At 42.5% G+C, this 144179-nt stretch overlaps 2 protein-coding genes across 2 annotated transcripts; both read right to left on the bottom strand.

Moving 5' to 3' along the window:
• Positions 1–18886: 18886 nt before the first annotated feature.
• Positions 18887–21455, bottom strand: LOC145344468 (insulin-like). Its single transcript, XM_080191615.1, has 3 exons — positions 21318–21455; positions 21023–21233; positions 18887–19041 (listed from the first exon to the last, which is right to left on the bottom strand). Exons 1-3 carry the CDS (start codon positions 21453–21455, stop codon positions 18887–18889), a joined length of 504 nt encoding a protein of 167 aa, XP_080047741.1.
• A 15831-nt stretch (positions 21456–37286) lies between these two features.
• Positions 37287–107379, bottom strand: th (tyrosine hydroxylase). The gene is made up of 13 exons (XM_080191614.1): positions 107293–107379; positions 103902–104117; positions 89223–89394; positions 82284–82372; positions 59424–59491; positions 58636–58686; positions 56880–57025; positions 52414–52549; positions 42984–43053; positions 41390–41446; positions 41131–41226; positions 39939–40072; positions 37287–37557 (listed from the first exon to the last, which is right to left on the bottom strand). The coding sequence occupies exons 1-13, from the start codon at positions 107377–107379 to the stop codon at positions 37398–37400; spliced, it is 1482 nt and encodes a 493-aa protein (XP_080047740.1). The 3' UTR covers positions 37287–37397.
• Positions 107380–144179: the final 36800 nt, after the last annotated feature.

Genomic DNA, 144179 nt, shown 5'->3' with positions numbered 1-144179 from the left:
CAGCAAAAAGTGGATAAAGCAGCCCAGGAGTGATGGCCCCCAGAGATATTGCCCCATCCCCGTAACTGTCTCCCTTATTCACCCACCCACCCCCACTACCCAGACCGATTGCGATCCCTGCCCCACTTCACCCCCACTGATTGCCGGCAGGGTGACAGTGGACTCTCCCTGTTTCGACCCTCCCTCCCCCCTGCACCAAGAACGATCTGGCAGCCCTCCTTCTTCCCCACCACCCCCCACCAGAGATACATCTGGCCCTTCCTGCCTCCCCTCCCCCCACCAGAGAATGATCTGGCCTCTCTCCTCCTTCACCCCGCCCCCGCAACCAGAGAATGATTGAGCGTCCCTCTTCCATCCCTCCCCCCCCAACACCAGAGAATGATTTGGCCTCTCCCTCGCCACCCCCACCCCACCAGAGAACGATCTTGCCTCCCTCCTTCCACCCCTCCCCACGAAAGAATGATCTGGCCCGTCTCTCTCCCCACCATCGATCTGAGTCAGAGAGCCGCCGGAAGATCTGAACTTACCCTTTAAGAAGCTGGAGCGCCTGAAACAGACCATTGCCGAGCATGTTTGTTTCATGCTGAATCTGGATGGGCGAATGCGATTGTTAAGGGAGAAATGCCAGTAGGTTTGGGCATCTGGCTCATTAAGTCAATTTAAATCAGCGGTGCCAATTGCGGCCATTTTCGGGTCTTGGTAAAGTGGGGATCTGCATGGACGTGGGCACCGATCGTGCTATTCGCCTCACATCTGACTTTACCAGGTTTTCATGCCCGAAAGCGGGCATGACACAATGGTAAAATCAGCTCAATGCTGTGTTCTTTGTTGTCATGTAAATAGTTTGATTCTTTCAGGGTAAACATTTTGTTTAGAAGTACGATGTTGTGACTTGATGTGCGTGTACCTTTAAGAGATTCATATCTTAAATTCCCAGCAACCACTACCCATCTCAACATGTATTAGTCCCATGACTTGCTATTGCAGTGGGAAAACTCAGATGTCCCATATACTTAGCTCCCATTCAACATTCACTGTACGGTCTTCAAATAAAGCATCCATTCACCAGTCTTTCTGCATGATTGGTACTTAGGTACATTTAACAGTCAGTTCCTAGGATCCATGTTGTTGCCTCTCAGCCAGCGAGACCAGATGGCTGCAATCTATATCAGGTTGGTTGAGTCTGAAATTGGGTCTTCTAGGTCTGAGGTCATCCTGCAAAGAAATCTGTGATCTTTCCATTGAAAGTCAGCAGCTTCCCACAAACCATTCTACAGTCACTGGAGGAGAGTCAGAGCTGAGGCAGTTGTGCACTCGTAATATCACTTGACTCGTGATCCAGAGGCCCAGATTTGGGACATGCTTCAAATCTCACCATGACAGCTGGTGGATTTTGAATTCAGTCACTAAATCTGAAATTAAAAGCTAGTCTCAGTAATGGTGACCACGAAATTCCTGTCAATTGTTGTAAAAACACACCTGATTCACTAATGTCTTTGTGAGAAGGAAGTCTTACCTGGTCCAACCTACATGTGACTCCAGACCCACAGTAATGTGTTGGCTCCTAACTGACCTCTGAAATGGCCCTAGCAAGCTACTCAATTGTATCAAATTGCCGCAAAGTCTAAATAAAGGAAAAAAAAACTGGATGGACCATGCGTTATCGACCTAGGCACTGGAAATGACAGCAGCACGCCCAGCCCTGTTAACCATGGAAAGTTTCCTTACTAACATCTGAGGTTCTGTGTCAAAATTGGGGAGCTGTCCCACAAACTAGTCAAGTAATAGCCTGACATAGTCATATTCATGGAATCAAACACTACAATGTCCTATACAGCACCATCACCATTCCTGAATATGTTCTGTCCCACCTACAGGACAGAGCCAGCAGAGGTGATGGCACCATTGTATATAGTCAGGAGGGAGTTACCGTAGGTCTCCTCAGCATTAACTCTACACTCTAAGGAGTCTCATGGCATCAGGTCAAACAAAGAAGGAAATCTCTTACCACACATTGCCCTGTGCCACACACAACCATATGCCCTCCCCAACCCCTCCTGCCACTGATCAATCAGTAGTCCTCCATCTTGAACACCAATTGGAAGAAGAACTGAAGGTGGCAAGGGCACAGGGTGGGTGGGGGACTTCAATTTTCATTCCTAAGAGTTGCCCAGGAGCACCACTACTGACTGAGCTGGTTGGGTCCTAAAGGACAAAACTACTAGACTTGGCAGGTGGTGAGGGAACCAACAACAGGAGATATGTACTTGACCTCATCCTCACTATTTTATCTGCCCCAGTTACATTTGTTCATGACAGTATTGGTAGGTGTGACCATCATACTTCTTGTGGAGATGAAGCCCTGCCTTTATATTGAGGATATTGTCCATCTTGTTGTGGAATTACCACAATGTTAGAAGGGATAGATCTCAAACAGATCTAGTAGCTCAAAACTGAGCATCCATGAGGTGCCATGGATCATCATCAGCAGCAGCAGAATTGTACTCAAGCACAATCTGTAAGCTCATGACTTGGCACGTTCCCCATTTGATCATTACCACCAAGCCAAGAATCAGTCCTAGTTCAATCAATATTGCAGGAGGTCATGCCAGGAGCAACATCAGGCACACCTGAAAATGAGGTGTCAACCTGGTGAAGCGACAGCACAAGACTACTTGTGTGACAAACGGTATAAGCAGCAAGTTTTAGACAGAGCTCGGCGATCCCACAAATAACAGATCAGATCTAAACTCTGTAGTTGTGGCACATCCAGTTGTCAATGGAGGTGGCAACTAACAGGAGGAGAAGGCTCCACAAATATCCCCATCCTTACTGATCCAGCGCATCAATGCAAAAGACAAGGCTGAAGCAAGTGCAACCATCTTCACCCAGAAATGCTGAGTGATTGGTCCATCTTTTTTGATTTGATTTAATTGATTTATTATTGGCACATGTGTTAGTATACAGTGAAAAATATTGTTTCTTGCGCGCTATACAGACGATGCATACCATTCATAGAGAAAGGAAGGAAAGGGTGTAGAATGTAGTGTTCTAGTCATAACTAGGGTATAGAGAAAGATCAGCTTAATATGAGGAAGGTCCATTCAAAAATCTGATGGCAGCAGGGAAGAAGCTGTTCTTGAGTCAGTTGATATGTAACCTCAGACTTTTGTATCCTTTTTCCCAACAGAAGAAGATGGAAGAGAGTATGTCCAGGGTGTGTGGGGTCCTTGATTATGCTGGCTGCTTTTCCCAGGCAGTGGGAAGTGTAGAGAGTCAATGGACGGGAGGCTGTTTTGCGTGATGGACTGGGCTTTGTTCACAACCGTCTCGGCTGCTTCCTGTGCTGTACAGCAACACAGATGGCAATCTTTGCCAATTTGATTTATTCCACATAATATCAAGAAACAGTTGGAGACACTGGATACTGCAGAGGCAATGAGCCCTGACAATATCCCAGTAATAGTACTGAAGACGTGCTGCAGACTTGCCATTCATTCCCTTAACCAAGCTGTTCCAGTACAGATACAGCACTGAATCTACTCAGCAATGAGGAAAATTGCCAGGTATGTCCTGTACATAAATAACAAGACTAATCCATCTGGTCAATTACCACCCTAACAGTCCACTCTTTGCCATCAGCAAAGAGATGAAATGTGTTGCCGACAGTGTCTATTAAGTGGTACTTAGGCAGCAATAACTTCCTTACTGACACTAAGTTTGAGCACTGCCAAGGCCACTGAGCTCCTGACCTTATTAAACAAGATGCACAGCAGCAACTCACCAAGGCTCCTCAGACAACATTTTCCAAACCTGTGACAGATATCATTTAGAATGACAATAGCATCAGATACATGGGGACTCCACCATACTGAAATTCTTCTCCAGGATCTCTTGGATCCTGATTGGGAAATACATTGCTGTGCCTTCACTGTCACTCGGTCTGAATCCTGGACCTCTCTTCCTAACAGCACTGTGGGTGTACCTACACCACATGGACTGCAGGGGTTCAAGAAGGCAGCTGATCATCACCTTCTCAAGGACAATTAGGGATGGGCAATAAACTTCTAGTCTGGCCAGTACTGCCTGCATCCCACAAACAAATAAAAAAATACAAACCACGTACGAACACTTGGCCAGACAACAACACCATCATTACAAGCACCAAAGAAATGCAAAATTGTGATGACTTCATTATCATATGGAATATTAGATATTTTGTTGGATTAAGTTAGAATGTAATAATTGTTTTGTGATGGCTTTTATTTCAGCATTGTAACCTTAAAGACAGCATGACGATCCATGGCAGAGCAAAGGTAAGTTGTGGGATTGTTGTACAATAAGGGTTTGGAGTTGTGTTCATGGGAAGCAGTGTCAATTGAGGCAATCATAGATTGCCTGTCTGGGACATGGATGTACTGGCTATCTCCTCTTCCTGCCTTTCCTCCCCCAAGAGGATTTGCATATCCCTGATACCGACCGTTGTGCTCTCATTAAATGACAAAATCCAAGCCCCAGTTCTCCAGCTCAGCCTTCAATCAACTGAAGGAAGGAATATTTGAGGACCAGGATCTCCAATTTGAGACAAGGGGCAGAATTCTCCCACCGGGAATAAGTCCTGTGGCGGGGTGGGGAGTGTTTGCGGCTGTGGTAGCTCACGGGGAAATCACACCATATCTTTCACCTTCAGCATAATTACTTATGCATCCGAGGGTTTTGATCTATCTTGCATGGCAGTGTGTGCTTGAAGACACACTGTTATACCTGGGTATCATGTCGTAAAGACGCCAATATCATTGACTGACCAATGAAGAAAGATGGATCCCCTGAGGAAAAGAATGGGTATTCTGGAACACTCTGAGGCGGGAAGATGGACCTCTTCAAAGACACCAAAGCTGGAAGATCCACCCGAACAAAGCTCCCCCCACCGTTGCAGTGTTTTTCCAAGGTCCCAGTCATTGGCAGCTTCCATCGTGAACCCCAGAGGCTCCAGGCCTTTGTCAGATAAATCCTGACTTTTGCATGGCATGTTGATACAGATATGTTCTGGACTGATGTGTTTTCCCACTGACATCATAGAGAATCAGGTGTGAGAGAAGGATTTCAGTTGGGCCTTCATTTATATCTCATTAATTTCTGCAAGTTGGTTTCATGACAGCCTCTTGCAGGATTCCCAATCTGCCATGGCAGGCACCAACAGGAAACCCCACTTTAAATTCACATTGGTGTGAAATAATTTTTGGGCTCTCCAGTGATTTTTTCTCCTCCCCCAGGGAACTTTCATGGGAGAATTTGGTCCGAACATTCTGGGTTATCTGGCAGCAGTGAACCCTATGTTTCTATATGCTTTGGAAATACGGAAAACCTACAGCAGGTACCTCAAGTCACTGGAGGAGTACCACAGGCAGGACCTTTGCAAGATCCTCCAGATATAATGACAAGAAAGGCAGATCACCAACAGCATCTTCTCCCAAGCTAGTATGCTCAGCATTGAGGCACGAGTCATTCAAAACCTGCTCCACCAGGTGCAGCATGTCTGATAACTGATCCCCAAAGAAAACCTTCTACTGGGAACTTGATCACAGCAGGAGGTTCCCAAGAACACAGGAGGAAAGACTTTAAGGATGTCCTCAAAGCATCTCTGAAAGGGTCAACAATACCTGCTGACTCATGGGAGACCTGGATTGTGATGGACTAAATTGGAGGAGGCTCATTCAGGAGGACCAAACACACCAAGAGACTTCAGTGGGAGCCAGGAGAGGCCAAGTCAAGGCATTGAAGAGAGCCCAGAAAACCTTAAACACTTCAGCTTCCCAACTCTTCATGCACCAACTGCCCACATCTGACAGTCTTCAGATCATCCATTTTCAGCCATCCCAAAGTCCATTAAACTAGAGTGAAAGCAAATCACCCTTGATTCTGAGGGATTGCCTAGGCGAAGTGGGTCAGATTGTGCAGTAGACCACCACAAATCAGGATTCCTGCTCCATTGAGTACTGGAAGATACCTCCAGAGTAGGTGAGGGAGTGGGATGATTTCTTTAGCACCTAATGGTCTGCTTAATGATTTTTCTTGTGGCAGTGTAGCTCTCATTGAATGTATGCTTATCACATATGTTAGGTTGTGGAGTGGAGTCATGAGCCAGGAGAATGTGGATAGCCCTTGTTGCGCTAGATCCATCCCCTCTGGTTTGATGTAATGGCTGAAAGATTGAGGGAACAGTGGACTTGCGCAGAATGAAAACATCATGACTGCTGCCTAGAAAATAAGCATTGCCATCATGGTGTGCTGAGCATGGTTGCATCCCAGCTGTATAATTTTTGCAGTTTCAATACATCACAATATTGAAAAGCTCATGAATTCATTGTTAATATTACAACAAGGCTTAGGCTGCAGTTTAAGTGGGATGTTGTTCCTGAACAGCAATTCTCAAACATGCCAGATCCATGTCTATCTTTCCAGATTCCTTTCAATCAGCTTTCTGTTCTGGCTGCAGTATCCAATGACTTTTTGTCAAAGTCACAAATGACATCCTATATGATAGTGCCAATGGTAAACTAGTGCCCCCTGCCCCCCATGCTCCTTGACCTTCCTGTGGCCATTTGCATGGTTGGCCACACCATCCACATCCAGCAATACTGACCATGTCTTCTTATGTCAAGGCCCTAGTGAGATTTTCTTGCCAAACCTCTCCACCTCTTTATCGCTTTCTCACTCTCCTCATTGAAGACGTTCCTTAAAATCTATTCCTCTGGACAAGCTTTTTGTCACCTCCTTATGTTGCGTGGTGTCACATTTTGTTTGACAATTCTTCTTTGAAGGGTCTTGGGACATTTTAAAGATGTTGAATAAATACATACACACAATTATTGTTGATTGGGCCTTACCCTACTGGAGAGAGGTGTGGGTGGGGGGGGTGGGGTGGGGGGCACAGTGGTTAGCACTGCTGCCTCATCATGCTAGGGACCCAGGTTCGATTCCTGGCTTGGATCACTGCCTGTGCGAAGTCTGCTCATTCTCCCTGTATCTGTGTGGGTTTCCTCCGGATGCTCCAGCCTCCTTCCAGAGTCCGAAAGGCGTGCTGGTTAGGTGCACTGGCCGTGCAAAATTTACTCTCAATGTACCCGAACAGGTGTCAGAGTGTGGTGACTAGGGGATTTTCACAGTAACTTCATTGGAGTGTTAATGTAAGACTACTTGTGACGTTAATAAATAAACTTAAACATCAACTTCAGATCAGCCATGATCTTATTGAATGGCAAGACAGGCTCGAAGGGCTAGATGGCCTACTCCTGCTCCTATTTCTTATGTTCTTATGTTCAATCTAATTTAGCGGATGAGGCAGTGAAGAAAACAGGCTCCTACCATTGGATTCTAAGAATCCAGCAGATTTATATTAAATTTGTTGTCAGTACTTTAGAGACAGCACACAATCACCCCAAGATATGTGGCTGTTAACAGTAAAGGTAGTGTCAGACTAGATAGGTAACACAGTGACACAAAGTAATCTGAAGGCTGTCTGAGCACTTAACCGGTGCTAAGTTTTCATAGATTGCAATGAAATGTAAATGATCCCAATGCTTAGAATAGTTTTACCTTCTCCATTGCAATTAAGTATCCAATTTGTCATTTACACTGGAGGAGGCGGGGGGAGACAGATGATTCTCCAGCACAATTGGTATGTTAATTTGTTAACTACTGGACTCATCACAAACCCACGGCAATTATTGATGCAGGTTTTGTACTGCAGTAATATCCCATATCAAATGTGGATGTAGATGAACTCATAAACTTCACGAATATGGAGGGCATGTAAGTTTTGTACAATTCACATTCAAAAATATATTCAGTATGATCGAAGGTTGTGAAACTTATGAGATAATTGTGTTCTGTGGCCATGTGACAGGTTATCTGACTGTTATTAACTCATTGTCAAAGCTATTTCACCGTTTGTGAACTGTTTAATTTCCTCTTTCAAAATAGACTAGTGTGATGGCGTTTGGGTATGCCTAATTTAGCAAAAGGATAAATACATTCCATACTTGCCTTCTCTCAGAATAAGGGCACCACTCATGTAAGCAACTTAATACTATTTCATATTTTTAGTGCCCTCTCTCTCTTGAGGGGCATTTTCATACACATCTATTTAAAGTGAAAATCAGTACTGGTACACTCTGATTTGATTTCCCTACAAATAAAACTGACAGGATCCTGCAGTGCGCTTTGATCAGATGCTGGTTCCTTTCAGCCAGTGGTGTGGTAGAGTTAAAATTGGCCTCTGCCCCCTGAGTTCAAGAGAAAAAATCAGCATCCCTTTCCTGCTTCTGATCACCTTCCATCATGCCATGTGCACATTGGGTGAGGACAGGATGGGTTTGGTTATGTTGCTCCTCTCTTACGTATGTAGTTCATAGAGAAAGCTTTCTGGATTGACCTAGCTAGAATCTCTAGCATTTAAATCTCAATCTCTTGGCTACTGGAGCTGAGAAAAACAACTGTTTAACTGATGAACAAGAATCATCCACCAACAGTGAGTCTCTTTTGATTTGAATTGGCATGCACCTCAAGGGTGGGGAATGGCAAGATCATCATAGAATGCCTGAAGTGCAGAACAAGGCCATTCAACCTGTGCCAACTCTCTCACAGAGTGTCCTACCTTCTCCCCTGCCCTATCCCTGGAACTCCACACATTTGCCATGGTAAATCCATCTAATCTAGAAATCTTGTGATACTAAGTAGCAATACAGTATGGCCAATTCATGCACACCTTTGGAGTGTGCGAGGAAATCAGCCAGCACACCTTTGGAGTGTGGGAGGAAATCAGAGCACCTAGAGGAATCCCTGAAGATGTCAGCAAATGGCTGACTTTTTAAGCATTATTTTAAAGGTTCCCCAGTCCCTGTCCACTATCTGCAAGATACGTGCCAGGAACATGATGGAATATTCTTCGGGCTCTAAATACTTTGCACAAGGAATCTGGGGGCTTGGTCTTTTCTGTTGTGCTAGTGGTGCGGGGTTTGAAAAATCCGGCAATGGCACCTCCACAGAGATTGGGATGCTGTTTGTAAAGGGCACCTTGATCTGAGCTAAAAACAACATTTCCCCACTGCCCCCTGCTCCCTCCCACTGATACAGGGAATCCTTCCCAAATGCACTGGACTACCTTCTCCCCCCTCATCTTCCACCCATCCATGGATAAAGGGCAGTGCTGGGGAAGTTCCAGGACACAACCAGGGCATGTACTCCTCCCCTCAGGGGCCGTACTTACCTGTGCATCTCTGGCAGGTTCCCCTTGACTGCTTCATGTTTTTAAAAAACAATTATAAACCTTGTTGATGTGCCACTGGGCCGCAGGATGACACAGTGGTTAGTACTGCTGCCTCAAAGTGTCAGGGATCCGGTTCAATTCAAGCCTTGGATCACTGTCTGTGTGGAGTTTTTACATTCTCCTGTGTTTGCGTGGGTTTTCTCTGGATGCTCCAGTTTCCTCCCACATTCAAAGATGTGTGGGTTAGGTTGAAGTGGTGGAAGGACTCCTAAGCTGATCATCAACCCAGTGATCTGCATTGTGAATATTCTTTCTGTGACCAATAATTCCTGACACTGGTCTTGAATCTGAAGTTTCTGGTCCAGAGGAAGGGAAGTTACCACACTGCCACAAGACCTCCTATGCCAAAGTTGTTAATTGCCAGGATTGCTCCCTGCAGGATTGTAGCCAAAATGTCTTCAGTAAAATGCAATCGGGGATGATGATGGAGGAGACTTGACTTTAGTTCTCATTAGTCTGTCATTCACAAATTATAATATGTGAATTAATGATCTATTGTTGTCTTTAGATTACAAAATGGGGAGGAGATATGGATTAAGGGGAAGAACAAATCAGAGTGCAAGATTGACTGATGCTTGATTGGGAGAGACATTGGTTGGTTCTATATATTAACTTTATTATTTTGTTTTATTTCACTACAATAGGAAGGCCTCACACATCCCTAATTCTGTAACATCCAGACCTACAATCCTCAAAAAAGCCTTCTGTCACTCCAATTCTGACCTCTTGTATAATGTGGAGATACCAGCGTTTGTCTGGGGTAAGCACAGTAAGAAGTCTCACAACACCAAGTTAAAGCCTAACATGTTTATTTGGTAGCACAAGCCACAAGCTGGAAATTGGATAGTTGCTTCTGTTTTTGGTGGGGGGACAGTTGCAGACAACTTTCAGGCTTAAGAATTGCAGAAAGGGGTAAGAAGATGAAGACATATACTTCAGGTTTAGAATAGTAAATAGGTGCTTTCAGCGGCTAAACCAATTTCCTGGAATGCAGAAGTAATCCAACATGAAACAATGTCTTGAATCTGCTGAGGAATGGGCATCATTGTTAGACTGCTGCAGATATTTCTCCATCCTAACACTGCTCCTCATTTCTACCCATGTCCTCTGAACCAGATGTGTCAGAAATACAGTCCATAAAGTCCCTCGAAGATCTCGAGCATAGCATAGTCAGGGGGACTGATGACATGCCCAGGCTTTATGACACCAGCTGCCATATAGTAAGATAAAAGATTCAGTCAGAATGTTAGTGAATTAATATGTCTGAATGGGTGAGTGGATGAATGGGTGGAGAGGTGGGCAAGAGGTAAGTGGGAAAGAGGTTGCAGTATGTAATTGAGTTAGGGTACCTGGGTGAGGTAAGTGGGTAGGAGGCAATTGTGGGTGGGTGAGTGAGTGATAAATGGGTGAGTGAGCAAGTGGTAAGTCAGTAAGGAGTAGGTGGGTGAAATCAGTAAGTGGGTTAGTGGGCCACTTTCCCCAATTTGGGGATGGTCAGGCCAAGTTGGGAGGGTAGGCGGGTTGTCAGGTGAGTGGTCAGGGATTATCATGGTAATGGGTTGTCAAGGGATAATCAGGAGATTGGAATGACGCTTGGAGGGGAGGTTGGGATTGTTGGGAGGTTGGTCAAATGGTCAGGTGATTGGGAAAAAAAGGGGGGGTCAATTGAGAGGTAGTCAGCCTGTCCAAAGGGGTAATTGGGGGGGCTGGTTACATAGTTAGCTATGATTACACATTTCTTTTTACTGTCTAACATTTCCTGGGTTACTATTCAACTCAGTAAATCGGAACCATCCAAAGCCTCTGACTCCAGCTTAGAGTTGGAGACATTCATAGAGGGTTGCAGGGAATCGGGGAACTACCCATCAGAAGGTGAAACTTCCCAGGCAGTTATCAGGTTCACAGGGTCCGATGTGTGTCTCAGTTATACATCCAATCTCTGATGATCTGGAAACTGGAAGATTTGACCCAATACCTTGCTTTTGTGACTATCCATTTGTCTATCACCTCTCGTTCAAGATGGCTTTGTTACAATCATGGCTATTCTGTTGCAGGAAACCCTTATTTTGTGATAGATATTTTAAAATGTCCTGTGATTGACCACAGTTGAGACTGAGGTGAACTAGGATGGGTATGAAGAAGGGGGTTCTCAAATCAGATTAGGCATCAGTTTAAACTGACATAATTTATTTTGTAAGCTTGCACGGTTTAGAGGGTAGAGAAGGATGAGTCAAGTGATGATGCGTCAATCTTTCACCCCTGAAAGTAAATTGACTGCTTCTTCACAACAGTGGCAACATTTCAACAGGACTTGGTTATAAATGTTTTGGAACATCCTGAGGTTGTTAAAGGTGCTATATAAATGTAAATCCTTTTCTTTCCTTAGACGTTTGTGACTCCCCTCAGCGTGTACTATGACAATCTGCTAAGTTCTTCCCTTCTCAGAGGGTCATGTGGTGTGCTGGGCAGAGAGGGTAAGCAATGTTAATGATCCTTAGATTTGTTGGGGTTCATGTTGGCAGTGTAAACTCTGTAATGTTTACGGTGGAATGGATATATGGTACTTTTGGAGGTAACAAGACCTGTTTGGCTGCCGGAGTGCTCAAGGAATAATTGGGGCATGATTTTTAATCTATACTGAGTCAGCTGGCATTGCCCTTTTGCCTGAATGTACTGAACCCAGGAATGAAAGGAACTAACTTGGCACAGTTCAGTGATCAAAGCTGAGCTGTTGATTGTCTGTATGCTTTAGGATCACATTGTGCAATGTCTCTCTCCATCGAGCCATGGAGTAACCTACATCATTAATTTATAGCTTCCTGGCAATGGTATCCTATTTTAATTGCAAGCTTGGCTTCAATCACCATAGACACACGGTATAAATCCTTTCAGGAAATGATAAGTTGCAAATTGGACATTTCCGATTATGGACTCTTCTCATTAATACCAAGTAGCTGTATATTTATGCTGCATCTTCAAACATGGCCAGAATCCAAATATTAAAGCTGGATCTTTTTCTTGCACATTTATTCCAGCATCTCCCTTGTTGCCATGCCACATATTATACACAAATGCTTCAAAGATAGCAATGTCACAGATGTGTCACATTTGATTTCAATAATGGACACTTCTTTTAAAATTGCTCTTGGAATATGGGTGAGCAAGGCCAACATTTATTGTTGATCTATGGTTGACCTTGGGAATGTGGTGATGAGCTGCCATCTTGAATGTTGTAGTCTATGTAGTAAGGGTATTTTCGCAGTGCTATGAGGCAGGGAGTTTGAAGAGTCTGATATATTTCCAAGTCTGGATTGCATATGAGTCAGAGGGGAATTTGGAAGGAACGTTGCTCTTATGCAGCCTAGATAATTGATGTCGCAGGAACTTTATTATTTGTTGAAATGCGAAAATCAATTAAAGAATAAAGTTAAACACTTATCATATGTTTGCAATGGGGTTATACTAGTGACCCTGTTTGAATATTGGTAAATGTTATTGATTCATGTCCTTTTTACAGGAATTGTGAAGGACCAACAGCTTATGGATTGAATACTACAGTTTAGAGTATTGGTGCAGGTTCCACACTTGGGTAACTGGAAAGGGTTAACAACAGGAAGGGTACCAGGTGGTAAGATCACCTACCAAATCCAACTGAGTGTTGATATGAATGGATATTGTACCCATGTTGGGATTTAAAGTGCAGGCAACATGCAGGGTCGCTGCCTGAACCCTTTGAGGAATGGGCAAAGGTTACCATCCAATAGACAAGTCTGGCTAAAGTAGGACATCTGAAAGAGAGGTGAAAGCTAACTAAACCCAAAATTGCTAGTCTAAATGTAGATAGCCTGACAGGAAGAAGCAACTCAGCTGATGGCGAGAAAAGAAGTACACATCATTTTGCTCTGGGAAACTAAGTGGAAGGGCAGAATATAAACTTTACTATCATGGGCAGGATGGAAGAAGAAATGCTTATTCTAGTAAGAAAGGAATGACGGACATGGTATTGGCAGTGAACAGACAGAATCAGTGACAGAATTGTCAAAGTAAGGCTGGAAATTGGGGTCAAAATGTGAAACATGGTTAGCTGTTCCACACCAGAGAGGGTGTGGGCCAGGAGAGAAAGAAGAATTCTGGGAAAAAATGGACAACACAATTCAAACAATACCAAGCAGTGACAGGCCAGGTATTGCAGGTGACTGGCTAGTGATTGCAGTTGATCTAAAGGGATATGTGGGCACAGAATGAGTGGAATATGAGGTTGTCCATTGGAAGATATGGTTTTGAAGAAGCCAATGAAGAAGGATTCAACATCCGGGAGTTTGCCATATCATACCAACAGGTAATATTAAACACAAAAACATGGAAATCACCTTACAACCTAAGGGTGGTAGCAGAGAAATGCGGCTAAACTACATTATGGTTAAAAAGGAAGGAAAGAACTGCAAAGTTTTTCCAAGAATGGCACTGCCTAGCTAACATAGAGTAACGAAGGCAGAGCTGATTGCAAAAGGGACAAATCAGGAGCAACCGAGTGGTAGACAGAACATCTGGTGGTGGAAGCACAAAGGTCCTCAAGTGAAGGGGATATTCAGAGAACAGATGGAGAGACAGCAAAGAGAAATAGAAATTATGGCAGACACCATGGAAGACTGGTGGAACACAGTGGCAGACTTGAGCATGAAAACTGGTGGTGTGAAAGATTATCATGTAGGAAAAAGGCTAGAAAAGAAAACTGTGTTTAATGGGAAGGGAACACATAGGATTAATGTGGGACTGAATACAGGACCATTCACACAATAATGTAACACATGCTGTATTCCTAGTGATCAATCAAGAGTTGGACTGAACTGTGTGCACATGCAAATATGGGGATTGTTCCTAGCTTGGACCCTTTATGGTCTATATGCACATAGGTCTGTAGTTAATAAGTACAATCAATTAACCTACTTAAGACTATGAAGATTTCATTAAGGCCTACTAAAGGGTTTCCAATGCCCTACAACAGATATGATCATTACTCAAAAAGTCAAAGAGGATAAAGAACAGGACAAAAAGACAAAGAAGCAATGCAAAGGAAGTGATTGCTAGAGAAAGATCTCTGGTTATGGAAGAAATATATGACAGTCTGGATGCAAAAGAAGGTCACAAGAAGTGCCAGACAAGAGTAAGGAACAGTATGGGGGAGATTGAGAGTTATAAAGCCAAAGTTGTATTGGAAGCAATGAATCCGTTCCTCTTCCTGATTATTATGATGTTCTAACTGAGCAACTGATAGAGGAAGTGTTATAGTCAACAATGTTTACAGATGATATTGTCATTGGGAATGATGAGAACATGACTGACTGGAGAAATAAAGAAAAGCTCTGGAAGACAGATATGAAGCTCAGATGGCCAAAGACACAATTTATGCATGGTCAGTTTGAGCCTATGGAAAATATTCAGTGTGAAGGTAGAAATTTTATAGGTGAAGACTTGGAGAAAGTGAATAGTTTCAATGATAGCAGAAGATGGGAGTATGAAATTGGAAATTAAGCAATGGATTAGCTCTGGTTGGGATAATTGGAAGAAGCGGAGTGGAACGTTATGAGATAGATAAATTCAGCTGAAACTGAAAGGAAGAATCTATTGGGCAGTTATGAGATCGACTTGTTATACAGAGCAGAAAACAGGGCAACATCAAGAGGAGAGGAACGATGACTGGTTACTAATGAGATGTGGATGTATGGAGCGACAAGAAAGGACAAGATTGGGAACTATTACATCAAGAGGGCATTGAAGATTGTATGAGCATTGAAGAAAGTAGCTGAGAAGAGACTGAAATGGTGTGGCCATCTGTTGTGGGAGAGAGAGGAAATGTGAGGTGAGTGATGGAGATGGGGCTGCCAGGTTGAAGGCCTAAGGTCAGATGGAGAAATGCAGTTGTGTGAGACTAAAAACAGGATTGAAAGAGGAATAGGTAACTGACCAGAGGAGCTGGAGAGCAGAGATCATCTGGCAATATAGAGATCCCAAGTGAAAGCTGAAAGATGAAGCAGGAAGATGTAATTTACCTTTTTAGAACCTTCATAGAAGGTTCTTTATAGAACCTTAGTTAGGCTGCCCTTCGAATATAGAGTTGCTGCACTATCAGAAGGATATGGAGGCTTTGGAGAGGGTTCAGAAAAGATTTACCAGGATGTTGCCTGGTATGGAGGGCATTAGCTATGAGGAAAGTTTGGAGAAACTTGATTTGTTCTCACTGGAGCAACGGAGGTTGAGGGGGGACTTGATAGAAGTCTACAAGATTATGAGAGGCATGGACAGAGTGGATAGTCAGAAGCTTTTTCCCAGGGTGGAAGAGTCAATTACTAGGGGACATAGGTTTAAGTTGCGAGGGGCAAGTTTTAAAAGAGATGTACGAGGCAGATTTTTTACACAGAGAGCGTTGCGTGCCTGGAACTCATTGCCAGGGGAGGTAGTGGAAGCGGATATGGTAGTGACTTTTAAGGGGCATCTTGACAAGGACATGAATGAGATGGGAATAGAGGAATATGGTCCCCGGAAGCATAGGAGGTTTTAGTTAAGATGGGCAGTATGGCCGGTGCAGGCTTGGACGGCCGAAGGGTCTGTTTCTGTGCTGTAATTTTCTTTGTTCTTTGTTTTTTTTTCATTTGTTCTGCTCCTGTTATCTGTTGTAACATCAGCAACATAGTTTGTGCTGTTGGTAATTAGTGAGCCTGGAAGTGCCTCTTTGCTTCATATATTGTTAGGCAGCAAACTGGCTGAAATTGGAAATTGTCTATTTGCTAGGCTGTGAGGAGGCAAATGGAAAAGGTGGAGGAAGGAGGTGGCATTGACTGGCAGTGTCCTGTTTATTGTGTGACAGCTACCTCAGTTTCCTTTCTGTGCAGTTGAACCCATGGAGGTATCTTTGCTCTATTATTGTTGGATAGTTGTACAGAATATGAGCAGCTGTGTTTATTGACAAAAAGCAGGTAGAAACAATTGGACTCTTGTTCCATTTGATCTCCATGAGATCACTTCTTTGATCATAATCTAGTTTACAATCCAGTGATAGGTATGAAAAACAGATCTTGCATCTTGTACTAGTGCATTGGAGAAAACAATATATACTTTTTAGTTAATAATCCTGCTAGCCATTAATTCTAGGTTGGTGACCGTAATGGGAAACCTTGGACACTATCCAATGACCGCTGTGTACTGGCCTGTGAAGAGGAAAAACAGCCTTAGTTCTTTGAGCTGTTAGCCATCTCATCACTCATGCCAGCTGGTGCATGTGGGTGAAGTTTGGTGAACTTAATGATGCCACCTCCAAAGCTAAATGATCCCGTCAACATTCGCAGTTTGGACTCACTTGGAAAATGACCACCAATGTATCTGAGTGCAACCATGCCCTCTATACCAACTGAAAGAAGGAAACTTACAAATATTTCTCTCTTTGTGTGATTTAAGGTGCTTGTCCAAGAAAATGAAAGAGCACACTGGCCACCATTTGATTGTTTGTTATCTGCTTCAGGTAAACAGAGAAATAGGGAAACATACAATCATCATTTGTTTCAGGCTTTAATGTACGAGAAATTGCTAGAGAATGGAGTTTAATTTAGATAAATGCGAGGTGATGCATTTTGATTGAACCAGGGCAGTATTTCCTCAGTTAATGATAGGGTGTTGGGGAGAGTTAAAGAACAAAGGGATCTCGAGATACAGGTTCATAGCTCCTTAAAAGTGGAGTCACAGTTGGACATGCATTCGGCATGCTTGGTTTTGTTGGTCAGAACATTGAATACAGGAGTTGGGATGTCTTGTTGAAGTTGTACAAGATATTGGTAAGGCCATTCCTGGAATACTGTGTACAGTTCTGGTCACCCTATTATAGAAAGGGTACAGAAAAGATTTACTAGAATGCTACCGGGACTTGATTATTTGAGTCATAAGGAGAAACTGAATAGATTGGGACTTTTTCCTCTGGACCATAGGAGGCTTAGGGATGATCTTACAGAGATCTATAAAATAATGAGGGGCACAGATCATCTAGATAGTCAATATATTTGAGGGCATAGGTTTAAAGTGAGAGTGGCGAGATACGAAAGGGTCCAGAGGGCAATTTTTTCACTGAGGGTGGTGAGTGTCTGGAACAAGCTGCCAGAGATAGTAGTAGAGGCGGGTACAATTTTGTCTTTTAGAAAGTGTTTAGACAGTTACATGGGTATAGAGGAATGTGGGCCAAATGTGGGCAATTGGGATTAGCTTAAGTGTTAAAGTAAGGGGCGGCATGGACAAGTTGGGCCAAAGGGATTGTCTCCATGCTGTAAACCTCTATGAATCTAAATGGGCTGTTCAGTTTAAATGGGCACCGTTTTCATAGAATCCCTACAGTGCAGAAGGAGTCCTTTCAGCCCATTGAGACTGCAGTCACCACAATCCCACCCAGGCCCTATTCCCATAACCCCACATATTTACCAAGTTAATCAATCCCCTGACACTAGGGTCAACTTAGCATGGCCAATCAACCGAACCCGCACATCTTTGGAATCTGGGAGGAAACTGGAGCACCCGGGGGAAAACCACACAAATAGGGGGAGAATGTGCAATCTCCACAGAGACAGCGACCCGAGGCCAGAATTGAATCCAGGTCCCTGGCACTGTGAGGCAGCAGTGCTAACCGTTGTGCCACCGTGCCGTTCCCTTGGTACTGGTATGAGGGAATGTTTTGTTGTTTAATCTGCAGTCAATTTTTTCTACTCATTTCAGTTCTTTTCAATAACTCTTAAGATTTTGTGGATGTAGCACCAATCTGAAGCTATAAAAGAATCAGAGACTTGTACCAGCCAAAGAAGTCCCCAGTATGGGAGTCATTGAATACAGTTTGGAGCATTCCAATTACCACAAGTGAAAGGAGCAAATTTATGTACGGCATTATAGCTTTTGGTATGTATTACTCCGGCACGATTGTCAGATGAACAATTGGCCAGCCCATCATTTTAATCCCTTTTTCAGATTTTATACTGACCATCTTTAATCCCTATTCTACTTTGTGCAAAGCCCTGATTCTCTTCACCTCAACCTAAATTCATGGAGTTTGCCTTTAGCACCACTATTTCAAAACATCTTGGGTAATGTAGGGTCTGCTTTAGTGACATACTGAAGTCAACTTAGGACGTCAAGAAAAGAAATTGAGAAAGAAAATTGGAGAAATCAGAAGCTGCTCTTTATTTTTAAGTTAAAATATAAGTAATAGGATACAGACTGGTTCAATCTGCGAAAGTGCGTAGAATGTGCTAGGTCATCCATATAAGCAGAGTCTGCTTCATGTAAATGTAGGAAGCAGCTCCATTCATTTTAATAAGGGGGCGAAGCAGTAGATAAAAGGCACTTTAAACATGATGTTTTCCTCATAAAAGTAAAATTATAATTATACTTTTAATGCAATTTGCCACCAGTTATTTTAAATTTTTGTATGGTTAGAAATCTTTTTTAAATAAAGGACATGACAATGAATTTGTCTCCTACACAATGGCTGCACACCTCACTTTCTGACATTCACAGTAGTTCAATTTCTTATTGGTTGCAGTAGCCTTCCAGATCATAAAGGGAGCAAGGATTGTGACAGCAGTGATCCACTATTCCCCTCTTCATCATCTGGCCCAGCCGTTTATTGAATGGAAATTGCTGCTCTGTCTCATTTTCTTGAATGGATTCTTCACCACGTAATGCTGGAAGAGAATAATTCAACAATATTTTATTTCTCCTGCCCTCAGAAAGCCAGATAGTATATGTGCAGAAACAAACAGCCTACGGCTGTGATTCTATCTGCTCCTACTGCAGTGAATGGAGACTTGGCTGAGCACCAAATTCTCCATTCTTGCTGGCAGTGGTAACGGTGCAAACAAGATCAGAGAATCCCGGCCAGAGAAGAGAATTAGGAGCATGTTGTTTTCATTCAGCAAGTACGGCCAGGGCCAAATGCCTGATGGTGTGGAGGAAGCAAATTCAATGGTAACTTTTAAAAAGAGATTGTATTTGACTAGGAAAAATGTGCAAAATTATGGGAAAAGAATTGGGTGTTCTTTTAAAAAAGACAATGGGAAAGAATAAAGGGCAAGGTAATAGATGGGAAGTGCTGGATTTTCAAAAAAAACCTTTGATAAGATATTCAGTAGTAGACTCGTGGTCAGAATATGTTGAGTCAGGGAACAAATAGTTTAATAGAGAACAAGGTGGCTACAAAACAGAAAAGAGATTAAAGGTTCAGGGTGGTTAGTCAGACTGGGAGAAAATGGAAATGATTGTTCCACTTAAATTGGTGCTGGATTCACTGTTATTCACAATTTGAACTCAGGAATCAGAAATGAGCAGTATTTTTCAGCCATCCTCCCACCCGGTAGTTTTCAGTTTTGCCAAACTCAATGGATTTTGAACGACTTTCTGCATTTTCCAGCCCCATCTGCGCTATAACTGGGCTGCACAATTTCACCCATAATTACAAAATTTACAAATGAAACCAAATTGGGGATATATTTCATACTGACAAAGAATGAAATTAGACATTAATAAACTTGCAGAATGGCTGTGCAAGTGACGTGAAGCCTAATATACATAAGAGTGAGATGTTGCATTTTGATGGGAAAGAATAAGATTGTCACAAACAACTTGGGAAATGTGAGTCTAAAGGGAATACAGGAACAAATAGATCTCAAGAGGATAGCTTCACCAGTCATTAAAATTTTCATAAATTTTCACAGTAACTTCATTGCAGTGTTAATATAAGCCTACTTGTCACTAATAAGTAAACTTTGAAGTAGCAATACAAGTTAATGGAGATCAGAAAAAATCAACCAAAGCCCTCCGAAGCGCCTTTATAGTAAAACTGAAAAGCAGAGAAGTTACAATAAACTTGTTGGATCATACTTAAGAATACTGCATACAATTCTGGTCTCCATATTACAAAACAGAAGGGATATACAGGCACTGGAGAAGATGAAGATGAGGATGGAGATCCCAGAATGGAGAGTTTCCAACTCTAAGGAAAGACTAAACTGCAGTTTGGAATCTTCTTTTCGAGATAAGACAAGGCTAAGGGATGGCCTAATTGAGATCTTTCACATTATGGAAGAGTTTGGTAGGGCAGAGGTAAAGAAAATGTTTCCACTTGTGGGGGAGTCCAAACTAGGGACAGTAAAAAGAGAAGATAGTCACTGATCATTCTAATAAAAAATTCAGGAGAATTCTACACCCACAAGCAGTTAAATGTGGAAATTGATTTCAAGTGGAAAAGTAGAGACAATTAACTTAATGTATTTAAAGGAAGCTATATATACTTGAGAAAGAAGATAAGGACATTTTGATATGGTTAGATGAAGTAGGAAGCACAGATAATCATGCAAAGCAGTGTCCAAATGATCTGTTTCTGTTAGTAAATTGTTTGTAATTCTACAAAATGATGTCCCAATGGCTCATGAGTTTTGAATGTTTCTGTTGTAAGTACTAGCAAAGGAGGGGGACTAATTTGATAACTCCACTTAGCATTCCTTCAAAGTCCATCCAAATGAAAATCTAACCTACATGATTCAGATGTTGCTGGAGTGTGCTTTCTAATCCCCTGCCAGATTCAGGGCAAGCATTTGCATCTTCATCATTACGACATGCAGAAAAGAAATCCATTTATGAACTCTACCTAGAGTTTGGCCAACATACCTAGAAACTGCTCCGTGCCTCTTTTTATTTTAGGTACATAGTAGAAACCCTTTTGTCCACACACAAAATACAGAGTCTCTACTAGATGTGAGCCACACAGGTGCCGTGATGGTAGTGTTTCTAATCCTTTAGGGCAAGAGAAGACGATCAGCACAGCCACCAGTACGATTTGGTTCCAAAGCACCATTTCAATGATTAAATGTGGAACTCCCTTTGAAAAAGAAAACAAAGAAAACATTGCATGTACATAATGTCTTTTAGATCCATGGTATGTACTTCAAAGTGAATTGATTACCTTTGAACTGTTGCCACTGTGGTTACAGACAGTACCTAATTTTTGCACAGCAAGATCGGAAAAACAGTAAAGAGATAAATGATTAGTTTGACTTGTTTTGGAGCTAGTATTTGAGGGATTAAATGTTGGCCAGGGCATTTTCTTTATCTTCTTTGAAAAAGGAGCCCTCACTTCTACCTTGAACAGATTGGCTTGGCTTCCCAATTTCACCTCTCATCTGAAAGACAATGTCAATCCTTGTCTGCCTTGATTAAGCACCCAAATCCTGAAAGGGTGGGGGCTTGAACGTGCAACCTTACAAACAGTTGAGGGCGAGGTTTGTAAAACTTATAAAGTCCTTGGGGGAGCAATTCGATCAACTTGATAAATAACATGTTAAACCATGTTCAAAGTTCCATTTGGATCTCAATTTAAGAAACATTTCATAGTATTCTTACCTGACCAGTCTGTTGCAGCTTCTCTGAGCCTGTTTGTATGTGTAATGACCACTAAGAGAGCAAGTTAATTTATACAGCAAACTGCTCATCTGTGTTTTTTTTAAATTCCGTATTTGGCTCTTAAAACATTTCTAAACCTTGTTCATCTGGTAAAAATATTGCTGCCTTTGCACATTAGGTAATTGTCAGATTTTGCAACTCATTTAACTTAAACTCTAATTGTTTGCACTGGTAATCTCTATCCTTCATTTAGTCCCAGCATCAGAGGCTGTTCATAAAACATGGTCACTTCACTTTCAAGAGCTGTTAGACCTTACTGAACAACTCTGAAATTGTCCACTGGTCAATTAGTAACGACTGCACCCATTTTGGTAGGTGCTGTTGATATATTAATTGCATTTCATTATTTTACTTATTAGAGTCAGTGACGAAAAGAGGACACTCCTGAGCACTTAAAGTCCTGGACTGCCCATCTTAATGAACCTGTTGATTTGTTGATGTAGCAGTTTTCTAGGAATTGAACAGAATTGTATTGACGTGTGTTGGGCAATGATTTTGCCATCACCTTTTCTATTACGGGCAGAACCCTCTGATCTCCCCAGATTTGTATGATTAATAGCTCACTCTCTTTTTCCCTCTGTTCAGCTATTTCTGTTTCCCTTTGCTCCCTGCTTTTTCTCACTCTTTCTAGTCCCACTCCAATCTTAAGGTGCCTTTAGTTCTTGTATTTTATAATGTTTCTTTCTTGAGTAATTTCTCAGGTCCCACATCCGCAGTTTGAAATGTTGATCCTCTGCTTAATTTTCTTCCCTTTTCTCCTATTTTGGGAAGATGTTGGGGACCAATCTCAATTTTGAGTAATAGTGTAAATGGATGATAGTGAATCAGCTGCCTGATTGCATCTTACCAAGTTTATCTTCCATTGACTTCAATGGGTGAGATGAGAAATAGCTTGCTGAATCTGTAGTACATGTTCCACACATTTGTACAAAGCCAACTCTAGCCTGTTGGCTCTTACTGGGTCATTTTCCATGGGAACAAGCAGCCCTCCAGTACCTCATACAAATGGCTGGTCTCCATGCGGGAATCAATTTGATGTCAACAGACCTTTACACAATGGAGGCCCAACCAAGCCCATTTCGACCAGAGTCAAGGATGGTATGTGCATCTCACCTAAACAGGAATCCCTGGACAGTAATTATGAATAGAAACTCTGCCTAGCTTTTTTCCTTCTTCAGCTCTCATCTACTCACATCCTGGCTCAGTTCAGCCATTTTGGGAAAAGAGTGGATGTTCCCAGCCTGAATTGTTAAGGTCCTTGTTAGACATAAATTGTCTATCAGGAAACCAAATAAGCATGATATCTGAATGTGTGATTTTTAACTAGTAGCACTTCTCAGATGTGAGAGGTAATAATATAATTTCATATAAGCCGCAGCTTATGTACAGAAAAAGGTCTGTAGAAATTTTGGGACAGTGGCTGAAGATATTAGATACTTATCTCAATGTCCCCAAGTCCCTCAGTGCTTTTATGCAAGTTACAGATCACAATATAGCGAATCATAGAATCCCTTCAGTACAGAAGGAGGCCATTCAACCCATTAAATGCAATAGAAGACCAGAATTGAACCTGGGCTGTGAGGCTAACCACTGTGCCTCCCCTGTCTTCTTGAAATCTGATAAAAACCTGATTGCATTTTCAGGTACATTTTGGTCAGAGACATATGTTTGGGCAAGGACGAGATTTTATATGTTAAGGTTTAAAGTCAGTTGTTTTCATAAATTGTTTCACACTTTGAATTACTTTTTCAGTCCAGTGGCCACTAGGTATGTAAATGTGCACAGTAATTCTGCAAAGGGAGCATTTGCAGTTTGTGGAACCCACACGGCTGGCCTGCGCCAAAGGAAAACCACAAAGGAAAATGCCATCTCTATACATGTATGAAGGCACAGGTGTCCATGGTATGGTGAAACAGCAGGAATACATAAGAGGCCAGAGTCAGAGCAATGGATAGTTGGGGTGGGAGGGGTTATAATATGGGAAGAGGTTACTGACAGAAGCAACTGTGAATGATGGAGTGATTTTAATGTAAGCCTAGTGCAGAGGAGGTTTACTAGGCTGATACCGGAGTTGAGGGGATTGAGCTATGAGGAGAGGCTGAATAAACTAGGCTTGTACTCGTTAGAGTTTAGAAGAATGAGGGGAGATCTCATTGAGACGTATAAGATGATGAATGGGATGGATAGGATAGAGGTGGAGAGACTCTTCCCGCTCAAAAAAGACAGTAGGACTAGGGGGCACAGCCTCAAGATAAAGGGGAGGCGGTTTAGAACGGAGTTGAGGAGGAACTTCTTCACTCAAAGGGTGGTGAATCTCTGGAATTCTCTGCCCGTTGAAGTGGTGGAGGCTGCCTCGCTAAATATTTTTAAGAAGCGGGTTGATGGGTTCTTGATAAGAGAGGGGATTAAGGGTTATGGGGAGAGGGCGGGAAAGTGGAACTGAGCCACAACAGATCAGCCATGATCTTATTGAATGGCGGGGCAGGCTCGAAGGGCTAGATGGCCTACTCCTGCTCCTATTTCTTATGTTCTTATGTTCTAAAGGTGAGGTTTATCACCATCTCTACGACGTGTTTCCAACGTGAAGGTGGTTCACCATTGGCCGGCAGCAGGATTATCCAGTCCGTTGATGTCCATGGCCTTTTTGCATTGCTTGTCAGCTGCTCTGCCGGGATCACACTGCAGAGTGGGGTGGGAGGAGGGCGGGGGTGGTTGCCATTGGTGGGACCAGATGATCGCATCGGCGGGGAGGGTCAACAAATTCAGCACCCAAAAGATGAAATTTATGGCACTGGAAGACCAGTAGCCAATGTAGAGCAATTCTGATGGTTGTGCTGTGGGGGCAGGGTCTAAATACAAGGAGCAGATGTTTAGGAAGGGTGGAGGGAACTGGTCTAAGATAATTTACTCTGGAGCAGGCAAAGGTATGAATGAGGGTTTCGTTGTCTGAGATGGTATTTCTTATCCCCAAGGAGCCATCCCTCCAGCCACTGCACTTCCTCAAAGATAGCGGCAATCTGAGAGCAGCCTAGAGTGTAGCGATTGTGGACACTCTGCAGGAAATGGGCGCACACCCGCATAATGCACTTGGCAATACTTCGCGGATGATCTGCACTTTGTGTGGAGTGGAATCCCTTGTGGTTTATGAAAGGCACCCCATGTATATTATGGGGAACACAGAGCCACGTGGTGCAGGTAAAGAGAACCTGCATTGGGGTAGGCCAGCCATGTGGGTAACACCCATGGCTCTGGTGTCCTGACTGGCCTTGTCATGGTCAAAGCTCATGTAGTTATGAGCCCTCAGAAATAGCACATTGGTCATCTCTCTTATATACTTACGTGCAGTAGACTGGGAAACGCCATAGAAGTCACTGAAATGAGATCTAACAGAGAGGTTCAGCATGGCTGTGACCTTCAGGGTCACCAGCAATGGGTGACCTCCCAACTCATGTGGCACTATCTCCTGCATGACTTGGCACAGGTGGTCTACCCTCTCTCAGGACAGATGCAGACGTCATTGGTATTGCTTCTCCGTTATTTGGAGGTATGTCATTCTCCTTCGGCAGACCCATGCCTAGGTTCTGCCTACACTGAGCCACCTCAATATGTGGTCTGCCCATTGGTATGTCAGGATGCCCTGCCACCCCCTCCTTTGCAGAGTGCTGGCCCAGCCCCCAGTAACGCAGCAGGCTCTGCTATAACACTTGTCATGGGGCTACCTGCTGAGCACTTTATCTTTGCTCCTCATGTTGGACAGTAAGCCTATGTCACCTCTCTCTTATTGAGAGGTGAGTTCACGCCATAGAGTTCAATGCTTGGGGCTGACCTCCCAGGTTTTATTGAATTCAGATTTAAATTTTATTAAATTCAAATTAACTAGTGGGATTCGAACTCAGAACTCTCTTACTAATCCAGTGACAATACCACTATGTCACTGGCTGCCCAAAGAGCTGACTACACCTGGTATTCTTAGATGGTCTCCCAACTAACCAAACCTGAGTCTGCTCAGCTTCCAAGATCAGATGCAATCAGGCATTTTCAGACTTGTAGGGTCATAGGCTTAATTAACAGGTGCCAATCAGTGGCAGCATCATGCATTGCAATACTGACTTAATGGACATAATTGACTCATCAAGGAGGGAACTGATTTGGGAAGTGCGTATCCTGTGGCAGCTGAGGCTCCCCTGACTTATTTCAAGCTTCCAGGTTACACACAATTGATCATTCACTTTAATCTGTATTCCCCCAACTTTCATGGGAGCAGATCATACCAGCCTATCATCCTGTACACCCAGTCCCCCATGACAGTATCCCTGATAGCTAGGCCTCCTGGATCATAGGCAGCGCCCACCTGTACAGCTCATACCCTCCAGCTATCCCTTGCACTCTGAGGATGGGGATAAATATGATTGGCCTCATCATTCCCTCTGTGTCAGGGTTCTTTGCCCTCATGGAGCTAATCGTCAACTCATGTCATAGACCTCCACATTGCCCACCTGACCAGGAGTGTCATCAGACCTTACCTTGGGACCTCACCATCATCCCCTGTGTTGAGCCTGTGAGTTTCCCCTTTCCCACCTACTTTCAGCTGCCACCCCAGAAAGGCAATCCTCTGAGGAACCACCACTTAAAGTCTATCAAGGGAGATGCACAAAGTCCACACTAATTTCCCCCGCCCCTCCAACAGGTCTCTGAAAACCATTCCAAGGGAAGGCTTTGACTCCTTTACCTTGATGCCTTGCACTAAACAGCTGAGGACTCCATCTTAGCCACCTCAGTGGCTCTTTTGCTGTCTGAATGCACTGCTGAAAATCCCCCCTTAAATCTATTAGCTATGTGAGTTGAAAAGTGATCAGGCCTAGGTAGATGACTGGAATCAAGTATTAGTTAAAACAATAATTGAACAATGAGAGACCTTCAAAGAGAGATTCGTTTGGCACAGAGAGAGATAAATTCCCATGAGGGGAGAAAGAAGGGCATTCAAAACTAGATCTTCCTGAATGACAAGAGATTGGTTTCCAGATACTAGCTAAGAAGCTGATTGACAGTTAAAATGATTGCTAACATTCATTACTGATGTAAATCCTGGTTTAAACAGTCCAAAAGATGAAGATGGAGGAAATAGGAGGAAGAGTTCAAGTTGCCAGTTGCAGGTAAGTCAGAGTTGTGAGCTTGAACAGAGACATGATGGTCTCTACTAATAGCAACCAACTGTTCAGGAGTAAACATGACTTTGGTGTGGATTTCAAGCACTGCATAAAGTGACTCGCAGCATTTCATATTAACTTGCTGCCTGAGCTTTGAGAACTTTGAAACACTTCCTGGGACATTTTATCATTTAATCTGGAGATTCTCCATAGCCATCACCTCAAATAGAGTGATTGCCACTCTACCTGACAGGAGTCACCAGCGGAAAGGGAGAGCTTGGTTTTGAGCACTATTCTAATATGCCCTTGTCATGATGAGGAATGGGAGGAGGTCATGTGCCCAGATATGTTACTGCTTTGCAATTCCAGACAAGTTCAAATTATAGTTATCAGCAATTAAGAACGGAATTGTGCACTAAACCTCTCAAACAGGCGTGTTTTATTAGAACAGTATCTATTTACTGTCTTTCCTCACTCTCACAGTAAAATATCCCTTCTTAATGTTTTAAATCTGCATAGAAATCCAGCCTTATTATTTACAAGATGTATTTTGGCCACTTGGTGATGACAGTGAGCAAGCTTCCAACTTGTAGCAATATTAGTTGAGTAAAATTTATCGGTTCATACCTTACTGATCAATTCTCTGGTTTAATTGAAATGTTGGTTCATTTAAAATACACAGGGTGAGGGCATCGTTAAAATAGCAGTTAATGTTAAAGCAAAGAAATCTCATCCGAGTGTGTCAAATCATTTGGTCTTGAATTGGCTGATTATAATTCTTGCTGTCAGCTCCCTCTACTGGCACAAAGGTAAAAATGTGAAATCCCTGAAGTAGAACTGGAAAATTCTGGAATTCTCCAATAGCTCCTTTAGCAACTGAAAGAGAAAAGCTGGCTGTGGTGGAGAGGCTTTGTCAAAACACACAATATTTACTTTTTTTTTCACAAATTGTTTCATTATTCATAGTGCATTGGGCATTATGCTGCTGCAGTGAGATCAGTCTGCTGCCTCTTGCAGTTGATAAAAGATTTTAATGTGAATCAGGGATGCAATAACTTCTTGATGATATGTCTCCAGACTAACTGGTCATCATTCAAGGTGTACACTTCTCGAAAGACATTGTTTAGATAATGCCTCTTATCTGATCGCAACATGGCACCCCCAGTACTGTAACCCTAATGTGAAACATATCTTTTTTTCAGCTTATAATACCAGCTCACCACTGACCACGTTTTCCTTGTTCCCGCTCTGCTTATTCACTCTTCCACTCCTCTGATTTTTAGCTGTTCTTCCCAGGGTACAGCCTAGGATATTCAACAGCAGTTCATTTATCTTTCAACACCAAGGGACAATTTAGCATGACCAATCCACATCTTTGGATGCCAGGCCATGAGGTTACAGATTGTGGACTCCTTTTGCCCGGTTGGATTTGTGGAGCCAGGAAGTGTTCTGTCTCTCCCCTTCTGACCTGGGAACAAAAACCAGGCCTAAGTTTTTATTTCTCGTTTACTACATTTTGTGACTCCGTCCTCTCCTGCCTACTTTTTGGTGGTCCAAACTTAGTGACCGCACTCAGGTGCAGACATAGTAACACTGTGGGTATGTTGCTGACCAGGTAACACAAAGGCAGGAATTCAAATCTCTCCATGGAAACTGGGAAATTTAAATTCAACTATTTGAATAAATCTAAAATAACAAGCTACTACGGTGACTATGGAACTACCAAACTAAAAGTGAATATCATCTGGGTCACTAATTTCCTTGAGGGAAGGAAATCTGCTGTTCTTTATGTAACTTCAGACCCCAATAATATGGATGGCTCTTAACTGCTCTCCGAAGAGACAGAGCAAGCCACATAATTGTCTCAAGTCTAATTAACAATGGATAATAAATGCTGACCTTGCTGGCGTTGTCCACATCCCAGAAATTTAAAAGAATGGTGTCCCTTTAATGACATAAATGCTGAATGATTGAAAGGACATAGAACATAGAACACTACAGCACAAACAGGCCCTTCGGCCCACAAGTTGCGCCGATCACATCATCACCTACCAACCTACAGACCTATCTATAACCCTCAATCTCATTAAACCCCATATACTCATCCAGGAGTCTTTTAAAAGACCCCAGCGAGTTCGCCTCCACCACCACTGACGGCAGCCGATTCCATTCACTCACCACCCTCTGAGTGAAAAACTTACCCCTAACATCACTTCTGAACCTCCCTCCCCGCACCTTAAATCTGTGTCCTCTCGTAGCGACCATTTCAACCCGGGGAAATAGCCTCTGAGAGTCCACCCTATCTATTCCTCTCAACATTTTGTAAACTTCTATCAGGTCGCCTCTCAACCTTCGTCTCTCCAGGGAAAAGAGTCCCAGCTCCCTCAACCTAACTTCATAAGGCATGCCTCCCAGTCCAGGCAACATCCTTGTAAATCTCCTCTGCACCCTTTCAATAGCTTCTACATCTTTCCTATAGTGAGGCGACCAGAACTGCGCACAATACTCTAAATGAGGCCTGACAAGGGTCTTATAAAGTTCCAGCATTACCTCCCGACTCCTAAACTCAATCCCTCGATTAATGAAGGCCAGTACACCATACGCCTTCTTGACCACCTCCTCCACCTGCGAGGCCGATTTAAGAGTCCTGTGGACCCGGACCCCAAGATCCTTCTGCTCCTCAACACTACTCAGACTTCTGCCCTTGATAGTGTACTCGTTCATCCCGTTGGTTCTGCCAAAATGGACGACTACACATTTATCCGCCTTGAAGTCCATCTGCCACTTCTCCGCCCAGTCCTGCATCCTATCTATGTCCTGCTGCAACTTTTGCCATCCTTCCAGATCATCCACAACACCGCCGACCTTCGTGTCATCAGCGAACTTACTTACCCATCCCTCCACTTCCTCATCCAGGTCATTTATGAAAATGACAAACAACAAGGGTCCCAGAACAGATCCTTGAGGCACTCCGCTGGTGACTGACCTCCATTCAGAAAAAGCCCCATCCACAACCACTCTCTGCCTTCTGCAGGCAAGCCAGTTCTGGATCCACAAGGCCAAAGGCCCTTGGATCCCATGCCCTCTCACCTTCTCAAGAAGTCTTGCATGGGGGACCTTATCAAACGCCTTGCTGAAGTCCATGTACACTACGTCCACGGCACTTCCTTCGTCAATGTGTTCAGTCACATTATCGAAGAACTCAACTAGGCTTGTAAGGCACGACCTGCCCTTGACAAATCCATGCTGACTATTCCTGATCATGTCAAACCTCTCCAAATGTTCGTAAATCTTGTCCCTCAGAAGCCTCTCCATCAGCTTACCAACCACTGAGGTCAGACTCACTGGTCGGTAATTTCCCGGGCTATCTCTGTTCCCTTTCTTGAAAATAGGAACTACATCCGCAATCCTCCAATCCTCTGGAACCTCTCCCGTCTCCATTGACGACGCAAAGATCATCGCCAGGGGCTCTGCAATCTCTTCCCTCACCTCCCACAGTATCCTGGGGTACATCCCATCTGGTCCCGGCGACTTATCTACCTTGATAGAATTCAAAAGTTCCAACACATCCTCCTCCTTAATATTCACGTACTCAATCCTTTCCATCTGCTGCAAATCCATAACAAAATCTCCCAGATCGGCTTCCACTGTGAATACTGAGGCGAAGTACTCGTTAAGCACCTCCGCCATTTCTTCTGGTTCCACACAAACCTTTCCCCCCTCACCTTTTATAGGTCCTATCCCTTCTCTTCTTATCCTTTTACCTTTCACATATTTATAGAAGGCCTTGGGATTCTCCTTAATCTTACCCGCTAAGGTCTTCTCATGACCCCTTCTGGCTCTCCTAATTTCCCTTTTAAGTTCCCTCCTACAGTCCTTATACTCCTCAAGATCTTTAACATCTCCTAATTCCCTGAACCTCTTGTACACCTTCCTTTTCTTCCTGACTAGGTTCAACACATCCTTTGTGCACCACGGTTCCCTCGACCCACCAAAACCCCCTCGTCTCATCGGAACGTTGTCATTCAGAGCTCCAGACACACATTCCTTGAATATCTGCCACCTTCCTTCGGTACTTTTCCCTAAGAACGCCTCCTTCCAGTTTATTTGTCCAAGTAACTTCCTGACTTCTTCGTATCTCCCCTTACCCCAGACAAACACCTTCCTAGCCTGCCTGATCCTATCTCGTTCCAACGCAATTGTGAAGGAGATAGAATTATGGTCACCATTTCCAAGATGCTCTCCTACCGAAAGATCCATCACCTGCCCTGGTTCATTCGCCAGTACCAGGTCAAGTACAGCCTCTCCCCTCGTAGGCTTGTCCACATACTGCGTCAGGAAAACTTCCTGAACACACCTAACAAACTCCTCCCCATCTATACCCCTTACCCTAGGGATATTCCAGTCGATGTTTGGGAAATTGAAGTCTCCCATCACGACAACTCTGTTATTAAAACATCTCTCCAGAATCTGTTTCCCTATTTGCACTTCAACTTCCCTGTCACTATTGGGCGGCCTATAGAATACACCCAGCAAAGTTTTTGACCCTTTGCTGTTCCCAACTTCCACCCACAGAGATTCTGTAGACAATCCCTCCACGACATCCTCTTTCTCTGTAGCCATGACACTATCCCTGATCAACAGTGCCACTCCACCACCCCTTCTGCCACCCTCCCTGTCCTTCCTGAAGCACCTGAAGCCTGGCACCTGAAGTACCCAGTCCTGTCCCTGAGACATCCAAGTCTCCGTAATGGCCACCACATCACAATCCCAAACAGCTATCCACGCCCTAAGCTCATCTACCTTATTCACTATACTCCTTGCATTAAAATATATACACTTCAGCCCCTCAGTCTGGGCATTTCCCATCTCCACCGCCTGTCTAACCTCCCTCCCATACTGCCTGCGGTCCTCCCCTACCTGGGAGCGAACCTCCTCCGTCCCAGTTTCCCCATCACAGTTCCCTCCCCCCATCCTTTCTAGTTTAAAGTCACCCCGGTAGCCTTAGCCAGTCTTCCCGCCAAGATACTAGTCCCCCTGGTATTTAAGTGCCACCCGTCCTTACTATAGAGGTCCCACCTACCCCTAAAGAGGTCCCAGTGATCTAGGAACCGAAATCCCTGCCCTCTACACCAGTCCCTCAGCCACGCATTCACCCTCCACCTCATTTCATTTCTTCCCTCATTCTCCCTTGGCACAGGCAGCAATCCTGAGATTACTACCTTTGCTTTTCTCTTCCTCAGCTGCCTACCCAGTTCCCTATAGTCCCTTTTCACGAGTGCCTCCCTCTTCTTACCTACATCAGTAGTACCTATATGTACTACTACCTCCGGTTCCTCACCCTCTCCTTTCAGGATGTCTGGGACCCGCCCAGAGACATCCTGGATCCCAGCCCCAGGGAGACAAACCACCATCCGCGACTCCCTTCTACGTCCACAAAAACGCCTGTCCGCGCCCCTCACTGTGGAGTCCCCTATTAACACTACCTTTCTGCTTCCCTTTTTGATTTTTTGGCTCACTGGCTCAGCTCCAGAGAGCTGGCCATCGCTTCCTCCCTCAGATGAGCTGTCCCCCCCAGTAGTACTCAGGCCGGAGTACTTATTTTGAAGGGGGACATCCACCGGAGTGCTCTCCATCACCCGTGTTTTCCCCTTCCTAATAGTAACCCAAGTGCCCTCATCCCATTGCCCTGGTGTGACTACCTGCTGGTAGCTCCTTTCTATAACCTCCTCACTCTCCCTAACGAGCCGAAGGTCCTCGAGCTGCATTTGCAGCTCCTTAACCTGGTTTCGTAGGGCCTGCAACTCCACACACCGAGCACAGGTGTGGATGTCTGGCAGGCCAGGAGCCTCCAAGACCTCCCACATGTTGCATTGGCAACAACATACAGGTCTCACACTCATATTTACCCCTTATAGCAACCCAAAGGAAAAAGAGAAAAAAAAAACTTACAACTTACCTTATCTCTTTGGCCCTGTGAGCCAAAGCACTTACAGCACACACAAATACAAAAGCAGTCTTACCAGCTCTCTCTCTCTTTTTGGATTTGACAGCAGAATATGAGGCTATCACTTCAGAAGTCCAGTACATGCAAACCACTGATGTGACATGTGAGGGCCTGAACCACAAAAGATATCCTTATTTTCTCTTGACTTGCTCACAGCAAGTGTTGGGAGATTAACCTTGTGACTCCAGGACAAGATGTGGAGACTGGGGTAAAAACAGTAAGAAGTGTCGCAACACCAGGTTAAAGCCCAACAGGTTTATTTGGTAGCACAAGCCACTAGCTTTTGGAGTGCTTCATCAGGTGAGCGGGAATTCATAAACAGAGCATATAAAGACACAAACTCAATTTAAAATATGGTTGGAATGCAGGTCTTTACAGGTAATCAAGTCTTAAAGGTACAGATAATGTGAATGGCGAGATGGTTAAGCACAGATTAAAGAGATGTGTATTGTCCCCAGCCAGGACTGTTAGTGAGACTTTCCAAGCCCAGGCAAGTCATGGGGGTTATAGATAGTGTGACATGAACCCAAGATCCCGGTTGAGGCTGTCCTCATGTGTGCGGAATTTGGCTATCAGTCTCTGCTCAACGATTCTGCATTGTCGTGTGTTGTGAAGGTTGCCTTGGAGAACATTGTCTCCACTTAACCCTCTCTCCATTCTCATTGTCTGTACTTTTAAGACTTGTTTACCTGTAAAGACTCACATTCCAACCATTATTTTGTAAATTGAATTTGTGTCTTTAAATGCCCTGTTTGTGAACAGAACTCCCAGTTACCTGATGAAGGAGCAGTGAGCGATGTTCTCCTTTTTATTCTCTCTGTTCCCCATTTTCTTATTTTTTCTTTACTTGCAAACATCAGTGCTATAAGAAGAAGCTTCAATACATGGCTGCCAGCTCTGATGAAGGAAGAGTCAACCTAACTTTCTCTTTTAGATTCTAACTTGCTTGTGTAGCCTTTCAATCATTTCTGTTTATTTTAATTACAGATTTCTGCGGTTCTCTGAGTTTCGGATGTTGGTTTGCAAATGTTTTCTCATATGGCCACTTCAGGTCTTTGGAGAAGTAATTCAATACAAAATTAGAGAGATTTTTTTCCAACCAAGATGCTGTTTATTCCATGGAGCAGAGACACCATTCGATCCCAAATGTTGAAGATTTCAGGACAGACAAGAATTTGACTATTGCCACATATTGTGGAGCAGAACAACAAAGTAACAGGACGGCAACAGGCTTGTTAGTGAGAATACACACACTGAGTGAGGGTTGGCCAGAGGGACAATTGGCTGATACAAGCAGGTCAATTTTCCAAAACATCAAACATGGTCATTACTAACACTATTTCAAGCTGAAAGTTGCAACATCATTTACAGAGACACCAAGGTAATTTATAGGGCAAAATTAATTCTCACATGGAAAACTGTTAATAAGGAACAGGCAGTACAGATTTGTTAAAGGTAAATCATACCTGACTAACCTAATTGAATTCTTTGAAGTAACAGAGCTGATGAAGGTAGTGCAGTAGGTTTTCTACATATGAATTTTCAAAAAACATTTGTTAAAGTACAACATAACAGACTTTTTCAGAAAATAGAGGTACTTGCAGATAAATCTACACTTGGGAGGTGGGAATATTTTAAAAGTGAAATAATGAGAGTTCAGGACCAACGTGTTCCTCTCAGAGGGAAAGGCAAGGGCGGCAAGTCTAGGAACTCTGAATGACAAGGGATATCGAAGGTTTGGCAAAGAAATAAAAGGAAGTATTTATTAGATATAAAACACTAAAAATGGGGAAGTCCTTTGGGAGTAAAGAGAGTGTAAGGGGTGCTAAAAAGAAATTAGGAAGGCAAAGAAGTGCCACAAAATGTCATTGATAGATAATATTAAGGAAAACCCTCAAGGCAGTTTATCAGTATATTAAGAGGAAGAGGATAGCCAGGGAAAGAGCAGGACGCATTTGATATCAAAAGGGAAATCTGTGCATGGAACCAGAGGTCGTGAGCAAGGTCTTAAATGAATATTTTTCATCTGTATTCACTCAGGAGAAATACATTGTAAATGGAGATTTCAGTCGAGACAATGAAATTCTAGAGCATGTTAAGGTTAATAAGGACACGGTATTAGATCTTTTTGTGGATGTAGAGGTGCATGAATCCCTAGATTACTATGGGAGGCCAAGGGAGGAAATTGCAGAGGCCCTATGTAGATATTTAAATCTTCACTGGTCTCAGGTGAACTGTCAAATGACTGGAGGATAGCTAATGTGGTACATTCATTCAAGAGCAGTAGGGATAAGCTATCTAATTACAGGCCAGTTAGTCTAATGCCAACAGTAGGGAAATTATTGGAAAAAAATTCTGAGGACAGGATTAATCAACACATGGAAAGGCAGGGATTGATCAGGGATAGTCAGTATGGGTTTATCTGTGAATGATCCTGTCTAACTAATTTGAGTTTTTGATAAGATAACTATATATTTATAAGGATGGAGCAACTAATGTTATTTACATGGGGTTCAGTAAGATTTGTGACAAGGTCTCACATGGAAGGCTCATCCAAAAGGTTACAGAAAATGGGATCTAAGGGAAGTTGGCAAATTGAATCCAAAATTAGCTTGTTAACAGGAGGCATTGATTGATGGTGGAGGCTCGAAGGGCTGGATGGCCTACTCCTGCTCCTATTTCTTATGTTCTTATGTTCTTATGTTGCTTTTATGACTGGAAGCCTGTGACCACAGGGGTTGGCGTTGGGACTCTTATTTGTTATATACATGAATAGCTTGCCTGTGAATGTAGAAGGTGTAATTAGTAAGTTTGCAGATTACATGAAAATTGTTGGGTGTTGTTGATAGCGAGGAGGATAGTCTTAGCCTCCAGACTGACATTGATCAACTGTTAAGTTGGGCAGAGCAATGGCAGACGGAATTTAAGCCTGTTAAGTGTGAGGTGATGCATTTTGGAAGGCCTAATAAGGGAAGGCTGTACACAATGAGCAGTCGCTCCTTAGGGAATTTTGAGGAACAAAGGGACCTTGGTGTACAATTCTATAGATCCCTGAAGGTGGCAGCACAGGTAGATACATTGGTGAAAAAGGCATACGGGATATTTGCCTTCCTTAGCTGGAGCATAGAATATAGGAGCAGGGAGCTCTTGAGATAATTTTATAAAACGTTGGTTAAGCCAACGTTTATTGTGTGCAGTTCTGATTACTACACTATTGTAAGGATGTGATTGCACTGGAGAGGGTGCAGTAGAGGTTCACCAGGATGTTGTCTAGAATGGAAAATTTAAGCTATGAAGAAAGACTGGATAGGCTTGGTTTGTTTTCCCTGAAGCAGAGGAGGCTGAGTGGTAATCTGATCAAGGTGTACAAAATTATGAGAGGCATAGATAGGGTAGATCATGAGAATCTTTTCCCTGTGGCAGAGGTGTCTAAGACTAGGGGGTGTAGGTTTAAGGTGAGGAGTAACTGGTTTAGAGGGGATCTGAGGAAAAATGTTTTCACCAGAGGGTGGTGAAAATATGGAACGTGCTGCCTGAGAGGGTGATGGAGGGAAGTATTGCAACACTTAAGAAGCACCTGGATGAGCACTTAAATTGCCAAGGCATTGTGGGCTATGGACTAACTGCTGGTAAATGGGATTAATATAGATTGGTATTTGATGGTCAGCATAGGCATGATGGGATAAAGAGCCAGTTTCTGTGCTGTATGACTATGCCTCTATGGTACTAAAGAGACAGAGGCAACAGGTAAATAATCTGGTTATATATTTCTGTGACAAGGACTTAGGTCAAGGGAATATCATTTTGAAGTTTGTGATTGAACGAAACTTGGGAAATAACTAGTAGGGTAGCAACAAACTTCAGGAAGATGGCGACAGAAATGGGCAGATGCAATCTAATGTGAATAATTGAAAAATCATCATTTTGGGAGAAAATATATATGGTGAGACAGTTTTGAGGGGGTGCATGAGTGAGGGCTCCTTTTAAAACAATACTTAAGAATATTATTGGGGACGAGTCAGCACAAAGGGTAGACCCCCATTCATTCAAACAGGCCTGGCTACTTCCATAATTTGGAACCAGAGTGGAGGATGTTGCAAAACAGGCTGATAAAGAAATTGATAGCATTTTAACACTGCTCCCACTTTCTTTACCTGTGTTAAGTAGTCTGCCAGTTCACTATGAGCCCATTTTGTGTTACAGCAAAGACCAATTTCGAACATTCCACTATTCAGGGGCAAAAGAAATAGAATCCATAAAATAAAATGAAGCAAACCCTTCAATTGCTTGAACGTTACAATAGAGCCTGTGGACACAATGCTACATCCAAATGAAAGCTAAGAAGTTTGACAGATGTATGATGAAGCTTACGATGCAGCAGTAATATAGACAGAACACATCTGTATTATGTGACATGCAGAGCTAGAGGTTAGGATAATACATCCAGCGCATCAGCCAGCATCTTCAACTCATCCTTCAGATTGTCCAGCAACTTCCTGATTTTCTGAGGATTATCCAGTATTTCAATGGTCTTGGAAAATGGATCATATTTCACGGAAAATGGCCTCTTAATACTCGCTGCATACTTTCTGCAAACACAAAAGACAAATTCTGTCAGGAATAATGGTCAGTACAAACATTTGATTCAAATGATTAAATACTGGATTCAGCGTATTGACAACATTTTTATTACACAACCTTTTACTTTCCAAAATGGTCCTGATAATCAGCATAACATCACAGTTTGAACTGTGAAAATTTAAAATAAAATTAAGGAGCAAGTTGTGTTTGACAAATTTAGGATTATTGAGGAAGTAACCAATTTAACAAAAAGTGTTGATCTCCTTTGTTTAGTTACCTTCCCATTGTAGAAAATTACTATATTCTATAATAGTATATTACTATAGAGATTACATTTTGAGTGTATGTAATTGGTTGTAAAACATTTGATAATGTCCTGAGACAGAAAGACATTATAAAATGTAATTTTACATAAAATAAAGTTTTTTCCTTTAATTTTGATATCTGCCAATTAACCTGGTAAAATTTGAAAGATGGATGATTTAAGAATTGTGGTCATTTCCTCTGCTAACTACTTCCTGATTTTTTTTTTATCAGCCTAGGGTGCATAGCGTAAAGGACTGACCTTTCTTCTTAATTTTTCCCTCCGAATGTCTCCTATTAATGCTGTTCTCCTGAAGCCATTACCCATGCTAAGAGAATCGCGGTTGAGCCCAGCTTTGTCCTCACCCATTATCTCAACAATTACATTTTTTAAATCACATAACTGCTTCACTGATACAGTGAAGTTGGGTGGCACAGTGGTTAGCACTGCTGCCTCACAGCGCCAGGGACCCAGGTTCAATTGCAGCCTTGGGTGACTGTGTGGAGTTTGCACATTCTCCCTGTGTCTTCATGAGTTTCCTTTGGGTGCTCTGGTTTTCTCCTACAGTCTAAAGATGTGCGTGTTATGTGGATTGCCCATTCAAAATTGTCCCTTAGTTTTAGAGGAAGTAGCAGGGTAAATATGTGGAATTACGGGGATTGGGCCTGGGTGGAATTGTTGTCAGTGCAGGCTTGATGGGCTGAATGGCTTCCTTCTGCATTGTAGGGATTCTATAATTCTATGCAGATATAAAATGGTGCCATGTGAGACAGGAGAGCACTTCCAATAAAGAATGATGATTAGAATAACATATTTTTTTTAATTTTAAGCGGTTTGTGTCGCAGGAATTTAATACCCATTCTGTTGCTCTGAAGAAAATTGATGGGCTTTATTCACGAATTGCTGAACAGCTTGAACTAGATAGATTTCTAAACACTAAAGGCATTTAGGGGTATAGGGAGAGAATGGGAGTATGGTATTGAGACAGAGGATCAGCCATGATCATATTGAATGAAGTATAAAAGCAGGGAGGTCTTGCTGCAATTGTACAAGGTACTGGTGAGGCCGCAACTGGAGTACTGTGTGCAATTTTGGTCCCCTTATTTGCAAAAGGATATATTGGCCTTGGAGAGAATACAGAGAAGGTTCACCAGGTTGATTCTGGAGATGAGGGGGTTAGCTTATGAAGAGAGGTTAAGTAGGTTGGGCCTGTACTCGTTGGAGTTTAGAAGGCTGAGGGGAGATCTTATAGAGACATATAAGATAATGAAGGGAGTAGAAGCAGAGAGATTATTTCCACTTAGAAAGGAAACAAGAACTAGAGGGCACAGCCTCAAAACAAGGTGGGGTCAATTTAGAACAGAGTTGAGGAGGAACTTCTTCTCCCAGAGGGTAGTGAATCTTTGGAATTCTCTGCCCATTGAAGCAGCGGAGGCTACCTCGTTAAATGTGTTTAAGTCACTGGTAGATAGATTTCTGACTAATAAGGGAATTAAGGGTTATGGGGAGCAGGCGGGTAAGTGGAACTGAACCACTATCAGATCAGCATGAACTTGTTGAATGGTGGGGCAGGCTTGAGGGGCTAGATGGCCTACTCCTGCTCCTATTTCTTATGTTCTTTGTGGAGCAGGCTTGATGAGCTGAATGGACTATTCTTGCTCCTATTTTCTATGTTTAATACAATTGATTTGCTTGCTCAACCTGTTCAGAGACCAGTTACGATTTAACCACGTCAATGCAGGAAAGGTGTCACATGAAGGCCAGATTAGGTAAAGGTGGCAGCTTTCCTTCCTCAAAGTACATCAGTAAAATGGTTGGGTTCCTTGGCCATGTTGACCAGAAGCAGTTTTTTATTTCCAATTTATAAGAAACTACTATAGTGAGCTTTGAATTTCTCCTCTCTGGATTATTAAGCTGAGCCCCTGAATGACTGATCCAGTGACACAATCTGATCTACAACTGAGGTGTTAGTGAGTAGAATAGACATCTTTGGTAACTCATCTGGGTGATGAATGCAGATGTTTTGGCTTTAACAAACTGGACAGGAATTACACCACTGCAGTTTAGTTTGACAGAGCCGCTTACCTCAGTTTGTCCGTAGCATCGCTAAAGCTTTCAGATACAAAATACACTGGCTGATAAGTCTGATCCTGATAGGGCTGAATCGCAGTAGCGTCGGGGTCAAACTCCCGTAGCTCTGGTTCACCGGACAGAGCGTGCTGTGTGCAAAACATTTATGTCAGATGAAAATCAGCCAGCCTTAGCTATTGGTTGATGTGTAATCGCAGGTTTGATATCTATTTCCATACATTAAGGGACATGCAGATTTTCATTTTCAGAAAGTTCTGAATCCATATGGAATATTGCTTATTATACAAAAAAGCAACCCAAAACAGATGCATTTTAAAATACACTCCAGGTACTGATTTCTCACGTCTAGCTTGGTTACAGATTCAGGAATGCAAACAGTCACCTAGTATCTTGTCAAATTCACACAATCCTTCATGTGTAAACTCACAATAGCAAACTATTTGAATATTGGCACATCAGAACCAAACCCAATGCTTTCTTTACCTGATGCACATGGTGAGGGAAACAGCGCAGCAGGAGTACTTCATTAAGGGGGCAATTGGATAAGAGCCCTAAAATTTGCAAATGTGTATGAAACTGAGGATCAACACAATAGTTGATCTACAGTTTACTATAATATAGTAAATATTCTGAATGTTTATGATATTTAAAGGGAAGATATGGATAACATGCTCTCTCCAAAAAGGGATAATCAATGACTTTAACATCAATGTGAGGCAGACTTAATCCAATAATTTCCCAAGAATCTCCAGCACTTTTCCAAGAGGAACAAGGCCCATTTGTGAGGTTCTGACAATCATTGTAAAAGAATCACTGGACTCCAGAGAGATTGCAAACAAGTCAGATTATCAGGAGGAAGTTTGAAAATTACACAATAACCTAGTTAACAGCAGCCAATCTGCATTCTGATGGGAATGGGGCTGCCTGACCACTCTCTTCAACTTCTATAAGAATGGTAGCATCTCAGTGCACTGTGTCAACCCATACAATATGTTGTAAACTTGCAAAAGTCAAACTCAAAATATGGAAATTCAGGATAAATCTTCATGTAAATCAAATGAAACATTGGGAAAGAACCAGAAAATGAAAAAAGTCACTTTTGAAAGTCTCTTTGAAGTTAAGTTGACAAAAAAAATTATGCTGGAAAAATAATTTTTGAGATAAAGAAAATGTACACATCACTCACAATTAGTTCACCATAGGCTGACAGCAGACCAGCTCCATACGCTCTTAATTCACCATTTTGCTTGCACAGTCCAAATTCCACAGTAAACCAATACAACTGTAACAGACAGGTTATAAAGAATAATTACCCAGCTTTATTCAGTGCTGTGTGGGGATGTAATGAGGTAATTTGCATGGAGTTTGCTTTATATTGCTTATTTGAGAATTTAAATAAACAATCAACATGAATTGCATGCAGGTGTGAATATCGTAAAGCTAACCGTGGAAAGCTTTTCAATTTCCTCTTCAGTTGCTCCGAGGGAGGCAAGGCCAATATTCTGAGGTGACAGAAAGAATTAGAAGTTATTGTAATCATAGGCAAAAAAATAGACACTGTCCATTCACTGAAACTTTCCTTCTTTATTATTCAGGAAGTCATGTTTCTCCAACATTGAGACTCTCAAACAGCGTAATCACCTGTTTCCCAGTGCAAAACTGGTGATATCCATCAGTTCCAGGACACAGACAGTGGACAGTATTTTACCACCCCACCCGATATGGGAATCGTAGTGGGTGAGGGGTGGACAATGGGAAGATCCATTGGATCCATTGGATGGGATTTTAAGGTTGTGGGAGGAGCGAGGCTGTAAAGTCCTGCCCAGTAGGTGCATGGGAACACCACTAGCACAATGTTCCCTTCCAAGACACCATCCTAACTTGGACAGTTTTTGCCATTCCTTCATCATTGCTAGGACAATTCTTGAAACTCTCTAGCAAACTCCAAAACTATTCCCATTGCTATGCAATCTTCTTCTGCTTCATATATTTATTCTATTTTCCCTAAAAAAAAATCAGAGTCCCCATCTTGTTCAGCATTTCTTAAGTAGCCCATTCTCTAGCAACCTTCTCTCTTCCCATTCGAAATGAATGATCCTTCATTATTGACTCCTGAATGAGAGTTTTTCCTACTTAACCTATTAAAACTCTTCATAATCTTAAAAATCTTTATTAAATCTCATATTAGCTTTCTCTGCTCCAATGGAATAGTCCCTCCATCTCAAGGTTCTTCTCAAATATGAGTGCATTCTCATTCTTGGCTTCAACCTCAATGCCATTAGCTCGCTATAGTGTTTAATGTTTGGGACAGGTGCTCAACCTGTGTCCATTACTAGAACTGTAGCCTCCTCATCCCTGTGTCCTAAGGATAATGGGGAAGGGAGAAGCAAGGACATTAGCTGATTAACAGTCTCTACGTAACAATGAATTCCATGCCTCCTCAGTGTTCAAAGGTAATGATCAGTCCAATGATGCGCAGGTTAGGTTTATCGGCCATGCTAAAATTGCCCCTTAGTGTCCTCAGATGCATACGTTAGAGGGATTAGCTGGTAAATGTGTATGAATATGGGGGTAGGGCCTGGGTGGGATTGTGGTCGATGTAGACTCGATGGGCCAGCTGGCTCTTTCTGCACTGTAGAGTTTCTATGATTTTTATGAAAATCTCACAGATCATCAGATAATTAGTCCCAATCCCATGCCCTTTCCTTTTAGCCCTGTAAATATTTTCCCTGCAAATATCTATCCAATTCCCTGTTGAACATTATTTCTTCCACTTCCCTTTCAGACAGTGCATTTCAGATTACAACAATTCATTGTGTAAAAACATGTTCTCCTTATCTTTGCAAATAGCCTTTAATCTCTGTTCTCATTTCAGAACCTCTGTCAATGGCAACAGTTTCTTCTTTTTTAAGCTATCAAAATTTTGCTTATTTTGAACACTTCTGCTAACTCTCTCTTCAATGTTCTCTGATCTAAGGAGAACTCCATTGTCTGTTCCTGTACATGATAAATATTCACAACAAAGGAAGATGGAATTACCTGAGAAAATTGAGCAAATGTCTTGTCAGCCAACATGGGCACATGTCCCAGCAGCTCATGGCAGCAATCCCTATATATATATAAAGAGTAAGAAGATCATTGTCAACCAATTTTATAAATTATTCTTCTATCTTAATCAATATGTTCTACAATGAACAATTCTTTGTGATGCTGTTTATTTCTCTTCCTCTTGCAGTCTATGAGCCTATGGGACAGTTGGTGCCACTGGCATCACACGGCCCTGAGTCCTTTGTCCAGGTGTGAGGCTAGAAAGCAAAGCGCTGAAATCTCTGGGCTGTATACAGGTACAATGGCTGATTTCCACCTGGGGCAGCCATGATTCTGTCCTCCTTGCTCCAGTCCTTTAAATTTCAGCAGCGAGTCCTGTGCGTGGATGTTTTGCTTTTCCCCAGTAAGTCAGAACGGAGTGACTAAGAATTTCCTGCTTCCAAGAAATCTCAGTTAGAAATGGCATGAATCCAACTGAAAGCCTTAGGAGCCCTCAACCTTCACAGGAAAGAGTGATGTAAATCCCAGAGATGACCTGCTCATTCCATGGGAGCAGAAAAAAATAAAGAAAAGAGCTTGGTGAATCTTTCACTATCTTCCCCTTTGCTTGGTGATGCTTCAAAGCAGTGTTGTTATTGCTGGCTGGCATTGCTGACATATCGTTGCAGACAGGTGCACACGATAAATAAACCCTGGCAATACCAATAACCCCAACTCTGTGATTTGGGATAATGATTCCAGCCAGTAGCTGGAAAGAAAAATATGGTATGGGAGTCATTGTTGGCAGGGTAGGTGAGGTAGCGTTGGGGTTGATTTGCTGACGGTTTGTTCTGCTATGCTTGCACCAGCAGAGGACTTCCCTTGGAATTTCAGGATTGAATATTGCTAGGTTATCTCTCCTTGGGGATGTCATACATAACCTGCATATCACTAACATACACATTCCAGTAGAATTAATTGGATAACATTGGAAACCATGGCTGATCCTGTTTCCCCTCTACTTTGCACAAAGTGATCAGGAACAATTGCATTAGCCTCACCACTGATCTGTCTCAGATCAGCTAACACAACACTAAGGGTCAAACCTGGGTCTTTTCTGATCTGTTGCGGCTCACTAGCAGATAATGCATTGCCCAATGAACCATCAAGGAGTTCGTTCACTTCTTTGAATAATTAAAGGGGAGGTAAACATTAATTGTCACTATTGGTAGTGTAAGTCTACTGTGACTGATACCCACAATCTGTTGAGTAATATGCAATATAATACAACATCTTCCCAAATGGTTTAATGAAGAAGTTCATGTTCCATAGTATTAATCATATGCAACATCACATTCATTTCCTGCTCTGTGTTAAATTAGCTGATCTCAGCCAGGATGGCAACTGAAGTACTATATTTTACCTCAGTAATGTGTTTATGGAAGATTCTCTGTTAAAAGTACTCTTAGGATACCACATAATGACAAAGGCTGACTGTGATGCCTACTCTAGTAAAATAAGACCATCTCCACAATATCAAGGCTTGCATTTGAATAATGGGCACTTGGGTGAGTTACTGGACGGTCACTGGAACCTGCAATAAGGTGTCAGTGACCTTGAAAGAGAAAGAATGGAGGGATGTTGGAGAACTGAAATTCCTTTCATTCTTTCATCTCCCACTTCAGATTACCACATCTGTTTTTTTTCCCATTCATCAGTTATTTTCAGATAAGTACTTACAACTGTGTGGTAAGAACACTTACTTCCAAGCCCCTTTGGAACATTCCATCAAAGAAAATCAAAAGCAATTATAAAGTGTGATTATTGTAATGTATTCACTCTCATCAGAGTGGGTCATGTCATATTCAGTTAACAATATGCAAGTCCCAGCCATATGTTAAAACTCAACTGTTAAAATTGTGTTCAGTGTGGTGAAGGTTGGTACCATGGGGAGTTCATAATTTTAGGGAAACTCTCCTGATATAAGAGAAATTTTGTCATTTTGTACTAATTTTCCTTCACCAGACAGCAAGAGTTTGTATCTCACCATATTGATTCTCAGGGGTTGCATTTTTAACATACAAAGTATAATCCCCATTGTTTATATATGGTTGACAATTCCAATGCTGTCTAAAAAATGATAGGGGTGATCAGTGCATTTTGACAATTTCCATTATTGTTTCCTTTACTGTCTAAATTATCGCAGCTTCTGGTCCTGGTCATCAAGTTAGGTAGAATAATTCTGCATCAGACCATCCCATTCTTTTTAGATCAGAAGATGAAGAAAACAGACAGTACAAATTCATGAAGAAAGCTCACTCAGACTTCATGCAGTGCTAAGAGTGTCAAGCTCAATCATCAGTACCAGGCATGCTGTATATGATGTCTATCAAATGCCTGTTTCAGATCACAATAATGATAATAGTCAGTTCTGCTTGGCTTTTTACTGTTTCCTTGGTTCGTCCTTCAAAGGAACAACCATGACCAAGTAAAAAATGTGATAACACGTGGAATGTATTGATTGTGTGAAATGGACTGTGATCTATTTCTATTGCCTTTCCTGGATTAGTGATGCCCTCCCCATTAGCGTTGATGAAAATCCCCTTTGGGGTAAATGACACAACTCCCCTCACTCCTCCAATGTTGTAAAAGTGATCTCCTTTCTTTCCCAGCTTTACCTGTCCAGTTGCTCCAGTTGACCCACTCTTATAACCATGCCTACTGGTACAATTAAGTTTCTTTCAACTCCCACTTCTGGTTTCATTGACCTTCATCCTACTCATACCAGCTTTGTTCATTGGTGGATCATTCTCATCTAGCAGTTACCAACCTCAGACCCCTCTTTAGTAGCGATCAGTATGAAACAGACTAACAAACCTTCACTCAACTGTTCTCACGTCATTCTGCTTTCAGACAATGTTATAACTACCACAGATTTTCTGAAAAATCAGGTCCCTGCAAGTTTCTTCCAACAACTCTGCAGTTCCTGCATTTGGATTGAACCAGTCTCCAAATACTTTTTAGGACATTACTGGCAATAAGTATCCTTGCAAAGGCAATGTCCATTTGGCATTTTGGGCAGAGTTTAGTGTTCCAAATGCCAACGATTAACCACCATGGTTCCCTGCTATGTCAGACCTTCTCACATTTCATAGCTTTGAGATATTCAAATTGGAAAAGCCCATTCAATTCTTAGTTAACTTGGGGAAGGGGCAATAATCAACAGTCTTTTATCACCTATGAAATCATCTTATTCAGATCTTTTCTGACATTCATAATCTTTCAGTTCCCTGTGCCAACCTGAGTTGGTAGAGTTTTGAAACCAGGGCTAGATAAAATCTTTTTCAAGATACTCTCCAACACAATGCCCAGTTCAGCCTATCAGACAACTGTACGCATTACACAAGAGCAGCTCATAAATCTAATATAGGTTCAAACTGAATCTTTAGTTTGTCATTTGCCGCATCCTACTTTTTAAAGAACAAAAGTGTTATTTAAATTTAGATAATATGAAAGGAGTGAAGGATTGTGGTGATCGACCAATTGAAAAATCGACTAAATAGAATCCACAAATTTTGCAGAAGCCTTTAATTTCCAAAGCTCTGGGTATCATTCTTACAGAGGGTTATGACACCAAGATGAAAGCCTTTCTATACATTTCCCCAGAAACACTGGCCTTTTATATCTATGGGCTTTCCTTTATGTTAGTCATTCATTTGTCAACACTGTCTGTAGTTGGCAGTTGTGCACGGGGAATGGTGGTGATGGAGGATGAACTCAGCAGTAGTGTGCAGACATAAGTTATCAAATCCTACAAACTCCAATTTAACAAGAGTTCTAGTTTCCAGATTCCATTTCAAAGGGTAAAGCTTTGGTTAAAAGGTTTTACTACTTCGCCCTTCTTCCTCATTGTGAGATTTCACTGAATTCTGTTGCACAATCACAATGCACCTCTACAGTTTCCAATACCCCACATTTGGACAATTGGGTTGTTAGGTCCATGCTTGACATTTGATTGCAAGGGCGATTCTAATTGCTGAACAGACAGAAGCAGCTGAAACAAAGTTATGGGATTAAGATCTGTGTGAGACAACAGCCAACAGACCATAATGGAGCTTTAATGCTCAATTGATGAATATATTCAGACAAGGACTGATAGAGTTTTAGGGACTAAGTGAGTCAAGGAATATGGGGGTGGATTGTGCAGGAAGGTGGAACTGAGGTCGAAGATAAGCCATGAAGTCACTGAATGGTGAAGCAAGCTTGAAGGGCCAAATGACTTACATTTAATCCTATTTCTTATGCTTCATGTTCTTAAGCAGTATACCAGACCAAATTTCCCTGATATCTCAAATTTAATACAGTATTGTCTGAGCTTGTCAAGATCTATGCAGTAACATTTAGATGTTTCCTGACTCAAAAGTGACGAGCTGCTACTGTTTCTTTCATTGGTTGATAATGGGTTGCTAATGTTCCTCTCTTGGTTGATAATGAGTTCTCTCACAAATTAATATTAATACTATTAGATTAATTACTCATATGCCAATCACATTGCCTGCTAGTTAAATATCATTAAACTGTTTTGATGGGAACATTTGATTTATTATTGTCACATTATTGTCAGTGAAAAGTATGGATTCTTGTGCACTATACAGTCAAAACATACCGTTCACAGAAAAGGAAACCAGAGAGTGTAAAATGTAGTGTTACAGTCATAACTAGGGTGTAGAAAAAGATCAACTTAATGCAAGGTAAGTCCATTCAAAAGTCTGGCAGCAGCAGGGAAGAAACTTCTTCAGTCGGTTGGTACATGACCTCAGACTTTTGTATCTTTTTCCCGAAGGAAGAAGGCGGAAGAGAGAATCTCCAGGGTATGCGGAATCCTTAATTATGCTGGTTGCTTTGCCGAGGCAGCAGGAAGTGTAGACAGAGTCAATGGATGGGAGGTTGGTTTGCTATATGAATTGGGCTATATTCACTATCTTATGTAGTTCCTTGCGGTCTTGGACAGAGCAGGAGCCATACCAAACTGTGATACAACCAAAAAGAATGCTTTCTATGGTGCATCTGTTAATGTTGGTGACAGTTGTAGCTGACATGCCAAATTTCCTTAGTCTTCTGAGAAAGTAGAGGTGCTGGTGGGCTTTCTTAACTATAGTGTTGGCATGGGAGGATCAGGACAGGTTATTGCTGATCTGGACATCTAAAAACTTGAAGCTCTCGGCCCTTACTACTTCGTCCCCATTGATGTAGACAGGGGTATGTTCTCCTTTACGCTTCCTTAAGTCAATGACAATCTCCTTCATTTTGTTGAGATTAAGGGAGAGATTATCGTTGCTGCATCAGTTCACCAGATTCTCTATCTCATTCCTGTACTCTGTCTTGCCATTGTTTGAGATCCGACCCACTAAGGTGGTGTCATCAGCAAACTTGAGAATCGAATTGGAGGGGAATTTGGCGTACAGTCATAGGTGTATAAGGGTACAGTAGGGGGCTGAGAACACAGCCTTGTGGGTCGCCAGTGTTAAGGAGGTGTTGTTTCCTATCCTTACTGATTATGGTCTGTGAGACAGGAAGTTCAGGATCCAGTTGCAGAGGAAAGTGCCAAGGCCTAGGCCATGGAGTTTGGAGATGAGTTTTGTGAGAATAAGAGTGCAGAAAGCTGAGCAAATGGAATTTAATTCAGACAAATGCAAGGTGATGCATTTTAATAGATCCAATTCAGGTGGTAGCTATAAAATAAATGGCAGGACCATCAGGAGCATAGACACACAGAGATCGGGGATCCTTGGCCCGGCCCTTAGCACTTCGCTTTGCGACTGGATCCTGAGCTTCCTAATTCATGTTTCTTGGACACAAATATTCACTGTGACCAACTAGAAACTAGAGGAAAATATTGACCATGGAGAGGGCTGCTGTTTGAGGGACTAAAGGTCAGCAGGAGAGCCTGACCCACATAAGTGTGTTTACCACAATTACACAGCTTGTGGAATGAAGAGCTGGAATTATTTTTTAAATTTGTCACGAAAATACGCAATATCTCTTTGCATGTACATTCCAACATGCTCCAAATTCCAAGAGCAAGAATTTAAATGGCTCGCCTGCAATGAAATGTAGTTGTTATTTCAAAGAACAAAGAACAGTACAGCACAGGAACAGGCCCTTCAGCCCACCAAGCCTGCGCCGATCACGTTTTCCTATCTTGACCAACTTCCTGTATCCCTGTATTCCTTACCTGTTCATGTGTCTATCCAGATAAATGTCGCTAACATGTCTGCCTCAACCACCTCACTTGGTAGTGCATTCCAGGTCCCCTCTGTGTAAAAAAAAAACTTCCCCCGCACATCTCTACTGAACCTTTCCCTTCCCCTTACCTTGAATTTGTGCCCCCTTGTACTTGTTATTTCTGCCCTGGGAAAAAGTATCCAACTGTTCACCTTATCTATGCACTCATAATTTTATAAACTTCTATCAAGTCGCTTCTTAGCCTTCGTTTTCCCAGGGAGAACAATCCCAGTTTATTCAATCTCTCCTCATAGCCAATACTCTCCATACCAGGCAACATCCTAGTAAACCTTTTCTGTACTCCCTCCAAAGCCTCCACATCCTTCTGGTAGTATTGTGACTAGAATTAGACACAGTATTCCAAATGTGGCATAACCGTTTCATATAACTTTAACATAATTTGAAAACTTTTATACTCGATGCCCCAGTCAATGAAAGCAAGCATGCCATATACTTTCTTCACCACCTTCTCCACCTGTGCTGCCATTTTTAAGGATCTGTGGACCTGTACTCCCAGACCTCTCTGTGTGCCTGTGCTACTGATGGTTCTGCCATTTAGTTTATAGCTGTCACCTGAGTCGGATCTACTAAAATGCATCACCTCGCGTTTGTCTGGATTAAATTCCATTCGCCATTTCTCTGCCCAATTTCCCAGTCTATCTATATCCTGCTGTGTTCTCTGACAATCTTTATCACTGTCTGCAACTTCGCCAATCTTAGTATCATCCGCAAACTTGCTAATCAGACCAGCTACATTTTCTTCCAAGTCATTTACATTTATTGCAAACAACAGAGATCCCAGCACTGATCCCTGTGGAACACCACTAGTTATAGACCTCCATTCAGAAAAACATCCTTCCACAGCTACCCTCTGTCTTCTATGCCAAGCCAGTTCTGAATCCATCTTGTTAGTTCATCCATGATCCCATGTGATTTAACCTTTTGCACCAGCCTGCCATGAGGGACCTTGTAAAATGCTTTCCTAAAGTCTATGTAGATAACATTCACTGACCTTCCCTCGTCAATCATTTTGCTACCTCTTCAAAAAATTCAAATTAGTGAGATGTGACCTCCTTTGTACAAAACCATGCTACCTGTCACTAATAAGACCATTCAGTTCCAAATATCTATAGATCCTATCCCTAAGAATCTTCTCCAATAATTTCACTCTCACTGACTTCAAGGTCACTGGCCTATAATTACCTGAGTTATCCTTGCTACCCTTCTTAAATAACAAGACGACAGTGGCTATCCTCCAGTCCTCTGGGACCTCACCTGTGGTCAACAAGGGAAACAAAGATTTCTGTTAGAGGCTCAGTGATTTCCTCTCTTGTCTCCCTCATAATCTGGGATAGATGCCATCTGGCCCTATGGATTTGTCTACCTTAATGCTTTTAAATATACCTAATACTTCCTCCCTCGTAATGATGACTTGCTCTAGAGGCACTATCAACTAATGTGTCCCCCTCCTTTGTGAATACTGATGCAAAATACTCACTAAGGACCCTACCCATTTCCTGTGGTTCTATGCATAATTTCCCTCCTTTGTCCTTTGTCTAGCTACCCTCTTGTTCCTAATATATGTATAAAATGCCTTGAGATTCTCCATAATCCTGCCTGCCAAGGACATTTCATGACCTCTTTTTGCCTTCCTATATCCCCGTTTGAGTTACTTTCTACTTTCCCTGTATTCTGCAAATGCTTCACCTGTTTTTAGTTGCCTAGACAATGTACGTATGCATTTTTTTTACTCGATTGGCAATTTCCCCAGTAATCCATGGTTCCCGAATTTTGCCTTTCCTATCCTTCCTTTCTACAGGCACATGCCTATCCTGCATTTAAAAGACTTGCACATGCCTGATGTGGATTTACCTTCAAACAGCCTCTCCCAAACAACAAATCCTGCCAAATCTGCTTGTTGTTAGCCTTCCCTCAATTTAGTAACTTAATCTTAGGACAACACTTGTCCTTTTCCATGAGTATTCGAAAACTTACAGAATTGTGGCCACAGTTCACCACATGTTCCCTCACTGCAACTTTGATAACCTGGCTGGATCATACCAGTTTGGAACATTTTTCTCTCACTTTTCTCCCCAACTCTTTGATGATGCTGGATAAAATGTGGGTTCCACAGGTACCAGTTGTCCTCAGGTGCTTCAATTAAATGGCAGCTCTTGCAAAGTGAGCTTAAACAGTGAGAGCGTAATTTTGACTTTAGACAACTGTACAATATTGGCTCATCTTCTGTCAGGCACCTCTGCCAATGTTCAGTTCCATTGACATCAGTCCAATATAACATGTTATTCCTCAAAGTCGAACGTTACCCTGGGTCAGTGATGAGAAATGTCCCAACCAAGGCCCATCAGCATTCACCCTTCATTCAATGCCCAGTTATTCTGTGAAGGTCCCTGGACATCCATTAGGACCGGGCTAATTTTTCCTCTCCTTATCATCCATGGGGATTCAAGCTATTTGTAGCTCCTATCTACTGTGTTTAGTTTTCACGTGGTTAGCACTGCTGCCTCACAGCACCAGGGACCTGGGTTTGATTCCTGGTTTGGGTCACTGTCTGTGTGGAGTTTGCACATTCTCACTGTGTCTGCATGGGTTTTTTCCAGATGGTCTTGTTTCCTCCTATAGTCCAAAGATGTGCAGATTAGGAGGATTGGCCATGCTAAATTGCCCCTTAGTGTTAGGGGGACTAGCTACAGTAAATGCATGGAGTTAAGGGGGTAGAGCCTGGGTGGGATTGTGGTCAGTGCAGACTCGATGGTCCGAATGGTCTCCTTCTGTACTGTAGGATTCTATGAATCTAAAACTCAGTAATTCAAATAAAAGTTACCAAAATAAACATTTTGCACAAATATAAACATCAGACGTTCTAAATGGATTATTTTTAAGAGCTGTGCATTACACACAAAGAAACAAATCACGGCTCAGTCCATCTTGCCCAACAATGGCACGGATATTCCTAACCAGAAATAAGAACATAAAAGTGCTGTCAGCATCCATAAAGAAAACGAACACAGCTTCTGGCTGAATCATAAGGTGTTGACAGACCTGCTGTGCATTTCCAGCACTTTCTTATTTCATTACAAATTTTCAGTAATTCGTTTCCAAAACTTGCTACCTGTGTTTATTTAATCCATATACTTACGGCTCAGGAGTGTGCATTGGCGAGGAGGCATGTCTTACATACTGTGTACACTGGAAAACTCGAAAAGCGAGGCTTGCCAGGAAGTCCCGGGCCGAAAGTAACCCAGCAACAGGCCACAGCTGAAATCCTGTGTGTTCTGGCACAGACAAACATGGAACATCTGTTACACTAAATCACAATGCATGATAATAAAATTAGCAGCAGCTTTTTCTTTTGCTGTGGAAAAATGGAACTTTTGATTTTTTTCAGTTTGTAAGCCGATAAAATTAATACTGGGAATATAGAGGCCGAGAAATTCGATGAGATGCGCCCATTTTTCTAGCGTGAAATCATTGCCTGAGCCTCCAATATGGCAGGGAAGAAACAGACATTCATTGTATGGGCAAAAAAATTGGAGATCAGAAGCTTCAGCTGAAACAAATGTAATTAAATCTGCATATGCAAATACAGGGCCTATGTCTTTTGAAGCCCAGTCTGTAATATTGGTTTGCTTAATTGAGCCAGCTAGCCATGGCATCAGCTGCATTCTGGAACACCAGCTCTACATGCAGCCTAACAAGCTTTCATTAAAGAGGCCATGGTGGGTATCCACTGGAAAGGATTAAAAATTCTTATCACAGTGTGGAGCTGGGAGGAGAGCTTCTCACATTCAGACTGTACAGGTTGTTGATGGCCACTGTTTGCCCTCCACCACTCTGATCTTCCTGATCACTCCCTCCCAGTTTCCCTCATCCACTTGCCCACTCACTGCCCTATTTTATTCTGCTTCTTGAAGAACCATTGCCAGTATTGTAGTTGCCTATTGGTTGAACCCTCATCTCCAATGAGTAGTCTGGGTACGTCCGTCAGGTGTCACCAATCACTAGTTGAGTGATAATGAGGCCAAGGGAACAATATAAGGTGAGTACTGGGCCTATCCATGGAGCTCCCTCCCTAACGGCATTGTGGGTCGACCCACAGAACTTGGACTGCAGTGATTCAAGAAGGTAGCTCACCTTCACCTTCTCAAGGGCAACTGGGAATTGGCAATGAATACTGGCCAGCCAGCAACATCCATGTCCCATGAATTAATTTAAAAAAATTCCTGCAGCTCCAAAGTTTTGTCCACCAACATCTTTAGGACAGCTCTCCTAAATTCCTGATCAGCATTGAACTGAACCCTTTTCAGCCAAAGTATTCACTCGATTGATTCCTGGGTTGAGAGGCTGAGTAAATTGGGCCGATTCTCTGGAGTTTAGGAGATTTCATTGAAAGATTAAAAATTTTGAAGGGGTTTGAAAGGATAGGCCTCTTTAATGAAAGCTTGTTAGGCTGCATGTTGAGCTGGTGTTCCAGAATGCAGCTGATGCCACGGCTAGCTGGCTCAGTTAAGCAAACCAATATTGTAGGTTTTAAAGGTTGTTTCCTCTGACTGGGGAATCAAGAAGAAGGGGGCTCAGCTCTGCGGTAAGGTGTCAATCATTTTGGACTGACTTGAGGAGAAGTTTCTTCACCCAATATTTGGAATGCTCTAATGCAGAGATTGTAGATTCGCCGTTGTTTAGAATATTCGGTAATGTATTAGCTTGGACAGGGGATTGGTTAACTAACAGAAAACAAAAATTGGGCTGTAAGCAAGTGTTTTTCTGGAAGTTGTTTCCACTGGCAGGTGAAACTAGAACTAGGGACCATGGCCTCAATATAAGAGGGAGCAGATTTCGGACTGAGTTGAGGGGGAACTTCTTCACACAAAGGATTGTGAATCTGTGGAATTCCCTGCCCAATGAAGCAGTTGAGGCTACCTCATTGAATGTTTTTAAGACAAGGATAGATAAATTTTTGAACAGTAAAGGAATTAAGGGTTATGGTGAACGGGCGGGTAAGTGGAGCTGAGTCCAAGAAAAGATCAGCTCTGATCTTATTTAATGGTGGAGCAGGCTCAAGGGGCCAGATGGCCTACTCCTGCTCCTTGTTCTTATGTTCTTATATTCTTATGTATTCAAGATTGATAGATTTTTGACCCCTTAGGGAATCTAAACCAAGGAGGTATGTGCTAGAAAGCTAAGTCAAGTTGGAAGATCAGTCATGATTGTGTTTGATGGGATTGCAAGCTTGAGGAACCAAATGGTCTACTCTTGCTCTTATTTCTTATGTTCCTATGTTCTATTCTTAACAAAGGAAAAACCTGGCAGATTTTTGCCTTTCTGAGGCCAGGGTTCATGGTAATAGTCCTAACATCACTAAAGCTGAGATCATTTGAAGTGTTGTTATCCTGGCATGAGGTTTCTGGCACACACTGATGAGAAAGCATGAATTCTGGGAACTTTTAAAAACTTTGTTTTTCTTGATTGGTTTATGAGAAAACTGACAATCCTCTTCTAACTTCTAACTTCTCGTTTCTGACACCATGCAGCATGTGGGCAGATGTCTGAACCTATGTCCAAGCACGTGTACACAAAAGTTCTTTGTGGTTACCGTCAGTGTGACCTGAACCAAGTATAACCCCAGTTTGTATCTTACGTGGAATTTATTTTTTTCCACATCTGCGACCAGTGAATTATCTAGGCTGGATTTTACAGCCACAAATTGGACCCACCCCTACCTCACTCCCAGCATTTATACAAAATACAGCGAGATGATATCAGGTTCGCAATCCTGTGTCGTCCTGCCAGTTTCTGATATTATGGAAGATGAGCGGGCACTGAAATTGGAAGCTTGCTCGCCATTTTGAACAAAAGGAGTTAATAAGTTATTGAGCCCGTTATTGACTGTAATCTTACATTTTCCTCCATTTTCAGTGGACACATGGGAAAAACATTGGGAGTGATTTCCACCAGATATGAGAAGATGGAACAAGGGCTAATGAAAGGAGCTGCAAGTGGGACCATTTTAAGCAGCAGAGTTTACTGGTGATTACTTTTTATTTATTCATTGTTTCTAAGCTGCCAGAAGAAACAAGACAGTGAGAGGGAAGGTGACTGAGAGACAGGATACCTTCAAGAGTGAGGACTCCAGGAGGGGAACCAGAGCTTGCTGTCTCTTTGGGGATTGTACAAAATGGAGAAGGTGGAAAGGAGGAGAAAGAGACAGAGGAAGGCAAATGTCCAGGGACAGGTGTAGCCTGTGGTCCAGACAGGTGAGCGACCTGCTGCTGTGCATGGACCAGAACAAGACAAACACTAACAGCTCCAGTATGTGGTAGGAAAAGACACTACACTGTGCAGAGAGAATACAGGCAAAGGATGAAATTCCTTTAGCTTTCAGAGGACCAGTGTCTTCACAGACTCCATATTTTCAGGAAGACAATCAGTTCCCTTTGTGAATTGCTGGCTGGGGAGATCAGTTCAAAATGTGTTGCTGACTACCCAATGCCTGTCACTCTCAAGCTAAACAGTGACCTTGAACTTTTATGCATTGGAGTCATTCCAGGCACCAGCTGGAGGCCTTTGCAATATATTTCAAGCCTCAGCTCACCATTGTATCAAGGCAGTGATGGATTAGATGAACAAATAAATTCATTTATTTCAGCACAAATGACACTGGTCAGACCAAGAGAGCCCAGCTTAAAATATACTTCTTTGACCAACTGTGACCCTGTTGTAATGTCTCCTTTATATGCTGTATCGATTTGTTGTTTGATAACACATCTGAAAACTGCCTGAGGATGTTTTACTATCTGTTAAAGGTGAGATATAAATAAAAATTAAATATAAGACTATATAAATAGCCTCCGCTTCAGTCAGTGGCCACACTGGACACCACGGCCACTGTGTGTCTCTGGCTGCTGGATTTCCAGCGCTGCCAGCTCCTCGCCAGAAATTGATGCAGAGCTGCATAAATGATGGAAATTAGAATTTCCATGTAATTAGTCTCCGGGCCTACTAGTGGATCCTCCACCCCCCAAGAGTGCTTCACTTCAGAGGGGGTTTACAAAAGCTCCACACTTCGGGGAGCTGGCAGCCCAACTGCTCTGGAGTGAAGGAGGGCCATGAAGCCCCCCTCCAAGAGGTTGGAGGTTAGTGCCCCCTGGAGGAGGGTTGGTCTTCTGTGGGGATCAGGGTTGCGGGTAGGGAGTTAGCTTGCCAGAGGGGTTGGGCCGGCCCGGATAGATCCGGGTGGCCAGTGATTGGGCTGTGGGGGGATTGATAGGGCAGCGATGTGGGGTTGCGAGGCTCGCCTGTGATCAAGCTGGCTAGTGATCTGGAGACAGTCACTGTGGGGGCTATTGTGCACGCGCCAATGTCGGTGCTCATAGATTGGTGCATGCGCAGTGGCCCGATATGCGCCATGCTGCTGACCTCTCCAGTGGGAATTCACGAGTGCCCTTTGCAGTGCACAAAGTGTGGGAGATTCATTTTGAAAATCCTGCTAAAAAAATCAACAGGATTTACTCAGTTTTTAAGCGGAATCAACACTTCGAATATTTTTTGAGAGAATGCTACCCTATATGTTTATGATTATATTTCAAAATTTAATCCAGTGCAAACCTTTCAAGAAATTGGAGACATCCTCAAGTTGGGGGATGTTGTCTTTGTTGTAATGGCATTGCTTCTCCAGCAGTCTGAAGGCCTCTACGTGTTCAGCACAAGCATGTGTTGGATACAGAGTCTTCAGGTTCATATACACTTCTCTCCTGGACAGCAACATGTCATAAAGATTAATAATGAATGCAATTAACTTAACAAACATCAGATCTTTCCAAGATCTTTTGTTATGCTGCTGGTCTAATAAGCTACTCTTTGGTGCTGATCTCTTCCTCCTTACCAAGATACTGATTTAATTAAGATAATGTTGAATATAACAGTATAACTGACATGGAGATTATGGGACACCAGAGGGCTGTGGCTCCCCTGTTGTGATTTTTACCTTTGATTCTCATATTTAAAAAGCTCAATATTCAAAGGTGACCAGTGGTGGCTCACAAATATTGGTCTTCAGTCTTATTGGGCCTTTGGAGATCAGTAACTATACACCAGACTCTGCCATTAAATGTATGAGACTTTATAGTAATTAACAGAACATAAAGACATCTACCTTAATTTTACACTGAGGTCAATGAGACACATTCACCACTGGATGGACTAAGATTAATTGACATAGTACAGGCCTACAATCAGCTTGGAATATTCCTGACCAGAAGTATATTTGACCAGTGGCTCATTGGTAGAGCTGCCTTGTTGTGGTTTTTAATCTATGACCAAAAACTTTTGAAGTACTCAGCAAGGTCGCACAAAAAATACAATGGGATAAATGAACAGATATTATGTTTTTGTGATATTGTTTGTTGGATACACTAGGCAGATCACAAGTCTTTCTTCAGATGGAAGCTTTTATGTCCACCTGTGAGGGCACTTATTTAGTGTCTGGTCTGAAAGATGACAGCACTGATAGTGGTGTACTCCTTTCATACTGCACTGGAGTGTCAGCCTGGATTTTGTATTAAAGTCACTGGAACAATACTGGAAATCTCAACCCTCTAACTCAGAGGCAATCGAGAGTGTACTGACTGATCCAAGTTTGACACCACAGTCATATATATGAGCAGTATTGGGCAGAGAATTAGCAAAATCTACGACCTACTGGCTCATGCACAGACATTGCCCATCCCTTAACCCCAAACTAGCCCCTGATTTAACTCAAAGTTGGAAATCTCAAGCAAGGAGGATCCAAGGATAGCCTGAGCAGAAATTGGAAAAGCTCCAATAGGAAATGACATTGAACCTGAAAGACCACCGTTTGAGTTGAAACCTTCACTCTGCAGCAGAACATTAGCCAAACTGGAAGTATTTGAATCTGACAAGCCTGCCTGAAGTGGGAGCTCACATCATTCTTCAATGATACTGCTTGATGACAATGTGTCAAAGAACAGTTGTAACATGGATAATGACAGAACTGTTTTATTACTAACAATTCCTTCTAGGTCTCAAATATGGACAACTTTGGGCACAAAGGGAATGAAATTCCTCCTGTAGATAATTTAACCCAAGGTGTGAATGTAAAACAATTACAGGAAGAGATTAAAAGGGAAATATCACTGACATTCAAAACAAGCTGAATTTGTAGAAGAGGTGAGATGGGATACTGGAGCATTGAGCTTGGTTAAGCTAGATGATCTTTTATTGACCTTGATGATTCTTCTGAATGTCCCGCTTTCTATTCAGATTTCTTTTTCTTACTAGCAATTTCTTTTTATTGGCAGAGAGAATTATTTCTCAGTAGAAAAGAATAAAGAAGTTGACTAACCAAGTTGCAATTTCCTCTGGGGTGTATTCTACTCTAGGAATTGGCTCACCGCTGTGGAGAGAAGCAACAGTTAATACTGATGGTTTTACACCGCAACAGTAAGCAAAGCAAGTCAATGAAGGAGACCATACAACTTCAAACAATGTGGAAAGTGGAATCACAGACACTTGGGGCTGGGTTTTCTGGCTCGTCAGCGATGGATTGTGGGCAGTAGGAGATCCTGTAAAATGCCATGAGTGCTGTGCCACTGCCTACCTGCCTGCCTTGCTGCAATTTTAGCTGCAGTGGAGAAGGCTGATGCCACGAATCCACCTTGGCAGCTTTCAGTGGACATACTTATAACAGGCAAAAGAGTTGGGGAGGGATGTCTGCTTAATGCTCACTCCTAGGTCATCCTCTAGTTCCAGTTCCCCTCGCCCCTGGCCTGTCTAGCTTGGCACCCAATCCTCTTTTCCCCCTTCACTTGATTCTTTCCGCTTGCCCCAGTGATGCCCCCTTTTACCTTTCAGTGCACCTTTCACCTTGGTTCTGGGCCCTGAATTGTGGGCACTGTTGCAGCCCCAGCATTGACCGCTACTCCCAGTGGTGCTGCTGAGACAAGAGATGTGTCAGCCAATGAAATAGCCCAGCTGGAAATGGAAATCCCACCTTTAACCAGTTAATGCTCCTCCAAGCATTAAATCCCTGTCAACCAAACTGCCAGAGTGGGGGGAGATTCCTTTTTACCAGAAGGACTGGGGCACCAATACTCCATTAGATCCAGCCCTTAGAGTATACAAGCAACTTACTGTTTATAATTCATTGCAATTTCTGCAATCTGCTTCCGTCGTTCCCTGTATTTAACATCAGAATATCCCTGCAATAAATCAGAAAAAATAAAAATTATATGAATCAATCTAGCAAGGTGACAGAATGTATGCAGATCCTCTCCTCTGCCTGGAATAAAACATTAGTATACATCAGGCCATGTCTGGACGTGTCAATAAAGATTGATTGCTACGATTTGTCAATAACTCCATTATCATTATATCATATTACTAACAGGATGGTAGGAGGGAAGCTCCTTGGACCAGTTTTTGTGATTGGGTGACATTATGGGTGATTTCAATGGGGTGAAGTGTCCAACACACACTTAAATGACAGGAATGGAGATTGGAGAATATGGTGTTGGCAGTAAAGCCCTACCTCTGATTGCTGTTCTGTCTCATGAGGATCTACCCTGAGAGAGGATCTTTACTGAACCTAATAATTGGAGCCAATATCTGCTTTTCCTCTTGCTGGAATACATGAGGTCTAAGTTTGACAAAACCGTGACAAAGTGCTCTTTAGATAGTATGAAAGATGATGAGAGTCAAGCCTAGAAATGAATGTTAGCAATTAGTGAACAAATGATTTACACGTTGATATGACTTTAATGCACCTAATACTTTAATGCAGGCTTTACCCAGTCGTTTTAAATGGGTTAACCAGCTTTGTAGGAATTTCAGACAAATATGGTAAATTCTTGACTTTTAATTGTCCACAATAATTTGAAGATTTATACAGTTATATCTGCAGGTGTAATAATTAGTTTGCATAAACAACCACTTTGATGTGGGTAATCCGGGACATAAGTATCCGGGATAATAAATCAAATCAAATCAAAACTGTCTGACTGCCCCAGAGGACTATACTTGAGGGAAATGTGTACAAATGAGGCTCCTAATAGATTGCTTAGATCGACCGGAGTGTCAGGTGGACATACTAAGGAGCTTGCATATGGCAGAGAGCATCATAGACAGAAGTTTCAGGGAAATGACCACACCCAAGGTTGAGGAAGATAAATGGGTGACAGTCACAAACAGTAGACAGTCAGTACAGGAACCCCCTGAGGCTGTCCCTCTCCCTCTCTCAAACAGATACATCATTTTAGATGCTATTGAGGAGGACAGCATATCAGAGGATGATGAAAACAGTAGCCATGAGAGTGGCACCACTGCTGGCTCTGCTGTACAGCAAGGAGGGTCAAAGTGCAGGCATGCAATGGTAGTCAGGGATTCAACAGTAAGGGGCACGGTCAGGCATTTCTGTGACTGCGGCTGAGACTCCAGGATGGTCTGTTCCCTCTCTGATGCCAGGATAAAGGACATCTCTCAGTGGGCACAGGGCATTCTGAAGTAGGAGGGCAAACAGCTGTTGTTAGTTGGAACTAACAACATAAGTAGGAACAGGGGCAATGCAATCACACTGTTGGGGTTGTGCTACACCTCCCAATAGCCAGCATGAAGTGCAGGAACTGATATGTCAGCAAATCATGGGAAGATGTAAAAACAAGAGGCTTGTTGTGATGGGTGATTTTAACTTTGCCAACATAGACTGGGATTCCTTTAGTGCCAGGACTTGGACAGGGCAGAGTTTGTTCAGTGTGTCCAAGAGTGGGTCTTGAGGCAATATGTAGATAGTCCAACTCGGGAAGCAGCTACCTTAGATCTTGTTCTGGGAGATGAGACTGGGCAGGTGACTGTTGCCTCGGTGGGGGACCATCTTGGGAACAGTGATCATAATTCTATAAGTTTCAAGATACTTGTAGAAAAGGATAAAAGTAGACCCAGATTGAAACTGGTGGAAGGTTAACTACGACGGTATTAGGCAGGAGTTAGGGAATGTAGACTGGTGGTGGCTGTTTGAGAGTAAATCCACATCCAATATGTGGGAGTCCTTCAAAAGTCAGTTGTTAACAATTCAGGACAAGGATGTCCCTGTGAAAATGAAGGATAAAGATGGTAAGATCTGGAAACCCTGGATGATAAAAGAGATTGTGAGCCTAATGAAAAAGAAGGAGGCATACATAAACTTCAGGAAATTGAAAACGGATAAGGCTCTTGAGGAATACAAAGATAGCAGGAAAGAGCTTAAACAGGAACTTAGGAGGGCTAAAAGGGACATGAAATATCCTTGGTAGGCTGAATTGAGGAGCAGCCCAAGGCTTTTTTTGAATATATAAGGAGGAAGAGGTTAGCTAAGGAAAGGGTGGGTCCACTGAAGGAAAATGGAGGGAATTTGTTTGTGGAGCCAGATGAAGTGGGTGAGGACCGTAAATAATATTTTGCATCAATATTCACAAAGGACAAAAATGTGGTGGATGGTGAATGAGGAAAGGAAGATGTTGACATTCTAGGACATGTTGAGATAAAAAGGCAGGATGCATTGGAGGTTTTGAAAAACATAAAGTGGACAAGCCCCCAGGGCCAGATAGGGTCTATCCCAGAATACTGAGAGAGCTGAGAGAAGAAATTACTAAGACCTTGGCCAAAATCTTTGTATCCTCTTTAGCCATGGGTGAGGTACCAAAGATTAGAGAGTAGCCAACATCGTTCCTCTGTTTTAAGAAGGGCTGAACAGACAATTTGGTAAATTACAGGCCTGTGAGCCTTACATCAGTGGTTGGGAAATTTTTGGGGAAGTTTCTTAGGGATAGGATCATAGAATCATAAAATCCCTACAGTGCAGAAAGAGGCCATTAGGCCCATTGGGACTGTATTGACCACAATCCCATCCAGGCCTTATTCCCATAACACCACACATTTACCCTGCTAATCCCTCTAACATTCAGGTCAATTTAGCATGGCCAATCAATCTAACCCTCACATCTTTGGACTGTGGGAGTACTATGGATGCATCTGGAAGAGAATAGATTGATTAGTGATAGACAGTATGGTTTTGTGAAGGGAAGGTTGTGTCTCACAAACTTGATTGAGTTCTTTGAGGAAGTGACAAAAAAAAATTGACCAGGGCAGGGCAGTGGATGTTAAATACATGGATTTTAGTAAAGCCTTTGATGAGGTTCGTCGTGGCAGGCTAATACAGAAGGTGAAGTCATATGGGATCCGAGGTGAGCTGGTAAGATGGATACAAAACTGGCTTGGGCATAGGGAGTAGCAGTGGAAGGGTACTTTTCTAACTGGAGGTCTGCGAAAAGCGGTGTTCCACAAAGATCAATCTGGCCTCTGTTGTTTGCAATATATGCAAATGATTTGGAGGAAAATGTAGGTGGCCTGATTAGTAAATTTGTAAATGATACAAAAGTTGGGGGAGTAGCGGACAGTGAAGAGGATTGTCAAAGGATGCAACAGGATATTAATAGGCTACAGACCCGGGCAGAAAGATGGCAGATGGAATTTAACCCGGACAAGTGTGAGGTGACGCGATTTGGAAGGCTTGCTGCAGAAGGAAAATATACAGAAAATGATAGAGCCTTTAGAAATATTAGCATACTGAGGGATCTAGGCATGTAGATCTGCCATTCCCTGAGGGTGGCAACTCAGATGGACAAGGTGGTCAAGAAGGCGTATGGCATGCTAGCCTTCATTAGTCGGGGTGTTGAGTATAGGAATTGGAAAATCATGTGGCTGGGATGAAGGCACTTTATCTGAATGCACGAAGCATTCGGAATAAAGTGGATGAGCTGGTGGCGCAGATCAGCACAAATGGATATGATCTGGTGGCCATTACAGAGATGTGGCTGCAAGGTGACAGGGACTGGGAGCTGAATGTCCAGGGGTATCAAGTGTTTAGGAAGGATAGGCGGGAGGAAAAAGGGGGGGGCGTAGCTCTGCTGATTAAGGATAGCATCAGGGTGGTTGTAAGGGATGATATAGGAGCCAAAGAGCAGAAAGTGGAATTGCTGTGGGTGGAGATTAGGAACAGCAAAGGGAGGAAGACGCTGGTGGGTGTCGTTTATAGGCCCCCAAATAATGATCTGGAGGTGGGGCGGGCTGTTAATGCGCAAATAAGTGCGGCGTGCAGGAATGGAACGGCGATAATTATGGAGGATTTCAATCTACATATTGATTAGTCGACCCATGTTGGATGTGGTGAGCTTGAGGAAGAGTTCTTGGAATGCTGCCGGGATAGTTTCCTTGAACAGTGTGTGTTGGAGCCGACGAGGGAGCGAGCTGTCTTGGATCTGGTGTTATGTAATGAGGCGAGTAGAATTAGGGACCTTGTGGTGAAGGATCCTCTTGAAGAGTGATCATCTTATGGTGGCGTTTCTGATGCAGATGGAGGAGGAGAAAGTGGGTTCCCGGACATGTGTCCTTTGTTTGAACAGAGGGGAGTACGGTAGGATGAGAGAGGAGTTGGTGAATGTTGACTGGGGGAGCGCGTTGGAAGGTAGGTCTGCTGAGGAACAGTGGAGGATCTTTAAGGAGATCTTTCTTGGTGCTCAGCAGAAATTTATTCCGATGGTTAAAAAGGATCGTAGGAGGAGAGATAATCAGCCGTGGATAACAAAGGAGGTTAAGGAAAGTGTTAAATTAAAAGCGGATGTGTTTAGAGCAGCTAAGAGTAGTGGGCGAGAGGAGGATTGGGAGAGGTTTAAATGTCAACAAAGAATGACAAAGAAGTTGATAAAGAAGGGTAGGATAAACTATGAAGCTGGGCTAGCGCTTAATATAAAAAAGGATAGTAAGAGTTTTTATAAATATATAAAGAGGAAGAGGCTGGCTAGGGTGAACGTTGGACCCTCAGAGGATGAGAGGGGGGACTTAGTGGTAGGGGATGGGGAAATGGCTGAGGCCTTGAATAACTTTTTTGTTTCAGTCTTCACGGAGGAGGACGTGAATAATTTGTCGGGTGTTAGCGATGGAAAGATGGTAGGAGTGGAGGGCCTGAATGACATGATTGTTACTAGAAAGGCGGTGCTCGACAGACTGGAGGGACTGATTGTGGACAAGTCCCCAGGACCGGATGGAATGCATCCAAGGGTTCTGAAAGAAATGGCGGAGGTGATAGTGGATGCCTTGGTGATTATTTTCCAAACGTCGCTGGATTCTGGGGAAGTGCGGGAAGATTGGAAAACGGCTAATGTTATGCCGTTGTTTAAGAAGGGTGGCAGGCAAAAGGCAGGGAATTATAGGCTGGTTAGTTTAACGTCTGTTGTAGGTAAAATGTTAGAATCCGTGATCAAGGAGAAAATAGCGAGGCATCTTGAGGAGAATTGTTTGATAGAGCAGACGCAGCACGGTTTCGTTAAGGGGAAGTCGTGTCTGACGAATTTATTGGAGTTCTATGAGGATGTGTCTAGGGCGGTGGATAGAGGAGAGCTGGTGGATGTGGTGTTTCTTGATTTTCAGAAGGCATTTGATAAGGTGCCACACAAGAGGTTGTTACAGAAGGTTAGGGGGCATGGAGTTGGGGGTAGGGTGTTAGCGTGGATAGGGGATTGGCTGTCAAATAGGAGGCAGAGAGTGGGTGTCAATGGGTGCTATTTGGATTGGCGGTTGGTGACTAGTGGAGTGCCCCAGGGATCGGTGCCGGGGCCTCAGCTATTTACCATTTATATAGATGATCTGGAGGAGGGAGCCGAGTGTAAGGTGTCGAAATTTGCTGATGACACCAAGATTTTGTGGAACGGCAAATTGTGCGGAGGGTGTGGAGAGTCTGCAGAAGGATCTAGATAGGCTGGGTGAATGGGCCAGGAACTGGCAAATGGAATTTAATGTTGGCAAGTGTGAAGTTGTCCACCTTGGTAGGAATAATGGTAGGAAGGACTATTACTTACATGGCAAAAAACTGCAGCATGCAACGGTGCAGAGGGACCTCGGGGTCCTTGTGCATGAGTCGCAAAAACCCAGCCTGCAGGTGCCGCAGGTGGTCAGGAAGGCAAATGGGATGCTGGCCTTCATAGCGAGGGGGATTGAATATAAAAGTAGGGAGGTCTTGCTGCAACTGTACAGGGCACTGGTGAGGCCGCAGCTGGAGTACTGTGTGCAGTTTTGGTTGCCGCACTTACGCAAGGATATTTTGGCCTTGAAGGGAGTGCAGAGGAGGTTTACTAGGCTGCTACTGGAGTTGAGGGGGTTGAACTATGAGGAGAGGCTGAATAAACTAGGCTTGTACTCATTAGAGTTTAGAAGAATGAGGGGAGATCTCATTGAGACATATAAGATGATGAATGGGATGGATAGGATAGAGGTGGAGAGGCTCTTCCCGCTCAGAAAGGACAGTAGGACTAGAGGGCACAGCCTCAAGATAAAGGGGGGGCGGTTTAGAATAGAGTTGAGGAGAAACTTCTTCACTCAAAGGGTGGTGAATCTCTGGAATTCTCTGCCCGTTGAAGTGGTGGAGGCTGTCTCGCTAAATATATTTAAGACGCGGATTGATAGGTTTTTGATAGGCAAGGGGATTAAGGGTTATGGGGAGAGGGCGGGAATGTGGAACTGAGACACGACAGACCAGCCATGATCTTATTGAATGGCGGGGCAGGCTCGAGGGGCTAGATGGCCTACTCCTGCTCCTATTTCTTATGTTCTTATGTTCTTACGTCTCAGCTGTATAAGACTTTGGTTGGGCCACATTTGGAGTATTGTGTACAATTCTGGTCACCACACTACTGGAAGAACGTCGATGCACAGGAAGGGATGCAGAAGAGATTTACTTGTATGTTGCATGGTTTGGAGGATATGGATTATGAAGAAAGATTAGACAAATTTGGATTGTTTTCATTGGAGCATCAGAGGATGAGGGGGGACCTGATAGAGGTTTACAAAATTATGACAGGCTTGGATAGAATGGATACTCAGAGTCTTTTTCCAAATTTCAAAGGGTCAATTACTCAGATTGAAAGATTGAAAGTGAGAGGAGGAAAGTTTTAAATAGATGTAAGGGGCAAGTTTTTCACCAAGGGTGGCGAATGCCTGGAACGCAGATGGTGGAAGCAGATTCTATAACAACGTTGAAGAGACAATGAATAGATACATGAATAGGCAGGGAATAGAGGGATACGGATTACATAGTAGATTAGTGGCATCTGTGTCGGCACAAACTTGACGAGCAAAAGGGCCTATTCCTGTGCTGTACTGTTCTTTTTTCTTTGTTCTAACACACTAGAGAAAATCGTTAAACAAAATAATAAAATTTTGCTCCATAGAAAGTGACAATTTCATGAATTTTTTTCATGAGTCACACAGTCTAATTCCACTGTACTCTTCACTCCCCATAACCATTCCTTTTTATTCAAACAACCATCAGATTGCTATAGTTTAAACAAGGGGAATTGAGAATGCTTTGCCGTGTACAGAACACCAACTTCTTGTCACTGGCTGTAGAAATATTGTCTTCTAACTCTTTCATTTTTCTCATTAACTCAGGTCTAACTTTTTGTTATTGTCTTGCCAGCCAGCAGGAAGTCAAGTTCATCTTCTTTACACTGGTGCAGAATAACTTAAACTCCTCTGAACTGTAACGCCTCATCTCTTCACCCTGTCATTGCTTTTGCATCCTTCCAACAATGAGGAGATCAAATTGTACACAAATCTAAATGCAGGTCAAAGGTGATCTTCCAACAGTCAAATATTTCCCTTTTGCTTTCTAGACATCCAATTGCAAAACCAATTTGCTTTTTATATTTCAGTTTTACCAACTGTGCTGTTAACTTGAATGGTTTTTGCATTTGCACATCAAATGTTCCTCCTCAACAAATCTTATTATATGTTATCAAATTAGGTGTGTTTTCCTCATCTATTTTAAATGACTACATTCTTCTATATTTAGTTGCATCAAAAGTCTATTTAACTCCTGCGGTCTTTTTGAACCCTCAAGAAATTTGCGATATCCCCTCAAACCGGTGTCATTAGCAAGTTTCAGCGTTGCCTCGACAGTTTCTAAGGTCAGTTTAGTTGAGCACAGAGTAAATCAGAGGGACACCACACAACTGATGTCTGAAGCACATAATTCATCCAATTTCTCCACTTCTTTTACCCTCCTATCCATATGAAGATATTGCCTTTAAATTCCATGTTCCACTCTATTATTCATTAGTGTCTTTGTTGATACCATATCGAATGCTGTTTGAAAATCTGCACACACGTATACACACACACACACACACATGCACAAACACACCCACACACACACCCACACGCACCTACACCCACACACACACACATATACGCAGCCACAGCATTTCATGAATCTTGAGGATGTGAGGATGTGCCATTTTCTGGGATGTTCTCCTTGCTCAGGCCCTTTCAAAAATCATCCTCTTTAGAGTCTGGTTTACATTTTAGGATTATCTGTGCACCTCAGAGAGCACTAGAAAGCCAGACTGTCCAGTCCAAACCACAAGAAAATGCGCCCACTTACAACATACATGGAGAGAAAGGCTTTGGCTGCAGCCAAAATAAACTGAGTACACAGAAACAGATGTAAAGTACATGATGTGCTTCAATAGAATGTTGAGTCTGGGTAGAATCCCATAAACGTTCTGAACTCTGTGGGGCCAGAGCTGAGAGTTTATAGGACTGTAGACTCTGTTTTGTAATTCAGTGAAAACAAATCATAAAAAAGTTACGCTGATCTTTTTGGCAGGCTCCACCTTTAGGATAGACAATTGGAATGAGGCAGTGACCTAAACAAAATGAGCCACTTGAATGATGGTGGATTACAAAATCTACTGGCCTAAAGGGGGAATTGGGTTAAATAGTGACATATTTAAAGGTGGCTTATTTAAGCTGCGAGTGGTATTTATAATGCAATGAATCATGCAGTTATTTAAAAAAGCTTCAAAATGTTAGATGTTCTGCTTTACTTCCGTTGAATATGTGCATGCGTGTGTGTGTGTATGCACATGTGTGTGTGCATGTGTGTGTCTGAATGTGTACGTATCAGGAGTTGCTTGATGTCAGATACAGGTGGTAGCAGCAGGTAATACAGGAGATGATCAATTACAGCCTACTTGCCAAAACTCCTCTGGCCGATAAAAAGGAGCTTAAAGAGCTGGTAGATTCTTCCCGTCTAGCCACCTGGTAATGTTAGTTTAACAAACTCAGGGTTTGAGATGTTCACTTATGAACCAAAAATCCAAGACGTTGCCTGTCACTAAAAATAAACACCGTTAAAGACAGCGTAATTTTCCACATTGTGCTCTGGATATATATAGTTAAATAGCAACTCACTGCTCTTCTTTCTCATTTTCCATTTCTTCCCTCCTCTCATTCTTTTTCTCTTTTTTATTTCCTACTCCACAGTTGAGGGGTTTTGTTCCTATTTTCTCTTGATTGGGAAGATTAGAGAGCATGAGAGTATATTGAAGCCATGGTTCTCTGGACTGGAGCCAAGTAAATTCTTTGGATGGCTGTTAGGAGGCCACTGCCCTCAAAGCTTGCTCTTACTTTCCCTGCTGGAGATTACTACCATCGCCAATGCAAAGCGAGGTCAGTGAGAAATCATGTGTCATCCTCGCATCAAATTGGAACTTTGAAAGGTAAAGCAGATTAAGAATTCTTGCAAATCTGCCCCGATCCTTTAACACTCGCATGTCTAGTAACATACACAGAGAAATAGCCCTACAGAATGTGTTCATGCATTAATAAAGGCAAATCATTTAGCTATATCCTATGTTTCAGTGAGACAGATTCTGTGCTAGTTTACAGTGTTTCTGCATTATTGGGTGTTTTATTAAGGGGCCTCATAGTCAGCTGTGGTTCCAGTGCACAGACTATATTGGTCCCTGTATTAATCCGCTCACATTGGTGTGTCTGCTACTGGCTTGAAATGATAAAGTATTCGAAGAAATCTGAAAATTGAGAAGGGGGAAACAGTGAAAAGTCAGGTTCAATCATTCAGTTTTGTTAGAATATTTTATGAATTTCATTTCAGCACCTGCACAGTGACAAATGAAGGAATTGGCAAGTGACAAAGGCTCATCGCCCCATGGAAAGTTGTTGTATTTTTTGACTATTAATAAATGAGTGCAATGGTCTCAGTTGTACCACATCAATGCTGTATAGTATCTGCAGAGTGATCCTGCACCACCTGTTTGTGGCGTGCTAACTGAGCTATCACCATTTGAAAAAACAATCCTTTGGTTATTTGGTGATTTTCCTGATTTCACAGTGTGTCTTTTGTTGCCCTCTGTTGGCCATGTAAAGAACTGACTGAACACTGTGGCTGCAAAAGGTGCCGATAGAACCAACTTCCACAATGCAATTTTATCAAAAAGATCGACTTTTTATGATATGTCATTATTGTTATACATTATTACAACTTTGGCTTTTCAGTGTGGATATTTCTCTGGTATAATCCAGTATTCAGAAATACCGAGGGTCTGAAGGCAGGTAAATAAAGACAAATTGTCATTCCATCAGGAACAGAAAAGAATTGCTTCTCCAGCACAGAATATACAAGTGAGGGTCAAAGCACTGAACTGGAAAACTGTCTCAGGACAAAGTCCTTAAACTGGCTAACACAAAATGCATGTTCACACATTCAGCCCACCCACATTAAAAACAAGCAGGCAGTGCTGTCGCTCGTTGCATCAGTTCTGATCACAAGTCATTGACCTGAAACATTATTTCTGTTTCTTTCTCTACAGATGTTGCTTGTCCTGCTGAATACTTCCAGCATTTTCTGTTTTTATGTCACGTTTCCACCATCCAAAGTTTTGCTGCTTCATTGCTGAAGTCACAATTTGTAATATGGGGCACTGAATTCCGTGCTCTTAATTCTTAATTTCTGAAGTGGACAAATGATGGATGTGAGGCAGGTTCTGCTGCTCTGGAAGTATTCTGTATGTCTTCACCCTTAACCATGCAGCTGTGGGCACAGACTCAGAAAATGTCCAATAACAATTGGCTTTTCCAGGGCAACAGAGCCATCTGCTGGTATCTTACAATAAGACCGTAGAAATGACCATACCTGTGAACTTTAGGCCGCAATTCTCCCAGTGCGACCTGCTACTTTTCTGGCGGGTCACGGTGGGAGACGCACATCTGCGGCCTTGAACAGGGATTGCGCAAGAACTGGGAATGCACGTGCATCTCTTAGAGCCAGAGAACAGCCGCCGGGTAAACCACGCTGGAAATCGGCGGGAAGGCGGGTAAGCGATTTAAATTTTTTCTGCATGTATTTTAAATATGTATATGTGATCATTATCTCCCACCCCTCCAGGGGCACTTCATTCCACTGGGGTTCAGACTACCTGCCCACGTTTGGGGAATTAGCAGGAGACCCTGCCTAAATGAAGAGGGGGCAATCGGGGCCCCCCAGGGGATTGGGCGGTGGGGAGGGGCTGGTGTCCCCTGGGTATGGGCACCCTGGCAGTGCCAGCCTCTGCCCCCTGGCATTGCCCAAGGGGTAATGAGACCATCCCCAGGGGGCACCATGGCACTGCTTACCAGTCATCAGACAGTGCCAAGGGGGCAGGACGTAGTGTGGACAGGGCCTAGGGTTAATGTATGGGCATGGGGGGGGTGGGTTTTGCTGCCACTCTGCATTAGGATCAGTCTATGATGGAGGGAGGGCAGATATTGGAGCAGGCTGGGTGGTCTGCCTGGAGGGCTGTCTCTGGGGTGGGGTCTGACCCCAGGGGGGCATTAGCAGGGGGTGGTCAAATCTGGAATGAGGAGGGTGGGGGGATTGCCACTGCTGGGGGGTTGTGTCTGGACATTGGAGGGGTCAGGGCTGCACCGAGAACTGCTGTGGGGACTGCGATCAGGCCATGGAAAGGGGCTGGAGGGGCAGCACAAGCAGGGCTCCCAGGCTGGCCAGCGATCGAGCTGGCCAGCAAACAGGAGTTTGACAGTTTGGGGCCAGAACTGTCAAACTCCGGCATGAATAGACCTCCCCTGGGTTTTTAATGAGATTCCTGATTGGGACCTCTGCAGTGCACAGAGTGTGGAGATTCAGGTCAGAAACTGAACTATCAGAACAGTTGGGATTTAGAAAAGTTTTCCTGCCAATTTAGCACTTTTGGGAGAAACCTCCCCATTAATGTCTCCAGTTTCTTCCTAGCCATGGAAAATTGGCAGCAGTGTTGCCTTTGAGTCAGAAGATTGTTGGGTCTAAGTTGCATTCCACAGTCTTGAGTACAAAATTGAGGTGGTACTTTAGTGCACTACTGGGGGAGTGCTGCACTGTCAAAGATGCTGTCTTTTGGATGAGTCTGTAAACGGAGTCCTCGCCTGTCCTTTCAGGTGGATATAAAGGATCCCACCCACAATTTTGAAGAAGAGCAGGGGAGTCCTCCCTGGAAAAGTGGCCAATAACCCTTAACCAACACCAATAACAGGAAAACAGGTTGTCTGGCTGTTATCGCATTGCTATTCGAGAGAGAGCTCGCTGTATTTAAATGGACTGCTGTGTTTGTTTTCCTTTGGAGAAAAGGAAACAAGGTATGACGTTGGCTCTTTCTTTACCATGTAGAAGTAAAATCAGGTGCAAAGTGTTTTTTGAATTGGAGTTGGAATATTTGAACCCGGAAGAAGGCCTGGATAATTTACTAAACTTCATGGGTAAGATTTATCAAAAGGATTACTTATTAAGCACATATGAAGCTTGGTCAGAATTTGAGAGATTTTGGAAATCAGAGGATATTTCTATTGAACAGTGTGTGATGGAATTTAGTAGGCTATATAAAAAGCTGTAAAAACACTGCCTGGAATTTCCACAGTCCACGTTGGCATTTAAGTTACTGGACTGTGCTAAAGTTACCAATATGGATAGACTCCTGGTTCTGACAGGAGTTAAGTTTGCAGATAATAATACCGTATTTGATCAAATGTCAGAGGCTTTAAAGTTTTTAGGGAAAACATTCTATCGCTATGGCTTTTGTGACACAAACGGGTCAGTCAGCAACAAAACAGAATGCGAAATATACTCTGTTAACAGGATGGCAAGATCGTACAGGCACAAGCAGGCTATAAGAGTATGTCAGAAGATTGGGACTCAGAAATTATGAGGATAGAACTCCTTTAATACCTATAGCAGGAGGAAGGATATGGAGAATGGTAACAAAAAAATGAACCCCAGAAATTGTCAGGGTGTGATAAATTGATGTTTTCGGTGTAACTCTAAATTTAATTATGCTTTCAACTGTCCAAAGTGATTTAAAAGAGTGTTTGAAGCTACACATGGTACAGAAGAATTGGAAGAGGAAAGAGGCAGTGACCAGAAAGAAGGCATTGTCCCATTAATGAGAAGTTTTACTCCTGTAATGAGAGTTTTGGTTGCAGAGTCCTTTAATTGTGCAGCATTAGAGAGTGGCTGCATGTCTATCATGTGTAGAATTGACTGTTAAAATGTTACCTGGACTCTTTAAATCGGAACCAGATTAGAGAAATTGAAATTTCCACAAGTTTTAGGTTTGGGGATGATAATATCCTGAAGTCATTGAAAAGAGTAGTGATGCTTTGGAATATTGCCGGAGTGAATCATTCCATCAGTAGAGATGTTGTGTCAAGTGAGATCCTTTTCTTCTGAGTAGACCATCGATGAAGAAAGCACACATGAGACTGGAGATGGAACATGATAAGGCAACAATTTTGAAAAAACAGTGGATGCTATTGTATTCTGTTAGTGACAAGTATCAGGTAAAGACATTAAGGAAGTGTTATTAGCATTCAGAAATGGGGCCTTTAGCTGATAAAAAAGCCCATTGTGTTGAAGCTGTGTCGGCAATTTGTGCATCCACCTCCTCAGAGCCTGAAAAATTTATTAAAGGATGCAGGGGTAAGAGATGAAGACTATACTAAACTGACGGACCAGGTCAGTTAAGGGGAAGTCGTGTCTGACAAATTTATTGGAGTTCTATGAGGATGTGTCTAGGGCGGTGGATAGAGGAGAGCCGGTGGATGTGGTCTTTCTTGATTTTCAGAAGGCGTTTGACAAGGTACCTCACAAGAGGTTATTGCAGAAGGTAAGGGGGCATGGAGTTGGGGGTAGGGTGTTAGCGTGGATAGAGGATTGGTTGTCAAATAGGAGGCAGAGAGTGGGGGTCAATGGGTGCTATTCAGATTGGCGGTTGGTGACTAGTGGAGTGCCCCAGGGGTCGGTGCTGGGGCCTCAGCTATTTACCATTTATATAGATGATCTGGAGGAGGGAACCGAGTGTAAGATGTCGAAATTTGCTGATGACACCAAGATTGGTGGAAAGGCAAATTGCGCAGAGGGTGTGGAGAGTCTGCAGAAGGATCTAGATAGGCTGGGCGAATGGGCCAGGAACTGGCAAATGGAATTTAATGTTGGCAAGTGCGAGGTTGTCCACTTTGGTAGGAATAATGGTAGGAAGGACTATTACTTATGTGGCGAAAAACTGCAGCAGGCGACGGTGCAGAGGGACCTCGGGGTCCTTGTGCATGAGTTGCAAAAACCCAGCCTGCAGGTGCAGCAGGTGGTCAGGAAGGCTAATGGGATGCTGGCCTTCATAGCGAGGGGGATTGAATATAAAAGTAGGGAGGTCTTGCTGCAGCTGTATAGGGCATTGGTGAGGCCGCAGCTGGTGTACTGTGTGCAGTTTTGGTCGCCGCACTTACGCAAGGATATTTTGGCCTTGGAGGGAGTGCAGAGGAGGTTTACTAGGCTGATGCCGGAGTTGAGGGGGTTGAGCTATGAGGAGAGGCTGAATAAACTAGGCTTGTACTCATTAGAGTTTAGAAGAATGAGGGGAGATCTCATTGAGACGTATAAGATGATGAATGGGATGGATAGGATAGAGGTGGAGAGACTCTTCCCGCTCAGAAAGGACAGTAGGACTAGGGGGCACAGCCTCAAGATAAAGGGGGGGTGGTTTAGAACGGAGTTGAGGAGGAACTTCTTCACTCAAAGGGTGGTGAATCTCTGGAATTCTCTGCCTGTTGAAGTGGTGGAGGCTGCCTCGCTAAATATTTTTAAGACGCGGGTTGATGGGTTTTTGATAAGCGAGGGGAGTAAGGGTTATGGGGAGAGGGCGGGAATGTGGAACTGAGCCACGACAGATCAGCCATGATCTTATTGAATGGTGGGGCAGGCTCGAAGGGCTAGATGCCTACTCCTGCTCCTATTTCTTATGTTCTTATGTTATGTTCTTATGTTCTTATGTCAGTAATCGGTGTGAGGTTTGTAGGAAGTATAGAAGCACACCGTGACTGTTAGTAACTCTATCCTTGACCAGGGATTTTAACAACATTATGGCTATGAACCTTAAGATCTGGGATGAAGCAAACAATATATTTATTTTGCACTTTGTAGATCTAGCGACCAGATTTAGTCAATCAACCATTACATGCAGTAAAGAAAAGAAAGTAATTCTGGATTAGATCACGGAAAAATGGATAGGGACAGGAATGGGGCCACCAGCAAAATTCCTTACAGACAAGGAGGGGGGGAATTAACTAATGATGAGTTTTGGGATTTGTGTGAAAACTTGAATATCATAGTCATGAATACAACTGCAAAAAGCCATTTAGTAATGGTGTGTGAGAGAAACCATGCGGTAATAGATGAGATACTCTGGAAAATTTTGACAGATAGACCAAATATCAAGTTAAATTCAGCCTTAGCATGGGTGGTACATGCAAAGAATTTGTTGCAGATGGTTGGGGGCTAGAGTCCCTATCAATTATCATTTGGTAGAAATCCTAAAATTTTGAATGACCAGTCTCCAGCTTGAGAAGGGACTCCAATTAGCTTTGCCTTTGCTGAGCATTTAAATGCATTGCATATAAGCATTTTTGGAAACAGAAGTCTCTGAAAAAATTCACATAACTTTAAGGCACAATATACGGCCATCAAATACCATTTTTCAGCAAGGACACATAGCATACAATAAAAGAGACATTTTTAATGAATGGAAAGGCCTGGGGAAGGTTATAGGCATAGATGGCAAAACAATTGTTTTGCAACATGGTAATCAGACTGTTAGGGTACATTCATCAAGGATAATGGGTACAGATTACAAACTTGTGAATTTGGAAAAAGTAGATGAACATTTTGAGGAACTAGGGTCACCTGATACTCACATGTTACAAAACTGAGGACCAGTTAACTGAAATAGATAGGGTACCTGTAGAGAAACGCAATACTTCTGATGAACTAGAACGGGCCATTTTTCTGAAAGGAAAACTGCCAAAAGTTGTACAAAAATGACATACTTGCCTGAAGAATCCAGACAAAGGAGGGATGCAACTGTCATTATTAGAGCAGAGAAGGCAAGTATAAATGCTGGTTGAATATAAAGAATACAGTGGAGGCCATCAAGACTATGGACTGGGAATACAAAGTTCAAATGTGGAGAGCACAGTAACGTAGCATCAGTTCAGATAGTAAGTCCAATAGTTAACATGGTAACAGGAAGAGATTGTGAACTATTGAAAGAACATCCCACAGCAGGATGGAAAGATCAAGCAGTTGTCGTACAGACGAGATATCAAGTGGGATAGGGGGCTTGACAAGGTCTCGGAATAGGAGTAAAACTACAAATGCTACTAGAAGTAGAAGCCCATATGCTCATGAGATTTTGGTGGCTTCCAATAAATTAGATGAAAAAGTTATAAAAGATGCCAAACAACTAGAACGGCACAGTTGGAGTGAATTTGGGATATACACGAAGGTACTAGATAGGGGACAAAGAGCTCTATCTCACGGATGGATTTGCACAGAGAAGGTTTTTCCTGATGGAATTTATAAGGCAAAGGTCAGGCTTGTGGCAAGGAGATTTGAAGAAAATTTTCGACCAGAATTTAAGGATGGATTCACCGACCTCAGGAAAGGTTATTCTGAGGATCTTCTTGGCTCTGTTAGCTAAAAGGCACAGGAATGCAAATCTATAGATACAAAAGCTGCCTTTTTGTAGGGCCATCAGCTTCAGAGAGACATTTCTTTCCATCTTCCTAAACGGGCAGCTAACACCGAAGGGCTACTCTGGAAGTTAAATAAATGTGTAAATAGGCTAAATGATGCGTCTCGAGTTTGGTATTTTTTGGTAAGGTCAGTTTTGTTAAAGTTAGGCTGTTGCCAGTTGAAAGCAGATCCTGCGATGTTTTACTGGTACTATGAAGAAATTCTTTCTGGTCTGTTTATGAACCATGTCGATTTTTTTGTGGGGTGGTAGTAGTGATTTCAAAGCTATAGCAATCTCTGAGCTGAGGAAGGAATTCAAAGTTTGCAAGTTAGACTTCAGGTGCTTTCAAATATATTGGGCTGGAAATTGGACAGACTGAGTCAGGTGTTACTTTATATCAGCAACTTTATTTGGAGAGTATCAACCCAGTAGCAATTAATTGTGGTAGGCTTCACAAAAGAATGCGGTGGTTTCTAAGACGGAAAAAGAGGAACTCTGCAGTTTGGGCAACTGAATTGGCTAGTACACAGATCACACCGAACGTTAGTTTTGAGGTCCTGGAGTCGAGTACAAAACTGAACGATCCTGTGGTGGAAGACATAATGGGAGCAAACAAAACATTGGCCAAATTAAAAATGCAGGAATGTGTTTTGAGGTTCTTGTTTTTGGTTGATCTTTAGCACCTGAAACTCAGTTTATTGTGACGTATCCTTTGCCAATTTATGTGATAGGTTCTCAAGCACGGGAGGTTTTATAATATTTCTTTTGGAGGAAAATGTTACCTCCTTGTGAAGGAAACAAAGAAAATAAGGAGAGTGACACTAAGCCTTGTAGAGGCAGTGGATATATCCCAGATATTACAGAAATTTTGGGATTAGGGGATTTGAGTAAAATACTCATTGAGTGTTACATTGACAATAAATCCCTGTGTGAAGGTGAGGACTCCACAAAATGTAAATGAGAAAAAGTTGAGGATCTACGTAACCAGCTAAAAGCAGATGCTGGACAACAGTAAATGGGTTGATAGTAGCTATCAGAAACTTTTGGACATTATTAAGGAAGGGTGTATCTTTCTGTGAATATATGTTTTTTTCTTCAAGAAATGTATTTTTAAAAAATGGAAGTGGAAATAGAGTGTTTTGTGTTTTCTGTTTTTCATCAGAATTTCTATTTATCCAAGGGAAGACTGTTAGGAATGAGTTAATGGACCTTCCAATAAAGTCCTAATTTGATGTCAATTATTCAATAGAAGCCACTGATACATAAGGTGGCATTGTTTGTTGGTGGAGAATTATGTGTAGAGTTGGATCAAAGAAATAAAAGTATTCTGTGAAGAAGGAGAATTTGTGTCTCCTTTACTCTACAGCAACCGAGAAGCTCAATCACTGATGGCATCCATATAGCCACCTGGGAAGCCTGTTCTGCTCCTCTACTGCTACTATCACTACCATTCGCCTTCCGCTCCCTAATTGAATTTTCCAGGTTGTGTGTATGCTGTGCTGGTGCTGATACTAGATAGATGATGCAGAGTGATATGAACTGGCTAGTTCTTGGCCATAGATGCTAGTATCAGATGATATTTTCAACCTAAGATAACAGCTTGACCAGGGGTGGGAAATAAACATCCTGGATTTTCAGTATTTAGAAAGAACAGACGCTGAAGAAAAGATGGTGGAGTTGCATTGTTAGTTAAAGAGGAAATTAATGCAACAGTGAGGAAGGATTTTGGCTCCAACAATGTGGAATCTGAATGGATAGTGCTGAGAAACACTAGGTGAAAAGACGTTTGTGTATAGACCCCCAATTTGTATGCCTTTTCCTAGGATCCAATACTATTTCTAATTTCCCTTGTAAGCCATGCTTTGGCCATCTTTCCCATTTTATTTTTATGCAAAGTAGGAATAAACAGTTGTTGCAGTTCCCTCTATGCACTCTTTGAATGTTTTCCATTGCCTACCAATGTCACCCCTTTAAGTAACGTTTCCCAATCCAACTCTCAGCTCATCAACGTAATTTCCTTTATTAAGATTCAGGACCATAGTCTTGGAATCAACTACTTTACTCTCCATCTTGATGAAGAATTCTATCATATTATTGTCACTAATCCCTAGGAGTCTCACACAACTAGATTGCCAATTATTCCTTTCTCAGTATACAATCATACTAGTTATTATCCTTGATGAACTTGAGTAGATTTATCAGGCATGATTTCCCTTTCATAAATCCATGCTGACTCTGTCCGATTCTTGGGCATGGGGCAGTGCCAAGTAGACAATTGGTGGGAAGAGGGGACCCGCTATCAATCTGCCATTTGGGTCATGGGGGTCTAGGAGACTACGAAGGTCTCGGGCTGGCCAGCAAATGGGAGGCCGACAGTTCGGGGCCACTGCATATGCGCAGAGTCCTGCTGGTTTCAGCCTCCTGGATGGGAATAGACCCTGCCCCCTGATATCTAAAGATATTCATACTGGTGGCCTCTGCATTGCGCAGAGAGTGAGAGATTCTATCTGAACTCCCACTGAAAAAAACCAGCATGAATTACTCCAGTTTTCCTGCCAATTTGACATTTTAATTTTTTTAAGGAGAATTCTGCCCTATGTCTGACTCCTTCTTGAAAACATACAATGTTATGGCCTCAATAGTTTTATGTGGTAGCGAGTTCCACATGTTGATCATTCTCTGGGTGAAGAAATTTCTCTTTAGCTCAGTCCTAAAAGATTTACCCTGTGTCCTTAGACTATGAACCCTGGTTCTGGACATCCCAACCATCAGGAACATCCTTCCTGCATCCAACCTGCCTAGTTCTGTTGGAATTTTATAGGTTTCTATGCAATCTCCCTTTCATCCTTCTGAACTCCAGCAAATATATAATCCTAACTGACTCAATCACTCCTAGGAAACCTTCTCTGCACTCATCTAGAACAAGAACATCCTTCCTCAGATAAGGAGACCAAAAATGTACACAGTATTCTAGGTGTGGTCTCACCATGGAACTGTATAATTGCAGCAAGACATCCCTACTGCTGTGCTTGAATCCTCTTGCTATGAAGGCCAACATACCATCTACCTCTGCTGTCTGCTGCACTTGTATGCTTATCTTCAGTGATTAATATAAGAGGACACCCAGGTCTCGGTGCATATTCCCCTCTCCTAATTTATGGCCATTCATATAATAATCTGCCTCCCCATATTTGCTAACAAAATGGAAACCTCACGTTTATTCAAATTATACTGCATCTGCCATTTATTTGTCCATTCATTCAACTTGTCCAAATCACATTGAAGGATCTCTGCATCCTGCTCACATTCACCTTCCCACTCAGCTTTGTGTCAACCACTCCTCATACGTCAGTTTTACCATCCCATGAATTGGTCTGGTAACCCATCACTGCACTCCCTCTACAGCAAGAACATCCTTCCTCAGATACAGAGACCAAAATGGCAATATTCCAGGTGTGGCTTTAGGCATCCCTGCTCCTGTGCTTCAGTCCTCTCGCTGTGGAGGCCAACATACCATATACGTTCATTACTACTTGCTGTACCTGCATGCTTACTTTCAGTGACTGATGTACAAGGATATCCAGGTCTCATTGGATATTCCCCTCTCTTAATTTATAGCTATTCAGATAATAATCCATCTTCCTATTTTTGCTACCAAAATGGATAACGTCATACTTATCCATATCATTTTGCATCTGCCATGCATTTGCCCACTTACTCAACTAGTCCAAATCACAATACAGGATCTCTGCATCTTCCTCACAGCTCACCCTCCCACCCAGCATTGTGTCATCTGCAAACTTGGAAATATTACATTTAGTTCCCTCATCTAAAATATCAATATACATAGTGAATAGCTGGGGTCCTAGCATTGATCCCTGTGGTACCCCACTAGTCACTGTTCAGCAAATTACACCTTTATTTCTACCCTGCTTCCTTTCTGCCTACCAGTTTTCTATTCATCTCAATCAACTACCTCCAATCCCATGCATTGTAATTTTACATGCCAATCTCTTTTGTGGGACTTTGTCGAAAGCCTTCTGAAAGTCCAAATAAACCATTCCCATTCACTCCCCATTATCGACTCTACTAGTTATATCCTTGATGAACTTGAGTAGATTTATCACGCATGATTTCCCTTTCATAAATCCATGCTGACTCTGTCTGATTCTTCAGGTGTTTTCAATTTTCCAGATACTCTTCTATAAAATATTTGTTCGTGGATTCTAGAATTTTCCCCACTACTGACATCAGGCTGACTGGTCTATAATTCTGTTTTTACTCTTCTTCCCATTTTAAGTAGTGGGGTTATATTAGCTGCTTTCCAATCTGTAGGAATGATTCTAAAGTCTTTAGAATCTTGGGACATGACCACCAATGCATCCACTATCTCTGGGGCCATTTCCTTTAGTACTCTGGGATGTAGAGTATGAGGCCCTGGGGATTTATTGGCCTTTAATCCCATCAATTTCCCCAACAACAGTTCTCTACTTCATACTGATCTTCTTTAGTTTCTCCCTCTCACTAAACACCATGTTCCCCAACATTTCTGATATTTTACTCACGTCCTCCTTTGTGAAGAAAGAACCGAAGTGTGTATTTACTTGGTCAGCCATTTCATTGTTCCACATTATAAATTTCTGACTATGAGGGACCTACATTTGTCTTCACTTTTTTTCTCTTCACATACCTATAAAACTGACTGCAAAAGTTTCTATGTTCGTGACAAACTTACTCTATTTTCCCCTTCTTATTAAATCCTTGGTCCTCCTCTGCCGAATTCTAAATTTCTCCCAATCCTCAGTTTTGTTTTTTTTCTTGGCCAATTTGTATGCTTCTTCCTTGGATCCAATACTATTTCTAATTTCCCTTGTAAGCCATGCTTCAGCCATCTTTCCCATTTTATTTTTGTGCCAAGGTTCCTCTGGGCATGGGCACTTTGCCCAGTGGGCAGTGCCAGGGCACAGTCTGGCATGGCCTGGGTACCCTTGCCCAGGGGACACCACCCCCCCACCACCTGACCCCTTGGGCAGCTCCGATTATCCCCACTTCACTCCAGTGGGGTCATCCCAGTAGTTCTCCAAAAGTGGGATACTCCTGGCAGGGTGGGACAGGCTAGCAGGCCCAGAGAATTCAGTCCTGGGCCTGCTAATTACATTAAAAACAGATTTAAAATATATTAAAAGGACTTACTTAGTCTTCCCGTTGGTTTCCAGCACAGATCTGATAGCGTCGGAAATCTGAGTTGGGAGATGCACTCATGCGGGAATGCAAGCATGAACTCGTGCATGCCCGGCTGCAAGTTTCTCCCACCCCATTGCATTGGAAAATGAGCATGGCAGGGTGAGAGAACTGCCCCCATAGATCTTGGCACAAAGAGGAGCAAAGGATATGTGGGAGGGGGAAGGAGTTCGATGATGTGCCATGATCATGATGAATGGTGGAAAAGGCTCAAAAACTCCTGCTCCTATTTTCTATTTTCTTCCGACAACCAAAGAATCAAAGCTTGAATGTTTGCTTTTGTCCAGGCTTTTCAAGTTTAGGAATGTTAATAACTATTTTCATGACTCTTCACCAATGGGAGAACATTCTGTGGGTCTGCCACTTAATTGATAGCATTATCAAGTAGAGTTAATCAGAAGTGTCTGCTGCAGAGAGACCATGAAGAAGAGGAGTGAACACCAGAGAGCACTTACTATTCCCAGTTGAGCAGAACTGAACTGCATGGTGCTGAGAAGTGTTACGTAAAATCCTATCTGGAAGCAGCAAATGAAAGACTGCAGCATGAAAGCAAGGAACAACGTGAGAGGTGGCCAATACAGAATTCAGCTATCTCTTTTAATAATGTTATGACCATTAGTTTGTTTTTAATTCTGGCAGAGATGACAGGAGAAAAATGTTTTATGTACAATTTGCAGCATAGAAACAGGCCATTTGGTCCAACTGGTCTATGCTGGTATTTATGCTCCAGACTAACCTCCTCTCATCAGATTATCTACCCCTTTGCGTTGAAAGTGCTTGATTGACCTTTGTCCCTCCAGCAAGGATCCCTTCAAATAAACTCTCAACTTACCGGGTGATCGAGGTCCAGGTCTGGGTCAAAATTTGTGACTAATTGATGGCACCTGTCCAAATCCGATAACTTTTTTGGAAACCAATGAACTAGAGGCAAAAATAGAGAAAAAAAAGGATAAATATTTGTAGCACTGCACTGCATTGAGAAGCTCTATGAGGTAGGAACCTGAATATTATTGGTGGTGATTACTTTACACAGAGCCACTGATGGAGAGAATAACTCTGCAGTATTTTTAAATGAAAACCCAGCATGAAAACAGAAGCACTAAGCAAGGGAGTGGTAATGGAGCTTATTACCAGTGTGTACCTGGACCAATACTGCTTGTCTCAATGAATGTCCCACTTGGAATGCAATGGATTCAGAGTCACTGAATGAATGAATGGCATTATCAGCAACATCAAAGACACAGCAGTTAATATTGTTTCATCTTTTCTTGGTGAAGTTTCAGAATCCATCTTCAGCATAAGCTCTGCTTTAGTACATGAGGATAGGTGGGAAGGATTGCTATTGAGGTTTTTCATCCTCTCAGTTTTCCAATATGTCACACAAGTGCTTAGAAATGTGTGGGTTTGGAGTGTATCCTGGGAGAATATGCATATTGACAGCAGTCGGTATATTGTAAAGACCATGTATTTTAAATAGTATAATTGAAAGAATATATATATATCATGCACATGCAGAATCTATGATTAATATTGCTGAAAATCAAAACAAAAAACAAATGGAATAAATTAGTACATGACATAAAGCACAGGAAAAGCCTGGCAGTGTGTCAGCTTAGCTCAATTTGTAGCATTCTGATCTCGAAGTCAAAGAGACGCGTGATCAAGAACTACCCCAGGATCGGAATATATTAACTGTGCTGACATTTCAGTGCAGTACTGAGAGAGTACAGCACTGTCAGTGGATGGAGTCTCAATATGTCTGTTTCAAGTGGGAAATGAAGGATCCCATGTAGTTTGAGAAAGAATGAGACATACTTCAGGTCACCTGGATAACATTCTTCCATCAACTAACAGCAGAAACAGATTAACCTGGAATTCACCTCATTGTTGTCTGTGGTCATTGTCCAACTCACTGACCAGAACATTATACTGCAATTCAGGTTATAGAGTCATAGGGGAGTCTTAGAGGTTTACAGCATGGAAACAGGCTTTTCGGCCCAACTTGTCCATGCTGTCCTTTATTTTTAAAGCCCTAAGATAAGAACATAAGAAATAGGAGCAGGAGTAGGCCATCTAACCCTTCGAGCCTGCCCCGCCATTCAATAAGATCTTGGCTGATCTGAAGTGGCTCAGTTCCACTTTCCCGCCTTCGCCCCATAACCCTTAATCCCCTTGCCTATCAAAAACCTATCTATCCGCGTCTTAAATATATTTAGTGAGGCAGTCTCCACCACTTCAACGGGCAGAGAATTCCAGAGATTCACCACCCTTTGAGTGAAGAAGTTCCTCCTCAACTCCGTTCTAAACTGCCCCCCCTCCCTTATCTTAAGGCTGTGCCCTGTAGTCCTACTGTCTTTTCTGAGTGGGAAGAGCCTCTCCACCTCTATCCTATCCATCCCATTCATCATCTTGTACGTCTCAATGAGATCTCCCCTCATCCTTCTAAACTCTAACAAGTACAAGCCTAGTTTATTCAGCCTCTCCTCATAGTTCAACCCCCTCAACGCCAGTAGCAGCCTAGTAAACCTCCTCTGCACTCCCTTCAAGGCCAAAATATCCTTGCGTAAGTGCGGCGACCAAAACTGCACACAGTATTCCAGCTGCGGCCTAACCAGTGCCCTGTACAGTTGCAGTAAGACCTCCCTACTTTTATATTCAATCCCCCTCGCTATGAAGGCCAGCATCCCATTTGCCTTCCTGACCACCTGCTGCACCTGCAGGCTGGGTTTTTGCACCCCGAGGTCCCTCTGCACAGTAGCATGCTGCAGCTTTTCGCCATGTAAGTAGTAGTCCTTCCTACCATTATTCCTACCAAAGTGGACAACTTCACACTTGCCAACATTAAATTCCATTTGCCAGTTCCTGGCCCATTCGCCCAGCCTATCTAGATCCCTCTGCAGACTTTCCACACCCTCCGCACAATTTGCCGTTCCACCAATCTTGGTGTCATCAGCAAATTTCGACACCTTACACTCGGTTCCCTCCTCCAGATCATCTATATAAATGGTAAATAGCTGAGGCCCCGGCACCGATCCCTGGGGCACTCCACTAGTCACCAACCGCCAATCCAAACAGCACCCATTGACACCCACTCTCTGCCTCCTATTTGACAGCCAATCCCCTATCCACGCTAACACCCTACCCCCAACTCCATGCCCCCTAACCTTCTGTAACAACCTCTTGTGTGGCACCTTATCAAATGCCTTCTGAAAATCAAGAAACACCACATCCACCGGTTCTCCTCTATCCACCGCACTAGACACATCCTCATAGAATTCCAATAAATTCGTCAGACACGACTTCCCCTTAACAAAACCGTGCTGCGTCTGCTCTATCAAACAATTCTCCTTAAGATGCCTCGCTATTTTCTCCTTGATTACAGATTCAAGCATTTTACCTACAACAGACATTAAACTAACCGGCCTATAATTCCCTGCCTTTTGCCTGCTACCCTTTTTAAACAACGGCGTAACATTAGCCGTTTTCCAATCTTCCGGCACTTCCCCGGAATCCAGTGAGGTTTGGAAACTAATCATCAAAAGCTAATCGCAATTGCCTGCATTTGGCCCATATCCCTCTATACCTATCTTACCCATGTAACTATTTAAATACTTTTTAAAGACAAAGTTGTACCTGCCTCTACTGCTACCTCTGGCAGCTTGTTCCAGACACTCACCACCCTCTGTGTGAAAAATTGGCCCTCTGGACGCTTCTGTATCTCTCCCTTCTCACCTTAAATCTAGGCCCTCGAGTTTTAGACTCCCCTATCTTTGGGAAAAGATACTGACTATCTAGCTGATCAGTGTCCCTCGTTATTTTAAAGACCTCTATAAGATCACCTTTTTGCCTTCTACGCTCCAGAGAAAAAAGACACAGACTATCCAGTCTCTCCTTTAACTCAAACCATCATGTCCTGGTAGCATCCCAGTAAATCTTATCTGCATTCTTTCTATAATAGGGTGATCAGAACTACACACAGTATAGCACATGTGGCCTTACCAATATCTTGTACAACTTCAACAAGATGTCCCAACTCCTGTATTCAATATTCTGACCAATGAAACCAAGCATGCTGAATGCCTTCTTCACCACTCTGTCCACCTGTGACTCCATTTCAAGGAGCAGTGAACATGTACCCTTAGATCTCTTTGTTCTGCAACTCTCCCCAACGCCCTACCATTAACTGAGTAAATCCTGACCTGGTTCAATCTACCAAAATGCATCACTTCGCACTTATCTAAATTAAACTCCATCTGCCATTCATCAGCCCACTGGCTCAATTGATCCAGATCTCATTGCAATTGGAGATAACTTTCTTCACTGTCCACTATGCCACCAATCTTGGTGTCATCTGCAAACTTACTAACTGTACCTCATATATTCTCATCCAAATTATTTATATAAATGACAAATAATAGTAGACCCAGCACCGATCACTGAGGCACGTCGCTGGTCACAGGTCTCCAGTTTGAAAAATAACCCTCTACAACCACCCTCTGGCTGCTGTCAAGAAACCAATTTTGTATCCATTTAGATACCTCACCCTGTCCCCCGTGAGATTTAACCTTATGCAACAACCTACCATGTAGTACCTTGTCAAAGGCCTTGCTAAAGTCTCATCTATCTTTTTGGTTACCCCTTCAAAAACCTCAATCAAATTTGTGAGACATGATTTTCCAATCACAAAGCCATGCTGACTGTCCCTAATCAGTCCTTGCATCTCTACATACCTGTAGATCCTGTCTCTCAAAATATCTTAAAACAACTTACCCACCATACATGTGAGGCTCAAGGGCCTGCAGTTCCCAGACTTTTCTCCGCAGCCCTTTTTAAACAAAGACACAACATTTGCCACCCTTCAGGTACCTCACCTGTGACTATCAATTCAAATATCTCTGCTAGGGGACCCGCAATTTCCTCCCTAGCCTCTCACAATGTCCTGGGATACATTTCATCAGGTCCCAGGGATTTATTTACCTTGATGCACTTAAAGACTTACAGCACCTCCTTCTCTGTAATATGTACACTCCTCAAGACATCATTATTTATTTATGAGAAATACTAATTTAGGATCTCACCCATCCCTTGTGGATCCACACGTAGATGACCTTGTTGATCCTTAAGAGGACCTGCTCTTTCCCTTGTTACTCTTTTGCCCTTTATGTATTTTTAGAAGCTCCTTGAATTCTCTTTTGCCTTATCTGCCAAAACAATCTTGTGTCCCCTTTTCGCCCTCCCGATTTCTCGCTTAACTCTACTCCTACAAAACCCTATACTCTTCAAGGGATTCACTTGATCTCAGCTGCCGATGCATGTCATGTGCCTCCTCCTCCTTCTTGACCAAGGCCGCAATATCCCGAGTCATCCAGGGTTCCTACTTCTGCCAGCCTTGCCTTCACTCTAAAAGGAGTGTGCTTACTCTGAATGCTGGTTAACACACTTTTGAAAGCCTCCCATTTACCTCCCTTTGCCTTCCCACAGACTCTCCCAATTAACTTTTGAAAGTTCCTGCTTGATACCATCAGAATTGACCTTGTCCCAATTTAGAATTTTAACTTTTGGCCAAACCTATCATTCTCCATAGCTATCTTAAAACTAATGGAATTATGATTACAGGTCCCAAAGTGATCCCTCACTATCACTTCTGTCATCTGCTCTTCCTTATTTCCTAAGAGGAGTCATGTTTTGCCCCTTCTGTAATCGAGCCATCCACATACAGAATGAAAAATTCCTCCTGAATACACTCAACAAATTTCTTTCCATCCAACACTCTAATACTATGGCTGTCCCAGTCAATCTTGGGAAAGTTAAAATCTCCTACTATTACCACCCTATTTTTCTTGGAGCTATCTGTAATCTCCTTACATATTTGCTCCTTAATTTCCTGCCAACTATTTGGGGGCCTATAGTACAACCCTATAAAAGTGATATCCTCCTTATTTCTCAGTTCTACCGATATAGACAGTAGCCGAACCCTTGGATATATCCCTTCTCAGTACAGCCGTGATGTTTTCCCTAATCAAAAGTGCAATTCCCCCTCCTCTCTGACCTCCTGTTCTATCTTTCCTACAGCATCTGTACCCTGGAACATTAACCTGCCAGTCCTGTTCTCCCCTTTCAGTAATTGCTATAATATCCCTCTTGCATTGAAATAAGTGCAGTTTAATCTGGACTTTCCTTGCGCTCTGACTCGCTTTTGCCTGATCTATCTGGTACTAGGATTACTGACACTGCCTTTACTACTTAATGTGCTCTCTTTAACTTCTGTGCTGTCTTCAAACAGCTGAAGCATGCATGTGAAGAACCGTATGATATTCTTGAGAGTCACAGTGAAGCACTGGATCATTGCAATGTCTTTAAAGGCAACATTGCAGGTCTTACCATCCCAGTTTATGATCAAGCTATCAGACCAATTGCAGCCTGCATCTCATTAATAGCTGTAATGATCTGTTGTCTAATTTAGGAACCATATTCAAAAAGTGCAGTAATACCACTGCCAGAGGTGGTTTCTTTAAATGCTCCAATTTTCTTTATAATTTTCCCATGTTGCCCCTGCCCTGCTGGAGGTGGTGATTCAAGCTGGGATGCACTTCCATATGGGTGCATAGTTGGATTTTTTTCGAACAGATGTGGTAGTTCCACCAATGGCTTGGTGAAAAAAAAAATCTGATGTGGTAGGAATCACCATCCTCTTTGACACTGAAAACACATGTCTATCATGTAAACTTCCTACACCCAGCTGTGTAAAATCTGCTATTGCTTCAGCTCATCGTTGCTGAAATCATCAGTCACTTCTTTGTTATCTCTAGACTTGACTCTTCCAGTGCACCCCAGGATTTTCTCTCCTCTAAAAATTTGACCTCACCTAGTAGGTTGTTGTCCATATTCTAATTCACACCAAGTCCTGTTCAACCATAGCTCTGTATTCACTGCTCTATATTGGCTCCTAGATAAGCATTGCCTTCATTTTGAAATGCTCCTCATTTCCAAATCTCTTGCTCTCTCTGAGTCTGTAATTTCCTCCAGCCATGCACCTTCCAAAATATCTGAGCTCCTTCAATTCTGACCCTTGTCCTTTCCCGATTTTAATCACTCCATCATTGGCAGTCGTGCTTTTAGCCTAAACTCTGGAATTCCCTCTCTAATCCTCCCACTTCTGATTTTTAATTTCAACCTTACTTTTGAGACCACCTCACTTATCCTTATGTCTTGTGTTGATCAATGTAAAATTTGAATGGATAACTTTCCTGTGAGGTGCTGTGGGACATTCTCCAATATTAAAAGTACTATAAAAAAAAAGCATGTTGCTGTCACTGTTGCTATTGAGAACTGCAGTTCATAAAGGTCCAGACCAATCCTTTGTCTCTGCTGCGTTTGTTGATCTCTGGGACAGCAGTCGAGGTGCCATCACTATTTCAACTATGAAAGGTAAAAAAAAAAATCCAGTGTCCCTGCTCCTGACTGGTAGGCTATTTCCACACCCACCCTTTCCCTCTCTAAAGTCCTGCTTGATTTGATAGGACTCAGCTACGATAGCAACTGTTAAGACTCACAATAACCAGTTGGACATGTGTCCTGGGACAGTCTGTAACCATGGAAGTGTATTCCAGCATGAAACAATTTCTTTGACAAAGGACAAAATCAAATGAAAACCCAAAAAGAAATGGGCTCAGTGTATGGAACATGACAGGATAATGATCACTGCTATTCACTGAAGGGTAAAAGCATTGGACTTGTACAACTGTAGAGAAACTGTAGGTTTCATTCTTACATTTCTCTTCTTTTGTTGTCTTTACATCTTCAGCAACTCTTTTCAAGGAACTGAGCAAGGTGCTGATATCCGAACTGTTTGTTTCACAACGGATGAAGAATTCTAAAACTTCTTTTTCTTTAGATTTTCTGGATGGTCTTGTTTCAATGTGGTGTATCTGAGCTTCAAATGTCTATAGGAAAGGATAAGGAAAATATATGTTTTCATTATATAATTATACTTAACATTAGAAAATCCAGAATAAGAAAAAATCACTTTACAAACTAAACCTCATCCATCTGGATGCCATGTGAGATCATTCTATTTCAGATCCCACTTCCCACTGATCTCCTACCTTCGATAACGCAGAACTTCTTCCAAAATGACTCAAAGTGATGATATCTCTTTTACCATTGATCCCATACTCTGCATATTTCAGTTCAGCTGCTTCTTAAAGGTATTTCAAATTAATCCTGTTCAGCAACACTCTCTAGAAGTTTGGGCCTCACATAAAATATCAAAGATTATTTTTTAACCTCTCCCCTTGTCTGAGCTTTGTGATTTTTACACTTAAGCCTTTCTTCGTAAAGTAGTCACCAAAACCTGGGGATCATCCTGATCATTGTTCCCTGGATCCTTACTGATTGATCTTCATCTTTTCTGAGATGTGGTGAGCAAAACTTGATAGAACATTCAAAATCAAAGTTAAAGGTGATCTGAACACTAACAGACTTATCAAGAAACATTTCTGTGGAAATATACAAACATTTTCCACATTTATAGTTTTTCTTAACTATTTTGATGAATTTTCAATTTATATCACCGTGGTTTATCACTTTTTTCAAAATTAGTGACTCTCCTATGCTAGTTTATAAATATCGGAGTGTTACACAGGTAGTTTCAATCATGTGGTCAGCATGAAAGGATAGCACTCATAAAAACCCATCTGGCTCACTCATGTCCTTGAGAGAAAGAAGGTTGTCTTCCAAAAAAAACATGTTTTTCTGGCTGGCGATCAGTGAATATGCCTCAGGGATCAGTGTTGGGATTGCAATTGTTTATGATTTACATAGATGATTTGGAGTTGGGGACCGTGTAGTGTGTCAAAATTCGCAGATGACACTAAGATGGGTGGAAGGGCAAAGTGTGCAGAGGACACTGAAAGTCTGCAAAGGGATGTAGATAATCTAAGTGAGTGGGTGAGGGTCTGGCAGATGGAGTACAATGTTGGTAAATGTGAGGTCATCCATTTGGTAGGAATAACAGCAAAGTGGACTATTATTTAAATGATAAAAAATTGCAGCATGCTGCTGTACAGATGGACCTGGGTGTCCTTGTGCAGGAATCTCAAGAAATTGGTTTGCAGGTGCAGCAGGTAATTAAGAAGGCAAATGGAATTTTGTCCTTCATTGCTAGAGGGATGGTGTTTAAAAACAGCGAGATTATGTTGCAACTATATAAGGTGATGGTGAAGTCACACCTGGGGTACTGTGTACAGTTTTGGCCTCCTTACTTGAGAAAGGATATACTGGCACTGGAGGGGGCGCAGAGGAGCTTCACTAGGTTGATTCCGGAGTTCAGAGGGTTGGCTTATGAGGAGAGACTGAGTAGACTGGGGCTATATTCATTGGAATTCAGAAGAATGAGGGGAGATCTTATAGAAACATACAAGATTATGAAGGGAACAGATAAGATAGAAGCAGGGAAGTTGTTTCCACTGGTGGGTGAAACTAGAACTAGGGGGCTAGCCTCAAAATAAGGGTAAGCAGATTTAGAACTGAGTTGAGGAGGAACTTCTTCACACAAAGGGTTGTGAATCTGTGGAATTCCCTGCCCAGTGAAGCAGTTGATGCTACCTCATTGAATGATTTTAAGGCAAGGATAGATAAATTTTTGAACAGTAAAGGAATTAAGGGCTATGATGAGTAGGCAGATAAGTGGAGCTCAGTCCACAAAAAGATCAGCCATGATCTTATTGAATGGCGGAGCGGGTTCCAGGGCCAGATGGCCTACTCCTGCTCCTAGTTATGTTCTTATGTTTACCCAGTCTAGCCTATATGTGACTCCAGACACATAGCAATATGCCAAACTTTTAAATAGCTTAGCAAGCTACTTGAGTGCACTTAGAAATGGACAATAAATGTTAGTTTTGTAAGTGACATTCACATGGTGTGAATGGCCAATGTAACGCACAATGTATTCTTCTATGGGTATAGTTTTATACAATAAGAAGTCTCACAACACCAGGTTAAAGTCCAACAGGTTTATTTGTTAGCACAAACCACTAGCTTTCGGAGTACTGTTCCTTAATCAGGTGAATGGGATTTCAGTTCACAAACAGGGTTTATAAAGACACAAACTCAATTGACAAAACATCATTGTTTTTTAAATCATGTTTAGAATAAAAAATATATTGCTGTTAAGTAAACACTGAATGATTTTATTCAACGATCAATTATCTTGCAGACTGGAGACGGGAACCTGGTCTTTACATGTAAAAGACTTGTGGAAATTGGAGCTCTAAGTTCTGATCCCGAAGTGCTTTTACTTCAAAATGTCAACTTATGAGTTTTTGTATGGTTCTAAATTGTGATGCAGCGATTTACATTAGACAACATGTGACAATCATAGGTAAAGTTTTCATACAATAGATAGGTAGACATCCCTTCCTCAGGAAATTGTGTGGCTGGGTATGTGTAGGTACAATGAAGTACTTTGAAACACATAGAGCTACCAGTAACAGCAACAAGATGATGTCCCAATAATCTGCTTTTTTAGTGAAAATGATTATAGGACAAATATTGACCAAGATTTTGTGGGAACTTCTCTCCTCTCCTTTGAATTAAGTAATGGGATCTTTTAGATCTGCCTAAAAGGCAAATGAAGTCTCTTAACATCGCATCCAAAAGTTAGTGTAGATCTTGTGCTTATGTGGAATTTAAATCCACAACCCTTTGACTCTAAGACATGAGTGCTACACTTGAGCTAACAGCTATAATTTGCTGAGTCCATTGAATATGACATTACAGCAAGTGTGGCACAGGCAGTATGATATGACAGATAAAATGTTTTGGTGAATGGATGGAAACTGAATATGCTGTTGGTGATTCTTTTGAAAGCATTTATAAAAACTCCAAGATTAAACAATGCACTGTGATGAATACAATATACTGACACTAAAGAATAATAGACACAAGCTAATATTCTCAGTGAGATGTCGACAAGACTGCATTGCACCGAAGTTTCACCAGTGTACAACCAGTGTTTGAGATCTGAAATGTGATTGTAAATTCAAAATCACTCTGGGATCTGCATGTATTTTCTGTACAATGTATATAGATTCTGAAGTTGCACCAGTGAAACATTTCAGAGTTTAAATCAATATTACTTTTGCAGACAGCCACAATCACTGATCATTAACCAGTCAAGGTAGTCATTTTAACAAATGCCACAAGATTACCAATTTTACCATGCTCAATATAAGGTTTCTGCCATCACCAATTACTACCTTTACTACCAAAACACTCAGGAAACTCAACACCATCCAGCACAAAGCAGCCCACTTGATTGACACCCCATCCATAAACATTCACTCCTTCCACCACCAGTGGACATTGGCAGCCATATGTTCCATCTACAAGATTACACTGCAGAAACTCACCAAGGCTCTTTTGATAGCAGCTTCCAAACCCATGACACCTACCAGCTAGAAGGACAATGTCAGCAGATACATGGACACATCAACATCTGGAAGTGCCCCTCCAAGTTACTCACCGTCCTGACTTGGAAATATATTGCCATTTTTTTTACTGCAACTGGATGAATGCCTTGGAACTCTCTCAGTGTGAGTGTATCTACAGCACATGGACTGAAGTGGTTCAGGAAGACAGCTCACCGTTACCTTTGCAAGGGAAATTGGAGATAGGCAATAAATGCTGGCCAAGTCAGTGGTGCCCATATTTCATGAACAAATTAAAAATATTCTGGCTATGTAAGTTCTGGTCACCTGTTGGTGTTTTATCATTGTGCCGTTTTTCTTGTGAAAATCATTTGATCCCAAGGAGCATCATGACTGATCCCGTCCTGTCCTCACCTGCCGTCCAGTCCATGAAGAATTATTAAATCATGATCAGGATTTGGATTTTTTCCTCTCCCTCAGGTTGCTAAGCCAGTTGTTCTGCCCTCGTTGCTCTCCTGGCTGAGATTAGCCAGTGCAACAAATATCATGGGATTTTCTGGGCTCCGAAAAATTATGTGATATGCTTAATCCCCACACCATAAACCAGGAAAACCTTATGAAGCACTTTGATTTGATTTGATTTATTATTGTCACATATATTAACATACAATGAAAAGTATTGTTTCTTGCGTGCTAGAGAGACAAAACATACCACTCATAGAGAAGGAAATGAGAAAGTGCAGAATGTAGTGTTACAGTCATAGCTAGGGTGTAGAGAAAGATCAGCTTAATGCAAGGTAAGACCATTCAAAAGTCTGACAGCAGCAGGGGAGAAACTGTTCTTTAGTCGATGGGCATGTAACCACAGACTTTTATATCTTTTTCCCCAATGGAAGAAGGCAGAAGAGAGAACGTCTGGGGTGTGTAGGGTCCTTAATTATGCTTAAGGGTATTAAAGGTTGTTTTGGACACTGATTGCCATTCACGTAATGTACATTGTAAATGCTTAATAAACTACAGTTGAAGTTTACACGGCTTCACCAATTAGGATGAAACATCATGATCAGTTTTAAAGCAATTTTTCTTATGTTACAGAACTTGCTCAGTTCCTGCAATGTAAGCTTAAGGCCGTAAGAAATATTAGAAGGAGTAGACCATATGGCCCACTGAACTTGCTCTGCCGTTTGATATGATTATGGCTGATCGTCACCATCCATTCCATTTTTCCATCTGCTCCACATTTTTTAATTCCCTAATACCACAATATTTCTATCCCAGCCTTAAATGTATTCAATGATGGAACATCCATAACCTTCTTGAGTAGAGAATTCCAAAGATTCACATCCCCTTAAGTGAAGTAATTTCTCCTCATCTCAGTCCTAAATAATTGTCTCCTTGTCCAGAGACTTTGCCCCTGTGTTTTAGACTCTCCAACCAGAGGAAACAGCATCTACTCTATCAAACCCCTTCAGAATTTTGTAGCTTTCAATGAGATCACCTCTTATTCGTCTAAAGTTAAGAGAATATAAGCCCAATTTACTCAGCCTCTGGTCCCAGGGACCAATCGCGTGAATATTGGCTGGGGCGCCTCCAATGTAAGTGTATCCTTTAAATGTGATAATTTCATTTTATTAACTATTTAAAGGATGAACTAAAAAACAAGAATCTGGGAGTGAGCAGACACCTGTAAGTTCAATTTCAGCATTGTGCTGCTATTGACACTGAAGTTGAATTGTTCCTAGACTAGAACACAAGTATTATTCTTGCTGCTGAAAGCTCTGGCTGAATCTCCCAAAAAAATTCGAAGTGTCAAATTTGAAAAAAAACTGTAGTAAATCCTGCTGGTTTTTTCAGCAGGACTTTCAAAATGAATTTCCCATACTCTGTGTACAGCAGAGTGCACCAGCATGCTATCATTAGAAATAAGGGGGCAGGGCCTATTTCCACTGGAGAGGCCAACAGCATAGCGCTGAGCAGACCATTGCACATCTGCCGATCTGGTCAGTACCAAGATCCGCATATACACAGTATCCCTGCACTGCTAGCCTCCTTATCGCTGGCCAGCTCGATTGCAATCACCCATCGCTTGCCCTCTGGATGTGTCCGGGCAAACCCAACCCCTCCACCACACCACACCACCCCGTTCCACCCCCCCCACCCCCCCAATGCATCACACACCTCCCCCCCCACTCCCCCACCACCCCCCACCTCAATGGCCAGCCCTGACTGCTGGTCTCCCACCCTCCCTCTGTCACTGCCGAATGCAGAGTGGCAGCTAGTCAGCCACCCCCATCGATCTCCCCCAGATGCCCTCCCCTGCTCTGGCCCCAACCCCTCAGTGCTGCCCAATACCTGTTGGGCAGTGCCAAGGTGCCCCTGGGCATTGGCACTTTGCTCCTTGGGCAGTGCCAAGGGCCAGGTTGGCACCAGCAATGGCCAGGGGTCACCCCCGCTTTATCCTGACCTTCTGGGGAGATCTCAATGGCCTTGCCGCTAGTGGGGAACTAACTGAAAACCCCGCTGGAGTGAAACACTCCTGTAGGGAGTGAGAGACTCTAGCAGGCTCAGAGACTTCAGGCCTACTAATTATATTTAAAACAACATTTAAATAACTTGTGCAGCTCCGTACCAATTTCTGATGTGGAGCTAATGGCGCTGGAAATCCGGTAAATGGAGTTGTGTGAGGCTGTGGCGCCCAGTGGAAAGTCAGCTACGTGGCCTCCGCTTGAGTCTCCTGGCCCCCTGCACTGCTTTAGCAGTGCAGCAAGCTGGCAGAACTGCTGCCATAGTCTTCAAATTATTCAAAACTGTCTAAGGTGTTATATTTTATTCTTGAACATTTACACAAATATGCTAGAACTGCATTATTGTAAAGTACACTCGCATGGATTATTCCAGTTGGTGACTAATCCATTTCCTTTTTTTCCAATACTCACAGTATCTCACATTTATTGTAGTTGTAAATATGGTTTGGCAGTTCCTTCACTCTCTTGGGTAGATTTTGATTTTGTTATGAAAATTTTTATAGAGAGAGAGAGGATTCCCTTGTTGATTTTGGATGATTGAAATTTATAACATTCCCTCCATGTTTCTGCCAAGGTTTTCTCTTGATATCTATTCCTAAAACCTCCTGAGAGTCCATGAGCACAAACAATATTGTGGTACTTTACCCAAATAGCCATTCTCCTTATTTAAGTCTAGACAATGACTTCTAGATTTTACAGTACCCATCAGCTGGGTAGAGCTGGGACAAGGATGGGTAGACAATTGCTGAGGAAATACTGTGCTATGCCTCCACCCCCGTGCACACCCCTCACCCCTGCCCCATTTTCTGTTTGGGAAAGTGGCACAAGAAGTGCCCACTTGTACATAGACATTATCATTCGGATCTGGTATTCTATGTTCAGCAGAGAGGCTTAAAAATGAAGCAGCAAATTGTTTTGAAAATGAATGATCTGCAACCACCACTCTGAAAGATCCTCTCATCTGTCTATCTCCACCCCCCACCCCCCTTCCCCGATACCCTGCAAGGATCAATATTCAAATATCCTTTGGCAATTATCAGTTCAACTCTCTGGTGTATTCCTGAGAACACATCTCAATAGTATGAATTGCTTTTCAGGTCTAAACTTCAGCTGGGGTCAAAGACACAACTTCATGCTGAGTGCAAGTCCCTTCAGAAATGCCCCTTAGTCAAAGACAACTGGATACCCCTGACCTGAGTGTCAATGTGCCAATGAGATATTTATCCATGTGAGAACATTATGGTTAAATCTGAGCCTGTTCTCAATTGCAGTTGGCTTTAAAATAGGGATTACTACAGAGTAAAAAGGAGCACAAGCCATGGCTGTGTTTTCCCTTCATTGAGAATATCCAACCGAGCACAGGCAGTGAATCAGGGAAGAATATACGAAAACAAGAAGTGACTTAAATTCTTTGAAGCCTCTCAATTCATCTCCAACAACGGGAAAAATAAATTGTAAATTCACGTGATTTATATAATTGACAAAATGTGATACAATATCTCAATTCAATTTCTGTGTGTTTGATATTCAGACTCCCACCCTTATTAAAGTCGCTTGTTCAATCAATTTAGATGGGGAAAGAAAACCTGACAATGAATATTAAATTACCCTTCTGTGTGACTACAATAATGTAAGGCTGGTTTCTGGCTATAGCCCCAGAGGCTGTACTTTAGCATACAAATACTATTATACCTGAATCTCTTTTCACAATTTATTTGTTTTGCCAGAAGGGTCCTCGAAATAAATGCTGCAATATCACTCATGTGGGCTGCAGATCTCTGATCCTTTCTTAAGTGAATTACTCCAATTTGAAACTGTGAATCACCATCAGTGTCTCTGCATACAATTCTGACTTTTTATAACTTGTATTTTCTTAGAATTGTCCACTCTTTCTCCTTCCTGCATCCTCATGATGTCTAAATGAAGACTCCTTGTAGTGATTCCTACTCTGATTAATTCTGCCCCAGGATTGTTAAACTATAGAAGCCTCTATCTACCCTTCCCCTTGTAACAATTTGCAGACTTTAAAAATGTATCTTAACTTCTTAATTCATTTCCACTTTTTTCAGCCTTCTTTGTGTTATGCAGCACGACCTTTCACTTTACGGTTTACAATGCCAAAGTGGGGCACCATTGCAGAACAAACCCTTCCACAGGAAACTCTGGCTGGGAAAATTCTCCTGCAATTTTACCAATCGGCCATTGCAATTTGGCAGAAATCTTGTTCATGTATCTGGGCTTTTTTGACAATGTTACAATGGTTGATCTGGATAAACTATCCCCTTCCTTTACCACCTTGAAGAAATCCAACACTTATTTTATCTTTCACATGACTGTACTGTTTTGACTATGATTAGGAAAGCACTTCACACCTCTTGTGAAGATGTTAGGAAGCAATTTTGAAGGACTGATTCTATAAAGGGTCAGTGAGCTTAGTTGGCGAAAGTGTTGTGCAGAATAATGACGAGAGCATAAGTTGAACCCCTGCACCAGCTATGATAGTTCTTCCAGCCTACCCCCTTGTCTTGTGCCATAGTGATATTACAGCTTGAACCCTGATTAGCAACCATCAGACAATGAGGTCCCTACAAACAGAGAGAGAAATAGTGGCTAATGGGCAACATTAATTCAAGCACTTCTGTTGCATCACTTCCAACTCATATTTCATGCTTCCTTTTATTTGTTTATGGGATGAGAGTAGTGCTGGCTCGGCCAGTATTTATTTCCCATCCTTAGCTGCCCCTGAGAATGTGGCGATGAACTACTTTCTTGAACCACTGCAGTCCCCGTGGTGTAGGTGCATACATGGTAATTCTGTGAGGAAGTTCTAGAATGTTGTCCCCAGTGACAGTGAATGAATGGCAATGTAGTTCCCAGTTAGGATGGTGTGTGATTTGAAGGGGAACTTGCAGGTGGTAGCATTCGCTTGCAACTGCTGGTTTTGCCTCATATATTGATAAAAGTTATGGGTTTGAAAGGTGCTGGGGAAGGAATCTTTGTGAGTTGCGTAATGTGTCTGGTAAATGGTATCCACTGCTGCCACTGTTCATTGGCCTGAATGTTAAGGTACTGAATGGGAAATGTTCCCACTGGTGGCTCTGTCCTATATGACGATTCTTGAGTTTTGCCAGAGCTGAACTTATTCAGGTAACTGGAGAGTATTCCAAGACTCTCCTGACAAGTACTTTGTAGTTAGTGGACAGTCTTTGGGAAGGCACGATGTGAGTTATATCCTGTAGAATTTCTTGTTCTTGTAGCCACAACATTTATATGGCTGGCCCAGTTAATTTTTTGGTCAATGTTAACCCCCAAGTTGCTGATGCTCAGGGAATTAGCAATTGTAATATCATTGAATGTCAAGAGGAGGTGATAAGATTCTCTCTTATTGGAGATGTCGTTCTCAGGCTCCTTCATTGTGCAAATGTTACTTGTCATTTACCAGTCCAAGCTGTTTTCCAGGTCCTGCTGCATATTGACATGAACTACTTCAGTATCTGAGAAATTGCAAATGGTACAGAACATGTTGCATTCATCAACAGACATCCCTACTTCTGACCTTATGATAGAGAGATGATCAGTGTTAAGCAGCTAAAAATGGTTGGAGTGGGAACAATGATGTCCTATATGATTGGCCTTCAATAATCACACATCTTCCTTTGTACTGGGTATGACTCCGATTGTCCCACTGATTCTCAAGGAGTTCAATTTTCTAGAGTTCCTGATGCTGCAGTCAGTCAAATGCTGCCTTGGTGCCAACGGAATCTCACCTCACCTCTGGAATTCAGCCCTTTTCTCCAGACTTGGACCAAGGCTGTAATGAGGTCAGGAGCTGAATGGTCCTTGCAAAATCCAAATTGAATGTCAGTGAGCAGGTTAGTAATGAGTAATGCTTGATAGCACTGTCAATGATGCCTTCCGTCACTTTGCTGATGATCGAGAGTAACCTTACGGGTAATTGGTAGGTTGAAGTTTTCCTGCTTTTTGTGAACAGGACACACTTGGGCAACTTTCCACACTGTTGGTTGGATGCTGGTGCTGGAGCTATACTGGAAGAACTTAGCTAATTCTGGAGCACAGGTCTTTAGTATTAAAGCTGGGAAGTTGCCAGGACCCTTAGCCACTGTTCTTTCTAATGCCTTCATCCATTTCTTCACACCATATTGAGTAAATCAACTTGTCTAAAAACTGACAACTATAATGTTGGGGACGTAAGGAGGAGGCCGAGTTGCATCAGCTACTCTGTACTTCAGTCTAAAGATGTTTACAAATGCTTCTGCCTTGTCTTCTGCATTGACGTGCTTGGCTCCCCTATCATTGAGGATGGGGATATTTGTGTATTCAGTTTCACTTAATTATTCACAACCATTCATGATTGGATGTAGAAAGACTGTAGAGCTTTAATGCTGTCTGTTAGTAGCAGAATTGCTTGAGTCTAGTACAACTCATTTTACACTATTGTCCAAAGTTAAATATTCTCCCAATGACAAGAGGTACACTTCCATTATTACTGACATTTCTGTATATCATTCAGGTATGATGTGGAGATGCCGGCGTTGGACTGGGGTAAACAGTTTAAATTGGTTGGACTTAAACCTGGTGTTGTCAGACTTCTTACTGTATCATTCAGGTAGCCATTACTTATGTTTCATCCTCAAAAAGTTAATGCTAACAAGTTTTTCTGTTGACAGGGGCACCTCAGTACAGCCTCATCTGAATTTCATACACGTGCACTTCTAGTAGCAGATGCTGCATAGGGAGATGGAACGGAATCAATGGACAACATTTCACTCCTCAGTCCCAGAGTTTCTGAGACCAATCATAATTCCTTGAAAGCTGCCCCAGCTGAAATCAGCTATTTCAGCACGGACTGGGAAAATTATGTTCTGATGTTTTTTTCTGCTAGGCTGTAGAGTAATACATTATCAACTTTCTCACGAAGAATTGATATCCTGATGTCAAGATAGATGCTAGTACATTCATAAGAAGTTGGGTTAATAAGGATACTATTACACACATCACCCAGTCATCTCATGATGATGCTAACAAATGGCCAATTATCAGAAAATCGAATATGTCTTGTGAGAGGGGAAAATACAAAGGTCAGTTCAAAATTAAAGATAATGCTTCTCACAATGGTTGAAATTGGGCCCATTACCATTCCTGAATGAGACTGAAGTCTTCTATAAATATTTGTTGGGACTAAACTGTAGGGAGATGAAGCTGCTGGAGGACCTACTCCTTTCATTAAGTTAGTGCAGCACTGCTCTAGGAGCCTGCCACCACCTTAGTATGTGGAACTGGCAATAACACAGAGGAAAATCTGTTCCAGTTGCCTGCCACACACCCCCTAATAACAGTAACATGCAGGAGGTAAGGAAAAAGGGATGGGTGGTGCTCCCTCCAGGGTAAGAGCAATGGGTTAGATAGGTTGGGCAATGAGGTGGTGATAGCTCTCATTGCCTACATTTCCTTAATTCTCCACCATATTCAGAATTGGTCAAAATGGTGAAGCAGAACATTGATCAGCATCTCTAAAAATTGCTTATTCACAGTTTGATGCATTACCTTTTTTGTAGCCCAAGTGTAATAATGAATGCTGACCACTGTAACGTATTAGCTGAAAGGCTTGTAGGGTTCCCAATTATATTTCCTGAGAATGTGACCAGCAGAAAAATCCACAACACTAGTCCACTTAGTACAGGGCAAATGACTGAACAAGTACACATGTGATTCTCACATCATTCTGTGAAGTAGAAATTCAGTAAAAACTGAATTGGTAATTACAATGAATAAGGAATTATACTGCTCTCATTGTGTTGATCTAATTGGCTGAAATATCCTGTGCTCCAAAGATACCTGAAAACATTTGAGCCAAAATTACTGCCACACTTGAGAAGATCTAGGGGAGAAATGCACACCTGGATCCCCTTTCAGACTCAATGCTGCACTGATGGGCACAGGACATTGTTCTGAAACCAAAAGAGAAAATGCTGGAAAATCTCAGAAGGTCCAACAGCATCTAAACCTGGCAGCTCTTTTTTCTCTTACAGATGCTGCCAGACCTGCTGAGATTTTCCAGCATTCTCCATTTTGGTTTCAGATCCCAGCATCCGCACTAATTTGCTTTTATACATTGTTCTGAAAATTGAGCTCCATTACTTTTGTACAATGTACATCATCTAATTACTAATCCCCCCTCCCCCACCAATCACTACTCCTGCATTCCCTCCCCACAACAAATTCCCGCCCCCACCCCCCGTACTCCCCTCCCCATCTCGCAACATTGATGTTAACTTCTAAGCACCTATTTGGTACCTATAGAGACGGAATCAACTTGGCTAAGGAATGGCCATCCACTTACAATGCAGAGATGAATCAAACATTTTGTATACGTTGCGACTTTAAAGCTAAGATGCAAAGTACAATTTAGAATGAGCACACCCCATTTTATACAGCAGGCTGTCCCCAGCTAAGAAACACACTGCAAATGTCAAGACAGAACTCCACATTTAATTCCCAGCAGGTAAAGTTGAATTTTCCTAAGAGCATAGCTGGGAGTCGATACAGCTTCCGTCAAGTCAATAAGACCAACATTTTTGGCAAATCGAGATTGACACTATGCTAGAGTGTGAAGTTCAAGTGAAAAGTCCCCCTTAACATTGCTGCACTCCTGAGTCACACTGTGATTTGATTATGAAGTTAAACCATGCTAGTGTAAGATTATGTTGCAGTGAAATGCTGTACTTAGAGGACTTAAACTTACGTGTAAAACTTAATACTAAAAAGAATGCTATTTGTTATATTCTAACGTTATTATTAGAAACTAACATCTATCTTCATTAGAGTTTGTCTTGGTAGTATAGGAAAATGTAAACGTTATTTTCCCATAACATTTAGAGTTGTCCCAGGTTTCCCGATCCTGATCGGAAATTCTTTCTGATCAGATACAAAATGCGCCCTTACCTGCTTCTGATTTTTCTGGACATCTTTCCGAGGGAGTATCCTGCAGAGCTGATTCAGTGCAGTCATTCTCAAGAGTCCGCGCAAAAGCCGCTCCCTATTTTACTGATACTAGCTGTCGTATTCGCATGTTTGAAAAGATGTGCATATGGTAAGGTCAGGGGGTCGGGTGGGTAAGGGTGGTTGAGGTAAGGGGCAAAGGGTAGGGGTGGATAGGATAAGGGAGTATGGTAGGTGAGGTAATAGGGTAGGGTGGGTGAGGTCAGTGAGTAAGAGGATAGAGTGGGTAAAATGATAAGGGTAGGGTGAGTAAGGCAAGGTGGTAGGTAGGTACGGTAAGAGATAGTGTTGGTGAGGGATATGGGGGTGAGATGAGTAAAGGGGCAAGGTGGCAGATAGGTAAGGTGCGGAGATGGGTGAGTAGGTAGTTGGGTCAGGGGTAGTAGGATCGGGTTGGAAGGCATCGTCAGGTCAGAGGAGCTTGGAGATGCGAGTCAATGGATTGGGACAGTCAGGAAGTTAGGGTGGCAGTTGGGGATTCAGAGAAATAGACGGAGTGGTTAGTGTGTAATGGGGAGAGGGTGTGTGTCAGTTCTGCAGTTATCCATGGGTTAAATTGGGATTTTTGTATCCGACACTTCCTGGGCAACTATCCAGGTGAGTAAATCGGAACTATCCGAAGTCTCTGACTCTAATTCAGAGTTGGAGATTTTTTCTGACTATCCAGGAAGCAGGGAACTTCCCATAGAGTCATTTGCATTGGGACTTTGGTAGCGCAACTTCGACCATCCAGAGACCACAGGATCTGGGCCAATAGTGAGTGTAGAATAAGTGAAAAACAGCAGGAGGGAGATGAGATAGAAACAATTGTGAAGACTAACGCTCAGTCTGAGTTAGCACCGGAAGCAAACACACATCGTAAAAAGTGCCCAATCGAGACCACTTTGAGAAACTTTATAAACTGACCCTTCGGTGTTTTTAATGTTCAATAGAAGGTGGACAGTCTCACCGACATTTTCTACAGTTTAATTAATAACAACAGCTATTTTAAGTATAAAGATATTATGTACAAACAAACCCGAGTTCAAACAAAATCGACTTAATTTCTGCGAGAGCCACAACACAAGCCCCACAAACTCCCTCAGTCACAACTCGCTGATCATTTCAAAGCTTTTCCCATTCTTTCCAAGTGTGCTTTTGCCCGAAATCACAGCAGCCAGTGCCGTGTTTGTAACTATTGACCTCAGTGTGATCAGTAACTTTGTAGAACTGGATGATGTCTATGTGTCACTGAAGGAGCTGATAGTGGTTGCTGCAGCTGGCACAGCTATCAGAGCTAAAACCAAAGTCATGTCACATCTTTCACTCTGCCACCTCACCTTCTCGCAGTCATTCTTTCAAAGACTGAGGTCCTGCTTTTGCTTTCAGACTCGCTCGAGCCCCAGCCCTGGATAATTTAAACATTTTGTAAGAACCGTATTTTTGTTTGCTTCATTCATTGCGTACATTGGTTAATATGGGAGGGGTATTAATTACCTCAAACACTTTGAGGGTGCGGGAGAGTGAAGTGTTCTTGGCCCCTCGGAGGGTGAAGAATAAGTTCACCATGGCTCTGCCGTCTTTCTCCTCAAAGACCAGCTGGTCCCCGGTATCCACCGACTCGGCGGCAGCGGCGGCGGCAGCGGCGGCGGCTTCCCGTTCCTTCCGTGCATGTTCAATCAGCGACTGTCTGCGCCCAATGAAATGGGGGGACTGATAAACAGCAAACAAACATAGAAACAGAGTCAGGTTGGAGCCAGCTGAAGTCCCAGCATACAGGAGCCAGTCTAAAGACAATCCGACCTACCAAACAGAGAGGAAGGTCGGAGTTAGTTTCAGACAGCGAGAGGCAGAAGTGAGAGAATTGGATAAAAAAAACGAGGAACCAGAAAAAGGAACTAAGAGTGAGAGCGGAAAACTACACAGAGAGAAATGAAAGACAGGATTCGAGATATGATAATCCCAGAGACAGAGAGAAATTAGAAAGGTGCAGCATGCTTTTGGGAAAGCCAATAGAATATTAGCCTTTATCGCATGAAGATTTGAGTACAGGAATAGTGATGTCTTGTATAGGAGCTTGATTAGACTGCTCCTGGAATACTGTGTACAGCTTTGATCCCCTTACCTCAGAAAAGATATCATTGCCATGGAGAGGGTACAATGAAGATTCACCAGACTTGTTCTGTGGACGGCAGGGCTATCTTTATGATGAGAGATTGGGCAAACTGGGCTTGTATTCTCTAGAATTTCATATGGTGACAGGTGATCTCATTGAAACTACAAAATACTTAAACGAATAGACAGAGTAGGTGCGGGTAAGTTCTTTCCCGTGGTTCGGGAAGTCTGGAACCAGGAAGTACAATTTCAAAATAAAGGGAATGCCACTTAGGACCCAGATGAGGAGAAATTTCTTTATACGGAAGATGGTGAATCCGTGGAATTCTTTAGCCCCAAGGGCTATGGAAGCTCAGCGTGTTTAAATCAGACGTTACAATTAAAATTAATTAGATCAGTGATTGATAGATTTCTGATTAACAATAACGTGAAGTGTTATGGACATAGTATAGGCAAAAGGCATTGAAGTGTCCGATTAACCGTGATCATATTGAATGGTGGGCCCGGCGGGACGGGCTGAATAGCCGACTCTGATTCCTACCTTCTTATAACTTGTGAGACCAGGGATAAAGAGGAACAACAGAGAGGGGAATCAGAGAGATTGGGATTAAAGAGTACCAAGTTAAATACAAATAGAAATCAAAGCGACAAAGGACAGAAAAAGAGAGAGAGAGGAATTAGAGAGAAAGAGAAACTAAAGGAATAGGAATCGGTGCTTTAGAGAGAGGATTAGAGAGGGTAACATTTCAGAGTAAGCAACAATGATAAGTGGAGAAGATACTGACCTCAGGGACACAGAACCAGAAACACACCAAATCAATCGGAGGATCCATGAAAAATGGAAAGGAAGAATTCTGAGATGAGAGCGCAGCAATTGAATGAACAGAGGGTGAATCAGATAGACTGATCGGTGTGAAACATGAACTGTGTTTCTCTTTCCACATCAGCTGCCTGACCTGCTGAGAGTTTCCAACATTTGCTGTGTGATTTCAGATTGAGAATCATGTCGTACTGCCTAGTCATGATGTGGATATGCCAGCGTTGGATTGGGGTAAACACAGTAAAAAGTCTGACAACACCAGGTTTAAGTCCAACCGATTTATTTGATAGTACACCCACTAGCTTTCGGGGTTAGTCACCTGACGAAGGGGCTAACCCCGAAAGCTAGTGAGTGTACTATCAAATAAATCGTTTGGACTTAAACCTGGTGTTGTCAGACTTTGTACTGCCTAGTAACAGCCCCGTGCAGCGGAGGAAAAGTACTGGCTGAACAGAAAGTGACGGATGTTAAGTTTTAGCCGGAGGAGAGGAGACGGAGAGGGTTCTCTTTCAGTTTGGTTAATAAAGTTATGGAATATTTTTATACGAAATGGAATAAGGTCTTATGCCATTCTGTTATATTCTGTTCCTGCAATAGTGAGTGTAGGAATCGGATTAGAAGCAGTTCCCACCTTGTGTTTAAACGCAAACTGAGAGCACATTTAGTCGGCACTACCCAGTACATTGCATGTGGGCACTGAACAATTGGCAATGGATTGTTCAGTAGTATATTCGGAAAAACGGAGAGACATATTTGTATTTGAAGAAAACTTGGCAGGTTTGTTGATTTTTACATGCCAGTTCCCCAGAAATTTCAATGTTAAGTTAAAAGCTTTCGGTGATCTATTTCCTATTTGAATATTATTTTGGAATTGTGTTATCTGTTTCGAGATTTTAACCAGAACTGGACCTGCTGCTAGCAGGCAGCCTGAGTTTATCAATGAAATAAATGGCTGAGGGAGGTAGAGAGAGGAACCTTATCTAACCTGTCTCTGGGGTAGGCTGGAGTAGATGATGGTGGTGGAAGTTGTATGTCCGGAAACAAAGACACAAGACTGCTTGTGCCGAAATAACTCCAAATATTAGTAACTTAAAATCACCTTCATTAAAATAACACACAGTTAGATTCTAAAAGTTCTAACTTGAAAGTAAACTCAGTCATGAAGTGATTCTGATTAAAACCCAATCTGTAATCAAGCAGAAAATACAGGAAACTCTCCAGGTCAGACTGAATCTGTGGAGAGACAAACAAAATTAACGGGTCTGGTTGGTGACCTTCATTAAAAAGATAAAAATAATTTGGATCTGTGCGCAATTTCTTTCGTAACTGTTATTTCCCCTGTATTTGGTAGAGAATAGTTCAGATTGCTCATGACTGTACCATACTCGAAAGGTTAAAATCGCATCAGAGGGTTAACAGCAACGTGAATAGACTCTGCCCTGTCATTTTCCTTGAGGTGCTAATCGCGCCCTGTGTGATCCTACGGACTGTATTGTTTCAGGCAGCTTCTTTTCCGGATGGCACTGAGTTCCCCAGACCATTCCGTCCACTCTTTTGCCCGTGACACCTGTGGGCGTGGGTTTCCAGGATGGTGATTTCTATCCAGTGAAAATAAAATGTCAACTCTTAACGGAAGGAATTGAGTAAAACGCCTCAAGGTGAGACTTACAGATACGGATTCTCTTCAATTTGAATTTAACAGAAAGAACTGCCATTAACGTTTGAGTTTTTTTAAGAAATAGGAACAAGACGAGATATTTTAACCCTTGGAAGTCAGGAAAAGGTGTTTGTTTTTATTAGCTAAAACTTGCAGATAAAATCTTTCACCTGCAGCGAGAGCACACACTAATACACACAGGAATATCAGCAATGCACACAGACTGATTTCAGGATGAGAATGAATGTGATCACTATTAAGAAAAGGACACGGGAGAGTTGGAAGAGGAATCTCACCGTCACCGCCTCGGCTTGTTTGGAATCCAGTTCGGAAACTGTTCTGCGGAATCCCTTGGCTGAGGACGAGCTGGAAGTGGGCATCATTGAACTTGGCTAACTAGTGACTGAAGCCGCTTCCCGTTCTCTCCTATTTATGAAGCGGCTGCATCTCCTTCCTTACGTCAACCACTCTCATTTACTTCTCTGACAGCCTATCGCGTTCAGTTCTTGGATTTCCCGAATCTGCCCCCAGCACTCAACCCCCATTCAAAAAACAAAGAAGCCAATGGACAGAGTTTCTGACACAAGTTTCTCCATGAGGATGAGATAGAATTTACAGCTACGGGCCAATCGGTCTTCACCCTGCTCCTCCCTCCACACTTTATTTAATCTTATCCTCTATCCCTTATCCCTGCCTGTTATTAGAGTTATTGGAATTATAGAGCGGCTGGGCACAGGGGCAGACCATTCGCACTGTGGTGTTCAGCAGAGTTCTCCAATAAAACCCACTTCCTTTGTTTTTTCCACTCAAACCCTGGGTGATTTTCCCTCAAATATTAATCCACTTCTCTTCGGTCTCATTGTTGGATCTTTCTTCATCGCCCTTTCAAGCACTGCGGTCCAAAGTAGAAAAAAAACTGTTTCCTCAAGTTCTTATACCAATCAGTGTAAATCCATCTGGCCCCTGACTTTATCAAAACCATTCGTGGTCCAATCCCCCAAAACCCTCTACCCCACGGAGAACTGCCTCAGCTCCCCTCAGTCTGAATTCTAGTGCTTGTCACACAGAAGATGGGATTCCCCGTACCAAGTCAGTGCCTTTGAATAGGGCCATTCCCCCACCATTTCACTGAGGTGCTGTGTGCAGGCGATGGGATGGTGGAGCTGGACAGAGGTCAGTCTGTTCTTGCAGAGAGGCTATCAAAAGGAGGCTGTAAATGCCCAGAAAACCAGGCAGCTCTCATTTCATGACCTCCACCGATATCGCTCCTGGACAAGGTGGAGGAAGAATTGCTCCAAAATGTCAATGACATTCAGCAATTGCTGCATCTGGTGACTGTCCATTTTATTCCGAGCTTCACTCAGCACTTCTCAGGACTTTCTGACACCTCTGCTTGACAAAATCATCTTCAAACCAAAACAAACATAAAAGAACTATTCAGACCCGTGTAAATTTACAGAATATATCAGTTGTTAGAAAACGACGACTCGGGAGGATTAACCAATCAGATTAGCACCTCCCAAAATTAAAATTCTATCGATCAGAAATTCTGATCTAACAGTTATCAAACTCTGCAGTTGTCTGGGAAGTTCCCAATACGAACACACTGGTAAATGCCACTACTATTTGAGAAAGGTGTTTGTAGAGGTTCTCAATGCAGAAACTCAATTTCTGGTGCAACATCAGAAATGGGAAATAGTGAAAAAGACAAACCGGGTGTCACACAGAGAGAAAGAAACTCAGGAACTGGCAGAACCCCAATGAAAACCTAAGTCGCTAAACAACCAGATACCCTAGTTTGAGATTTTAAAATTAAACCATTTTGAATTCCATATTGTATGAAAGGAGAGACAAGGATTGATTAACACCTTAAAGAAAGTGAGTCTGGTAAAGGTAAAGAGTGAGTCTGGTGACCCACATACACACTCGAGTGTGTTTCATAACTGGAAGTTTAATACCACACTCGGGTTAAAGTTAAAACAAAATCTTAGCTTATTGATCTTTACATTTGACTCCGTGCCTTTATTTAACACAAACAAGCTGACAGGCTGGATGGAGGTGGTCTTTCCTTGCCCCATTTTCACTGTTACACTATTCAAAGGACTATAAAATGAATCTCCACTTCTAATAGGGGTTACACTACATTAAGCACAACATGTGGTGATCGGATAAAAGCAAAATTCTGCGGCTGCTGGAATCTGAAACAAAGATAGTAAATGCTGGAAAATCTTAGCAGAGCTGACAGCATCCGTGAGGAAAAAAATAGAGCCAATGTTTCGAGTCTGGATGATCCTTTATCTGAGCTGAGAGCAAAGAGAATCAGTTGAAATTTATATGATGAGATTTGGGGGGGTGGGTGGCGGTGGAGGGTAGGGGGCGGATGGGACAAAGGGAATGTAAATGAGGATACCGAAGGCTGAGAAGATGCTAAAAATACCCATAGGACTTGGCTTTGGCTTTGTACATCTTTGCTATGAATTTCAGGCTTGACATGATGTTGAACTCTTCTTCCACTGCCTTCGTCTCCATGCTCACTTCTTTGGGCAGGAGTCCTCTCCAACGTTCAGCAGATCCTTTCACCCCCATCCAGCACTCCCCCACTATCTGGACCATCCCTCCTGCCTCCCAACTGCTCTTGACCTTTTCATCAGGACCTGTCAGCATGACGTCGGCCGAGTCAATTTCTCTGCTCCTCTCAGCCACTCTAACATGTCTTCTGAACTTGCTGCACTTCGCATTCTTAGGTCCAACTCTGACCTTGTCATCAAACTCATCACCAGGGGTGGTGCTATTGTTGTCTGGCGTATGAACCTCTACCTTGCAGAGGCTGAGCACCAACTCTCGGATGCTTTCTCTACCTCCCCCGGACCACAACCCAATCACCGAACATCAAGCCATTGCTTCCAGGATGCCAATAACCTCATCTCATCTGGAGATTTTCCGTCCACAGCCTCCAATTTCATAGTCTCCCAGTCTTGGACAGCCCACTTCTACCTCCTTCCCAAAATCCACAAACAGGATTGCCCCAGATGGTCCATCTTGTCAGCCTGTTCCTGCCCCACTGAAACCATTTCCTCCTCTCTTGACTCCATTCTCTCTCCTGTTGTCCAGTCCATTCCCACTTACATCCGCGATTCCTCCAAAGACTTATGCCATATCAACGACTTCCAATTCCCCAGCCCAAACCATCTCCTCCTTGCCATAGATATCCAATTCCTCTGCACCTTCATTTCCCTCCAGATGGCCTCAGAGCTCTTCGCTCCTTTCTTGAACAGAGGTCTGAACAATCCCCAGCCACCACCACTCTCCTCCATCTGGCTGAACTGGTTCTCTCACTTTAACTCATCTCACTTCCTCCAAATAAAAGATGTGCTGTGGGTGTCTGTATGGGTCCCCATAATGACTGCCTCTTTATGGGCTATATGGACTTTGGGATTCTCTTTTAAGTTAACTACCAGTCCCTTTTCATACGCCCTCCTTGTGTTTCATTTTTGCTTCCTCCTTGTGAACCTTCTATATTTAACTTGGTTTTCAGTTGTATTTTCTACCTGCCTCAGTCATAAACAAACGTTTGTCCCAATCTCTACCTCTTTTGTCACGCTGGGACTCTAAATTTGTTTGCCTTAACTTTCCCTTTTGGGGGGATATACCTTAGCTTTGCCCAAACTAACTCTTCACAGAAGGTAGCACGTTGTGGAATAATCATTTTATCTGCCAGTTGTGAATCCAATTTATTTGGCCCAGATTGGTTCCTCCACCATTGGAGTTGGCTTTCCTCAGTCTTGCTCTGGATTGTTCTTTGTTCTTTCGAGCCTATAATAAAATGATAACTATTCCCTAAATGTTCTCTTACTGACACTTGATACATTTGGCCTGTCTTGTTGCCAAATAAGGGAATGATGAAGTGGTAATTTCACTGAACTAATGCTCTGGACACATAGGCAATTTAGTATGGCCAATTCACCTAACCTGCACATTTTTGGACTCACTCTGATTCCCCAAAGCTTGTCCACTATATATAAAGTGCAAATCAGAAGTGTGATGGAACACTGTCTGCTTTCCTGGATGAGTGCAGCTCCAACAACACCCAAGTTCAACACCACCTAGGACTAAACAGCTTACTTGATTGGCACTTCACCCACCACCTTCAACATTCATCCCTTCTACCACTGACACACCATCTACAAGATGCACTGCAAGAACTTGCCAAAGCTCCTTGGACAGCACCTTCCCAACCCACGACATCTACCACCTAGAATGACAAGGGCATTAGAGGTATAGGAATGCCACTGTTTATGAGTTCTCCTCCAGATCATACTCACCCTGACTTGAAACTATGCCGCCTTTCCTTCAGCTATATCACTGGGTCAAAAGCCTGGAAATCCCTCTCAGCACTATGGGTGTACTTACACCATGTAACGCAGCATTTCAAGAAGGCAGCTCACCATCACCTTCTCAAGGGTAATTATGGATTGGCACAAATGAATAAACAAAACATACACTGGCTGGTCTCAACTGTTCATTTTTAATTTGCTTGTGTCGTTTGATTTCAAACTTCATTAATCTATTGTCTTTACCAGTTGATCTCAAATCCCACATTTCTACATCATCTGTACTTTGAATCTCTAATTCACTTTTTCCTATTGCTTACAGTGATTGAACTCAAAAGACTTTCCCCATTGCCTGTACTGTTTGATCTAAAATCAAACATCCCAATTACCTAATCTGATTGTTTTCAAACTCAACTCTCTCCTACTCTCAAACTAATTAATCTGCCCTTTCAAACCCATTTCCCTTTCCCCATCAACTGCATTAGTTCATCTTTGCCTACCATTGTATTGCTTTATACCAAACCGACTTATGCTGCTTGCTCTCAAATCCACCTTTTCCCATAATTTACACTGCTTAATTTGAAAGTTTCTTTCCATATCATCTACACAATTTGATGTAGAACCTACTTGTCCTCATTACATAAATGGATTGATCTCAAGTCTCACCTTTCCATCACCTACATTGACTGATTTCAAACCCATTTGTTGCCTTCTCTTTTTTGAAACTTTTGAACAAACTCTTTCTTTTATCTTCACTGTTAATTTACATCATAGCCATATGCCTTTTGTATGACAATTCTGACTAGATTTTATGTTCATAATTCCAATTATTTATTTATCCAGCATTCAAATTAAAATTAAATTAAAATCAGTGTATATATAAATTAATATTAACAATTAAACTCAACAAATGAATATAGCGGTGTAGTAACCACCCACTGCAATATGCACATTTGTGGCCTCTTGATATTTATACAATTCCACTTACATTTGTTTGAGGAACTGAAGATAAAATGTATTAATGCTGCTGCCAAAAATGATTAGGAATGGATTTAAAACTGTAGGATACTAAATGATGACTGCCATTGTTGTTTTAATTTTACATATTTGAAAAGATATACCTATTCTGATTTACACAACACCCTATTCACTACCTTTACATAAATGCCCATCTAAGTTGAGACACAAAGATCCACATTTACCTCCCCTTTATTGAGTGAAATATTTTAAAATATGTTCTAAATAAAGACATATTTGTCTCAACTGTTGGCAGATTTTTTTTCATCTGCTTACATGTAAACATGATGGAGCTTCTGGAGAGTACTTAGACAGCAAAATACTTTCTCAGGATAATGTACACAAATGATATAAAAATGTTCAAAACTATGAGCATAATTAGTTTAACATGGCTAATTGGAAATCGCAATAATATTTGTCCAAGTTGGTAAGCAAACCATTTCCTCAGTAAAATGGGTCACTCAATTATTCATCAGTAAAGGATTGTATTCTGGTTGCTTCTGCCCAAGTGACTACCTGATATTTAATACAGCACATACAAATCTATAGAAGACTGTGTGCCAAAGAAGCAAATCCGCGTTTCCCAACCGGAAACCCTGGATGAACGCTGCTTTCTGTAGTCCAGGTCTGAGGTGTTCAAGTCAGGCAACCCTGACCTATACAAGAAAGCCAGATATGATCTAAGGAGATCCATCAAAGATGCAAAAGACAGTACTGGACCAAGCTAGAGTCCCAGGCTCATCACATGAACCCTGCTGACTATGGCAAAGTCTGTAAGACAAAACAGGCTACAAGATGAAAACATGTAAAATCGCCAGCTCCAAAGCACCCCTCCCCAATGAGCTCAATGCATTCTATGCCCATTTTGAGCAAGAGGTCAGCAAGAGCACGCCCTCCACCTTGGGAGCCTCAGATGAACCTTTATCTGAGGTTAATATTGTGGACATGGAGCAGCCTTCTTGAAGGTCAATCCATGGAAAGTGACTGGCCTGGATGGGATATGACCACTCGTGTCCTACGTGGACCAGCTGGTGGGGATATTCACAACTTCTCTTTACAACAATCTGAGGTCTGAATCAGCTTTAAATAGTCAGCTGTCATCCTGATACCAAAGAAAAGCCAGGCATTGTGCCTTAATGATATTGTCCACTGGCTCTGACATCCATCATTATGAAAACCTTTGAAACATTAGTCATGACATTCCAGCCTACCAGATTGCCTGGATCCATTACAGTTCGCCTACCACTGCAACAGGTCCACAGCAGGCACCATTTCCCTGGCCCTACATTCAGCCCTAGAACACCTAGGTAACAAAGACATCTATGTCAGACTCCTATTTATTGACTACAGCTCAGTCTTCAACACTATTACTCCTACAAAACTCATCTGCAAACTCCATGGCCTGGGGCTCCACTCCTTCCTCTGTGACGAGATCCTGAACTTCCTAATCCACAGACTGCAACCAGTAAGGATAGGCAACAACACCTCCTCCATGATCATCCTCCACACCGATGCCCCACAAGGCTATGTCCTCAGCCCCTTATATACATCTTATACACCGATGACTGTGTGGCCAAATTCCCTTCCAATTCGATTTTCAAGTTTGCTGATAACACCACTGTAGTGTTCTCAAACAATGAGACAGAGTACAGGAAAGAGATAGAGAATCTGGTGAACTGGTGCGATGACAATACTCTGTCCCTCAATGTCAACAAAATGAAGGAGGTAGTCATTGACTTCAGGAAGCGTAGTGGAGGAGATGCCCCTGTCTATATCAATGGGGGTGAAGTAGAAATAGTCAAGACCTTCAAGTTTTTAGGTGTCCAAGTCACCAACAACCTGTCGTGGTCTCCCCATGCCGATACTATAGTTAAGAAAGCCCACAAATGCCTCTACTTTCTTAGGAGATTAAGGAAATTTGGCATGTCCACCACGGCTCTCACCAACTTTTACAGATGTGCTATAGAAAGCATTCTTTCTGTTGTATCACAGCTTGGTATGGCTTCTGCTCCGTCCAAGACTGCAAAAAACTACACAGGGTCGTGAACGAAGTCCAGTCCATAACTCAAACCAGTCTCCCATCCAATGACACCTTCTACACTTCCTGCTGCCTCAGAAAAGCATGCATAATTAAGGATCGCATGCATCCTGGACATACTCTCTTCCACCTTCTGTCGGGAAAAAGATACAGAAATCTCAGGACACATACTAACTGATTCAAGAATAGCTTCTTCCCTGCTACCAAGAGACTTTTGAATGGACCTACCTTGCACTGAGTTGATCTTTCTCTACACCATATGTATGACTGTAACACTACATTCTGCACTCGCTCCTTTCCTTCTCTATGTACAGTGTGCTTTGTCTGTATAACACCCAAGAAACAATACATTTCACTGTATACTAACACATGTGACAATAATAAATCAATTCAAATACTTATCACTTACATGGTAAGTTATTTAAAGTGGGGGGGGCATGATGGCACGGTGGTTAGCAGTGCTGCCTCAGAGCACCAGGGATCTGGGTTCAATTCCAGCCTTGGGTGGTTGAGCAGCTGTCTATGTGGAGTTTGCATGTTCTCCCCACGCCTACATAGGCTTTGTCGGGTGCTCCGGTTTCCTCCCACAGTCCAAAGATGTGTAGTTTAGGTGAATTAGCCATGATAAATGCAAGGGGTCACAAGGATAGGGTGCGAGGGTAAGATGTTCTTTCGGAGAGTTGGTGCAATCTCAACGGGCTCGATGCTCTCCTTCTGCACTGTTGGGTTTCAATGGCTCTATGGATACTCTATAACTTCAATAATATTCACATATATAAGATGGTCTAGTGGTAAGGTTACAGGATTAGGAATCCAGAACCCAGACAAATGCTCTATGGGGACACAGATTCACATCCTGCAGCAGCTTGTGGAATTGAAATTCAATTAATAAATCTGGAATTGAAAGCTAGTTTTAGTTATAGTGTCCACACAACTATCATCAACTACCATAAAAATTCATCTGGTTCACTAATGCCCTTTGGAGAAATAAATCTGCTATCCTTTCTCTGTCAAGTCTATGTGTGACTCCAAACCCACAAAAATGTGGCTGAATTTTATTGTGCTTGGCAATTAAGCTGAACAATTTTGGTGGGCAACAAATACTGACCTTGCCAGTGGTGCCCACATCCTGTGAAAGAGTAAAGAAAAGAAATATAGTGGTAGTCAGATCACAAAGACATGCAGCATCTAGATAATATATGCCCAGTTTGTAGCAGCATGCTCATGATTTATACTTTTCCCTGCAGCCTTTAGCTCAAAGCGTCCTGTAAATTGCTATAAGGAAAAGCTGACATTGGCACACATGGCATATTGTAACTGCAGAGGGAGATGACATTCCGCCTCCCCCCGTCCCCCGCCCCTGCGTATCCCCTCCTCGAAAAAAAGTCATAATGAATGCAGTGCATAAGTTTCAATCTGATTTAAAGAAACGCATCAGATCAAGTGACAAGAGGGGCTAGATTACTAATGTTAAGAATGTCAGCAGATCAGATGTACCTGCTATGTGATAAAAATGGGATTTTGAAATATTATTGGACTATATCAGCGATATGTAAATATGTTTCCATAAGAAACTAAATTATATCTTGTGATGCACACATAAATGAACACAGTTTATCCTTAATAAGACCAATTATTTTTTCAGTAAGACCAGTTCAAGATGTCAGTCATGGTTCTCTGATAGAATATTACCCTTCGAGTTAAAGGGTTACAAAGAACAAAGAACAAAGAACAACCCAGCACGGGAAACAAGCCCTTCGGCCCAACGAGCCCGTGCCACCGCATCCTCCTACACCTACCCTGCCCTGCGTGTCTGCGAGTGGAACCCCTAATTTAGCCAGATTCAGGGGAGAATAGTGTCAATTTGGTATACCAATCAGCCTAAGAGCACATCTTTGGGGTGTGGGAAGAAACCGGAGCGCCCGGAGGAAATCCACGCAACCACAAGGAGAATGCGCAAACTCCCATAGACACAGGCCCAAATCCATGTATCTGCACAGCTAGCAGTGCTAGTCACTGAGCTGTTGCGGCGCCCGTCTACCGGTCCAGGATCAAGCACACACACCGACATGAAGTACTAGGCCACTCCCGGAACCTCCAAGAGCAGCCCACGCACGACCCACCGTGTGCATGCCCCTTGTTTGACAACAAGGTGGACCTCCACCTGCGGAATAAAAAGACAAAAACGTTAACATATAAGTCTGCATTTCCGGTTTCTCCCGAGGCTCTGACCCTATTTAATACCCCCTACTATAACCCTCCATCCTTGTTTCGCTCATGTGTCTATCTAAGTAAACCTTAAACAAGTCCAACATTCCTGCCTCCACCACCCTACTCGGTAACGCGTTCCATACCCCCACGACCCTCTGCGTGAAGAACCTTCCTCTCACATCCAAATTATACTTCTCCCCCCTCACCCTTAGATCATGACCTCTCGTAATTGTACCCAGTCTAGGGAGCAGCCTCTCACTATTTACTCTATTCCCTTCAGTATCTTATATACCTCTATCATGTCTCCCCTCAATCTCCGTCTTTCCAAGGAGAAAAGTCTCAGTTTCTCCAACCTTTCCTCGTAACTCAGTCCTTCCATGCCAGGCAACATCCTGGTAAACCTCCTCTGCACCCTCTCCAGAGTCTCCACGTCCTTCCGGTTCTGGATTCCGGGTTCTGGATTCCATTCCCAATCCAGAGCTTTGAGGTACATAATCCAGTCTGACAGCCCAATGCAGTATGGAGAGAGGACTACACTGTTGGAAGTGCCACCTTTCAGATAAGATATTAAATTGATGCCCTACTTACCCTTTCATAGGAGGTTACAGAGAAGATGCCTGAATACCATTTCAAAGAAAAGTAGTGAATTCACCCTGTACTAACGACAACTTATTCCTCATTACAAAAATAGATAATCTGGTCATTTTTTTTTTGCTGTTTGGCTGCTGTGTTTCATATTTTACAGCAATGATTGGAGTTCAAAAATAATTCATTTATAAGTGATTAGGTGTCCTGAAGTCACGGAAGGTGCTATATAAATAAAGGATTTTTTTTTGTTGCTGCCTTTAATTTGGTTCAGCTTTACCAAAGCAGATATGGTTAAACAAATAGAACAGCTGATTGAAAATGATGGCATCAGGAAACCTATTGCCAAATACAGAACTTGCAGTGTACTAAACACACCTATGTCAATGTAAATAGTTGGAATACTTAATTTACAAAACTGATATAGTAAGGAACTACTGTTACTATAATGAGTGATTGTTTCCTATTGATAGTCTGATGATGTAATAAGAAGCAAACATTCACTCCCTCCATAACTGGTGCAGCGTCAGCAGCATGTACCATCCACAAGATACACTGCAGGAATTGAACAATCCTCCTCAGACAGCACTTTAAATCTATGACTATTACCATCTAGTGGAGATGTCGGTGTTAGACTGGGGTAAATACAGTAAGTGTTTTGTTAAGTACTACACTTACTGTGTATTACTATCTAGTAAGAAGTTTCACAACAACAGGTTAAAGTCCAACAAGTTTATTTGGTAGCAAAAGCCACTAGATTTCAGACCGCTGCTCCTTCGTCAGGTAAGTGGTAGTCATATTACCATCTAGAACAGTGGTGGGCAACCTGTGGCCTGGGGGCCATATGCAGTGCATCTGGGTTCTGAGTGCAGCCCACAAGACATTGTGTTGACTGTTGCCCATGCACAGAGTTGCCACATTCTGCTAAATTTCCATCCACATTTTTTCTCCTATGGGTATGATTGAAGTGATTGGCATATAAATCAAGAGCAAGTGAAGTGAAGTGCATGCTGATTGCACATAACAATGACTGTAAAAGGCTTGTGCTCCAACAGCATTCCAAGTGTAAATATTTTTTGTTTTTGCCATTTGAATTTGAATGCAGTTTTATGAATATATACATGATTGGGAATTTTCTATGACTTATTATGAGTTGGAAATGTATCACTGTTCCTTCAATGTTGTTGGGTCAAAATCCTAGAACTCTCTCTCTAACAGCACTGTTTGAGTGCCTTTACCACATGGACTGCAGTGGTTTAAGAAGGCAGCGCACCACCACTTTTGCCAGGGCAATTAGGGATTGGCAATGAATGCTGGTCCAACCAGCAGTGCCCACATCTTAAGACAAAATTTAAAGGTACTGCTATACCAATGGTGTAATAAGTAAATTGCTCTTTGTTGAGCTGGTTCCCTCATTGTGAATTATGATTGTTATACGCCTTACACTCTTCATCTGGAGATAGGCATTTAACTAGGAAAATTACATGATATTGGTTTGATTGTTCTTTGCTATCCCAAAATGTACAGATTATTCATTGAAGGCACTATGTAAATGTTTTCTCTTCAGTGAGGTGTTATGGCTGATAACATAACACACACACGCTAAAGTGCTGCACCCTTAAAAAATTGTTTCAGCAAAAATAAGTGCCTAATTTGTCGTCTGATTTAGAATGTTGATTCCTTTAGTTGTAATTGCTTGATTTCAGCGTTGATAATTACAGTGTGTCACATTTTGCAGTAGAGCGGTGTTTGCTCTGTTGCTGGATATTTCCCTCCCCTCTCATTCCCAAAAATCTCCATCACAAATAGCCATAAAACATGTTTTAATAACACGTAATTATACCTTGTATGATAGACCATGCTTTCAATTAGCTATTGCAACCCGTCCTCCAGCATAACGCACACTCACATTAGATGGTGCTTATGTTTGGGTTCTTCTGACCAGCTAAACCTTCAATGTGTCACATTCATCTATGGAACAAACTTCCAAGTGACTATTGCCTTCCCAAAAAAGAATAGTCAGCATTGTAACGCTGTCTGGGGAGGAAGGAACGTAACATGTTCATTCAGATACATTATATAACGCCAAAATATATGTTCTATCCGATTTAACTAATCTCCTGGGTTTATGAGATACTGTTTGCCTCACACTTCTTGGTGAAGGCAGTACAAGATCAGTAATGTGGTTTACTTGGTATCAGTTTGAGTCAGCTGGCCCCGGTTCAAATCCCACTCTATATGATCTGGGCATGTAATCCAGGATGATACCTCAGTGCAGTACTGGGGGAGTGCTGTTCTGTCTGAAATGTCAGGTGAGTGATTAAACCGAGGCCCCATCAACAGCTCAGCTGTATATGAAGGATCCAATTTTCTCTGGTGTCTTGGCCAATATTTACCCCTTACCAACACCAGCAAGACAGTGGCATATAGGTATTAGTACTGGCCTAGTAACTCAGATACCTATGGGAATGGTTTGGATTCAAATCCCACCATGGCAGATGGTAAAGTTTGAATTCAGTAAAAATCTGGAATTCAAAATTAACGATGACCACAAAACTATTTCCATTGGCAAGGGTTGTTAAAAAAAATCCAGTTCACTATTGTCTTTTAGGGAAGAACATCTGCTGTCCTTACCTGGCCTGGCCCATATGCGCCTCCAGATCCACAGCTCTTAATGGCTCTTAACTGCCCTCTGAAATTGCCTAGCAAACTACTAAATTAAGGGTAATTAGGGATGGTTAATAAATGTGGACCCAGCCAGTGGCACCCACATACTACAAACAAAAAAATAATCTGGCGATTGTCACACTGTTGTTTGGAAACTGGATTTGGAGTGCCTCCTTCAAAACTTTCATTTTCAGGTTCACCTCTCTGCAGAAATGAACTTCAGCTCCAGAGGAGAGGCTGAGCTCACACCCACACCTTTGGCAAAATCATACTTCTTGATTCTCTTTGCCAAGCCCCACCAGTCTCCCAAACAGAGTTATGTTGCCCTCTTGTTTCACTCTCCAAAAGTGGGCGTCATGGTGGCACAGTGGTTAGCACTGCTGCCTCACAGTGCCAGGATCCCAGGTTCAATTCGGGCCTCCGGTGATTATCTGTGTGCAGTTTGCACATTCTGCTCGTGTCTGTGTGGGTTTCTTCTAGGCGCTCCAGTTCCGTCCCACAGTCCAAAGATGTGTGAGTTAGAGTTGATTGGCCATGCTAATTTAATCCTAATGTCAGCGGGATTAGTATGGGGTTACGGGCGTAGGGCCTGGGGTCGGTGCAGACTCAAGAAACCGAGTTTGCTTCCTTTAGTGTAAAGGGATTCTATGAGATGCCGCCCGATCTGCTGAGGGTTTCCAGCACTTTCCGTGTTTATATTGCGCCTTTAGTTGGAGAGATGAGAGAGACACGCATTTGGGAGAGCAGGATTCTGTTGGCAGCTACGTTGGGCTGTGAAACTGCGCCCAGGAAAACCTCTGACATCCAAGCCCAGATAAAATATCAGCGATGTGTCCCCGGCGGAAAGTAACCATCTAACCTTCTCGCAGATACTTTCATTCACATTGCAACTAAGCCTCGCCAGTGAGAGGTTGAATGGGCATATAGCATAAAGCTACTTTTAAAGTCGCATTTACACAGTATACTGAGACAGCATATACCTAACAGTATATAGGAATAAACGTCGCATTTCTGGTGTGCTAACTTTTACGTACATTCAGTAATATTTATTTAACTAGCATACACCATTTGTGTCAATGTGATATTAGCCACGCATCTTTCTTTAATTTATATTTTGCGTTCCGCATTATTCTACACAAGAACGTCGACAAAGCTCTCGGTGCGGGTTTGTCTGTTTTGCTTCAAAATCTAACAGTGCTAGCATGCAGGGAGCTTGTACAGCGATGTTAGGAGTTTACTGAAACAATAGCCACTGCAGATTTTGAACCTATATAGAATGTCATAAGTTTATCCATTTGCTTTGCATTGGGAATCATCAGAGCAAAATGTAAGATCCTCACACGGGAAGGTTTACCTATTCACAGCGAATCCTGAAGACCATTCAAATCAATGATCCTCTATATTCTGCTACATAAAACATCAGATTGAGTGTAAACGCCGACACACAGAGAGCAAACAAAGCGGCAGAAACTCTTCCTGCCCGCATCGATTCAGCCCCACTTAAGTGCAATTTTCTCTCCATAAAGAACCATTTTGAGACGGCAGTGTTTAATGGCACTATTACTGTGAAGGAATATAGGGAGACAAAGGGCGTTCCGATTAGAGAGGAACCGACCACCCTGTATGAGTCAGAATGTCCACACACACAAAAAAAAACAAGTATTTGTACACAGATCGCCCCTAAGCACCCTCTGCAATTTGTCAGTTTTGACAAATTACACGTATTTTACAAGCAATAAAGTACGATTTGGAGCCATTACTCATTCACTCTGTGAGGCGGAGATCAAAGAGGCAACAGCTGTATTTTGACAGGCGTTCTAGCCATCGTCCTAATTGTATATCAAAACCTCGATGGAAACACGACGATATGTTTCCTTCTCACTCATGTGACCACAAACTGGTTCATTTTATGTATTTATGAGCAACTGATGAAACAGTCTGAGTTAAAAAGTAGAAAATCAAGGCCGCATATTTCCAATATTTATTTTCCCTTTTAAACAAAGGAGGCGTCAATGTTGAGTTCCATCTGATTAAACTTTCAAGTCAACCCATATGTTTTTTCCTTTGAGAGTTGTGGAGACATGAGGATGTCCATGCCAAACACTAAGAGCACCGGTATATAAAGTAGTCAGAAAAGGTGGGAGCTTTAGTACAGGCGAAATGTTGCAGATGCTGGAAATCTGAAATAAAAATGACCTAAACACTGGAAATATTCGGTGCCTCAGGAAGCATCAGTGGAGAGAATCAGGTCTTCAGGTCAAGAGGATCTGGAACTAACTCGTGAATCTTTTCTACCACCCTCTCTAGAGCATTCCCATCCTTCCTGAAATGGGATGCCCAAAACTAGCCACAACACTCCAGTTGAAACTGAAGCAGTGTTTTATAAAGGTTCACCAAACTCAATGGCCTGGACCTCTTGAGGAGTGGAAGAGTGGCACCTCACAGTGCTACGGACCTGGGTTCAATTCCAGCCTTGGGTGACTGTGTTTTCTCTGTGTCTGCGTGGGTTTCCTTCGGGTGCTCCGGTTTTCTCCCACAGTCCAAAGATGTGTGGGTTAGGTTTAATGGCCATGCCAAATTGCCCATTGTTGTCAGGTGGGGGGAGGGGGTGTGCATTAGTGGGGTAAATACAAAGGGATGTGGGGATAGGGCCTGGGTGGAAATGTCGTGCAGACTCAATGGGTCGAATGGCTTCCTTATGCAGTGTAGGGATTCTATGATTCACAGTTGGATTGCTGCTCTGGTTGAACATTCCCTGACTTGCACCGCTCAATGATTGTTTCATGAACTTTCAAGCCCAGCTGTATCAGAAATTTGGAGGACAGCAGAATAGAACCCAGGCAGAAGATAAGACATGTCCCACTCTGAGGGTCGAGATTGGGCGTGTGATTGAATGGGCAGGACAGTATGGTGAGGAGCTGGTGGCATGATGATTAATAAAAACAGAAAGTGTTGGAAATACTCAACAGCTCTGGCAGCACCCATGGAAAGAGAAACAGAGTTAATGTTTTGAGCCCAATATGACTCTACTTTGGAACAGTTTTGAAGAAGAGCTATATTGGGCTCGAAATGTTAACTCAGTTTCTCTCTCCACAGATGCTGACAGACCTGTTGCATTTTTCCAGCACTTACTATTTTTACGTCCAACATCTCCAACAACCAAAGTATTTTACTTTAATTTTAGAATTAAGTGGGCAACTGGGTAGTGTGGTGGGTGAATGAGGTGACAGGTGGATGGGGTAGCAGGTAGATAAGCTGGCAGTAAAAATGGTGTCAAATGAGTGGGATGGCAAGTGGGCAAGGTGGGTAAAGAGACAGTTGGGTAATTTAGTAGTTGGGTCAGGAGTAGTTGGATGATGAGGGGTTAGTCAGATAGCTGGGATAGCAGTCTGGTGACTAGGGGTTAGCTATGTGGTCAGTGTAAGTGACTGGGAGGTCAGTTATGTAGTTACCCAGGAATTTGACAAAGTTTTAATCAGCCTAACATCTCCAGGATAACTAACCAGGTAAGTACATTGGAATTGTTCAATATCTCCAGCTCGAAATCAAAATTACAGAAAATCGCAGAGGGCCCTGGGGCACAGGGGAACTGCCCATGGAGGTCAGCACATCAGGACTTCCACAGAGTACTGACGAGCATTGCTGTCAAAATTTTAGGTTTCCATTGATCCAGAAATGTAAAGATTTTGACCCATATCTCTATTTAAACAACCAGTATTTGTATACACATTAATCACCTTCACAAACTACCCTTCCAACTTCATATATCCTCAGATGACTCTACTCCTGCAAAATCTGATCACCCTCCACCCATCCTGCAAATTGTATCCCGTATTTTATGTTATTCGTCCTCAATGTTCCTACCAAAATATGTCACTTCACACTTCTCTACATTAAATTTCTTCTGCCATGTGCTCATCTATGCCACCAGCCAGTTCATGTTCTCAGCAAATCCATCACTTCCTTCTCACATTTTACAATACTTACAAACCTTGTGTCATCTTAAAACTTGAAATTGTGCCCTGCACACCCAAGTCAAAGTCACCAAGGAATTTAGCTCAACTCTCTTTTCCTGAGTGAGCACTTGAGAGGAGTACAGTGGCACAGTAGTAAGCACTGCTGCCTCACATAGGTTCGATTCCCAGCTTGGGTCACTGTCCGTACAGAGTCTGCATGTTCTCCCCGTGCCTCCATGGGTTTCCTCTGGATACTCCAGTTTCCTCCCACAGTCCAGAAGACATGCTAATTAGATGGATTGACCATACCAAATTCTCCCTCAGTGTACCCGAACGGGAGCTGGAGTGGTGGCAACTAGGGGATTTTCACGGTAACTTCATTGCAATGTTAATGTAAGCTTATTTGTGACTAATAAATTAACTTTAACTGATATTTTCTTATATTTGCCATTCCAATTCTTGGTCTTGTTTGAATATCTAATCTATCCTTTTGCATTTGACTACACAGTAAGTGTCCCTGATCCTGTTGCTCATTTCTTTAAATTCAAATTAAGGATGATCAGTTTACCCTTTCCTCACTGCTGCTCTTGCCTGCTGGATATTGGCCCATTTTGTTCTACTGTCTTTTTAGCTTCAGCTATTGTAATTCCTGGCTATAAAGATTGATGATGTGGGGCCTAAGTACATCCCTCTGTCATTTTTGACCTTATTGTGACCTCCAGTATTGTCATCATTTTTTCCCTGTTCTACAACTGATCCTGGCTCTTCATTTCCATGAAAATACCTTGATCAGTGGATCCTCTGACACTTTTCCTTTGTATAACTTCCATTTCACTTGCTGATTACACTTGTCTCTAAACATGGACAATTTTCATTGATGTTCCATGCTGACTCCATCCTATCGAGAGCAACTTCATCCCATGAATTGACCAGTTCCTTTAATTCTCGACTCGTTCCTTCTATCTACATCCTAGTCCCCATTTACTACCAGCATATGTGAATCCTAATAATTGATTCATAATCAGACTTATTTAACTATGAACTTTTCCATTTTTTGGTAAGATCACCTCCATTCAAAGAACAAAGAACAACCCAGCACGGGAAACAGGCCCTTCGGCCCAACGAGCCCGAGCCGCCATCTTAACAAAGCATTTTCCTACACCTGCCTTGACCCGTGTGTACGCGTATGGGACCCCCATTGGAAACCAGGTTCAGGGGATGGGAAATGATAAAAAGACTGTGACAGGAAAGGATAGAGAATACAAACCAATAAGCACTTCAGCAGGTGAGGCTAGAGGTTACAAAATTTAAAAAAGAGTAAAAGTAAAGGTTCTGTATTTGAATGCAATTAGCATTTATAACAAAATAGATGAACTGGGAGCACGAACAGGGATAAATAGGTCTGATCTGATAGCCATTATAGGAATATGACTGCAGGATGATATAGATTGGGACCTGAATTTTGAAGGGTATCTAACATTTGGGAAGGATTGGCAGCTAAGGGAAGATGGAGACATGGCTCTGTTATTTAATGATGGTATTAGGTGGAATGATCTAAGTTCAGGAAACAAGGATGTAGAAATGGTTTGATGGAATGTGAAATCATAAGGAGTCACTGTGGGAGTGGTGTACACATGTTCTAGCAGTAAGTATATGGTAGGGCAGAATATAAAGGAAGAAATAATGGGAGTTTGTGAGAAAGGTATGGTGCTAATCACAGTGGTTTTAATATACATGTAGACTGGGAATGTCAGATGGGAAAAGGAAGCCTGGATGAAGAGTTCATAGAATGTTTCTTCGAACAGAACATTCTAGAGCTAGCCAGAGAACAGGCTATAATAGAGCTGGCTCTGTGCAATGAGATGGGATTTATTAATGATCTCATACTGAAGGTGTCTCTAGATAGCAATGCTCATACATGATGGAATCTTGCATTGTTTGAGGCAGAGAAATGTGCTTCCAGGACCACTATTATAAACTTAAGTGAGACCAATTATGATGACATGAAAGCAGAACTAGCTAAAGTAAACTAGCAAACGAATTTAAGGGATCGGTCAATGAGATGCAGTTAAAGAGATATTACAGAATACTCAGAATAAATACATTCCAATGAGAAAGATAACAGCCAAGGGGCAGGTCTATCATCTATAGTTAACGAAAAAAAGTTAAAGAGTGAAAAAATCAGATATGTGGGGAAGATGGCAGGTCAGAAGAGTGAACAGAGTATAAAGAACAGCAGAGAAAGACTGAAATAAAGGCAAAATACTACGGATGCTGGAATCTGAAGCAAAAACAGGAAATGCTGCAAAAACTCAGCAGGTATGATGGCATCTGTGGCAAGAGAATAGAGCCAATGTCTCGAGTCAGAGTCTATTCTCTCTCCATAGATGCAGTCAAACCTGCTGAATTTTTCCAGCATTTTTGCTAAAGGAACACTAAGGCCAGGTTTTCCAGCCAGTCATGAGGGCAGGATTTTCAGTCGATGGCATACCCCGCTCTGTGCGTTTCCCGGTGGATAGGGGTGCATTCAATGGGAAACCATGTTGACAACGGCAAGACCAAAAGTTTCTGCCACCAGTCAATGGTGGGCTGCGTTTGCTGCCACAAAACACACAGCGGGTTGCATGCAAATCAATAGAGGGAAAAATTAGAGTATGAGAGAAAGTTACGTAGAGGTATAAAAACAGATAAAAAGAATTGCTTTAGCTATTTAAATAAGAAAAAAGTGAGCATTGATCTTATAGAAAATGAGTCTGGGGAATTAATACTGGGAAATAAGGAGATGGCTTATTATTATTTATATACATTTAATTTATTCAATTTATATCAATTGAACAGCTTTTTTGATTCAGTCTTCATTATAGAGGATGAAAGTAACATTCCAGAAATAGCTGCAAATCAGGAAATGGAAGGAAGGGATTAACTGAAGAGAATTCAACCACCACAGAAGTGAAACTAAGTAAATTGTTGGAACTCTGGGCTGATAAATCCCTGGGTCCTCACAGACATCATCCTTAGGTCTTTGAAAAAGTGACTAACAACTTTGTTGTTATGATGGCTTCAATTTTCCAAAATTCCCTAGATTTGTGGAAGATACCATTAGACTGGAAAATAGAGAATTTCAGTCCTTTATGCAAAAAGGGAGGGAGATAGAAAGCAGGAAGTGAGGGGAAAAATTCAAAGTTATTTTTAAAGAAGTTAGGGCAGGACGCTTAAAAATAATTCACAGCAATCAGGCAGAGTCAGCATCGGGTTTGACCAATTTATTGGAGAGGTTTGAGGCAGTTTCCTTTTAGGCAGTTACTTGGAATTGAGGGTGACTCGCATCCACACTAAAAATTAGTTCTCAGATGAATGAGGAATCCAATGCATGACAATACTGGGGTAAATTTTCCTGCCCACCGCAGGAATTAGAGCGGGTGAGGGGTGGACCATAGAAAGGTCAACTCCTTTGGATGTTCAACTCCTTGCCAGATGTGATGCTTTTCTTCCATTTCGAGAGATCATGGCCCAGGGTTTCCAGGGGATGTTGTGGTTTTTCAAAGATGCTGTTAGGATGTTCTTGAAGCTTTTGCTCTGCTCTCCTGGGGCTAGCCTGCCATGCCACAGCACTTGTTTCGGGAGTCAGATATGCAGGCGATGTGGCCCACCCAGTAGAGCTGACTGAATATGGCCAATACTTCGACGCTCAGGATGTTGGCCTGAGTAAGAATATTGATGTCGGTGCACTTAACCTGTGAAGGGTTGTGCAGGATCCTGTGGAGGCAGCATTGGAGGTACTTGTCTAGGGATTTGAGGTGCCTGTTGTATATAATTCACATTTCTGAGCCATAGCAGAGAGCGAGTAGCTTGATGCTAATGTCCAAGGCTTGTTGTGGATTTTGATAATATGGGTACTGCTGTGTGAGGAACAGGACAAGTTGGTACAGATGTTTACTGTAAGGCTCATGTTATTGTGCACTTTGGTGAATGTCTTGATGATGAATTGGAGTTTGGCATCTGATTGTGTGCAGATGCAAGCATCGTCTGCATGCTGTATTTCAATGACAGAGAATAGGATGATCTTGAATCTGGCCTGCAGGTTGTGGAGATTGAACAGATTCCTGATTGTTCTAATAGTTTAGTTCCACTCCAGTAGGGAGCTTACTGAGGGTGGGATGGAGCATTGCAGCAAGGAAGGTCGAGAGGAGTTTCAGTGCAATGACCCACCTTTGCTTGACTCCATCTAGCGTGGTGGCACAGCGGTTAGCATTGCTGACTCACAGTGCCAGAGACCCGTGTTTGATTCCCAGCTTAGATCACTGACTGTGTGGAGTCTGCACATTCTCTTTGTGCCTGTGTGGGTTTCCTCTGGGTGCTCCAGTTTCCGCCCACACTCCAAAGATGTGCAGGTTAGGTGGATTGGTCATACTAAATTCTCCATCGTTGTGCCCAAAGTTTGGTGACTAGGGGATTTTCACAGTAACTTCATTGCAGTTTTAATGTAAGCCTACTTGTGACAAATAAATAAACTTGAAACTTTGACTCCATTCTGAATTTGAATTGGATCTGTTGGTCAGGATCATAGATTATATGTCATCAAAATGGAGGATGGTGACAAACATTTGGGGGCAGCCAAAGATGTGACAGTGTGAAGGCCTTTGTGAGGTTAAAGAAGACCAAGTGCAAGGGTTGGTGCAGTTCCCTGCATTTCTCTTGTAGTTACAGCATGGTGAAGATCGTATCTGTCGTGCCTCTTAGTGGGCAGAATCTGCATTGCAATTGAGTTCCTCAGCCACAGGGAGAATTTGATTAAGGAGGACTGTTGCAATGACTTGCCCTGTGGTCGACAGTAGCAAAATTCCTCATTGTTACCGCAGTCAGATTTGCCACATTTGGTCATGATTAGAGCATCCCTGAGATCTCCTGTCATGGCCTTTTCCTTCCAGACAAGAGAGATGAAGTCTGCATTTACTCCAATTGTACTTCACAACCATATTTCAATGCTTCAGTTGGGATTCCATCTGCTCCTGATGCCTTTTCTACCTCATGCTGGGTTTTGGTTGTGCTGAAGTGGTGGTGGGTAGCATCCTGCTGGATGGAGCTGAGGACATCCATGTTGAAGACAGATTCTCTGTTAAGGAGGTCTGTGATGTGCTCCTTCCAATGGGTGCTGACCTCTTTTTTGTTCTCCATTCTTGGTCATCTGTGTGGTGGGCCATTGGGTGATTGGGCCATAGGTGATCTTGACTGCACTAAAGAAACCTTGAACATCATAGTTGTTGGTTAACTGCTGGATTTCCTGCTCTTTCTCCACCCACTATCTGTACTTTAGGTCACAAGATTTTTGCTGCACCTCAGCTTTCAGGCATCTGTAGAGCTGTCTTTTTGCTCTTGAGTTGGGTTACTGTTTCAGGTTCAGAAAAGGCTTGTGCCTGCAGCTTCTCAGCTCCTGGATCACCTGGCCATTTTCATCAAACCAGTCTTGGTATTTCCTGGCTGAATTATCAAGTGTCTCTTCACAACTGCTGATTATGGAAGTCTTGAAGGCAGACCAAATGCTGTGAACACTCTGCATCTCTGGGTCACCAGGATCTGTCAATTTGGCAGTGAGGTGCTACCTGCATGTCACAGGTGCTGTGGATAAAGGGGAACTGGTGGATGTACTGTGCTTAGATTTCCATAATGTATTTGATAAAGTGTCACATCAAAGGTTGTTGTGGAAAATAAAAGATCATGTTACAGGGGGTAACATATTAACATGGATAGCAGATTGGCTAGTTAACAGGAAAAAGAGAGCAGGCGTAAATGGGTCTTTTCTTCTGATTGGCGGGCTGTAAATTCTGGTCCAAATGATGTCTATCATTTTGATGACTCACTGTCTTCCGTGCAACAGCATTTTATTTACAACTGGTGTAAATTCCGCTTACTGTATGACTAAAGTAGATGTGATGCGGATGCTTCCACTGGTGGGGCATTCTAAGCCGAGAGGTCATAGTCTTAGGATAAGGGGTAGAAAATTTAAAACAGAGTTGAGGAGAAACTACTTCTCCCAAAGGTTGTGAATCTGTGGAATTCACTATCCCAAAGTGCTGTGGATGCTGGACAATGAGTAAATTTAAGGATGAGTTAGACAGATTTTTTACTGGTAAAGGGTTAAAAGGTTATGGAGAGAAGGCAGGAAAATGGGGATGAGGAACATATCAGCCAAGATCGAATGATGGAATGGACTCGATGGACTGAATGGCCTAGTTCTGTTCCTATATCTTATGAACTTATTAGCAACTAAAGAAGTTTATACAAGTACAACATCCACTGCATCCCTAGTGGGGATTGAAGTTAGGAATCTTTTAGTTCTTCAGGAAGCTGGGTCAGAGGTGGAGGACACTGAAGGCACTGCCGCAGAGATGCTGATTCTGAACTGGCTCTTCACAGAGGAAAGTGATGAGGAATAATCCTTTGCAGTACTGAGTGATATCTCTGAGGCCAAAGTCATAGAAGGTGTTTCATCTTTCCAATTGACAGATGCAATATATGAGCTCTCTGTTGTCCTTTTTCCAGAATCAGTGTATTTCTACCGGCTGATCAGCATTCCAATCTTAATTCCACTGAACATTCCAATGTATTGCTTACTTCAACTCTTGTCATCCATGAAGAATCTTCCAGTCTGCCTTGCCCGAGTCCATGTCAGAGGATTACACTCCTAAGGAGCTGGTATGTTCCAGAGGTGAAAGTCAATTGGCGCCATATACATCTTAAGTTGGATGTAGGGACAGAAGATGCAGCAGGATCTTTAGGATGTCCAAAGCTGCAGAATCCTGTATGGCAATCTTGTCCACAGGTTATTCATCAACAGGAAATTCACCTTCATTCATTGTTCAAATTTGTTTCATTACACAAAAGGATAGTCTTAACTCCATATTGGCAGCAACTCTTCCCATGGAAGATCAGGATGGCCAACCGTCCCAAATTTCCCGGGACTAGATTTTCCAGGACCATGTTCCAACTTGCCCTTTCACGGTGTGTCCTAGGTCAGACCTTCCCAAGATGTGTTGCGTCCCAGTTTGCTAGTGTTTGTGCAGCAGGCTGGCAGATTGTGTTTGGGGCTGTCCTGTGGGTGTCAGGCAGTTGATCCGATTGGCATCTCTATTATAATGAAGCAGGTTGCTGCCTGTGCCCCCCATCCCCTTGCCCACTTGCACAGATTCACCTGCCCTCAGAGCTTGTCAGCACCTACATGGTGAAAAGTCCCTTATTTCTTTCGACCAGAGTTGGTCACCCTGAGCATTTGATAAATGAACATTCACACAAACAGATGCAATAATTTTGGAATGTAAAGCCTATCAGACATGGTCACTATGACAACTATCATTGATTTCTGTTTGGGGGATTTTGCTATACAGGGGAGGCAGTGGCATTATAGTACTGCAACTGGACTAATTATCCAGGTAGCTGGTGTAATGCTCTGGGGACCCATGTTTGAATCTCCTCACAGCAAATGGTGAAATTTAAATTCCCTAAAAATCTGGAATTAAAAAGTCTAATGATAACCACAAAACCATTGTTAATTGACATATAAAAAAAACCCCACCTGGTTCACTAATGTTTTTTTGAAAAGGAAATCCACCTTTACCTGAGCTGACCACATGTGACTCCAGAACAACAGCAATGTGGTTGACTGTCTATTGCCGTCTGAAATGGCCTCGCAAGCCATTCAGTTCAAGGGCAATATGGATGGACAATAAATGCTGGCCCAGTCAGCGTCACCCACAACCCCTGAAAGAATAAAAGAATTAACATGTTTCCTAAATTGCACAGGGGCTACATTCAAAAGTAATTAACTGGATATCAGGTACTTTGGGATATCCAAAAAGTTGAAATATACAAGCAAAATCTTTTTGTTCCAGAACCACTGCCGCAACCTTTATAGTTCCCTCCACCTCCATGTTGTCAGCCTCTTCCCAGACCACACCAATTTAGTTGGAAATAGTCTGAAAGCATCCTAAAAAGCCTGACAAGAATTTACACCTCCTTCTGGAATTCTGATAAAAGGTCACAGATCCAAAATCATAGCCTCCCTAAAGTGCAGCAGAGGCCATTCGGCCCATTGAGTCTGCACCAACTCTCAGACAGAGCAACCCAGCCAGGCTGTCTCCCCCATCCCTGCATTCCACACATTTTCCATGGCTAATGCCATCTAACCTACATATCTTGGGATAATAAAGGGCGGTTTAGCATGTCCAATCCAACTAATCCACACATCTTTGGACTGTGGGGGGAAACAGGAACATCGGGGGAGACCCATGCAGACATGGAGAGAACATGCAAACTCCACACAGTCACCAAAGACTGGAATCAAACCCAGGTCCCTGGCGCTGTGAGGCAGCAGTGCTAATCACTGTACCACCATATTAACTCTATTTCTTTGTATAAAGCTGCTGAATGTTTTCATTATACTCTCTTTTTATTACAGATTCACACCCAGCTTAGTTTCTTCCTGCTCTTTCTTGCAGTTTCCCACTAATTTTCCAAGTATAAATTTTATCTCTCTCGTTTGACATCCAGATATTAAGGAACAATAATAAATGTCTTTCTTGGGAAATTTAAATTCAAACATTTAAATTCAATAAATATTTCCAGCATGGAACTGATTTCTCCAAAAATCTTGGAGCTGGAGCCTTGCAGAGGCCGTGACGCCCAGCAGGGAGTCCGCCAAATGGCCTCCGCTGATGTCTCCTGGAGACAATCACCTCCATAGTTGTTTATAATGTTTGAAAATGACTTAAGCATTTGTATCAATTGTAAAAGGATCAGTGGTAATTTTCTTGACCCTGTACCTGGAAGCTGTATCACCAGGAAGAAAGCTAACTTATGGAAACTGTGTGGCCACCCACAGAAAGAGAAGTTCCCGCTGTAAAGAAGAATGGAGAGCTGCAGCAGAGGGTCAATCGGTTAAGGTACATCAAGGAGGAGCTTTGTGTGCAGTACAGCTGAAGACAAGGTTAGAATAGGGATTGTGAATTTAATAATCTTATTGCTGCTGCTGCTGCAGTTTTGCCAGAGGCCAAATGGAACTTTTAATGGTTTTAGGTAATGGAGCCTATTAGGATTGACATCAGAAAGTCTGTCATGAACTTATCTGAGGATGTTGTGCTGGAGTGTGCTGTTGGGATGATGATGTCAGATAGAATACGGCTGCTGGGAAATGTGATTCAAAGGCTGAATCAATTGAGTGGGGTAATGACTTTAAAAAGGCAATTGAGATGTGCCTGTTAAAATATGAACCCCCTGATTAAGGGCCAATTAGGGAGTTTGTACTTTGTACTTAACCAGGAGTGTCAGTTCCTCTGACACTCCTAGTGTAAATAGTTAACTGAAAGCACTCTGTGTGCTGTTGTCTGACTTGTAAATAAAAAGATTTTGCTGAAGGAATTTCTGCCTCCGAGGACTCAGTACAGTGGGCAAGTGAGGGATCCTATATTACAGGGACCGATGCAGAGAACTTTAAAATTACATTTGGTGCCATATGCCTGCAGGGTGTAATGTGGCTTTTGTTGTGTAGATGTATCTTTGTTGGATCAATTTTCCTGATGTACCAGTTAGACATTGAATGCTGAAGGACCCAGGAGCACACAAGCAAATCTGATGGGTTTCCTTCTCAGGCTTCACAAATGACAACACTCTCACTTGCTGCAGAACACAGTGAGGGCAGGATGAGGCCCTTAAGTGAGCAATGGCCTCAAATAAAATCCATGAGGGAAGGATTTAATCAGGCAGAGGTGATAGGGAGGCAGGGCCCTATCCTGCATCTACCTCTGTGGAATTAATTGCCCCATGTCTTGGGAAAGGCATTAAATTCTATCACTGAGACGAATTCTGGGGTTGTGAGCAAGCAGATACAAAATAAGAAGACATCAAGCTAATTTTGTATCTGATCATGCACAAACTACGTCCGTCCGTACTCAATAACTAATTGAGGGACATTGGGAAAGGGTAGGCCCTCTGACAGCTATCTGCCTGCCCTTCCTTCCAATTCCCAACTTCTCCCTCCCCCCAGTTACAAACCCATCCATGACCCCTCCTCATGACCTCCCTTGTGACGATCCTGGGCCTCTGGTGGAGTCATTAACAGAAGCTGCCAATGCTCCCAGTGACACTGGCAATGGAGAGCTGCCAGCCAATCTTGGGTTGTCAGGCTGTCTGTCCCCAGGGTCCTCAATTTCAGGGACAGTCTGCCGTTGGCCAGTTAAGTGCCCAATGGGAACTTCTGAAACACATTTCATAGGTTATTTAAAACTTGTTCCCATTACTGCGCTGTCAAAGATATTGCCCTATCTTTACAACAGTAGATTGGCAAATGAATCATAAAACAATTATTAGAAAATTTAACACATTTACTCTTCAGCTTCTCATCAGACAGGTGGTAAAATAACTGTTTCCTCATAATAGTCATATTTGCACAGCTTATGGCGTACTATCTCACAACTCTCTTTGTAGGCTTGCTGTGTTTCCAACAAAATGATGAGCCATGCCTTGAGTGGATTACTCATTAGCCAGCTTTTACTTGTAGTGGTGGGTAAAATTCTGGTGGTAAAGAGGAATGCCACAGAATGGGTATATTGGGACTGCTGCCCAGATATTAATAATTCAACTACACGATGCACTCACTGCCTGCAGCACACTGCAGTAGTAGTACCCCATTTGGGTCACTAAAATGGCTGAGTTCAGCTAGGCCACATGCAAAGTAATGTCCATGCCAGCAAAGGCACTCTGCACCATGGGGAAGCTTGCAATTTGTGCAAACCCTTTTGCTCACTCCAACAGATTGTGTCTGACATCAGAGAATGAGATGAAACTATCTGAATGGAGTATGTTTTCCAAACAGAGAATATATTTGGCTGTCGGGACCATTTACTGGTCTATACCCTGGCTGTCAGAGCACGGTGTCTATTCCTGGTCAATTTCCTGGAAGCCCTCTCCATGTTGACTGTCCAATTAGGGATGGCGGGCGGTTAAGGAGGAGAGAGGGGCAATCAGTGCACCAGCAGCCGGGAGTCTCAGTTGCTGCTGAGCGAAAAACCTCAAGCTTCTTCAAGTAGATTTGGATGCACTGGGGGAATGGGTCAGACTTTGGCAAATGGTATTTAATCCAGGTAGTGAAGGGTTGGGAAAGTGGACAGGACCAACCCCAGAACTGGAATTGGTTGAAAGAGTAAATATTCTGTTTGAGAATAGATTTTCTTTCTGAGTAGATGCTCTAACCTTCAAAATCTAAAAGCTTCTTGAAATGGTGAGGTCAAGAGATCACTGATTTGCTCAGCACATATTACATACAATAACATGTACTTAAACATACCCTTAAAAGATAGTATTTAGACTGATGACTGAGAACACAAACATACAATAGTTCTCAGCTTGGTATTTTAGGATGATCAAACCCTTATGAATCCAAATGTTCTTCATGTTCTGTCTCTCACACTGACCTTTTGATAATTTGTACATTGCTGCATTAAACACTTACACCTAAATGAAGGCACAACTACATATAAATAGAAATCAATTACGATCATAGTTTTACAATACCTTCAGATAATAAGCTGGTTTCTTTACCAATCAGCACTTCTTCTGTTTTGCATTGGGGATCAGACTAACTCCTAACTTCTTTATTTTATCAATAATTTTGTTCTTGCTCCTCCTCTCCCTCTTGTTTTTGATTGTTTCTTCACTCTTTATGGCCTATTTTTCTCCTTGAGCCATCTCCAGCTTTCTGCTTTCATTGTAATCCATTTGATGTTCCTTCACAAAGTCTTCATCCTCATATGAAGAACTGTCTTCAAACTTACTCATGTTACTTCGGATGTTCTTGCTCTATCCTTCCTCACTTTCCTTGAATAGTCACCATTCCTTTCTCTGTGTATACCTCAGTGGAGTCATTGCCTCCAGAAACTTTTCTTGACTCCTGATATGCTGGTTGCTTCCACCTTTTACTCCCGTTTGAGATCTTGAGCTCAATTTGCAGACACTTCCCACAAACGTGTCTGTCCAACATTAGCATCTGCTAAGTCTATGTTCTACAGGAATCGCACACCACTTTCCCTTCCTGCACTGCCCTGCTTATTATAAATTATAAACTTAAATCCTGATTTCAGGTGTCTTATTTTCACATTCTTCTTACCTTATGACCTGACCAGCTTCCTCTGTGCATGTTCTCGACTTAAAGCTTCTTCTCTAACTCATTCTTTCCTAGAACTTCAAAACTGTGATCTCCTTTTCGCCTTTGGTCCACTCTTCCAATGCGCAGTTTTTCAAATGCCAAGTTCAGCATCACTTCTTGATTGATTGTACCTTCATTTCTACTTGTTGATAGTGTTCTGCACCTCAGGACTGATCCTGTTATCTACATTTCCCAATATGAAAAATATAGAAATCACCTTATTTGGGTTTAATCAATTCTATTGAATGCAAAAAACATTTTCTTACAAGGAATAGCTACATTGTCAATGTCATAATTTGAACAAGGCAAATGGTATGTTGGCCTTCATAGTGAGAGGATTTGAGTATCGGAATAGGAGTGATTTGCTGCAATTGTATAGGGAGTTGGTGAGGCCACACCTGGAGAATTGTGTGCAGTTTTGGTGTCCTTACCTGAGGAAGGATGTTCTTGCTATAGAGGGAGTACAGCAAAAGTTTACCAGGCTGATTCCTGGGATGGCAGGTCTGTCATATGAGGAAAGATTAAGTTGGTCAGGATTATATTCACTGGAGTTTAGAAGAGTGAGAGGGAATCTCATCGAAGCTTATCAAATTCTTACAGGGTTAGACAGAGTAGTTTCAGAAGGAATGGGGGCGATTCTCCCAACAATGCTGAATTGGTGGGAAAACTCTTCTAGATCACAACTGTTTTGTCAGTTCAGCTTCTCATTCAAATTGTCCCACTCTGTGCACTGCAGAGGTCCCAATCATGAATACCCTTAAAAACCCTGGGCATGGAGCCTATTTGCATTGGAGTCTGATGGATCTGGAATCTGCGCATGCACAGTGATCCCGATCGCTGGCCAGCCAGGGACCCTCGCCGTGCTGCCCATCCAGCCCCCCCATGGCCTGATCGTGTCCCCCACAACAATTCCTGAGTCAGCATCAAGCCTCCTCCCCCGTCCTGGAGTGCCCCTATGTCCAGCCTACTACCTCCAGCAGTGGCAATCCCCCCACCCCACCCCTCACCGCGGCAGGCCACCTTCCCCTGCTGACCACCCCTCCCCCCCATGGTCAGACCCCACCACCCCCCTGGCAGGCATGCCCCCCGGCAAACCAGCCCTCAGGTATACCCAATTGGTATACCCAATCTCTGCCCTCTCTCCATCCCAGACTGATCGCCATGCAGAGTGGCAGCAGGACACCCCACCCCCATCATTTATCCCTAGGCCCTGCCCACAGTAGGCCCGCCCCTTTGGTCCTGCCCGATGCCTGATGGGCAGTGACAAGGTGCCCCCCGGGCATGGGCACTTTGTCCCTTGGGCAGTGCCAAGGGGAAAAGTGTGGCATTGCCAGGATGCCCATGCCCAAGGGCCACCACCCCTTCTACCTTAACCCCCTGGGGAACCCCAATTTTCCCCTTTTACTCGGGCAGGATCTCACACTAGTTCCCCGAATGTGGAGAGCTACTCCAAACCCTACCGGGGTGGGACACTCAGTTGGGGCCGTCAAGTTTCCGATAATGAAATGCAAAATATTTTAAAAATACATTAACAAAAGATTCAAATGACTTGCCTGTCTTCCCGTTGGTTTCCAGTGTCTCCGACTATTCTTCCCAGCACATGCACAAATCCTGGAATAAGGCCAGTGACGCGCGTCTCCCAGCCCGATCCGTCAGAAGAGTTGGGGGTTGCGATGGGAGAATCGGCCCCAGTGTTTCTAATAGTGTGGAAGTCCAGAACTAGAAGGTCATAGTTTAAGAATAAGGGATAAATCTTTTAGGACCTTTAGGTGAGGAGAAATTTCTTCAGCCAGAGAGTGGTGAGTGTGTGGAATTCACTACCACAGAAAATAGTTGAGGTCAAAACATTGCCTGATTTCAAGAAGAAATTAGATATAGCTCTTGGGGATAAAGGCATCAAGGGATATGGTGGGGAAGCGGGGGGGAGTCAGGATATTGAATTTGATGATCAGCCATGATCATAATGAATGACGGAGAAGCTCAAAGGGCTGAATGGCCTACTTCTGTGTTGAAGCCCATCCTCTACTTGTTGAAAGCTGAATCATCTGCAGCCAACATTTCAAAAATAGTCACTACAGATTCAGCTATTTGTACTCATACAGATAGTTTATTGCCCTATTTCTATGACAGTAGTTGCTGGCAGGAAGAAAGCAGTACATTTCACCAGAAATATATAACTTTGAAAAACAGAATGAGTGGCTTGCAATCAGGTTGTTAGAGAATTGCTCTAAGTGAATTCTGGAAACAAAATCATAGGTTTGCAGCAATTATATTGTGCTGTCATGTAGCTCTACAAAATTATTCTGCTTTTATGGGAAAAGTAATCTCTTTGATTCTGTTATGCTACAGTTGCCCAACCAGTACAGTAAACGCTTGCTTTAGGCAACTACAACATTTTAAACAAATTACATGATTTAAATCTGAGTACAAAAGGGAAAATTTTGCAATAGCTGCTGCCATTTGTTTTAAGTTTAATACATTCTTGCTAACCTTAAGCATAGAGATGTGGAACATTTCCTTAGCTAACAGCAGTGTAAGCTCTTCTAAAGTGTTGAATAATATAGATTTGCAAGTCCACAGGAAGAGAGGGAAGAAACACTGAGATACTGAAATATTCTATATTATATTTGTAGAAAGTGCAGCCAGTGAAAGGAAAAACAGAAATAGAACAAATCATTTTACTTCTGCTGATAAAAGTTATCACAGAATTACAGGATGGTTACAGCACCGACAGAGGACAGACTGCCCTTCCTATGTTGGCTGGCTGAAGGAGCAATGCATCCCCAAGGGTACATATCTCAGCTACCCTGTAATACTTTCTCTAAATGGCTATTCTTTATTGAACTTGCATGATGATGGTGAAGTGAGGATAATTGGTGAGGGCAAATCACATTCAATTTCGGGCTTATCTGCATCCAGTGTTCACACATGCACTTTCCAGGAGGCTACTAGGGAGGCAGGAAGCAGTTCCCTTGAGGAGCAAAAACACAATTGTCCTTCTCACTTCCATAGACATTTAAACATGCTGCAATGTTAAACCATGGCATGGACTACCACTGAGTCTTCCTTCTTACAACTTCATGCAGCAAAGATGAGGTCAGTTGTTTCATTGAGCACACACTTACATGCAGACACTTAGGTACATCTTGGCATTCCTTTCCTTTCATTTTTGTCTGTTCATCTTAGCTCCTCGGCCTCTTTAGTTTTGGTAAAGATTACTCATGATTTTTAAAGGCTATTGAATTTGCCCACACAGTGGAACACTTTACTTTAAAAGCCCCCCAGGCTTTTACATTTAACTTACACAATTTTTCTGAACAGCAATATTGCTCCAAGCCAGGATGATGAGTGGCTTGGAGGGGAATTCAAAGGTGGTGATATTCCCAAGCATCTGCTATCCTTGTCCTCCTAGGTGGTAGAGGTCGTGGGTTGGAAGGTGATACCGAAGTAGCCTTGGGGAGTTGCTGTAGTGCATCTTGTAGATGGTACACAATGCTGCTACTGTGTGTTGGTAGTCGAGAGAGTGGATATCAAAGGTGATGGATGGTGACAGTAAAGTTGGCTGCTTTGTCCTGGATGGTGTCAAGCTCCTTATGTGTTGTTGGAGTGTACCCATCCAAGGAAGTAGAGAGTATTTCATCACACTCCTGACAGGTTTTGGGGAGTTACTTTCCACATAATTCCCAACATCTGACCTGCTTTGTAGCTACAGAATTTATATGTCTAATCTAGTTCAGCTTCTGGTCAATAGTAACACCTAGGATGCTGATAGTAGAGAATTCAGTAAAAGTGATGCCATTGAATATCAAGAGGAGATGGTTAGATATTTTCTTGCTGGAGATGGCTTTTGCTTGGCACTTGTGTGGGATGAATGTTATTTACCATTTATCAGCCTAAGCCTGGATATTGTCAAGGATTTGCTAATACATCCCACATGTTTTCATCCAGTATGCCCTTCTGGCCGGATTAAATATCTGTCATCACCGTTCAGCTCACTTGCAGATATGAGTCATGCCACTCCATAATTCATCACATTCCACTGGCCTCATCATTGAATATAGCCTGCACATTAGACCAAATAACGTTGTGCCTGAAGGCATAGTTTTCTGGGCCTTGAGCATCATTATCATTGGAGTGACAAACTGTCCGAGGGCCGTTCTCTGACAAAACAGAATGGAGGATTGGGCTGCTATAGCAGCATCTGCCCCCATTCTCCCCAACTTCCTCACCCTAATCCATAAATAAGTAAAAGAGCGTTGGGGATCACAGCAAATACTTGCTTTGTATTCTTGCTCTTATAATGGATAAGGAACAATTACACTGGCCAAAGGAATAGGTAGACATGAAACAGAAGTGAATTCATTTGTGATTGGAGAAATGAATGGGAGTTCATTTTCACCTACGCGATGGGATTTTAATGTAATTGGATTGGCTGCCTGCTTTACTTAACTATTTGATTAAGCTTTCTATTGAACTCATAGTTAAAACTCAATCCCCGATACACCACCAAGGCACCATTTGATAAAAACAAACTCTACTTTATCAGTTACAGAAAGTCAGTGGTCCTGTGCGTATTCTGGTATCAATCCCCTTATTGTTATAAAATTGACTATTAGTGGTGTTGCGTTCTCCACCTTACCGAAACATACCAAACACGTGAAGGGGATTGGTAACTCAAATGGAGTTATTTTATTGGAAGAGATGAAACTAGAAACAATGAAATCTGGGAGGTTATTTAACATGTCTAATCTCTGAGACTGCTCTTGTGTTGATCCCTTGAGCAGATACATCACATTCTGTCTGGTGATGAACTGTAGTTTTAGATACACTCTAAAAGGATACCACAACAGATAATAGAACAGTGCAAGAGGAAACCAGAAGAAACAGGCTGCTAATTTGCCATTATCCATTTTTATCCCTCCCCCACCCACCCCATGTTTCATTCAAGTATCTGTCAGCATGGCACAGGAGATCTACTTCAATGATGTATGGGTTAGGTTGATTGACCATGCTAAATTGCCCCTTAGAGTCAAGGGGATTAGCACTGTAAATATGAAGGGTTACGAGGATAGGGCTTGGGTGGGATTGTTGTCAGTGCAGACTCAAATAGGCCAAATGGCCTCCTTCTGCACTGTAGGGATCCTATGATTCTACTTGCAAATTTTCCTCAGCAACAATTGTTCTCCAAGAATTTATGCTGAAGGAGCACATAAATAAGGAGAAAATATTACTGAAATCTCAAAAATAAAGGAATCATATGGATTCATTATGGGGTTGAATAAAACAAAACTAAAAAAAGGTAATAAAGATAAGAGGAAAAAGGATAGAAAGGAATTGGACCAATGAAGCACTAAAGACTTCCAAGGAGACGCCCTGTACCTGGGAGGGATACTCACCATCGTCCAGTTGAGAAACATGCTCCACCACTAGATTGTGGAGTTTCCACAACTTACCATTCATTATCTGTTTTCTTTCAATCCTGTCAATTATTTCCTCAATGAAATGACGACAGACTCCACTACCACCCAATTCTCATCCTCAGGCTGTGTATCTACATCAAAAAGAACAGCCAGCAACATTTACAGCTACTGAAGCAATCAGTCTGCTCCTTATCCTGAGAGGCCATCTCGAATTGCTCTTGTGCAAAAAGGCTTTTATGAAATGCCCAAATGATTGTAGCAGATGAGGTGAAAGGCTGTGCAGAATCTGAAGAAGGCTTTTCAGATGTCTTCCTGGAGCGCCTTTAACTCATAATGACCCTGCTTCAGGCTGCATGGGTTTTAACAGTTTGAGCTGCCAAGCTCTCAGGCAACAGCAAGAACAATGGTGCAATGACGAAGGAGCGAGAAAACCACAAGGTTCCTGCTCAATGATTCCCATGTCACTGCCTCAGGGCCTCTGTCCAGCCCATCCAGTGATCTGGTGAAGACACTGTGCAAGTCCCTTTCAGCTGTGGAATCTTGAGCAACCATGGCAGCTGCCTGATCTTCCCTTATCCTGCTGTTCCATGGAAGACGCCAATGATGCAATGGAAGTTGTTTGAGCTTCCATCATAGAACATTGTCATTCTGTACAAGCTGCAATGACTGCATTGGAAGCTGCAACCTCAGTCACCAGAAGCTGCGAAATGTCAGGCTGTGGAAATCGTCAGCAGGAACTATCAACCTTTCCACATGGAAGAGGATGGGTTCCAGACTGCAATAAGCCATGGAGGAAAGTGACAGTGGAATTGCTGTAGCTGTGTCTAACCTTTCAGACAGGCTTTCCATTCCACTAAGCAGCTTCATTGAACCCATCGGCTTTCCTTTGAAGCTTGGCCCCCTGAGCTCTTCATCTGATTTCTCTACAGCAGAATTAATATGTTAGAAACATAGAAACATGGGAAATAGATGCAGGAGTAGGCCATTCAGCCCTTCAAGCCTATAATATGATCGTCGTTAATCATGCATTTTCAGTATCCCACTCCTGCTTCCTCTCCAATGGAAACATAGAAAATGTTAACTTATATCTTGAGAAAGGCAGCACCTGTGGTGTCTCCTCCACTCTATGTGGCTGCTGTTCTAGTGCCCAGTGCCTGCCTGTGTTAAAATCCCTCCTCTAACCTACACTAAGTTACACATGTTGCTGGTTGCTGAGCTTGATGCTCTGCACTCTCAGAGTGGGGGTGTTGGGGGTGGATGGAGTGTTGCTCCTACACTAACTCTGGGTACAGAGTGTAAGGTGGATAATGCTTCCGGGAGCCTGTAATGATAAAGCTGGAATGTTTCTGGTGCAGTGCATATGGGTACCATAGGGGAATGTGCGTGAAGAAACCACATCAAAGTTTGGAGTGAGTATAGCTTTGGAGGAATTAAGAATTAGGTACAGTTATACATCCGTAAAGAAGCAGGAATAGCTATGTAATTATAAGCGATATGCCCTCTTTTCTGCCTGTGACTAGAGTGTATCTCACTCTCATCAGGGACAATGGTCTCATACAGACATAGTCATAGAGTTGTACAGAGCACAAATGGCCCTTTGTCCCATCGAATCTGCATTGACAATAACTACCGCTAAAGTCACGCTAATCCCATTTTCCAGCACTTGTCCCATATCCCATGATATGATATTTCAAGTGCTCATCCAAATACTTTTTAAAGGTTATGAGGCTTCTGGCCTCGACTACCTTCCCAGACAGTACATTCCAGATCTTCATCATCCTCTTGAGTGAAAAAATCTTTCCTCAAATCCCCTCTGAATCTCCTGCACCCTACTTAAAAATATGCTCCCTCATGATTGACCCCTCAACCAAGAGGAATAACTGCTTCCTAACCACCTTGTCCATAACCCTTGTAATCTTACACAACTCAATCATGTCCCCCCTTAGCCTTCTCTGCTCTGCAGAAAACAATCCAAGCCTATCCAGTCTCTCCTTATAGTTCAATTTTTCCATCTCAGGCAACATCATGGTGAACATCCTCTGTAGTCCCTCAAGTGCAATCACATCCTTCCTATACTGAGGTGACCAGAGCTGCACACAGCACTCCAGCTATGGCCTAACCAACGCTCCGTACAACATTATTTCCTTGCTCTTATACACTAATCCGTGACGGATAAAAGCAAGTTCCCATATGCCTTCTTAACTATCCTATTCACCTGCTCTTCTGCCTTCAGGGACCTATGAATAAGTTTCTTAGATCCATCTGTTCCTCTTGAGCTGTTCCTCTTGGTTCCTGCCATTCATTCAAAACTCCCTTGTCTTATTACTTCTTCCAAAGTGCATCGCCTCACACTTATCATGGTTAAATAACATCGTCCACTGCTCTACCCATCTGACCAATCCATCTATAATCTTCCTGTAACTAATGACCTTCTTCTTCACTATTAACCATTCTACCAATCTTGGTGTCATCTGCCCTTTCATTTTCCTCACATTATCATTGATATTATTTATGTATACAACAAGCAATAAGGGACGCAGCACTAAACCTTGTGGTACACTGCTGGGCATCAGCCTCAAGTCACTCAAACAACCTTCTGCCACCATCCTTTGAGTCCTGTTAGTAAGCCAGTTTCAGATCCATCTCACCAAGTTTCCCTGAATTCCATTTGCTTCAACCTTCTCATGGATTTCCTTTGCTAGTAAGGTGCTGCTTCCACTTGTTATGTGTTGCAGTGGAATTGAAGCAATGATGATTGTAAATAA

The sequence above is a fragment of the Carcharhinus amblyrhynchos genome, chromosome 6 (assembly GCF_965287045.1).
Source record: "Carcharhinus amblyrhynchos chromosome 6, sCarAmb.v2.hapA, whole genome shotgun sequence".
Lineage (NCBI taxonomy): Eukaryota > Metazoa > Chordata > Chondrichthyes > Carcharhiniformes > Carcharhinidae > Carcharhinus > Carcharhinus amblyrhynchos.
Note: the sequence above shows the minus strand (reverse complement) of the source record. Positions and strands in the feature narration are given on the sequence as shown.

Coding starts and splice junctions, on each gene's coding strand:
- LOC145344468 (XM_080191615.1), bottom strand. CDS start 21,455: ATGCCCTGGCCAACATTTAATCCCTCAAATACTAGCTCCAAAACAAGT. Junction 21,234..21,317: donor ACAGTGGCAACAGTTCAAAG/GTAATCAATTCA, acceptor TCTTTTTCAAAG/GGAGTTCCACATTTAATCAT. Junction 19,042..21,022: donor AGGCACGGAGCAGTTTCTAG/GTATGTTGGCCA, acceptor ATTCTCTTCCAG/CATTACGTGGTGAAGAATCC.
- th (XM_080191614.1), bottom strand. CDS start 107,379: ATGATGCCCACTTCCAGCTCGTCCTCAGCCAAGGGATTCCGCAGAACA. Junction 41,447..42,983: donor CATTTGCTCAATTTTCTCAG/GTAATTCCATCT, acceptor CTGTCACCTCAG/AATATTGGCCTTGCCTCCCT. Junction 40,073..41,130: donor CAGCCTATGGTGAACTAATT/GTGAGTGATGTG, acceptor TTTTGCACACAG/CACGCTCTGTCCGGTGAACC.